General features: G+C 37.9%; 5 protein-coding genes and 1 non-coding gene across 8 annotated transcripts in view; 3 read left to right on the forward strand and 3 right to left on the reverse strand.

Moving 5' to 3' along the window:
- Positions 1-1728, reverse strand: part of Cip2a (cellular inhibitor of PP2A) — a 39289-nt gene extending 37561 nt beyond the window's left edge. The window contains exon 1 of one of the 2 annotated variants that reach the window (XM_059277115.1): positions 1231-1728. In XM_059277115.1, the coding sequence (XP_059133098.1) occupies positions 1231-1332 (102 nt within the window). In that variant the 5' untranslated portion in view covers positions 1333-1728. The remainder of the gene's footprint in view (positions 1-1230) is intronic. The other variant, XM_059277116.1, reaches the window with a different exon arrangement.
- A 9961-nt stretch (positions 1729-11689) lies between these two features.
- Positions 11690-80820, forward strand: Dzip3 (DAZ interacting zinc finger protein 3). 2 transcript variants are annotated; one of them, XM_059277178.1, is made up of 31 exons: positions 11690-11721; positions 17129-17201; positions 19986-20138; positions 20464-20580; positions 22220-22300; positions 23367-23491; positions 27078-27192; positions 30476-30595; positions 32996-33097; positions 34184-34276; positions 35121-35173; positions 47634-47710; positions 49380-49997; positions 51515-51547; positions 53069-53238; positions 54073-54117; positions 56968-56993; positions 57609-57774; positions 59264-59359; positions 60828-60955; positions 61282-61350; positions 64656-64752; positions 66105-66208; positions 67641-67728; positions 69150-69251; positions 72285-72410; positions 75985-76124; positions 77312-77432; positions 77875-78000; positions 78089-78188; positions 79660-80820. In XM_059277178.1, the coding sequence occupies exons 1-31, from the start codon at positions 11690-11692 to the stop codon at positions 79770-79772; spliced, it is 3609 nt and encodes a 1202-aa protein (XP_059133161.1). In that variant the 3' UTR covers positions 79773-80820. The 2 variants fall into 2 exon arrangements, with proteins under 2 accessions (XP_059133161.1, XP_059133162.1); XM_059277179.1 differs by lacking the exon at positions 49380-49997.
- On the forward strand, positions 59706-59815 carry LOC131923005 (U6 spliceosomal RNA). The gene has a single exon (XR_009382463.1). It is a non-coding gene; the product is annotated as a U6 spliceosomal RNA (small nuclear RNA).
- Positions 80821-94073: 13253 nt separating the features above from the next.
- LOC131922413 (resistin-like gamma) lies at positions 94074-96996 on the forward strand. The gene is made up of 4 exons (XM_059277197.1): positions 94074-94914; positions 95478-95627; positions 96099-96179; positions 96719-96996. The coding sequence occupies exons 2-4, from the start codon at positions 95501-95503 to the stop codon at positions 96844-96846; spliced, it is 336 nt and encodes a 111-aa protein (XP_059133180.1). The 5' UTR covers positions 94074-94914; positions 95478-95500; the 3' UTR covers positions 96847-96996.
- A 30804-nt stretch (positions 96997-127800) lies between these two features.
- On the reverse strand, positions 127801-130271 carry LOC131922504 (resistin-like gamma). The gene is made up of 4 exons (XM_059277312.1): positions 130144-130271; positions 129832-129971; positions 129280-129360; positions 127801-128740 (listed from the first exon to the last, which is right to left on the reverse strand). The coding sequence occupies exons 2-4, from the start codon at positions 129965-129967 to the stop codon at positions 128613-128615; spliced, it is 345 nt and encodes a 114-aa protein (XP_059133295.1). The 5' UTR covers positions 129968-129971; positions 130144-130271; the 3' UTR covers positions 127801-128612.
- A 2875-nt stretch (positions 130272-133146) lies between these two features.
- LOC131922768 (resistin-like alpha) lies at positions 133147-136068 on the reverse strand. Its single transcript, XM_059277628.1, has 4 exons — positions 135985-136068; positions 134429-134571; positions 133879-133959; positions 133147-133350 (listed from the first exon to the last, which is right to left on the reverse strand). Exons 2-4 carry the CDS (start codon positions 134550-134552, stop codon positions 133220-133222), a joined length of 336 nt encoding a protein of 111 aa, XP_059133611.1. The 5' UTR covers positions 134553-134571; positions 135985-136068; the 3' UTR covers positions 133147-133219.
- Positions 136069-144179: the final 8111 nt, after the last annotated feature.

Raw genomic sequence — 144179 nt, forward strand, 5'->3', positions numbered from 1 at the left:
AGAGTAGCTCAACTTGGCCCTGCCAACTATGAAATGACTCAAAGTACAGGTTTTGTGTGTGGTTATACAGTCAAACTATGGCAGCAGCAGTTCAGAAGAATGAAAAAAAATCCCCTTTCTCATGCTGTATAATTTTTTATCCTCAGACATAGTTTTCAGTGCTCTACACAATAATGTCGACCACTAAAAAGATAATATTGCCCTCAAACAGGTAAACAGTAAGAACTAAGGATGGTATGGTCGAATGATGACAGTGTCGCTACATTGCTAGTAAGTAAAATGCTACAATCTTTTTGAAAACTGTTTTCAGCAATATGAAATAAAAGTGGATGTGGACTAGATGGCTCAGCAGATAGGAGAATGTACTTTTTTTTTTTTTCCAGAGGACCTGAGTTTGAGTCCCAGCACCGACATCAAGCAGCTCACAGCTGCCTGTAAGTCCAGCTCCAGGGAATAGATATAATACCCTCTTCTGCCTTCGGAAGGTCCTATACTCATATGCACATGCATCACACATAATTAAATGAAAAAAAAAAAACAACAACAACAAAAAAGGGAACACAGGCCTTTCTTATAACCCGACAGCTCTACTGGTAGGTGTATAAGAAACAAATAGATGATAAAATAAATCAAATAAAAATGTATGATTAGAATGCACTTATTTACAATTCCATCCAGACCTGGAAAAAAATATCCAAATGTCTATTCACAGGTAAATGTACATAACCCGTGGCACACTTATATAACCGGAATCACACATAACATAAAAAAACAAGTCCTGGTAGTACGTGCAACCTGAGTATGTATTGGGTGAATGAAGCCAGTCAATGTTCAAAAAAGAAAACAAATTGCACATAGAAGACAGGCACCTAAAAGAAAGACCAATAAAAGACACACACGCGAGCCAAGTTGTGGGGAAGAAAAAGTGGCTCCAGCAGTGCAGTCAGAAACAGAGCCCAAACCCGTGGATCTCCTCACATACACACTCCGGACAGAAACAGTCTAAACCTGGGGATCTTCGGGACCAGGGCAGTCCTCCTTCTGGTCCGGGGCAGGCCACCGTCCCCCCTCTCGGCACCCACCCGAATACGCACACCCTGTCGCCGTCACCAGTGCAAGGACAGCGATGGGCTGCGGGGCTGTCCTGGGCCAGGCCACACCACTCGCTGGCCCCACCGGGACGCAGGAGGAGTCAAGGGGAGCACCCACTCGCTCCCCGACACCCCTCACCTCCAAGTGCCTCAGGAGCTGAGTGGCATTCGCCTCCGACTTCACGGCCTTGTACTGACTGATGCTCAGGAGCAAGGACTTCAAGCAGGCGGTGGAGTCCATCCCGAGGCGCCGTGCCGTCAGCGGGCCACAGCCACCCGCCGCCACAACCTCCAGCTGCGGCCGCGCTTTTTTTTTGATTTCTTTTAAGGCCCCGCCCCTCCCACCCCGGGGCGGCTTCCGGTTCCGGTCGGCCTCCGGAAGTCTCTGGGCCTGCGGCCTGTGATTGGCGGGGCGGGGCCGAGGGGGTTTGTGTCGAGGCTCTGCGGGAGCGGGAAGGTGGCTGGGAGCCCCCGCCGCAGCCCCGCTTCGGCCGAGGGGCCGCGAGGTTTCCGCGGGCGGTCCGCGAGGACGCGGGATCTCGCGAGGGACGCGATTGCGGCCCGACCTGTGGCGGGGCTGCGCCGGAGGCGCGCGGGGGTTCGGGAGGCGCGCGGCGTGGGCTCCGGTGCCGTGGGCGTCCTCGGCCTTGGCGCTGCGGGGCGGGGGCCGCCGCTCGGGACGCGGTGGCCTCCCCCTAGTCTAGCACGGTGAGGAACTCGGAGCAGGGTCTTTGTGACTTAGGTTTGCATGGGGCGGGGGAGGGGCCGCCCAGGCTCCCCAGCCTCGGCCCCCTGTGTCCAGAGACCACTAAACAAACCCGTGGCCGCCGCGGTTCCGTGGCAAGTCAGTCGGGGCCTTACAATGGAATTTGTCAGACTCCCTCCAGAGAGCACCCGGGCCCGGAGTTGCTTCCGAGCGTGTTCTCATCAGCGTTATTTTCTATAGGCGAAGGTGTGTTTGGCATGATTGATTTCATTTGCATGTTTCAGTGGCTCCCTCCCCCCCCCCAAAAAAAGGCACTGTTGAGATTTTTTTTTTTTTAATCAGAGGTAACGTTGTGCATGATGTATAACGAAGTGAGTCAACAACTGGTTCAGAGGATTTCTGCTTAACGAATTAAGCTAGGTCGTAGAATGGAGTACATGCCCATTTGACTAAGAAATTCGTCTGAAAGGTTTTGTGAACTCGGGAAACTTTTTTTTTGGGGGGGGGCGCATTACTACTTTTTAAAGACAGGATTTATTTTCATATTAAAACATAAAAGTGAAGGTAACTAATGACTGAAAACGCTTGTGTTTGTTACTCATGCAAGACTTGGTAGCTGATTATTCATTTATGTATTCATCCATTCATTCCATTTTAAACATGTATAACGGACTGAGGGACTGAGGTTTGCCACTCAGAACAAAGACGGGGAAGTGTGGCCTGCTGAAAAGCAACCATCTAATAAGGGAAGTAGTCAAAATAGAAAAGTACTTTTGGAATTCACTACATAAATGAGAAGTGCACCATCAATAAAGAGTGGAGTGAGTTGGCTTATCAACTTTTTTTGCACCTTTCTCTTTGTGACTGCTTTTCACTGCTTCAGTCTTTTTATAAAGTAAAATCCGAGAGTATTCCGTTTCACATGATTGTTCATTCAGTAAGTATTTGAGCATCTTCATTGGGGTGGGCACTGTTCTGGTCACTAGAGGCTCAGTCTATGGGCATCGGATTTTACATTCTGGTAATAAAAAATATAGTAAACTAAGAAAAAAAAACCACTAGCATAACAGTGATCAGGGCAGGAAAAGAAGAGGTCAGGATAGGCCTCACCAAAACAAAACAAAAACAAACAAAATGACAGCATTGGAGGAAATATTTTCAGTAGTTGAGAAATCAACTATACTTTGTAAGAGAAAATACTGGAATAACGTGGACAAAAGTCAAGTGGGAATGTGACAGTGTGCCAGGAAGAGCCTGAACTAGTAGTGGCCAGAGAGCAAGGCTGAAAGTAGTAGTGATGTGAAAATTCAGGTCATAAAATGGTCTTGGAGACTATTATCAAATTAGTTAATTGATGTGAGAGTAAATTGTTAATTGTTAATATGTTTTCTGTGTTAAGTACAGTCATTGGTAAATGGAATTGTAAGAATATAGTCGTAAGATTTTTCACATATAGTGACGTGTCCAGCATCATCCCCATTTTGACTAGTAGGAAAGGCCCCAAGCTGCCTACATCAAGTGCCATCTTTCTTTACAGTCTAGAAGAGATTCCAAGTTTCTAGATGGCAGGATTAAGAAGGTAGAGATAATACTAAGGTAATTAACAGTATTCATTGGTATCTTTTAGATGAAGTGAAATTTTATGTAGTTTGTCAGTTCTGTACTTTAATAATTAAGTGTATTCCTAGGTATTATAATATTTCTTATGTGAGAATTTCCTTTTCTCATGAATTTTTATTCTAAAGGGTACTGGTTTTGGTGTATCTTTTAAGTCAGCAGCTACTTACCAAAATTTTGTTAAGTCTAAGAGTTTGTTTTTTCTCTTAGATCTCCTACATATATATTGTCTGTAAAAATAACTTCTTCCCATATACTGTCTCAGTTTATTGCATTAATGTAATCTCTACAACTTGGGACATCATGGTGACAGGGAAGATCTTCAGCATTATCTGTGTCGTTTATAATTGTTTATGTTTAGGACATTGCTCTTTATTTTTTGTTTTTTAAAACCCTGTTTAAAATCTCCAGACGTTCACATTTATACATTTAGTTTCCCTTTTAAAGTAATACAGTGAATTGTGTTGCCTTTTTGTTGGATACTAATAACAACTAACACTTTTGAGTACTTGCCATCCATCAAAGGATGTTCTAAGGACTATTTAATCTTCATAACATTCCAGTGCTATTGATATAATCACCATTTTATAGATTACAAAGTATAACATAAGGTAATTTGTGAAGGTACAAAGGCAGTAGCAAAAAGACTTTGGCTATTTTTACTCAGGATTCCATGCCTTGTATTTTTAAGTTAGAATTTTCAGTACTTATTTTCTCATTTGGTAATTGGGTTAAATGTTAAGTTTTGTGGCAGGTTGACATAAACTAGTCAGGAAAGAGGTTAAAGTCTGGGGGAACTATGATAAGTGCTACTGGGAAAAGTAGAATGTTATTAGGAATACATTTTTTTAAAAGATGAAATCCAGTTCACTCATTCCTTTAAGGATTAGCACAAAATCTTTCCTCCTTGTAAGCTTTTATTACTGTCTGTTTACATTTTGTCTAATTAGTCTCTCCAGTTTATAATGCAGGAAAGAGGCTTAAAAGAAATAATGCTTGCTTACAATTTTAAAACAAAAGTTATGTATTATTAGCTGATTTAGTTCCAGAAGAAATGAAAAGTATTGACTTCAATACTGAATAGTAACATTAAGTTTTAACATAACATTTGATATTAAATAAATCAGTCTGAATGAAAGCAGGGATTGAAGTTTTTATAGAACTGTAGAATATTGTGGTGTAGGGATCATATTACAAACCAGTGACCCACTGTTTATGCATCTATCATATATTTCATGAATAGTTAAGTGGTTTACCTCGATTCTGAGGATACAATGGTGAATTTCTACCCAAGTACAGTTTTTATTTTAATGAGAGATAGAAATAATATATAAGACATGTAAATAAGTTATGAATGTTAATACATGTTTTGATGAAAGACATAGAGAAGAGGGATAGGATGGTATTGATGATTGAGATAATTCAAATTTTGATTGCAGTTTTAGAGAGTTTGTTTATACTAGAAAACAAAGTAGTTAAGAATCAGAAGTATTTATTTCTTGTCCATGAGTGTGTCCATGACTAGTCAGACTGACCTAGGTTAAAATTGACTGAGTGTGTCTATTCAGCTATTTTGTGGAAAGTGGTAGACATCAGAGTTTACATTGTGTCAAGATGTCTGTTAGGAGATATTGTTTATTCTATTAAATTTATTAGTAATGAAGACATTGGGGATGCAACACAAAGAAATCAAAGCTTCAAGGCTAAATGTTGTAGAAGTCGGTATGGATAGAGAAGTTTTTTCCTAGGTCTGAATTTCAGAGTGCTTAAGTATTTAAAAATTGGAGAGACATGGAGAAACTGAGAGAGGTGACTAAGAAGTTGCTGCTAGCAAATACAAGTATTCTGTTAACCCTGTGGTTATCTTTCATCTGAAGAACCTATTTACCACCAGAAGTCTAGGTTAGCAGAACAGTCTTAATCTACTTAGCAGCATCTTGTTCTGCCTTCAAAGGTTTTTGATGTATGAAGAGAGATAGTTGACATTATTTGTTGAATGAATATTAAAAAGGGTTTGTTCCAGCTTACAGTTTGAGGGGCTACATTCCATCATGGCAGGGAAGGTAAGAAAGGAGGATCAGAAGGCTGCTACTTAGTCACATTGTATCTGCAGTCAGGAAATCGGGGAGTGATAAAACCTCAAGGCTTGTACCTAGTGACCCACTTCTTCTAGCAAGGCTCCATTTTCTAAAGGTTCCATAACCTTCACAAACAGTGCCACCAGCTGGGAACCAAGTATTCAAATACATGAGCCTATGGGAGACTACTTCATATTCTGACCACATCTACGTGCTATAAATACTAACTCATTTTTAGTATTTGCATTGTACTTACATTGGATATGCATAGCTTAGGAGGTCTTGAAAAAAGAAAACTCCTCAGTTTTAAATTTTTTTTTTTTTATTTTTTTTTGAGAAAGGGTTTCTCTGTGTAGCTTTGGAGCCTGTCATGGACTTCGCTGTGTAAACCAGGCTGGCCTCGAACTCACAGGTCCGCCTGCCTCTGCCTCCCAAGTGCTGGGATTAAAGGTGTGAGCCACTACCAGCCAGCTCAGTTTTAAATTCTTATAAATAATTCTGCTAGAACCTGGAAGCAACCTAGATGTCCCTCAACTGAAGAATGGATTTAAAAAAAAAAATGTGGTACATTTACACAATGAGTATTACTCAGCTATGAAAAACAATGATATCATGAAATTTCCAGGCAAATGGATAGAACTAGAAAATGTCATCCTGAGTGAGGCAACCTAGATTCAGAAAGACAAAACATGAGCCTTCATCCAGTAACGGAAGGAGATGCAGAGATTCACACCCAAGCACCAGACTGAGTTCTAGGAGTCCAGTCTAAGAGAGGAAAGAAGGATTATATGAACAAGGGGAGGTCAAGATCATGAAGAGGAAATCTACAGAGACAACTGAATGAAGCTCATAAGAACTCGCAAACTTTTGACCAACAGCTATGGAACCTACATGGTACCGGACTATGCCCTCTGCATATGGGAGACAGTTGTGTAACTGGGTCTGTTTGAGGTGCCACTGGCAGTGTGATCAGGATCTATCTCTGGTATATGAGCTGGCTTTCTGGATCCCATTACCCATGGTCAGACACTTTGGCAACTCAAACTAGGAAACAGGAGACTTGAAATGTACACTCATGACTTATGAGATCTCAAAGCCTGCCCCCACAGTAACACACTCCAACAAGGCCACAGCTACTAATAGTGCCACTCCCTGTGGGCCAATCATTCAAAGACATGAGTCTATGGGGGCCACATACCTATTCAAACCACCACAAACTCTAATCATAAAATGTCTTAATTGTCCTTAGAAAATTTTCACTTGTCATTTTCCTCCTTTCAATATTTTAGAAAAAAATCTTACTGAGTTGTTCAGGCTGACCTTGAACTTGAGAGCATTCTGCCTCAACCTCCTGAGTAGCTGAGATTATTATAGGCCTATGCCACTGGATGTGACTTTGAATTTTGAACTAGCTATCACTTCTCATGTCTTAGGAGTTTTATTTTTTTTCCCTTTGGTAAAATTAATCAAAAGTAATAACCTAGCAGTGTCAGATTCTGCTTGTGAACAGACTCATAAACTTCTGGAGTATGTTTAATTAATGGCATAAGAGTACATCTTAACTGGGCAGTGGTGGCACATGCCTTTAATCCCAGCACTAATATGGGAGGCAGATACAGGTAGATCTCTGAGTTTAAGGCCAGCCTGGTCTAAAAAGCGAATTCCAGGACAGCTAGAGCTGTTTTGCAGAGAAATCATGTCTCAAAACAATGAGTAGAGCTTCCTCAAACTCAAAATGTTAGCAAGTTTTCTCTATTAAAGGTTGTTTAATACAGCATTTCTGTAATAGCAAAATTCTTTTAACGTGCCAAACCCAGAATAAGTGATGTTTTTATCAGTAGTACTCTGGTAAAAATGATACACTGACCAAGAATACGCTTGATGATTCTGTATGGATATGAAAATTGGAGGGGCTAAACAATGACTCTTAAGTTGCAGCATATATATATTTGAAAAATAATTCTTGTCCCATTTCTTAAATCTCAGTGTTACCATTGCTTTCTATACAATAGCATTTCCCCATCACAGAGGAGTAGAGGAAAGTGAACTAATTTTGCTGTGTACCTAAACAGTGAAGTGATGATGGTGGTGATTATGAAAATGAAAATGGTTATAGAAGAAACATACTTTATAGGGCATGTTTCACCAACTCCATAAAGTACAGGTACTATTATCTCCATTTTCAGATGACCTGATGTCTAGATTATTTGTTTTTAATTTCATATAAAGTTGAAAAACTAGTGTATATCTGAGCAGACCTGTGTATTGCAGAATGAATCCAAACGAGGTAATTTGTTATTTCACTTTGTTAATAGTCATGTTTTATCATCTGTATTTGTATAAACATCTTAGTTAGAGTGGTCTTATTTTTCTTCCTGAGAACAAAATTATTTCTATGTTTACTACTTAAGCTTTTTAACACAAAGCATTCTTTTAACTTAGTGGTTCATCTAGTTTTTTGCTCCAGGGAATGAAATCATCTTGAAATAGATTGGTTGCCACAGTGGAGCTGAGAGGAGGTAATTTAGCTTACAAATGAAAAATTCTTAATAAAATCCTCTCCTGGAAATACCAAATATATTGCTTTATTTTCAAGCTACTAGCATTGAGAAAGGTGTGAGATCTACTTTTTTTTTAATTGTTTTAATTGTTCTCTACGCTGATAAGTTTTCCACCTGCATTCTGTAAGTGCCAGAGTTGGGAAGGGTAGAGAATTTATGGGCCTTTGCACACCCTCTGAAATGGAAACTTGTTAAGATTAGAGCCTACAACTTGGGCAGGTAACTTAGTCAAGATGAACATTGGAGTGGATTATTGCAAAAATATGCCCATGTATATAGTCTGGGGGAATTGACAGGTGCTATGATATAAATGTTTATAAGTAACTGTCATGTCTACTTTGATGTGACTAATCACAGCCTTAAAAATGGGAACCAAAGTCACTTTTACAAATGAATAAAGGAGTTTACTGTAAAAGCAGTAAATAAAAATGAGAGCTAAGAACTCAGAGGAAACAGTAAGAAAGGCGTTTTACTGGTATAAATAACAATGTTTGTTCTTCTGCCGGTGAAAAACAGCCTGCGGACAAAATCATTGATGTTTAGTAAATTGACAATGAACCTCCAGTCAAGCAGCCCTAATAAGTTCTGCCAAAAAGCAGTCTCGGTGTAAGGAAGACAGTGAATTGTGTCCTATGACGGGAAAGTCTACTGAAATGAATACATTGGGGGAAACTAAATTCACCCTTTCTCCTATGTTAATCCTGACTTTAAAGGTTCCTTCTGACCTCTTTTAAAAAGCTGAGTACCTCTTGTAGCTGGAGATTTCTCCATTCTCGCCTGGGCCCGCAGCCACTCAGATCCAAGTAAACACATAGAGACTTATATTTCTTATAAACTGTATGGCTGTGGCAGGCATCTTGCTATCTAGTTCTTATATCTTAAATTAACCCATTTCTATTAATCCATAAGTTGCCATGTGGCTTGTGGTTTACTGATGCTTTACATCTTCTCATGGCAGCGACTGGTAGTGTCTCCTGACTCAGTCTTCCACCTCCCAGAATTCTCCTTTCTCTTGTCCCGCTTATACTGTACTTCCTGCGTGGCTACTGGCCAGTCAATGTTTTATTTATTAATCAATCAGAGCAACACATTCACAGCATCTCCAGCAACCTCTAGCTTATTGTAGGTGGACACTGATAACACTTCCATCTGCTTCCTTTTGGTTGCCAGGCACTTAGGCTTTCCCAGCTGAGGCTGTAAAATGAGATTGTTTCTGCTGGCCACACATACTTGCTCTGCTGCTGGAGAGTAATAACATTGATAATCTGCTTTCCTGGAAATTTCCTCATTCAGCTTTGTCTCAGATTGTATTTTAAACAGACAGAAAAGCTACTAGCCTTTATTAATTCAGTATATAAATGTCTTGACTTATTAATTTTTCACCCCCTTTCATCTTAATACAGAACAGCTTAAAGAGAACTTCTCCTTTCTACCTTCCAGCCAGATTTTCCTCCTTTTTACATAAACCTTTCCTGTGATCTTCACAGGAAATTTTAATTTAATTAAAGGAGACATTACTGAGAATAAGGTCTCCATGTCTGAACTTCAATGAATCTGGGATGTCCACAAAAGGCAAATGTGTGTCTGTGTTACAGTTGTGAAATAATGTTTTATTGACTGTTTCTTTTTGGAAAATAATTCACAGAATCACAGAATTCCCACAGCTTTATTTAAGATAAGATGCAGATCTGATCAGTATGAAAGATTACTTATCCTCTACCTGTTTTCATTATTAGCTGTTTCTTGTGTCTTTTGTCAGTAATACACATCCAAAGTGACTCTAATTATGATTTTGCTTATTTAGTAAAATTGTAAGATAAAATAATTTACCACAGAGAACTTAATTCTACATATTGATTACTAAAGCTGATGCATGGAAGTGTTTTGTTGAGGACTGCAAGAAATGAGAGGTGTTAGTAAGCTCTCTTTCTGATTAGGAGATTTACAGAATGTTTTCCCCTCGTGTGTATGTGTCCTTGCATTTGTGCCTTGATCAGTGTCAGATTATTGAATTATTCTTGCCTTTCTGATCTATATGTGTTACTAAGCAGTCATAGTCAGTATAGAATATTGAGAATATCATACTTTTCATAGGACATGCCTACTTTGCAGTGCTCTCTGCAGAACTTGTGGCCCTTGTACCAGGATAGGTTACCACCTCCTGTTTTAAGTTCACTGATAGGTAAATACTCAAACTTTAAGACAAGAGTTCTAAATCTTTCAGTTCTCTTTAACATCATAAAGACAGTGTTTCTTAAGTATCATCTGATTTCTTAATAGATGGACCTTGTGGCATGTATTTTCTTGATGTGGAAATTGCATATGCTAAAAGGCTTTTTTAGCTATACCAATCTTAGCTGGGTGGTGGTGGCACTTGATCTTAATCCCAGCACATTGGAGACAGAGGCAGGAGAATCTGAGTTCAAGGCCATCCTGGTCTACGTGGTAAGTTTTAGGACTATACAGTGAGACCCTGTCTTTCAGAAGGCGGGGAGAGAAGAAAGTACATCTATACATTTTGTGTGTGTGTGTGCTTTGGTATTTGAGGTGGAGAATATGCAAGAGCGCATTATATCTCACATTGTATTTTATGGAGCTGTACAGTTATATGGTTTGGGGAGGAAAGTGGCTATGTAGCATTTTTATATTGAAAAGAAAGAATGTTCACTACTGTTGTATTATAATTGAGCAGGAACTGATAGGCCGTTATAGGAAGCCATTTGATAGTATGCGTCAGTGAACTCAACTATGTATCTTTTGATCTAGCAATTCTACTGTGAACTTACTGTAAAGAAATGCCATTAATATAATAAAAGGGTAATAATAGGTCAGTGGAGTTTGTAGAATAGCTTATAATGAAAAAATGGGAAATCAAGTTGTATGCTATAAGAAAATGGTTAAGAAAAACCCTAATGAAATGTGTAGTGGAGCAGGCCTTCAATCACAGGAACATTATAATTCAGGTACTGCCTACACTGTGTAGGGAGTTCAAGGCCAGCCTGGGCAGTTTAGTGTGATCTTGTAGCACATGCATTAATATTTGAGCAGTACAAACTGGTTTTAATGAGATTAAAAAAAATACTTGAAGTTGGATACATAGAAAAATAAGAGTGATCTGGGAATAGTTGGGACATGAATATGATCAAAGCATGCTATAAAAATTTCTCAAAGAACTAATAGAAATAAAAGAAATAATGAAATATCAAATAGGGTTAGGGATAGAGCTTGAATGGTAGGTAGATTTAATGCTTCTCTAGTGTGCACAAGGTTCTAAACACAGTTCCCAGTACTAGAAAAACAAACACAATGAACCAACTATTTAATAATATTGGAAATTAAAATAATGTAAAAGGTGGTTTTGATACAGCATTCAGTGCTACAAAAACAACTATTTCAATATGATTATAGACTGATAAAATATATGCTCAGAAAAAATATAAATTCTAGGTGGTGATTATATTCTTTTATGGGAACATCAAGAAATTTAAAAAATAACCATTTACTGGTCTATACAGGGGTGAAAGAAAAATTTTGTATTTTTCTATTAAAACTGTTATTTTTCTTACAGCTTTAAATGGCTGGAGTAAAAGTCAATTTGCAAGCATTGGAATAAATTGTAAAGGAACGTTTTGTAACATGGATTCTCTAACAGAAGAATTTCTTGTGAGGTAAGGAATGGGTTAACACAACCAACTGCTGTTGTTAATTCCAAAGATATTACAACATTAGATTTTTCTCCATAAACTTCGAAAACCATTCTGAATTAAATGTCACTTAAACTTCAAGTCAGTTTAACATCTTTGATTAGAGTGAATTGTAGACAGAGTAAAGTCCAGTTTTCAGAAGAGATCTCTAGCTAAAGAACAAAAGACTATAAACAGTGTTCCATACTTGGGGGCATGTTTTTCAAGGTACACAGACATCAGTTTAAAAAAATATTTTTTTATGTGTTTGGCTGTTTTGCTTGCATGTATTTGTGTGTATTCTGTGTGGGGTGTGTGTGTGTGTGTGTGTGTATTTGTGTGTATGAAGAAGCCAGAAGAGGGCATCGGATCCAGATCCCCAGGGACTGGAGTTAACAGATATGAGTGTGTGTGTGTGTGTGTATGTATGTATGTATGTATGTATGTATGTATGTATGAAGAAGCCAGAAGAGTGCATTGGATCCAGATCCCCAGGGACTGGAATTAACAGATAGGAGCCATAATGTAGATGTTGGGAATTAAAAGTGGATCCTCTGGATGAGCAACCAATGCCACCAATCCATCTCTCCAGCCCCCACTTGGGACATTTTTTTTTTTGACAAAAATATTGTTTTAACAGGCACTTTAATTGACTGAGTGTAAGTTGTCTTTGATTCTAGTGGTTTTTGTTTTGTGTTTTATTAATGCCCACTTTATACAAGGTAAGAAGCATAACATAGAAGACCTATTTATTGATTCCTTGGTACTTAAAGATCAATACCTAAGAAAAAAGCTTTGTAAGTAGAGCTTCTGATGTAGTAGGAACATATATAAAATGTGTATTTATAGGCAAAGTACATAAATATAATATCACAGACTCTGTGGGTTTATGGGGAAAAATAATACCAATTGGCCATTGAGTTTTCACAAAATGACATTAGAACTGATTTTTAAAAGATGAGAAACATTTGATGACTGTAGAAACAGGAGAGAATATATCATCATTTGAATTGGAAAGAGCAAAAAATGTGCTTAAGAGCCTAAGTTGGTTGTACATGCCTCTAATTTTAGCCAATAGGAGTAAAGAAGTTGTCAAGTTTGAGATGAGCCTGAGAAATTTATCTAGCTTGACTCTGAAAGATGATGACATAGTTCAATAGTAGAACACTTGCCTAGCTGACTCGGGGTTCTGAGTTTAATCATAGTACTACACACATATACAACACCAGAAAAGGAAATGCACTTAAGAACTTACATGCTAAGTACTTCTTCTGGAAGATTTGTATTTTCTTGATAAGGGTTTTCTTTTGTGTAAAGAAGAAATGAGGACTAATTGGGGTTATGTACTTAATTTTACTCTGTAAGCTAGAGAAAATATAGCAGCTAATGATACTGTATCAGAAGTTCTTAAGCCAGTGTCTTAGGATTTCTATTGCTGTGACAAAACACCATGACCATGGGGGAGGAAAGGGTTTATTCAGCTTACACTTTCACAGCACTGTTCATCACTGAGGAAGTCAGGACAGGAACTCAAACAGGGAAGGATTCTGGAGGCAGGACCTGATACAGAAACCATGGAGGGGTACTGCTTACTGGATTGTTTCCCCTGGCCTGCTCATCCTGCTTTCTTACAGAATCTAGGACCACTATCCCAGGGATAGAACCACCCTCAATGGTCTGGGTCCTCCTCCATCTTAGTAACTAATTAAAATCTTAGGGATGCATTTTCTCAGTTAAGGTTCCCTCCATTCAGATAACTCCAGTGTGTGTGTCAAGTTGATATAAGACTAGACAACACAGCCAGTTTTGGGCATCTGGATGTTTCCAGACTGTCATAGTCTGAGAGTGGTAACTCTTAGATTAAAGAGTGAGTGATCATGAAATGGAGTTATCTAGTATTTACTGGAGAACATATTGCATTCCTTCAAGCCTTGAAAGGTTTTGGAATACTGCTGCATTCATTCCTAGATAATAAGAGGTTGGTAGAAGATTATGAGATTAGTAAAGCTAGTAGGCTTGTCTTGGCCGTGACATGCTAAGTGTACTGAGAGTCATATTTTAAAATGTTTCTGTAGTTTATCTCAGTTTCCCCAGATGAAACAGCTTATACATAATAAATGATAAATGATTGTCAGATATACATATAAAGTAAGTCATATTTTGTAAAGTATAATTCTAGATAAATCATTGTTTCTCCCCTCATTATTTTATGTGGCACTCTGCAGAATTAAGAGCACAGAATTTAGCTGAACAAGTGCTCTTGTGGTGTGGTTGAGCATTCCTTGGGTATATGCCCAAGAGTGGTATAGCTGGATCTTGGGGGAGATGGATTCCCAATTTTCTAAGAAATCGCCATATTGATTTCCAAAGTGGTTGTACAAGCTTGCATTCCCACCAGCAGTGGAGGAGAGTTCCCCTAGCTCCACATCCTCTCCAGCATAAGGTGTCTTCAGTGTTTTTGATCTTAGCCATTCTGACAGGCGTAAGGTGGTATCTCAGAGTTGTTTTGATTTGCATTTCCCTGATGATTAGGGATGTTGAGCAATTCCTTAAATGTCTTTCAGCCATTTGAGTTTCCTCTGTTGAGAATTCTCTGTTTAGTTCTATAGCCCATTTCTTAATTGGGCATTTTGATGTCTAATTTCTTTTTTTTTTTTTAAATGGGGGAAATTTTTTTTTTTAAATTTTTATTTTGCAATACAATTCAGTTCTACATATCAGCCACAGATTCCCTTGTTCTTCCCCCTCCCACCCCCCTCACCTTCCCCCCATTCCGCCCCCCATTCCAGTCTCCTCCAGGGCAAAGCCTTCCCCACAGACTGAGATCAACCTGGTGGACTCAGTCCAGGTAGGTCCAGTCCCCTCCTCCCAGGCCGAGCCAAGGGACCCTGCATAGGCCCCAGGTTTCAAACAGCCGACTCATGCAATGAACACAGGACCCGGTGCCACTGCCTGGATGCCTCCCAAACAGATCAGGCCAATCAACTTTCTCACCCACTCAGAGGGCCTGATCCAGTTGGTGTGATGTCTAATTTCTTGAGTTCCTTATATATTCTGGATATCAGTCCTCTGTCAGATGTGGGGTTGGTGAAGATCTTTTCCCATTCTGTAGGCTGTCGCTTTGCCTTGTTGACCGTATCCTTTGCTCTACAAAAGCTTCTCAGTTTCAAGAGGTCCCATTGATTGATTGTTTCTCTTAGTGTCTGTGCTACTGGTGTTCTATTTAGGAAGTGGTCTCCTATGCCAATGCATTCAAGACTACTTCCTACCTTCTCTTCTAGCAGGTTCAGAGTAGCTGGATTTATGTTGAGGTCCTTGATCCACTTGGACTTAAGTTTTGTGCACGGTGATAGATATGGATCTATTTGCAGCCTTCTACATGTTGATATCCAGTTTTGCCAGCACCATTTGTTGAAGATGCTTTCTTTTTTCCATTGTGCATTTTTGGCTTCTTTGTCAAAAATTATATGTTCATAGGTGTGCGGATTAATGTCAGGGTCTTCAATTCGATTCCATTGGTCCACATGTCGGTTTTTATGCCAGTACCAAGCTGTTTTTATTACTGTAGCTCTATAGTACAGCTTGAAGTCAGGGATCGTGATGCCTCCAGAGGTTGTGTTATTGGCCTGATCTGTTTGGGAGGCATCCAGGCAGTGGCACCGGGTCCTGTGCTCATTGCATGAGTCGGCTGTTTGAAACCTGGGGCCTATGGAGGGTCGCTTGGCTCGGCTTGGGAGGAGGGGACTGGACCTACCTGGACTGAGTCCACCAGGTTGATCTCAGTCTGTGGGGAAAGCTTTGCCCTGGAGAAGATGGGAATGGGGGGCGGCCTGGGGGGGAAGGTGAGGAGGGCGGGAGAGGGGAGAACAAGGGAATCCGTGGCTGATATGTAGAACTGAATTGTATTGCAAAATAAAAATTAAAAAATAAATAAATAAATAAAATAAATAAATAAATAAAAGAGCACAGAATTTACATATGATCCTATATTATAGTTCCTATGTGATACTACAAAAGAATTTTATAAATCTTTTAGATCATTATATAACACTGCATATGTTAATATTGGAGTCAATATTAAAAGTAAAAGCTGTCTGATTATTTATTACCAAAACAACTCATGATTTCTAGATATGATAGTCTCCCTCAATTAATGTGTTTTGAAAAACTGGACAATTTGAAGTTCAGAAGCTATTAAACAAACAATAAAATTATGTATATGAGATTTTTAAAACTTTTGGTATTATGGCATATGATTTATTATATTATTCTTATTTCAATGTTTATAAGGTTAGGCAGGAGGTTTAAAGGTCCCACACCAGCCTAGGCTGCATAGCAAAACTTGGTCTCAAAATGTATTTGTATTCTCCAAGGCAGGTCCCATGCCTAGGAGCAGTTGGCTGAAACAAAACCGACTCCATTTTTTTTTTTTTTTTTTTTTTGCAGTTTTTGTTTTGATTTTTTTTTTTTTGGTCTTACTGCTTTTTTGTTTGTTTTGATTTTTGCATATTTTGTTTTGAGACAGAGAAAGCATGTAATAATGTTGGATGGGTAGGTAGGTGGAGAGGAACTGGAAGAAAGAAATACATTGTATAAAGTTAAAAAAACAACAAAATAGGTGTTTTTGTTTGTATATAAATATACATTTCTTTATACTATATCTGTATACACACACACACACACACACATATATACACACATATCTTCCTAACCTTTCTTATTTTGATACATACCCACACACATAAAGAATATCATCCTTATCAGATACGTTTTTTTCACCTTGATATAATGTTAGAAGCTTGTGGGTGGTGGATTATATGTGTGGGCATACACTTCAGCCTTGCAGAAATGTGTGGAAGGCAGAGGTGTCTTCCTCTATCACTGTCCTTTTGTTTTGGGGCAGCATCTCTCACTGTACCTGCAGTTCCTCTTTCTACTCGCCTCTACCCATTTCCCACTGCAGTGGCATTGGGGTTATAAGAGTGTGCTGCCAAAACAAACAACAACAACAAAAAGAGTGTGCTGCAATGCCTGACTTTTAACTTGAGTACTAGGAATCCAAACTTAGGTCCTTAGTCTTACAGCACAAGCATATTACCCATTGAGCCATCCCCCCGCTCTGTTAATAAGGTTTGCTCTCATATTTTTGTCTGTTGTACATCTGGTAAGGGTAAAGAGTTGATTATACTGCTTTGCTGGTTTCTCTACCATAGCTTTTCTTTAATTGAGCCTCCAAAGAGATATGGTACCTATTCCCACTCCAGTCTTTGATAGACATTTGTGATACTTTTGAAACTTTGAGACGACTCCATTCTTTGATTCTTTACTGATACAGTTTATGATCTTTGTGAGGAAATATTCTTAATATGCTTTTCTTTCTTTTAATTTAAAGTGGAAATCCTGATGTGGAGGAGCAAACCAAGGAAGAAACTGAGAATAAAGTAGAGAAACCAGTCAGCCAGCTGGTAAGAGGAAAATAATTTTCATTAACATTTAGTAAATTGGTAATGAGTTGATTCATTTGTATATGAAGTTATGATGCAACGTCTAGTTATAAAATTTTTAGTAGGTCACTTTCTGAAAAATTACATTTTTCATAATTAAGTCTTTCTGGGATGATTGCTGCTATATGTCAAGGATATTCTAATCCTCATGAGGAGTTGAAATCTGTTGAAAATAGAACTTCCTTACCCCAGAACATCTTATCAGGTTTCATTTGTTAATGTTTTTTTTCTTTGCAATACTATGGATGAAACCATACCAAGTAAGCATTATATACCCTCCTAATCTCATTTACCTATGAAAAGGAAAATTTAAAAGAATTAAGCTAAGAATATGTGTGTGTGTGTGTGTGTGTGTGTGTGTGTGTGTGTGTGTGTGTATGTATGTATGTATGTGTGTATGAAGGAAGACCCACATCCAGAATTTAATTTATCAAAAGTTTTATTGAGGCCGGGCGGTGGTGGCGCACGCCTTTAATCCCAGCACTCGGGAGGCAGAGGCAGGCGGATCTCTATGAGTTCGAGGCCAGCCTGGGCTACCAAGTGAGTCCCAGGAAAGGCACAAAGCTACACAGAGAAACCCTGTCTCGAAAAACCAAAAAAAAAAAAAAAAAAAAAAAGTTTTATTGATTTATTTCTAAAATAATTCTTTTCATTTTATTGTTTTTACTGTTAGAACTTCTAAGTGTAAGTGGAAGATAATAAGCCTGAGTTAATATAACTTAAAACTTTTATTGAGATGAGGGGCCAGAGAGATGGCTTAAAGAATATGAACATTTGATGTTCTTGCAAGAGCATAGATCTAGTTTTCAGCACCCGTATGGAAATTCACAACTGCCTGTAACTTCAGTTTTCAAGATCTCATGCCCAATTCTTGCCTCTGTAGACGTCAGGCACACACACGGTACTCATACATACATAAAGGGAAAATAGGCATTTTTTTTTCTTTTTGGTTATGAGCCCAGCATTTTATTTTTCATGTAGTTTTTCTTCCCATCAATTTTCCTTAATGATTGATATTCACATGCTAATAAAATTTGGAAGGTTTTATAGTAACACATTAGGAAAGAAAAATAATCATAATAGCATGAGTTTATCACTAGAAAATACTTCAGAATAGTTATAATACATTCCAGTATACACAGGTTATACATTTGAGCAAAAGCAGGAACCAGGGCTATTAGATCCAGAAAAGGCATTTCTAAATCAAAGTTAGGACTATGAAATTAAGAAAAGGTGGACACTTTGTCTTAGTTATTTTCTTATCTTTGTGATAAGACATTGTAACCCAGGCAAATAACAGAATAAACCATTTAATGAGGGCCAAAATTTCCTAAGTGAGTCTATGACCATGGGGAACGTAGCAGGCTGGCAGGCATGGCACCAGAGCAGTAGCTGAGAGCTTACATTTTGTGGCACAACCAGGTAGCAGAGTACTGCACATCATCTCCAAGAAGGTTACATCTCTTAATCCTTTTAAACACTTCCACCAATGGGAATATTCAAATACATGAATGAGTCTTGGGAGCCATTCTCATTCCAAACACCACACACTTCCACCTCAGTTAGGTTAGATGTTAAATAAACTTTCTTAACATGAATCAGACAAAATATTTTGACAAAAAATTTTAAAATGTTAAAATTAAGATACAAGATAAATATGTAACATCCATGACATTTCCTTAAGAAGTATTTATTCATGTCATAATCATGTCTGTATGTAAATTTGTTAATCGTGTCAGATTCTTTAGTAACTTCTGACTTTAGAATTGATCTTTAATTTAGCATAGTTGTACTGTAGGCAATAGTCACTCCTTGTAAGATTTTAAAAGCTATTTGTGGGCTTTCAAAAAAACTTTGAAAATTTCAAGCCAACAGATTCTGTAACAGGTATTTGTGTACTTTTCAAAAACATTTGACAATTCTTTTTAAAAGACTTTGGTTGTAATTGTCATACATGAAGAACTGTAAAATATAAGGTGTATCAGTTTTTCAAAGGTGTATCAGTTCTTCAAAATGACTAGGGATGGAAGAACAAGTGTGAGACAGCCCTAGAGGATAGAGTATATATAGACAGTGCCTCAGTAGGTTTTATTGATTCTTAATTGCTTTTCTAATTATTGTTCTATTAGGGATCCAAGAATTAAACATCCCATGCTTGGGCATTTTCAGTAACTCAAGCTCTTACTAGGTCTGTAGTAAGCTATTCTGATTTTTAGGAACTAACCACGACACCATGTTCTCAGAGTTTGTCTTGTGAGGGAGGGCTGCCATCTGTTGGCACTGTATCTTTGTCTTTCTTCTCCACTGGCTTTTCACAACTGTTGTTAGTAGATAGTCTCTCAGGGTTGACGGTTTAGTTATCAGTTAACCATTAATGGTAGCTAGTTTAAATCTGTAAATAAGGTTATTAATAATTGCTCAGTTCTGACTGAGTTGAAATAAGTCTTTCTATTTTTGTTTTTAATTTAAAATCTTGAAGCTTAGTTCATTTAAAATCCATGAGTCTAGAAAGAAGCTGAAAGAGCAATCATATCACTTAAAAAACAATTGTTTTCCTACTATATAGAATAATCTGCATCATATGTGTTTTTGGGGAGCAGAGATGGTCTTACTCTTATATTTTATGGTTCTGTTACTTACCTATATAGAAAGAACTTTGCCCATTTTTTAATATTTTTGGTGATTTTATCACTAGAATAAATGAAATTGTATTATGTATATTTTAATAAATTAAATGTCTTGTAGGACAAAGAGAAAACAAATATACCTACTGATCTGGACCCTGTAAACATACTATTTGAAGTGAAGAAGCTATTAAATGCCATCGATGCTCTACCCAAAGGTGTGGTCCCTAACGTTGAAAAGTTCATACAAGAAGACTTCTTCCAGTCTATGAAGGTAAAAATCATCATATCTCTTTAGTTCAGATATACAGCTATATACAACTTTTAAAGCTCTATGGTATAATCAGAGTCTTAAAATCTCCATCTGATATTCAGAAAAGGTTTTGATGTCACCCTTGACTATGGACTTGTTAACAAAAAATGGAAAAGTCCTCAAAGAAATGTAGGTTTGTAGTAGTAAACTATGAAGTTTAATGTTTATTTTGATTTAACAATAACATAAATGTGAATAGTGTATATTGCTAAGGTAATTAAAAAAAATCTTTGTCTCCAACAAGGAAAGGTTATACATTTTTCTTCACCTCTCTTATTCTCCACAGAGGGAAGTTACAGCTAATAGCCAGACTGGGGAAGAAATTGTTCCTGCTTTAACATTACATTTTTTGATAACACAACTGGAAACAGCACTTAGAAACATTCAAGCTACTAATTGTACTGTAAGTGTTTTGTATCGAATGTTTGAAATCATGGCCTTGGGTTGTATTTTTCATTGAGAGAACAGCCGTGTGTGCCTATCTGTATTTTCTTAGATTAAAAGACACTTGAACTACTGGGACTGGACATTCTAGTATGTAAAGTCATGAACTTCAGAAAATGATTCAGACACAGAAATGCAGCTACATAAAGAGTCCAAAAATGTTAAACAGAGAATAGGATGATTGACACCAAGGTAGGGTAGAAGGGAAGAGTTGAAGAGATGTTCGTCAAACTATACAAAAATTTATTTAGATGTGAGGGAAAATGTTTAAGAGACCTCTACACCTTATGATTGTAGTTACTAGCAATGTATTGCATTCCTAAGAATGCTGAGAAGATTATAAATTTTTACCACAATAATGATAAATATGTAAAGCCCTTCATGTGTAAATGAGCTTGATGTAGTCACTCTACAATTTATGTGTAACTCAAATATTGTTGTATATATTAAATATATTCACATTTTTTAATATGAAGAAAGAAAAAACCCTAATCCCTCTTTTTCCCTACTCATTAGCCTCTTCTGCTGTTATGCTACTCTCTTGTCTCAGTAGGACACTATTTCCTTTTATTCATCTACTACTTCTGTCTTTCTGCTCTGCTCACAATGATCCTTGAATCTTAGGAGAAGGGGGTGTAATACAGATGTCCCATTTAGGGCTTAGCATTCCACGGTCTCTTATTCTTTGCACTTTGGCCAATTGTAGATCTTCATGCTAATCAGTGTCTACTGCAAATAGAAGTTTCTTTGATGTAGGTTCAGAGATGCATTAATTTATGGTTTTAATGATCGCTCATTAGAAGTCATTTTAATACTATGTCCATTTCAGAATGTAACAGTACTAGGGCCTGTGATCTATCTAGCCACAAGATCTTGGCCTCTGGTGCCAGAGATGGTTTTATCTGTAGAGCAGGACTTACATTCAATGGGAAAGTTGTTGGTGACACAAGATGTTCGTGCCACCATTGCACCAGTAGGTATGTCTTGCCATGTCAGACATTATTGTAATTCATAGAATTCACAGCTAGGAAGCATTAATAATTACTTTTCTCCTCCAGTAGTGTGCATAACACCTCCCAGAACTATGAAAGAAGGTTCTAGGTCAGTACCAGCTTGATATCTTCCTTCTCTGTTACTCAAGTACATAATGTCTTCAACAGTACAATAAAGTTCTGGAGATAACTAATAGCAGTGGCAATAGCCTATAATGTATGGGGGTCTACAGGAACTCATTGGCCAACAACATGAAAAGAGATAACTGATTCCTGGCACTAGGTTTTTTATTTGTTAGCCTGTAGTGTCTTGTAGGGGTTTTTGATAACTAGAATGTTACATAATTAAAATGAGAAAGCATTTTTTAAAAAGCTAAATGTAATAAGTTTTGATTGAATTTACTTTTATCTTTAATCAATTTTTTTGTGGATAATTAAATCAAATGAAAATAACATGCTTCTCTATAGTTATTAGCAAATGATGGGTAATTAAATGAAAATTTGCACTATTTTTAGTAATTATTAAATAGATCAAAGACTTCTAATTAATTTTGTTAAACTGAAAAGTAATAAGATGTAAATAACCAATTAACATATTTTTTGTAGGTACAGCAAATTAATATTGGTTATTACTTGACATTACTATTTTTGTATGGAGTAGCACTCAGTGAAAGAGGAAAGAAAGAGGTATGTAGCATGTATTATTTATAAATCTTAAATTATAAATCTTTTTATACTCAGCTTCATTGTAGCAATTGAAAGTGGTGATTTAAAAAAAAAACTTTGAAATTGAAGGAATTCTCTAACTTTCTGTCTTATATTTGTATTAGATAATAATTATGTTTAAGAGTTACGTTGTGACTAGAAATAATGGAGAACTTAATATTAGCTTATACTTAAACTGTCTTTTTTAGGCTATTATAAAAATATAATCATATATTTTAAATGATTCTCATTTGTGTACTTAATATTATATATTAATCTATTTCAAATGTAGCTTAATCTCTTTTTTCTTAATCTTATTCTTGTGAAATGAGAGTTTTACCTCAGTTTTTTAGTTTGTCAAATTAAACTGAACCAAATGAATAGAAATCTGGAAATTAACTAGAAATCTTCCTTTTTTCATTGTTTATTTTTCTTACTTTTTTTGCAGCTTTGATAGCCTTTTGCTTTCCTTTTTACCAGCCCTTGCTCTTAGTTACTAAGTTTTATCACACACATGTGAAATGAAGCATCTATTAGAACTAATTCTAATCTTAAATTATAAGTCTATACTGTGTTTCTCCCCTTAGAAAAAATTATACCTATTGTCAGGGAGTCATCCATTTCCATTTTAAAAAGCTCAGAAGATTATGCTGTGATTAGAATTTAAAAAAACAAACAAACAACTAATTATATTCTAGTAGTTGTTAGACATGCTTCTGTTTGGCTGACAATTTTTTCTCATTTTATATCCAAAAATTGTTACAATTTCCCTTTGAAATGGTTAAAAATGTAGAGTTAAAGCTTTTGTGTTTGTGAACTATGTTAAATGCTTAGTACCTATAATCATTTTCAGAGATATGAAGATTACAAATAATAATACATAATTAGATGATTGGATCATCATTTTTTTCTTAACCTCTGAGCCATCTCTCTAGCCCAAATTATTCTTTTCTTAAATGTGTTCTAAATTTTCTAGTTGCAGAATAAATATATATTGTAAAAGAAAAAGGCGTTTTTCACACACCCAACCACTGTTGTGTCACTACAGGACTGCACAGAAGCTGAAAATAAATTTCTAGTGATGAAGATGATGATCCAAGAACATGAAATTTGTGAAAACTTTATGACTTTAGTTTATTTTGGACGTGGTTTACTTCGATGTGCTCAGAAGAGGTAAGCATTTTATTTATATGTATATCTTCACTGTTGCCTTTTGTTATTGTAAAATGGAAATAAAATTTGCACTGTATACCATTAATCATAAAATTTATGGTCTCAGAGTGTTTTTTTCTTTCTAATTTCTGGTAGTTAATTCCATGCACTTGGAAATATTTACACTGGTTAAATATTTACACAGTCCATGGCAGTGTGATGCAGCCCATCATCAACGTTAGTAATATGGGCTTTAGAATCTGACAACCTGAATTCAAATACATTTTTTCTACCACTTACCTAAGAAATTTAATTTTACTAAGTCTGATTTTTCTGATATCTAAAATGGAACAAAGATTAACATCTATATCATAAAAATTTTATGGGGTGAATAACAGTGCCTAGTACTAGTGTACAAAAATTTTGTACTAGTGTACAAAAAATTAATACAGTGCATGATAAATGATTGTAGTTACTGACATTCTCACTACTGAGTTTTTTAAGTATAAGTGACCTGATACAGAATTGGAAGGAATTTGGATGTGGTTGCACATACCTATAATCCCTTCAATAAGGAGGCAGAAGTAGTAGGATCAAAAGTTCCAGGTCAGCCTAGGCCATAGAGTGAGACTCTTTCCTAACAACTAAAAACAAACAAACGAAAACAAGCAAGTTGAAAGGTCCAAGTATTGAGCTTTGAGAATACTAAATATTACACATTTTAGGAAGGTGAAATTATACAGATAAATCTATGCAATTTTTTGTTCACTTCCTTTATGGATATTCATAGCTTTTGTAGCATCAGTCATTTATTTGATTTATCTTAAGCATCTATCATAGTCCAAGGATTGTGCTAGATCCTAGGGATACAGTAAAACATGACTTAGACTAAAAGTATTGTGAAAGATGTAGGTTTTAATCAAATGATCATTCAAAACACCCAGTAATGAAAAAATGAAACATTTTAGCTGTAGGGGAAAATACAGTGAATAATCCAAGTCCTTATGGGTGCTCCAAAATGGTCTAGAAAATCAACAAAAGTCTAAGGATATAATTGTTGGCTGGGATATAAGGGATGACTAGGAAAGGGATTGCTGCTGGGAAGATTCATTGCAGGCCTAAAACTACCATGTAGATGGTAGATTATTCTAGTTAGTATTTCGTTCCTATCCTCTGGCATGACTCTTGTGGTAGGGAATCAGAGTCTTCCCACTTCTGTTCACTGAGTCTGGCTAGAAATGACATCACCAGTATACCAGGGTCCATATGATGCTTTGGAGAATGTAAAGATCAAAATGGAAAGATGATTCTCTGAGTGTCAAATACTTAACATAGATCAACACAGAGATGTGTACTGTGACCTTACCTCAGAAAGGAAACTACTTTTTCTTCTCTGTTTTGATTGTAGTTGAAGAGGATCTATTCTCTACATCATTAACACTAAAAGCCCTTTAAGTAGCAGAATCATTACCTTTCACTTTTAAGTTATTTTTCTATATTTCTATATTTTCTATATTTCAACAGTGTCTCGAACAAGTGCATTTTGTCTTTGAAAATGGTAGGTTACAGAGACTTTGTAGTATTGACACATTGATTAAACAAATCAACTTATCAAAATTATAATATTATATACAACTAATACTGGAATAAAATAGAAATAAACAAAAAAAATGTTGGTAGAATAACTGAAATAGTAGATCTTGAAAGCTAACAAGTAGAAGGAACATAGCTATGCATTCTTCCCTGGGCTATAGAGGACATCATTGAGCTTATCAGAGCTATTGATGCTCTTTATATTTCTTAGTACATTAGTAAGTGCCTCTACCAGGAACATTGTGATTGCTATGTCCAGTACAACTCCAGGAACAGACCTGACTGGGCAGCAAGGGAATTTAAAAAAAAAAAGACAAACACAGGCAGATACATGAACCAAAACTGGGATCAGGTGGTCTGGGCTCCCGGCTGGAGAAACCACAAAACCCTGGAAGCTCAGCATGTTTAGTATATAGAGTTGAACAGAGAGGCAAAGTTACTACATATAGCTGAACAAGGAGGCAGAGTTACTACATTCAGATAATCAATGACACAGGGTTTTTATCAAGGAGACAGATTTAGCTAATGTCAGTAGGAGCAGTCTCTATAGTGGAACATGTGTTAGGCCATAAATATCCAGAGGGAGAAAACTGTATTGTACATTTTCTGCACACACTTGTCAGCACTCACACTTGTCCTCCAAGGAAGTCTTTGCCATCCTTATGAGCCTGTGGCTATGGGATCTTTGATAGGAACATGACCAAATTCACTTAGTGATTTCTTCACTGTCTACAAGTGATAGGTTCTGTGTTCTTAAAGAGCAGTACCATATAACCCTTAGAACCTCCTGATTCTGTTAATACTATGCCAAGAAATTTCTAGCTTTTTTTTTTTTACCTCCTTTACTGTTGGCCATAATTGTATCAAATTTCTGGAAGCATGTCAGGATTGGCTTCAGATGTCCCTGCAAGAATACCAAATCTTGACTTCTGTATGAGATGTCCTGTGTCAGTATCCACTCCCTCATTTAGGCTTATATTTTCCCCTTGGTTTCACATTCTTAGAATCTACTTCCATGTTTCTTCTTTCATATCAGTCATGTGCAATTTATAGGTGAATATATATATTTTCTTCTTCCTGGAAGTATTAGACTTCGTTTTCCATCTTGGACCATTATGTCTGACCCTAGCTGTCCTGGTCCAAGAGCAATGAGTGGAGAGAGAGAAAGATCTGAAGAAGATGGTCATCTTTTCTTGGAATGTGCATCTCTGATGATATTTTTTCATGATCTCTAAAGGGAGGCAGGTGTCCTCTAGGAAGGAAGAAGAAATCCTTTCTAGTCAAATTGGTCAGCAAGAATTTAGACACTTGCAATTTCTGAGCACATTCATACTCATATCCTCATTTCAGATATCTGGGTCTACTTATTCATTATCAAAGTCCTGATTTTAGCATAGTAGTCCCATTGAGGCTGGGCCTGAGGTCCCATTGCAGTGGTTTTACTTTTTATTATAAAATTCTGGCCTCAAGTTTGGCATAATATGCTGTTAAAATTCTTTAAATCATAGCGTAGTATTCTTCTAGCTTTTACGGAGTGTCCTGAGTTGATAATAGCCTGTCAAGGCTGTATATTTGTTTTCATTTACAGTTTATCCTCTTATTGGCCCTTATTTTCAGCACAGATTAGGTATAGGAAATAAGAATCAATTTAAATGCTGCCTTAGAGGCCTTCTGGCTTTCAAAGTGCATGCTAAATTAATAGTTGGCTGACCTATACCTGTCATTCTCTTTCTTCAAGGCCTCCAAGACAGTTAACAAAAGCCAACCAACTCTACAACCCCTTTAATTACCATGGCCCCCATACTGTTCAAGCTTGAGCTACTACATAACCTAGTGCCTCCCCTCCTACCTGTATTTCATCCCAGTCTACCACAGGTGAGAGTCCTAGTATTTGTATTTCTACAGCATGCCAGAGGTTATCACCACCTTCTTTGGGTTTCTGGTTCCCACATTTATAAACTATGTAGTACCTGAGTTTAGTTCAAACTAACCTTTGCTTTAAACTGCCTTGCAGATATAATGGAGGACTACTAGAATTTCACAAAAGCTTACAAGAAATGGGAGATACGGATGATAATTGGTTTGACGTAGATCCTACAGATGATGAAGATTTACCTATGACTTTTAAAGTAAGAAATTATTAAAAATAGTTTGCTACCTGTGACTATTCAGAATTGTCTTTCACAAGTAACTTTAAAATCAAATATTAATATTCTATAGAGTACATCCTTTTATTGACAATTAGCTTTTTGTGTAAGAAATAACCTTAATTTTATTACCTGGTGCAGAATGTGTGCACAATTAGAGAAAAAGAAGAATCACTGCCATCATTTTCAATTTGTAAGTAGACCAGTAGCTGAACTAGCCTAATACTTGTCTTTTAAAAACCCATGTGTAATAATTAAGTTATTTTTTGTTTGTTTTTTTGTAATTACATTTGCTGTTATTTTGTTTTTAATTTAATTTACAAAATAACTGAACAGTTAGTTATAAAATTACCCCCTTATCTAAAAAGAAAAATTTTACTCATTTTTATTCAAATGGAGAACTTATTCTTGTCCCTTTTTTTGCCTTTCTACACACACGTGCATATACACTAATAATTTCCTGTATGTTTATTAAAATTGGTACCAATTTTTACTTTGTGTCTACTAGTATCCTGCTTTAGTTTACTTAGTCATCTATTACTGAATACATAGTCCAAACTAAAACTTTTCAGTTTTTCATTCTTATATTAAATGATCTTTGTATATTCCCATATCATTTTATTAGAATAACGTTTATATGGTAAAATCATGAAGCCACCGCTCATTGATTATAAAGTTGTTGGTAGATGTTTCTATACTTCCTCTTAGTGTATATTCATTATAAAATGTGAATGCTTCCATTTCCCCAAACCTGAATATTGCCTACTTTTCAGGCAGTTTTATGTAAAGCCATTGAGTTGCTTTGTTTAAAGCAAAAGTAGCTACATGTTTCTCTTGGTAGATGTTTCAAGAGCAAATGTTTTACATAACTTTACTTTAAACCTTTCTGACTAATTAGATTTTAGTTGCCTTTAAGACTAATAGCATCCCTGAAAATAAAGAGGCATATTGCATAGAAGTTCAAAATCAGTATCAATTGCCAAAACTGAAAGGACAAATTTTTATAAACTTCCAATCATAATGAAGTATTTTAATATACCTTTCTGAGTATTCAGTAGACTCTACTAATTGCTGTTTTTCTACTGTCAAGATGAATGACTTTAACTGACTTACTAAATAATAATTTTGTATATTTTAAAAGTTTTCAAATTTGTTCCTATATGAAGCAGTCTCTAATTGTTTTTTGATGTTTTTACTGTTTTCCTCCTTTTAAATATTTTCCTGACTATACAAACTTTCAGTAAAATTTTATTTCATACAAAGAAGTTTGTAGAGACAATTTTATTGAAAATATTAAGACTAAAGACTTAAAAATTGAGTTTTTGCTTCATTGTCTGCAACTGTAATTTCTGGTCTCTAGATAGGCTTTTTTCCCCCTTACTCAAAAACCGTATTAGTATTTAAATTTGTTTTGTTTTGTTTTTTGGGACAGGGTTTCTCTGTGTAGCTTTGGCACCTTTCCTGGAATTCACTCTGTAACCCAGGCTGTCCTCAAACTCACAGAGATCCTCCTGCCTCTGCCTTCTGTGTGTGCCACCACTGCCCTGCTGTATTCATATTTTTTTAGGTATTGTCTTGCCATTCCAGTATAACAGATGTGGTACTAGAGAGCTCTCTTATGTAGATAGCATCTCCTTTAAATATACACGTGCTGTCATGTACACACATGCACACACTTCTCCCATCTTACTGGTTCTTAATAAATTGGCCTCACCCTGGGGATGACTTTTATCTTTCTCCTCTCTGTATAAAATTATGTGTCTCAGAACTGAGGTTTTACCTACTCTAGGCTTTCTTCCTTGTTTGCTTGGTGTAAGTCCAACACCAGCTTAAGTGCTTGATAGGGAGGTAAATTTTTTGAGATCTTTTAATTCTCAAAATAATACGTTTTTGCTGGGCAGTGATGGCGCATGCCTTTAATCCTAGCACTAGGGAGGCAGAGGCAGGCAGATCTCTGTGAGTTCAAGGCCAGCCTGGTCTACAGAGCAAGATCTAGGACAGGCACCAAAACTACACAGAGAAACCCTGTCTCGAAAAACAAAAGAACAAAAAAAAATTTTGTAAACATTATATATTCCTTGTCTAGAAATATAATTGTATGTTCAAATTAATTTTCAGTCATTAAAAATTTCTACTGGTGCTTGGAGAGATGGCTCAGTGGTTAAGAACACTGGCTCTTCCAGAAGTGCAAGAATTAATTCCCAGACCCAACAATGGTTTACAACCATCTGTAACTCCAGTCTCGGGATGCAGTGCGCATTTCTGGCCTCCATGGACAATGCACACACATGGTGTACAGACATACACACAGGCCAAACAGCTTAACACATTAAATTGTTTTCACTCTTATTTTCTATCCTTTAATCTTATTTTAAAGAAATCTGATATGAGTCTGATTTTTAACTTTTTACATGTAACCTATTTTACTTTTTCCATTTTCTGTCTAAGAGTTGTTCAGGATAAATTCTCAGGTTTTTTATTGCTTGGATGCTTATTCCTATTCTTTGCCCATTGGACTAATTCACTAACATTACTGCTTTTATGAGTGTTTTTGTTTGTTGTTAATTTTGGGGATTTTGTTGTTGTTGTTATTTTTGGGATATCTTCTGTCATATTTTTGTAAAATTTATCTTTATATATATTGCTGCTGCTCATTAAATAACCTGTAAAGGGTTACTTTTCATATCATATATACTCATAGTATATTACCACTAATAAGTACTATTTGATACAGCGTTTTCTCTCTAAAGGATATTAAGGCCCTTGTCTAACTCAGTGAAGATAATGTAATTTGCTTGCATTTAATTAGTTTAAAATGAGAAAATTTATTCTGTGCTATAACTTGGCATTGGAGAAATATTTCTGTATCATATCTGCCCACTGTGTCATTAGTTGTCATATTGCACCATTGTAGTGGTTCTGTTGTCATTATATCTTGCTTGGCTCCAGTTCTGAGATATGTATGTATACAGTTCTTGATAAGAACATGCTATGGATTAGTGTATGGAAGAGAAATTTAGCTTCAAACATACGCTTGTCTACTTTCTCTATGTGAGATATCCATTTTTCTAGTTTAGAGTTTTTCTATTTATTTACATTGGAATGGGTAAATAAGTTGGTTGCTGTTATACATACATACATACACACACACATATATATAATTTAAATGGGATCTGTAGTTATGTTACTTAAGGTAGATTATGGATATGTTTCTGGCTTAATTTATAGTAGATAATTCACAAGTATATGTATTTTTAAATTCTAGGATATTCTCAATAATTTTATCAAAAGAACTGAAAGTAATATAATGAAACAGACCATTTGCAGTTATCTTGATTGTGAGCGCTCTTGTGAAGCTGACATTTTAAAGAACACCAACTATAAGGTAACATAATTATCAATTAACTGTTTCATTGTAATGTATAAAACAGTTAAAATTATTTTATCATTATACATGAAAATACTACATAGGTCGTAGGATGTGGCTCTGTGGCAGAGCTCTAATGAGGTAAGTGCAGGTTCCTGGAATTTTGTCCCAGCCCTGGGGAAAAAAAAATTAAAGAACAATGTTTACTTTAATTATAATGGTAATATATTTAAGAAGTAGTTTGTCTCTGAGAACATGTATTCACAGTCAATATTAATTATATTCTATGAGTCAGTAGAAGAATAGGTTGGTTTTGCTGAAGTTTTTGTAATATTCACTTGCCTCTGAAGTTATGGCTATTTGCCTTTCATTCATACAGTAAAATAATCTATTCTCTATATTTTGACCAGTTGTGGATTTCTGAAATAATCTCTGTTGCAAAAAAGAAGCTTCTTTGATGAGTGGTAAGAGCTACACTTATCTGTGGGACTAAGGATAAATATTTAGACTACAGTTAGATATTATATTGGTTATATGTTGGTTATACAGTTAGAAAATTTTAATGGTCGGTTTTCCTTTTGGGCTTGTTACCTCTCCAGCTAGGTTCTAGTACCAAACATGAGTTCCCTCCTATTGAGTGGACTTTAAATCCAATAGACAGGTTTTGGTTACCCCCACAATAGTAGTGCCAGTATTGCATCATTGTGGATATCTCTGTGGTCTAGTCATTGTGGTTCTTAGGGTTTATAGCTGAGTAACACTACAGTTTGCTCTTCTTCCTCGGCAGCTTTTATAGTACATTCTGGTGACTATGAACAACAGTCTTCAGGGAGGAGGCTTCCAAGTCAGTTCTAACTCAGTTGTTCCAAGTTCTATTTCTGAAGTTTGTGGTGTCTGCAGAAGTAGGATTTTACCTTAAAGCTCTGGACAGCAACTAAAGGAAATATCAGTAGCATATGTTGTTTTAGGAGACTCTTGTATTCCTCTGACCAGCAACTAGGAGGGAGATTTCTTTCTTCTGCCGGGCTCTGTGGTTTTTGTTAGGTAGGCATGGCTTTTGTGGAGAGCACCATCACCCTATGTTACATAATGGCGTTTAAAAATACACACACACACACACACACACACACGTGACTAGGCATGGCTTTTGTGGAGAGCACCATCACCCTATGTTACATAACAGCATTTTAAAATACACACACACACACACACACACACACACACACGACTATGGGGTGCCCAGCCCCAGCTAATATGTCTGCCGCATAACCTAACACTTAAGACTCAGGTAAAATCACAAAAAAATGAGATGGAAAGATTATAAGAAGCCCAGAACTCTTGGTGCTATACAATGTCCCCTATACTTGACAGGGAAAATACACCCTTGAAATGTGTACATGTACATACAGTAATATGGAAAAGATGAATTTGGGAGGGGAAAGGGGGCCAAGAGTGATGTTAGATGCAGTGCTTATTATGAAGTTCTCAAAAAATAAGATTATAAAAAAGATAAGTTTTTTCCACCTTATAATAAAAAAGGGTAGAAATTGAGAATAGTGGCATAGCTAAGAGGTGGTCAATTTTCAGGGCTCATGTTACTAAATAAATGTTCTTGTGAGCAGCCTTGATCTTGTAATCTCTGAATCAGTGTGTCTGTGAAACCACAAGACGGGGTGAGAATTGTCATTCTTGAGTTCAGGTCAAATCCTGCTTCTGAGATAAAGTGGCTAGCATCTCTGCTGCAGGCTTCTCTACACAAATAGAATGGATGGAGAGATGCAGTATTCAAGTCTTGGGGCTGTGGCTAGTCAGTCCTGTGGTTTAGGATAGCTTCAGGGTTCCAACCAAATGAATGTTATGTAGCAACAGAAGTTCTGATTACAGTTTAGACTGTTGTAATCTAAAGAGAAATTTTATTTAAAGGACCTCATTCCTGGAGAGAGTATAACAGAAGTCTCTATTCTTGGAGAGCATAGTAGATTTGGAATTCTTTCACCAGAACAGCAGGTCTGAGGTCTCCTGGGTGGTAACAGGTGAATTCAAATAACAGTGGCACAGAAATGAGTTGAGCTGGAGAAAAAGAGGAATGTAAAAATGGGGTGCATAAATAGCATGTTCTACGAAAAACATTTGAGGGTTTTTGCTATTTTCTTGTACCATAGAATATGGAAAAGTTTACATTGCCTAGTTCAAATCATTGCCCTTCTCCCTCTTTTTACTGTCCTTATTTTTCTGACTTTATTAATTCTACAATATCAGAAATTCATTTGGTATCTACAGGCTTTGCTAGTAAATTGTAAACGTTGTGTAAAACAGTATTATAATAAAGTATAATCTATAAATTATAGTCTTAAAACTGACTTGATGGTATTTCTATGTTAACATGAATTATATTTCTATATCTATATTTTTTTCAAGGGATTTTTTCAGCTAATGTGCAGTAAAAGTTGCTGTATCTACTTCCATAAAATTTGTTGGAAAAAGTTCAAGAACTTGAAGTACCCAGGAGAAAATGATCAGGTATTGCACTCTCCTTAAAGTTCCACACCACAGCACATCATCCCTTTCCCCTTGTTCTTCGTTGTCTGTCACATTCACTCTCTCCCCTCCATTTACTCTCTGTTCTCTATGGTGTTCATCTCCTTGACTCTCTTAGTTTATGTGTACATTCTGTTTTAAAGATGAAGTAGAAGAAGATTTAGTGTACAGATACGGAGTTATTTCTGTTTAGTCATGCCAGTCATATGATAAATTGAGTTGTTCACTGCTAACATTAAAGTGAAATCCAGAGCCCTTCTCTTTATGAATTACTTGTGCTGTGGTCATGGTTGCTTTGTGACTTTAAGTTCTACAAGTTTTACAGTATGTAAACAAGGAAAAATCCTTAAGCAGTTGTTACACAGTAGAAAAGAGAACTGGAGGTGGCAGATTTGGGATTAAATCTACCTTGAACTACTTACTAGTTTTACTACATTAGACTGGTAACTTCACCACTGTGACTAATATTTCTAAGCTCTAAAATGACCGTGAAGTGTACATATTTCATGGGGTGTGTGTGTGTGTGTGTGTGTGTGTGTGTGTGTGTGTGTGTGTGTTGGGATGACCAAAGAACTGGCATGTCATGCTATAAAAATAAGACATACAAGGCATTAAAGGGATACATACATTTTAACATACATTTTAGTTTATGTGGTTGATGGGGCAGTTAATTTTTCCCCTTATTAGACAGAGAAGTACAGGAAATAGAAGTAAGTTAACCAGAGGAAATTACAAGGTCAGAGCCAGAGAACTCACAGTTTTTATTACTCCCTTTTCTCTAGAGTCCTTAAGTAGCTTATGGAAATTGCATACTTTTTGTGCTGAGTGCATGTTAAAGTTTCTTTCCACGATTATCATGTATACTTTAGGCTGTTATATGGCTCCTTAAAGATTTGAAGACTAAATAACTAAAGTAAAATGTTACAACATACATACACATTGATATAAAATACTTTGAACAGCTCACTCGAAACTGTTTGGTCACACTTTTCAGTTTGTCATGCAGCATTATCTGCTTCTAACCTTGCTTAAGTTTATATTTTTATCTTTTTCTATGAACAATTTTAGAGTTTTAGTGGGAAAAAATGTTTGAAAGAAGGATGTGGAGGTGACATGGTAAGAATGCTGCAATGTGATGTACCTGGAATTGTCAAAATTTTGGTGAGTGATTTTTTTCCTGACTTTTTTCTTGCCTGCCTTGTTTGTAGTACTATTTTTTGCATAAAATTGATTTATTAACAATAATAGTAGGATTCTAGCTACATTCTGGTTTTGGTGACTGAGCTCCCTGCCCTTTCTGTTCCTGTTTTATCTGATGTATTAAGTGGTCTATAAGAAAATCTAAATCATAGAAACAGATAAATATACCACCAGTGAACTAGTGGTGAGGAATATATTGTAGAAGAATGATAAAGTGTGATAATTTAACTACTTTTTTGCCATCTTAAATTAAAAATAAATTTAGACTTTCTGAATCTTCTTCTCTTTTGGTGGAACTGGGAGTTGAGTAAAGGGCCTTGTGCATGCTCAACATGCACCCTGCTACTGAGCTGTATCTCCAGACCCTGATCCCATGTAGTCTGTAAATAACTACCTAATGTCTCTTTAATGTACATCTTTTACCTGTTAAATAAATCATAGTACCCATTTTAATTTTTAATTAATAGAATATCTTGAATTTTAGTTTAAGGTAAATAGAATAAAATTAGAACTATAAATGAATCTTTTTATTATTTATCTTATTTATGCTATTATATTATAAGCTTCTTTTATATTTTAATGTTGTCATTCAAATCATATGATGATGTAAGATTCGCTGCTTATAAGAGTAACTGTAATTTGTCATTTGAGTAGTATTTTATGTTGGTTAGCTTTTAATTGTGTCATTTGTTTTGTAGTCAATGTGCTTTTATTCTAATTATCTTTTTGTAAATGTGGAAGCTAAGAACTTAAAGAATTTTGAAAATTGAACTATTTTAGGGCTTTTTTTCTCCATCACTTGCAGTTTGAAGTGGTGAGAAAGGATGAATATATAACCATCGAGAATTTAGGAGCAAGGTAAGCTTGAAATAAAATATTTTGTTACTTTTTTCTTTTCTGAGTGTTTATGTGTTTTGGAAGCTGCCTCTGTGTCCTATCAGTTTTAGGGTACCTGTTTAAGAGTATTCCTTGTGAAAAAAAAAAAAAAAACCACAGTGAGTTCTCATTTATTCCCCCTTCTTTTCCTACTATTGTGGATACTTACATTTTAAAACAAGGAAGGAAAAATTATGTGGTTATCACTAAGTGTAAAACCAATCATTTTCTGAGTACAAAATACATTTTTCTTAAAATAATGTAAGTTTATTGTTAAAATGTAAAAACTCTATTTTTTAAAGCTTATGTAGGCCTCAAAGCTTGTCTTAAATTTAAACTTCCTATTTCTTAGGTGAGCAAAGCATGTTGCTAAATAATACTGATGTATATGTTAAACAAAACATTTACAGAGGCATACACTATTGCTATTGTAATTAGAAGCTACAATATAAAAAGTTCTTCTAGCCCTTCACTTCTCTTTTTCTTATATGTATTTGTTGGGGCCTGAGTTGTATGTATATGCTCATATGGCAGTGTGCGTGTGCATTTACAGGCCAGACATCAACACTGAATGTCATCCTCAGTGTCTCTTGACCTTTTCTTTTGAGACAGAATGGCTGGCCAGTGAACTCCAGAGATCCTCCTGTCTCTCCTCTGCTTTCTCTTCTCTTCTGCAGCTCCTCTTCCTCTATCTAATTTCATCTGTGAGGTAGGAAATAGTAATTGTCTTTGTTCTCAAGAGGCTTTGTTTCTCTGTTTTTTAACACAAAATTCTTTGGTCTCATCCATTTTCTCACAAATGATGTGATTTGGTTCTTCTTGTGGCTGAGTCATACTCCATTTTTATTACTCATTCCTGGTGAGTGACCACCTAGGCTAATTCTATGACTTGACTTCTGAATAATGCCATAATATCCATAGCTTTATAAGTATTCTGTGGCATGCTGACTTAGAGCCCTTTGGGCACACACCTAGGAATGCTATAACTGAATTATGTGGTAGTATTAGTTTTTTAGTAACCTCCATATTAACTTTTATGATGTCTGTAATGAACTACATTCTTTTTCTCTGTCACCCTTGCCTGAATTTGTTATTTGCTTTCTTGGTAGTTATTCTGCATAAGGTAAGGGTATGAACGAAGTGCAGTTTTGATTTGCATGTCCTGATGGCTAAAAATATTAAACTTTTTAATATATTTATTGTTCATTTGAACTTGTTTAGAGAATTGTCTGCTCAATTTGCCCACTTACTAAGTATATTGTCCTTGGGGTACTTAATTTTTGGGTTTCTTTATGTCTTGTGTGTATTAGTCTTCTATCAAGTGGACAGACAGTAACTTTTTTCTTTCACTCTGTAGGTATCTTTACTCTGTTACTTCCTGTGTGGTGCTTTTCTTTCCTTTTTAATTTGATTCAATCCCTCAATTCATGACATTTATTTTACTGGGCCATTGGCATGGTTCTATCCAGAAAGTCATTGCCTGTGCCTAAATCTTTAGGTGTTCTCTTCTAGTAGTTTCAATGTTTCAGATCATACATTAAGGGACATTTTTATTTAAGATCTATTTTTCAGGACTGGGGAGATAGCATAGTGGATAAACTTCAGGCTACACGAGAAATGAATTAAATATAGTGATGTGCACCTGTAACCCTAATGCTTTTAGGATAGAAAGAGGTAGATCGCTGTAGCTCAGTGACCAGTCTACCTAGCCATTTAGTGAGCTATTGGTTCAGTGAAAATCCTGTCTCAAAAAAAAAAAAAAAACAACATAAGGAGTGATTGAATAAAAACCTGATGTTAATCTCTGAATTTTACACACATCTGTCCATACACATGAACATATGTACATGTATGCAAATGTTTATGCACACATGGTCTATAGTGAATTGATTTTTATGTGGGTGACAGCTACAGATCTAGTTTTACTCTTCTATGTGCAGGTGTCTAGTTTTTCTCTGTTTAAACTATTATTTTTATTAGTTTATTTTAAATTAGGTGTATAAGTTAGTGTCTGTGTTTAGGTGTGTGCATGTGTGAGTGCATTTGTCTGTAGAGTTCAAAAGAGGAGTTAGACCCCTTGAGCTGGAGATAGATGTGGTGGTTCCTCTTTCTACTCAGAATTGTTTTGTCTGTTTTGGGATCTTTATGTCTATATGAAATTTAAGATTCTTTTTTCAAGTTCTGAAAAGATTATTAAGGAGGGGCCTGGAGAGATGGCTCAGTGATCGGGAGCATTGACTGCTCATTGAGAAGGATCCAGGTTCAATTCTAGCACCTACATGGCAGCTCACAACAGTCTATAACTCCAGTTCCAGGGGATCTGACACGTTCACACCAATGCACATAAAAGAAAGTTAAATAAATTATTAAAGAAAAGATTATTGAGTTTTTTTGTAGATATTGCATTGAGTCTGTAGGATGCTTTCCATAATACAGCCATTCTAAACAGCTTCTTAATAGGTCTGTCCTTTACCTTGTTTTTCTCTAAAGTCTGTTGTTTATTTAGCTGTAACTAGGACTTTTTAAAGAAAAGAATTCAAATATATGATTTTTGTGTTTGACAATATTTCAGAGGCTTCACATTATTTTTAGGGTCAATGCCAGTTCACTTAGCTTGTCCCTGTAGGCAGCTTGGGTCCTACTGAACTCACTATATCATCTCTAGTCATTCTGCCTTGACTAAATAAATGAGCGTCTTTTAAAAGGTTTCTTGAATGTGTCATCTTAAGTAATCTCCAGAATTTTACCCGAGGTAAAAGAGTTTTCCTATTTTACCCTCAGACCTGACGTTGAATATTGTGCTTCTTTGGTTTTGCCTAGTTACTGAGAGTACCTGTTTTTCATAATTCCTTTTGTGCCTCTCAAAACATTTGCTAATGTTTGTTATAGTTGCTTGCATATCAGAAGTTAAGTATTTGATAGTCACCTCAGTAAGGGTAAGAATTTTGTTTTGCTTACTGGTTTGCTCCCAGCACACAAAATACTACCCGAAACATATGATTCTGAATTCTATCATTCTTCAATGTTTAATTTACTTTTGTTTTGATAGGCAGTTAATGTGACTGTAAGACAAGTTTCTAAACAGTCTTATTAAATAAAAAACTCAAGGGAGCCAGGTATTGGGGTGAATTCTGACAGGTCAGAGAAGCAGAACAAGCCACAGCTAACCTCACCTCACTAACTTCTCAGCATGTCTTGTTTCCTCAAACTGGAAGCCTCTGAGTCCTCATCCAAATGGATCTCAGCTGAACTGCTGCTAAAAGTCTAAAAGCTAAAAAAACCTAAAAGCCCCTAGTTCCTGGTCCTTAGGTCTTATATACCTTTCTGCTTCCTGCCATCACTTCCTGAGATTAAAGGCATGTGTCTTTCCCAAGCAAGACATGAGATCTCAAGTGCTGGGATTAAAGGCATGTGTCATCATGCCTGGGTGTTCCTAGTGTGGCCTTGAACTCACAGAGATCCAGATGAATCTCTGCCTCCAGAATGCTAGGATTCAAGGTGTGTGCTACCACTGTCTGACCTCTATGTTTAATATAGTGGCTGTTCTGTTCTCTGACCCCCAGGTAAGTTTATTGGTGTGCACAATATATCAACCACATGTGACTGGTTGTAAACTGTAAAGTTTGTTTCTTGGGTGGTATTTCAGTTTCAGCAGAGATCTTTGGTTGGATGGACTGCTTTAAGTTTGCAAACACTAGGTATTTGACTGGCAAGGCAGAGATACAAAAGAATTTTCGGGATGCTTTTCTGACTCCTACCTGAAGTTCCTCTGTCTCTTCATTTTGCTGGTTTAGTTTTATGGTTTCTTTAACCAGGAATTTTAGGTTTGTAATGATGTAATGATATCACTTCAGTTCCTGTTTTTGTAATTTGTAGCTTTTATCAACTATTCTAAATAAAAACCTTTTTCGGTTTTGTTGATCCTTTGAAAGAGTCAGATTTTTCTTCCCCACTGTTTTTTTTCTTTATTGTTTTTAATTCTGTATTTTTTGGGTTTTTTGGTTTGTTTGTTTGGTTGGTTTGTTTTTGTTCTTGTTTTTTGTTTTTGGTTTGTTTTTTTTGTTGTTGTTGTTGTTGTTACTGTTTTTTGGTTTTTTTTTTTGAGACAAAGTTTCTCTAGGTAGCCCTGCTGTCCTGGAACCCTGTAGATCAGGCTGGGCTCAGAGATCTGCCTGCTTCTGCCTCCCAGGTGCTGGGATTAAAGGTGTGTGATACCACTGCTAGACAGTATTTTTAAATTCTTAATTTAATGTTTCCTCTTTATTAGTTCCTTGCTTCTGTTTGTATTGGGTTTAGTTTGCTTCATGTTTCCTTCTTAAATTTTTATTTGGGGTGTGTGTGTGTGTGTGTGTGTGTGTGTGTGTGTGTGTGTGTGTGTACATGTGCCACGGCATGTGTTTGGGAAGCAAAGGACAGCCTTTGTGAGTCAGTTCTCTCTTGCCACCTATGCAGTCCAGGGATTGAATTTACAGACCTGCTCACAACCCACTGAGCTCTCTCTGGCTCTTGCTTTCCCTTTCTTGTAATTTATATTACTGATTTAAAATCTTTGATTTTTGTAGAATGATTTCATCTTTAAGTACTCCTGTAGTTATGTCCCTATATTTTTATTCAAGTCAAAATGTTTTGTAATTTTCTGTATATGTATATGGTATGTATATGGTGTTCATGAGTGTGTGTGTGTGTGTGTGTGTGTGTGTGTGTGTCTTAACCATGGCTTACTTTGAAGTATGTTCCTTAATTGCCATATATTTTGCAATATTTCAGTTATCTTTCTGATAATGATTCTGAGTTCATGTCAGTATAATCACCAATATATTTTTTGTACAATCTTTTAAAATTATAGTGATTTGCTATGTAATCTGTTATACTGTATGTTTGATGAAGGTTCTATTTGTATTTGAAAATAATTTGCATTCTATCCCTGTGTGTTGTTGAGGTTTGACATCAGGCATGGAGATGCAGAGTTTGGCGTTTGCCCAGCTGGTTTTTGGTCTTGCTTTGGTCCACTATTTCTTCACTACGCTCCCTTTCCTCCGTTTTGAAACACAAATGTATATTCTGTGCCATTGTATCTGTTTTTTGATTTTTGATTTTGACTTTGCAGGGGTTACAATTAAAAGATTGCCATGAATCTTCAAAGAGACTTTGGACTTTAAACAGTTGAGACTTTTAAAGACTATGGGAACTCTTGAAATTGTACTAAATGCATCTTGCATTATGATATAGCTGCAAGCCTATGAGAGCCAGGGAGTGGAATGCGATTGTTTGAATGAGAATGGCCCCCATAGATTCATAGGGAGTGGCATTATTGGAGGTGTAGCCTTGTTGGAGTAGGTGTGGTATTGTTGGAGGAAGTCTGTCTCAGTGGGTGGCCTGCCTATCCTAATTTAGAACTCTTGGCTCCTTTTACAGCACTGTTTGCTTGCATGCTGCCATTCCCACCGTGATGATAATGGACTAAACCTCTGAACCTGTATACCAGCCCCAATTAAATGTTTTCCTTTCTAAGAGTTGCCTTGAAGTCTGGCCTGCCACTTGGGGCCATGTGGGTGTCTGAAGGCTGTGCTGCCACTGGGGCCATGCTGATCTGGGTGGCCTTCACCACCTTCTGAGGCCATGGTGACATCCAGACCCAGGCTGCTGCCAAGGACCATGTCTGGGTCCATAGTCCTATTACAGCTAGGGTCTGTGTTGAAGTCCATGGCCCATGTTGCCACCAGACTCCAGGCAGAAACCCAGGTTCTGGGCTGCAATCTGTGGTCTTGTTGGAGTCTGGGGGCCATGCTGCAGCTGGGGCCATACCGACCTGGCCTGTGCTATACCCCAAGATCATGATGTCATCTGGGTCCAGGCTGCTGCTGAGGGCCATGTCTGAGTCCATGATCCAGCTGTAGCTGGGGTCTATGTTGATGTTTGTGGACTGGGTTACCTCAGGAGGCCATAGGAACTGTGATACGATGAAATCATAGGGCCATGCTGAGCCAGCCCTGCCCTTTGCTGGGCCTGGGAAAGCTGGCTATGCCTCTTGGTGGACACTGCAGCAAGAGAGCTGACCCTAACCCTCACAGGAGGGCTGGCCTCACCCCTCACCACAGGGAGAACTGACCCTGACAGTATGTGTGTAGGGGAACTGGCTTTACCAGACTGAGCAGTTCAACTACCACCAAGGCCCACAGCTGGGCCTGGGGTTGCCTCACCATAACATATACCCCATTTTAGGACCCACTGGAGGTCTTGAAGTGACTGGTCCTGTGGAATACTATCCACAGGGTCTCCATGACTTAGGGTGGCTGAGTGATATCCCAGAAGAGTTTGGCAAGGGTCCAGTGATGATGGTATACCAGAAACCAGAGACCTAGAACCAGATCAGTGACTCATTGCAATGGACATTTGCAAGTAAAGCTGATTGGACAAAAAGATATACTATGTGACACACCACTCCCAATGCCACCAGGACAGATGAAGAGGTGTGGGAGAGGTGAGAAAGATGGAGAAGCAAAGCGGTTCTTTGTTTTGTTTTGTTTTGTTCTTAATTTTGTTTGTTTGCTTTCTTGCTTGCCTTGCTTCGGTTTGTTTTGATTTTGGGGGTGCTGCATGGGTGAGAGAAGGATATGGGGGTACAGGGAGGTGAGAAGAATTAGGTTACATGATGTGAGATTCCAAAAAAAAATCAATAAATCATGTTAATAAAACAAAAGGCGTTGTCGTGGTCATAGTGTCTCTACACAGCAGTAGAAACCCTAAGACAGTTGTATTCTGTACATCATTAGACAGTTTACTGTCGTTGGAATTTTCTTTGGGCTTCCAACCAGCTCCCAAATAAAGATAGAGACTTATTATTGATTATTGATGCTTGGCCTTAGCTTAGGCTTATCCCACTAGCTTTTTAAACTTAATTTAACCTGTTTCTGTTCATCTACGTTTTACCTTGGGGCTTTTTCCCTTTCATTCTGTATGTTCTACTTTCATGCTTCTTCATCTGTCTGTCTGGCCCCTGGCATCTCCCTGGCATTTCTTTTTCTTTATTCCTCCAGCCTAAATTCCTCCTCCTACTTAACTTACTCTCCCTGCCCAGAAGTCCTGCCTATATTGGCCTCCCTTGCTATTGGCCATTCAGCTTTTTTTTTTTTTTTTTTTTTTTTTTTTGGTTTTTCGAGACAGGGTTTCGCTGTGTAGCTTTGTGCCTTTCCTGGAACTCACTTGGTAGTCCAGGCTGGCCTCGAACTCACAGAGATCCGCCTGGCTCTGCCTCCCGAGTGCTGGGATTAAAGGCGTGCGCCACCACCGCCCGGCCCCATTCAGCTTTTTATTAGACCAATCAAGTGCCTTAAGCAGGCAAGGTAAAACAGCAACATATCTTTACATAATTAAACAAATGCAACACGTCTTTACATAGTTGAACAAATGCAACATATCTTTTCATAGTTAAACAAATATTCTGTAACATATCCCACCTTTTGTCTAAATAGAAAGAAAGGTTTTAGCTTTTACCTAGTAAAACTATGTACAATAAGAAAAGTTATTATGTAAGAAATACATTTACAATATTCAGTCCATTTGCATTTGGCAAATTCAGAGAAAATACTCCATTATCTGTCTTATCTTGGTGAGTCCAAAGTTTTGTACCTAATTTACTTTCTATCCTAACTTATATTACCAACCCAAAATTATCATTTTAGACCTCAAAACATTTTTTTAGATAAACAATTTAAGTTTTTATGTTTCTCAGTCTTAATAAGTTTCTTTTCTGAATTTGGTAATAAGGAAAACTATAATTGTCTTTAACTCCATCAGAGGACCAAGAAGCATATAATATTACCTGAGTAAATAGGAAATGCAGAGCAAAAACTTCCCAAACTAGAAGTGACAATAACATCTGGCTGCCTAGACAGCCACCCAAGTTTCCTCTGCAACATTGGGGCCTCCATCTTCAGCCTACAGGCCTAGAATGTCTGACAGACTTTTCTTTCAAAGCAGGAATTTAAAGGTCTGTCCCACCTTGGTGTGGCAAAGTTTGCTGGTCTTTTTCCTTTGTGTCCTAATTATCCAGTTTCTACAGTTTCAGAAGTGTCAGCAGTTAGGCAGGGGCAGTTTCTTGCCTAAATGGTTAGCTTTGCCACAGTGAAAGCAAACTCCATATGGAGGTTCTTCGATGCCCACCATCTGTTTATGAAGTAGATTGGTGCTGCCAAGAGCAGATGTATCTCACCGTTATGAAAAGCCTTAGGTTATTAAACATCTTAAATGTCATATTCTGTAGGTCTCTGAAGCATTTAAAGATCACCTATCCGATATATATGTTTAACCTTGAAAACATACCTAACATGACTAAAACTGTGATTGTTACAGACTACTAACTACTAACCTTCAATTCCTAATTATCCTGAACAGTTTATGATAATAGTTTCAAGGACAAGAACTTTACCTTCCATTTTTAAATGAGTTGCTTAGGTACAACATTTTAAAAAAGAGTAGAAACATAGTATAACAAAAATAACCTTAATTTTGTATCAGTATACAAAAATTCATACCAGTGTAAAATATTTGAGATGAATAGTTGTCTTTTTATCCTACATTCCTATATCCCCACTAAATGATAATAAACATCCATTACCCACTGAATGACCAAAAACCATCCACCCCACCTCTTGGGAATGTGGGAGTTGTGTTCTCTAGACTGCTTCCTATTGTCTAGGGGTGACGGCATCCCCAGGGGATCCTGAGAAAATTGAGAAGTCAGGTCCTAAAAAAAACTAGCCATAACTGTAGATGTAACCAACCGTCTTATTAAATAAGAAACACAGAGCCGATTCAGAGAAGAAAGCCAAGAGGTCAGAACTAAGAGCCTTACCTTTCCTGCTTCAGCCAAGAGAGCTCTCCGAAAATGAGCTACTTCTTGTGTGTTTGTCTTTATAAAGACTTTTGGTTCTGCCTTCTCATTGGTTGTAAACACATGCCTCGTCACTGCCTGCCTGTAAAGACTTCCAGGTTTTCTATGGTTGGGATTGAGATTAAAGTCTTGTGTCTCCGATGCTGGCTGTATCTTTTTACACACAGAGATCTACCTAGCTCTGTCTACCAAGTGCTGGGATTAAAGGCGTGTGCCACCACCGCCACGCTCTTGCTATGGCTCTAATAACTCTGACCCCCAGGCAACTTTATTTATTAACATACAATTAAAATCACATTTCAGTACAAATAAAATACCACCATATATAACACTTGTTGTCTAGTTGCTGTGTAATGGGAAAGTGCATGGCTTATCTGAAGTCCTGGCTAGAATCATCTGTGAGGCTGGACTTCAGCTGGCAGTCTTGAAGTTGTTCTGAACTCATAACTCTTAGAAACCTGTAACAGAGGCACTCTGAAAGGCTGGATCACCTGGGCCACTCATTTTCATTGGACTCTGGTCCTTTTTTTTTTTTTTTCTGAAAACATACAAACTTTCAAAGATAGTGGACATATCTACATTAACACAAGAATGGACTGTGTTAGCCAGCCAAAGATGATGTCTTTTTTATCTTTGAGCAGATAAAAGACATCTGTCAACTTTATAAGTTTGTTTGAACTGTATAAAACAGACCTCTATCCATGTCATATGAAAGGATGGCATGTAATAAGTCACGAAGATTCTATAACCATTGCCTCATCCAGTCTCAGAGCTGTTCCCATGTCAAGGGATCAGCATATATGTCACCTGTCTTGGACTTTTTCTTGGTTTATTTTTTTATGTCTGTAGCCAAGATTTTTAGGAGGTCTCCCCGAATCAGATCTGATCTCTATTAATTTTGATGGATCCACAGCCTTTCATTTCCTGTGGAAATAAAAGCATAACCTCCCCTAAGACAATACATTTTTTTGAATTCAATTTTAAAGTTAAGACACCCTTTAAGTATCTAGGCTGGTTTAATTCAGTAGTTCCTTTATAATCCTATGTCTCTCATCAGCTGCCATTCAGTCATCAGCATTCAAAAAATTCAAAGTCAGCAAAACACCATACAGGGTCCAAACTCCCTGTATATTTTCGATCTTTATGCATCTTATTCTTTTTATATTACTTCACTCTTTCTTTTAAGAGTTTACAGCCGGGTGGTGGTGGCGCACACCTTTAATCCCAGCACTCAGGAGGCAGAGGCAGGCGGATCTCTGAGTTCGAGGCCAGCCTGGTCTACAAAGCGAGATCCAGGAAAGGCACAAAGCTACACAGAGAAACCCTGTCTCAAAAAACAAAAACAACAACAAAAAAAGTTTACTTATTTTTAAACCATTTTTTCCTATGGCTGTCTTTACCCATTTTCTTTTCTTTCGTAAGTACCTGTACACACTAACTTGTTTAAAGGTTTTTTCCAGTCTGGACCTGTTTTACTGGGCACCTGTAGTGTTCTCTGACTGCATGAACCCAACCTTAAACTTCTAAGTAGCAGCTAGGCAGGCCCTCCACTGTGTGGCTCTGGCAGTTGGCTCCTGCCCATCTTTGGGTTCCTGAAAGTCAAGCCTTAAGCCCACTGGACTGGCTAAGAGCTGCATTTAACCGCCCCAGCTCTAGGAAGCTGATGCTCACATGGTGGCAGGCGTTTTTACTTAGCTTGCTGTTTCTACTTTGTGTGCCAGCTGCTCAAGTGCTCTGCTGCACAGCAGTGCCTCTTAAAGGAGCCTTATCTGTTTTTGTTTGTTTGTTTCAGCTTTCTCAGGCACCTTGTGGAAATTTGGGCCCCACATTGGGCACCAGTTTACACTTGGTTTCAGTGTTTTCTATGTTTACCTTGACTAATTACATGCTTACTTTTGAAAAAGTTATCTGATGTGTGTGCTTTATCCTTATTTGTTTTTTAAGCTGTTTTATTAGATGCTAAATGCACAGCATTTATGTAACCCTAAATGTAAAATCCTCATTATCCCTTACAGTCGTGCTTCAAAGTCTCTTTGTCTGGTATTAACATTTCCATTTCTTTTTTATCCATTCTTTTCAACCTATGTATCTCAGTGGAAGTTGTTTTTATTTTTGTAGATGGCATAGATTATGCTCTTTTATTTCTAATTTGTTAATCTTTGCCTTTATATTAATCTTTATTCCATATATATTATGTATATTTAGATGATTGATTTAGATCTATTTTTTCCATCTCATCTTTGTTTTTATTTGTGTGTCTTATTAGATTTGTGTGTGTGTGTGTGTTGTGTATAGGAACTTGTGAAAGTCAGAACAGGTGTGATAATCTATAGAACTGGAGTTATAGACAGTTGTGAGCCACCATGTCGGTTCTGAGTACTGAACTAGTATCCTTTGCCAGAGCAGTTAGTGCTCTTAACTGCTAAGCTGTCTCTCCAACACTGCTATCCTATTAGTTTTTGCTGTTTATTGAAATGATTACTCTATAATTTATAGTATACATTTTTAATCTACTATAACCCGTTTTCAAAATTGCATAATATATTTTTTTGCTTATACTACAGTTTTCTATGTAGACCTTATATAAAAACACATTTTTTTTTCATTATTGAACTCTGTATGGTGTGACTCATTTGTGTCATTTCCTTGCTGTAATTTTGTTTTATAACAACACTTGATAGATACTTGTATTATTTATAATCTGAAACTCCATAAATGGTACTAAAGTCAATATAAGTATGTGTAGAAATTTTTCATAACATTTACCTAGAGTTAGAACTTCTAGGCCTTTTTATGCATACTTTTTAACTTACTAGACACTGTTAATTTTTTTCCACAATAGTTTTACCAATTTACATTTCTTACCAATAGTCTTACATTATTTCTTTTATCTAGTTTTTTTTAACCAATAATACATATTGTTTGAGCTTTAGATTATTCCTTATAATGACATCTGGGATAAGATCCATTATCAACAAACAGTAACCACCACAACGTTCAATTCCTAGTATTAATGTCTGGTATTTTGTGGGTCAAAATTCATTTCAAAGCAAAAATAGGGTTTTCACTTGTTGACAGCATTTACCTATTTAGTAAATTTTCTTGCTTTTCCTTCCATTCTTTCTAATTATTTATTTTAGTATTATCATAAGAGTTTTTATTTTTTAAACATCTCTAAAAATTGAATAAGTTGTATTACCTTTAATTATTGTTTTTAACTTCTGTGATCATGATAGGACATGAAAGAGTTCCTGTTTGCTGCTTTTTGTCTTTTTGTTTGCATACCCCTGGAGTCTACTAATCCTTTTATTTCCCTTTTTAAAGCTACCACATAGTTTTTGAAATCACAGATTTCATTTGAACTCTATTAATACTATGTACTTCTTGATTACAGTGTAGACTTATCACTACTGGTGGCTTTTATTTTTTATTCAAATTGTCTTTCCCTTTGCTTTCAAATTGTTTCTAGGTTAAGAATAATGTTGCTTATACCAAAAATTTGGTCTAACTGGTACTTTTTCACTATAACTTTTTTTTTTCTACTTGCAGTTATAAGAAGTTGATGTCTCTGGAATTAACTGACACTGATATAAGACCAGAATTCAATTTAAAATTAGATGAAAAAGGTATTACTTTTTTAAAATATGACTCCTACTGAAAAGTATTATTCACTTTTTTTTAAACTGTCTCTGTAAAGTATCATTCTATTTGCAGTTGTGCAGTTATTTATGGTTGCTATTCACAAGCATCAGGTGTATTCCACCAAATAGTGCTTGCTGTATACTAGAACCCATAGACAGTAAAATCTGCATGTGTCTGGCTCATATTACTTTGGCATTCTGTGGTGAGACATGCTAACTCTGGAACATACTTGTGAGTATACAGTAGGATTTACCTCAGGAGAGTTTTCATCCAACCCCTCCCCTCTTGTTACATTCTCTCTTAAAAGAGCAAGCATGTAAGCAATCCATAACAGAAGGAACGAACATTTTGGAGCTTGGATTCCAATAGTCTAAATTCACATGCCAGCTCTTTAGGAGTGTACTAGAGAATAGTCTGTTCAGCACTTGGAGACCGTATAGGTCCCTGATTCCATGGAAGAAGAGTTGGGGTCAGCCCCTCTTACTAGGGAGACTAGATGTCCCTAATAGTAGTCTGCTCTGTATTTGACGGTGTAAAGAAGGCCTTCTGAGACATTTCTTTTAAACTGTTTTTGTTTTCACAGTGTATATTAAGTATACTAAGCAAAGTTATTCATTAAAAATCTCTTAAAATACAAAACCATGAGCAATAAAATAGTAAAGCTATATTTTATGATAAACACACAGTTTACTATTCATACAAAAACTAAATACTATCATAGACTGAATTCCCACTGCTTTCCAACTTACCTCAAGCTGCTTTCCTCTTGAAGTACTTTAACTGAAAAGTATCAATAGTTTAGTCTGGTTCCTCATTCCATTTCATTGTTGAAATAGCACCATAATTATTAAGTTTATTAGATAAATGCTTCTTAAATCCTATCATCTCATCTCATGATTACAAATCAAACAAACAAACAAAAAAAACCAAAACCAAACAAACAAACCCTCGGGTGTCCATTCAATAGGTAGGTTTGTGGTGGTACCCAAGATTCTGCATGTCTCATAAGTCTCTGATAGGTGCTAATACTTCTGGTCTATGGACTGCACTTTGAGTAGCAACTCATTAGATATCTATATTGACTAGTATATATCTGAACTATTTAATATAATGGACAGTAGCTATATGTAGTTATATTTGCACTAACATCAAATAACCTTTAAGACTCAACTGTTGATCACTCAGACAACAGTACTCAGTGAGTGGCAGACCAAGCATGTACTACTTTTGGCATGGGAAGTTCTACTGGTCAGTACTGACTTCATGTAAAATATAAATAAAATTATTTGTGTAAATTATATTTAAACCTAGAAAATTGCTATTCCTGATGAATTCCAGGATTTTCAGATCTACTTTGTCATTATGCTGCCAAAGTTAATTTACTTAAATAAAATCATACATGGTTAAATGAAAGCCTTTGGGTTAGAGGAGTCTTCAGTTTCTTCTACTTAGAAGCATGTTCCTTCTGTCTAGAGTTTTTGATAGCTAGACAGAAAGCAGCATGCATTGTGAGCACTGACATGATAAAATTCTTCTGTTCTTTATTCCTTGAAATAGTTCCTGACTTACAGGAACTTAGGGTGCAATGTGAGAGACCACATAGAAAAAGAACATTAATGTGGATTGTTTTGACTTCTCCAAATTCATTTTCAGATGAAATGCCTATCTTCAAACTTGATTATAATTATTTCTATCATCTGCTTCATATAATTATTATTTCTGGTACTGACATTGTCCGACAAATATTTGATGAGGCTATGCCACCCACTCTTTTGAAAAAAGAACTGCTTATACACAAGAATGTGCTGGAACCCTACTACAATCATCTTTGGACCAATCACCCTTTGGGTGGATCATGGCATCTGCTTTATCCCCCAAACAAGGAGCTACCACAGTCCAAACAGTTTGACCTATGCCTCTTATTAGCGCTCATTAAACATCTGAATGTATTCCCTGCACCCAGAAAAGGCTGGGATATGGAACCACCGTCTTCTGATCTCTCTAAGTCTGCAGACATTCTGAGGCTCTGCAAGTACAGAGATATCCTCCTCAGTGAGATTCTGATGAATGGTCTCACTGAGTTACAGTTCATTTCAATTTGGAAAAAAGTTTCTGATATTCTTCTGCGCCTTGGGATGAAACAAGAGGATATTGACAAAGTCAAGGAGAATCCCATTGAGAATATCTCCCTTGATTATCATCAGCTGTCCATTTATCTAGGCATACCAGTACCAGAAATCATCCAGAGGATGTTATCCTGCTATCAACAAGGTACTAAATAATTACTTCGTTAGCCAGCAAATCATTTTTGAGAGTGTCTTTTCTGTGTTTAGGGATACTTTGTTTTCCTATTTAGTGTTTTAGAGGCTTTTATTCAGTATGAGAAGACAACTAGACAAGAACCCTTGATCTATAATTTTGAGGCCTTAAAAATTACATCTACTCAAATTGTGTGTGTGTGTATGTATATATATTTGAGGAAAGGGCTCTGAGCACTTACTAAGTCCAGGGCATTTCACACAATTTTCACTTAAAGAGCTTATGGTCGAATACCTTTAACAGAGGCTCTCATGGTGCCTTTTTTCTCTTTTCTTAATTATTAAAGTTTCAGTTCTCATTTACAGGTCCACCAACATCCATTATCCCCACTATGTCTACATGGAGATTTTTTTTTCTTTTTAACCTTTACTATTTAATCTCTAGGGTCTAATACAGCCTGTTACATATTTATTGTAGGTGCTCAGTAGACTAATAGACAAGGACAGGGAATGGTGTCATGTTCAGGGTAAATTGTATAGCTTGAAAGACTCAAACCTTCAGTAGAAATGTGCTGTACATTTCATGAATATTCCTTCATAGTCTTAGATTAATAATAAATAAGAATTTCTGCTCAGTTTAAAATGCTTATGTAAGTGATCATGGGTGTGTACCTGCAATTGATACATCTACAACACAACTCCTGCACCTAACGCTCAGGGAACATTCCAGAAGAGGGTGCGGAAAGATTGTAAGAGCCAAAGGACCAGGAAAACTGCTGTGAGATTTATCTTCCTAGAAATGACAGGGGAGCTTCACCCATGACACCTTAACATTATAACTGTTTAATCAAGAACTGAGAAGTACAACTCCAGTAGATGTGCTAATATGGAAGGGGAAAATCTCTAGAGGGGCCCCACCTCTAGACAAAAACTATGGGCAACTAAGAGACTGCTGAGAGTGGAAGAAATAGTGTTCCTCAGAAATGAGTTCCCTAATTGGTTATCCAGTACCGAGGGGCCAGCTCCGAAGTCATATACCAGTAACACTAAATGGATTGAACAGGTTGTATTTATATGTATGCATATGTAACAGTAACAACTAAATGAAAAGAATGCATGATTTCAAGAGGAGGAAGGGAGCGGGGAGAGCTTGGGGTAAGAGAGAACATAGAAGAGGAAAACTATGAAATTGTATTTTAATTAAAAATAAATTGTTGATGCTCCAAGTCTTAACTATTATGAACTGTCATTTTTATTTGTTTTACTTTGTTTCTTAAATCATGGATTTATAGCTATTACTATAATTAGATTGTGCCTTGTCTCAACTACATTAGTGAGCAGTGCTGGTTCTTTTCTAGATAGTTATAGAATAACTATAGTATTACTAATAGTATTAGTTAATAGTATAATAGTTAGTATACTATAACTATTAGCATTCTAAGGATTTCTGGCCTTTCTTAATCCTAGTCAGATACTTGTTGGTGTGCTTGCAGTTACACTCCTAATTATTTTTTTCTCTGTTTGCCATAGGAATTGCTCTACAGTCAATAACAGGCAGTCAGCGTAAGTATATTTGAATTCAAAATACATAAGTGACCTTTTAATTCAGCATCCCTAAGACATACATATGTTGTTGACATGTGTTTATATGTCATGTCATATATATATATATATATATATATATATATATATATATATACACTAAAGTGTACATTACCCACAAGCTTAGAAAATTCTATCACCAGCTTACTGTTGGCCAGCTGATCCTAGTATCTGCCTTGCTCAGATTTGACTGTAGTGCATGTCACAGGACTTACCCAAGGATGAGGTTCCAGATTTTTATACTCAGGACTTAAGCAGGCAGAAATGCCTGTCTGCTTGCTCTACTTGCTTAACTGCTGCTTTATGTAGCATTATTGTCTTCATAAGCCAATGTCTATACCTCTGTATTATGGGGACAGGTGGTGAGTTGCTATTTTTCACTTCCTTTTTCTTTTTTGGTGTTTTTTTGTTGTTGTTGTTTTGTTTTTGCTTTTGTTGTTGTTCTTAATCTACCTATATTCGCCTAACAAGTATCTGAATATCTGTGACTGCAACACGTGACTCCTGCCTAGTTTAGTAATTTCCATTCAGAGGCTCTAAATAATAAAATTTAGGGGCCTAAAGAGATTGCTCAGTGGTTAAGAGAATTTGCTGTTCTTGCAGAGGACCCCACTTGAGTTTCCATCACCAATATCAGGCTGCTCACAACCACCTGTATTCCTATATACCTGCAGCTTCAAGAGAATCCATACTCTCTTCTTATCTCTGTGGGTACACACACACGCACACGCACACACGTAAAAAGTGCAAACATGCACATGCACACGCACAAATAAATCTTAAGTAAACAAGTGTAAATTAAAAATGTAATTTATGTTCTCAAAGTTATTCTTTAGAGAACAATACCATGTGTTTGCTTGAGGTTAAAGTTGGGCCATCTATGAGGAAGTTTTGAGGCTGAATATTTAGGACAATGAGAGAGCAAAGATTCAAAGAAGTAGTCGTATAATATGGTGCAGTTACATTTTATGAAAAAGGAAAGGGAAATGATCTAGTTTTTCCCTGCTTTATGTTTCATATTTATATTCTATAAAATAATGTTAGTTGCGTTTTACTAAGGTCAATGGCAGAATTTAATACCTTAGTATTTAAATTGTACTTACATTTTAAAGTACCTAACACTTAGAATTTATTTAACTATCAATGAGGAGTCACATTGTTTTGGTTTGTACTGGTTGGTTCCAGGTTTATATGCATACCTGTGATTTATGGCTAAGTAGGCATACAATTTTCACATAGAAATGAAGTGTTTATGTGCTTGCCATGGAGCAAATGTTTGAAGTCAAGACAACTTGCTGAATTGGTTCTCTCCCTCTACCATGTGGGTTCTGGGAATCAGTCTCAGGTCATCAGGTATGATGGCAAGAGCCTTTACTTACTGCACTATCTTGCTTGCCTAGTAAATATTTTATAATTATAACAAAAGGCTAAACTTCTCAAAACTTTGCCTCTCGATTTTATATCTTTCTCTTTATTATTTAGGTATGGATATAGAAGAGTTACAGAACGATGAAGAAGAATTGAGTCCACCTGTGATGGAATACAGTATAAATGTGAAATCAAACACTGAAATACAGTTAGCAGAAATAAATAAAGATGTATCCTCGATACCTAGTGAATCTTCAACAGAATCTGTTAAAGATCTTCAAGAGGTATAAGGTTTACCATTTGAATTTGAAGAACTTATACTGCACTTCTGATGTTGCTTGTACTATATTGAGAGTATTGGAGGCAAGAGTCGGAGTTGAAATGACTCTGCCCATTTCTTTCAACTGTAGCTTCTCCTTCAGTAATTATTTTGTCAAAATTCAAGCACTTTGTTAGCTACGGAAATCCATTTTTTTTTTTTTTTACTCTCGGCCATTGGAAGTACATTTGAGAGAGAAAAGAACAAGATGTAATAGGAATAGAAGAGATAGAGAAAATAAGAACATTGAGATATTTCAATATCTCTTAACACAGAAGTAGAGATGAAATCATTTAGATGAAATCTGAATGGCTTAGCAGATAGCTGCTATATTTATCTTATGAGCATGAATATATTGTTGCTCTTTAAAAAGGTCCATTCTCGCCGGGCGGTGGTGGCGCATGCCTTTAATCCCAGCACTTGGGAGGCAGAGCCAGGCGGATCTCTGTGACTTCAAGGCCAGCCTGGGCTACAAAATGAGTTCCAGGAAAGGTGCAAAACTACACAGAGAAACCCTGCCTCGAAAAACCAAAAAAAAAAAAAGTTCCATTCTCTTTTTTTGTTGTTGTTTTTGTTTGATATGTTCTTCTCTGTATTCTTTTTCAAGGATTTGAAGGTTGAAATTAAATTAAGTATACTTGTTTCCATAAAAATGTACAAAATATCTAGAAAAATCCATAAAAATCTAGAAAAATAATTATTAGAAGACATAGACTTCAGTAGTTAGAAGAAACTAGATAATATCCACTGTACAGCTTGAATAACATATTAAGTAAATGGTTTATTTCTTATCTATTAGGTTAAAAGTAAAACAAAGAAGAAGAAAAAAACTAAGAATAAAAAGGTAAGTCACTGCATTGGCATTGTAACAGATGGATGTCTGATCATGAATACCTGAAGTTTAATACACAATTCACAATTAGGACTTAAATTCATCCAGATGGACATACAAATTATTCAAAACCTTATTGAGCGTACATTTACATACAGCTCCGTTTCTATAGTAAACAGTCTTGAATTAGTCACTTGATAATTTCTTTAATTTCTGCATTATACTCTCATTTTTAAAAATGGCTGTAGTCAGAGTTTTCTTTGGGCCACCAGCTCACAAATAATAACATGGAGACTAATTATTTAGTTATGAAAGCTCAACTTTAGCTTAGGCTTGTGCCTCTAGCTCCTATAACTTCAATTAACACAATTTTTATTAATCTACATTTTGCCACATGGCCTTTACCTCTTTCCCATTCTGTGTGTCTGACTCGTTCTGCGTTTCCATGGCATCTTTCACATGCCTCCTACTCTCTCTTTCCTTGCAAATCCCACCTGAACCTCCTGCCCAGCTATTGGCCGGTTAGCTTTCTAGTGCACCAATCACAGCAATGCATCTTCACACAGTGTTCAATTATCTCACAAAAAAATGGTTCCTTATTTTATTCGCAGCTGCTTTTTTGTCACATCCCTGCTGTATTCCAAAGTGTTTGCTCAGAACTTTCTACATTACCCAGTCCTCAGACTTTTGTCAGCTGCAAAAAAGAAAAGTCACTGTATGAATTATAGATGTTATTAAAACTCTGATTTGCTTGGAGAAGTATAAGGAAAAATGGGAATATTTTTAATGGTGCATATGGCTAATAATTATGCCATGTGAACTTTGTGATTAAAAGAAAAATCGTAATTTTTCTAATATGGAACATACTCAAAATCTTGATACTTCTGTGTATCATAAACTGACTAGTTTCTCTAAATACAGTTTACTTATATGTTATTAGTCACTAAGATAAACATTTTAATGACTAATGAAACTTAATGAAGATTAATTTGTAAATACTAAGATTAAGAATAAAATAACATTTTAGTCTGCTAAGTAAAATATCAGTGGCATTGTCATACTATTGTAACCATTATAAAATTTACTCAGTTGTTATTATGAAAATTAAACTAAAAATATGAGTATTTTGGGAGGGACTGGAGAGATGGCTCAGCAGTTAAGAGCATTCATTGACTGGTCTTCCAGAGGACCCAGTTTCAATTCCCAGCACCCTCATGGCAGCTCACAACTGTCTGTAACTCCATTTCAAGGGGATCTGACACCTTCACACCAATGTACATAAAATAAATAAGTTAAAATAAATGTTTTAAATTTTTAGTAGTTTTATTTAATAAGGTACAGCAGCACTCATTAGTGATATATATTTTCCAAGATAATGCTAAGTCTCAGGGTCATACCCCATAAGCTAGCATGTATCTAAATGACTGCTTTTTTAACATTCTGGGATTCTGTAATTTAGTTTTATTAAAGAAATTGAGAGACTTTTGAAAATGATAGTTTTAAGAGATTTTTGGCATTACAAGACAAATTCATGTTATATTTTAATCTTAGTATTAAATAACTTACAAATTCTAAAAATAGAAAATTAGACTTGTAGTAATTTTATGTTGTGTTACACGATTAGTGTTGCTATAGGTGCAACACTGTGTATACTTTTGTAGTATATACAGGAGGCCCTGAACACTGTCAGCCTCATTGTCTAATCAAGAATTCCCGTGAAAACGGTTAGCATATGGAAGTTTGCTTGTTATACGAAGTAATGACAAGGTCTCTATGAGAAATTGCAACCTCCTTTCTTGGTTGTTTTATAACATATGGACCTAACATTATAACAGTAGCTCTGAAAATGCCTATCAGGAGTTATCTGGAAGAAAGCAATCAAATTTTGTGTATCTCCCACCAGAGTTAGAGTAAGGAAAAGACTAGGAGGGGTTTTGGTTTGTTTGTTTGTTTGTTTCTTTTTTGTATGATGAAGCCTTAAGAAGAAAGAAACTTGACAGGAAAATGAACTCTGCCCTTTAAATTGAGTTGTCACTGTACAGGGCAGAATGGCTAAAGGCTAAAGTGGATTGACGTGAAGTTTTCATGGGAAGAGCTAAAGTGGACTTTGGAAAATGATAATCAACTGTTCTAGATGTATTCATTATGAACAGCTGAAGGTCTTTTTATATCAGGTATTTGACTCAAGTGTTCACATATGCTAAAACCGAGGTAGAGATGAACATTTCTAAATAGTAAAAAGAAATTGGTATAAAAATGAGAAAACAAATTTGTATGTATAGCCTTGTACCTGTAGAGGAAACGTGTAGATAGTAGAAGTCAATACTCCTGGTTAATTAATATTCCTAATTTAAGTTGTGTTCATGTATATTAAGTGTCTTTTATGTATAAGATTCTTCAAATATCAATCTGATTTATTTTTTTTCCATGTAGTTTTTCAAAATCCTTTTGTTTAGTTAGTGTGGAAATAATGGATTTTACATATACTCTGTCCCAAGGTTTCCTAATAGATACAAACTCACATCCAGTATTCACTTCTATTATCTCACTCACTTGATTTTCAAGATTATAAAATAAATTTAATGAGATGCAAACACTATTTAAATGGGAAATAGGATAAGTAGGAATTAGAAAAACCACATTGTATCACATACAGTGTGGTTATGTATTTCATAGAATTCACATTTCTGTTTTATAGTTGACTGATGATACATAAGTATGTACAGCATCATTATACAAAATGATGTATAATTTTTTAGTTGTGAAAAGTTTGAGAGAAACACATCTAAATGCAATATTATCACTGTGTTGAGCTAAAGTAGTTGATACAGATTACTAATTCTTGTGTTGCTGTCTTTTCAGGATAAAGACTCAGAAGAAGAGCAAGGGTAAGTATTTACATCTTAACTTTTCTTAGTATTTTTAAGGTATGCTTTGTCAATAATACATGGATATCTTTTTGGAAACTTCTATTCAGTAGTCATCTAACACACTAACTCCTTCATTCAAACACTGACTTGAATGCTTACTAAAATAGGTAAAAATATACATAGACTAAAACTTAATTTAATAGATATATCATTCTTATGTCCCCAACAGACATATGTATATCCTTTCTTTGGTTGGGGTAAATGTATGAATTGTGATGATAATATAATATTGAAGATGTGGAAATGCTCGCAAACCTGTCCCAAAATACTATTTCCAAAATAACTAACATTAATAACTATAATTTGAAAAATAAACCCTGTGGTCTCCTAATTCCTGAAAACTGCTGTGAGCAATTAAATAGGTATTTTGAGCAAGTACTACCTCATATGTTAATGTCCATTGTTAGTGTTCATGAGAAAAGAACAGTGTGAGCACTGTCTAGACTTTGACCATGAACCCTTCTAATGCAGAGTATCTCACAAGGCAGTATAATACTAATTTGAGAGGCCGTAGCCTATAAGGAAAGCACTGTACCTTTGTGAAAGGTCACATTGACTATGTCCCCACTATAGCTCATATATGGTAGAAAAGGAAGACCAACTGGAAACAGAACAAGTAGATGTACACACACTCAGCACATCCGTAAAAACTGATGCAAGTGATGCGCAAGAAGATTCTGCAGCGGAGGACAAGTTCTGTAGCCTGGATGAACTACATATTCTGGACATGGTAGAGCAGGTGAGCAGTGGAGAGGGCCCAGCCCTGCCTTCCTCCTTGGAGAAAGAGTTGTTAATTTTGTTTTTGTAGACTGTTTAAGCAGTATGTCTTTTTGAAAAGCCCAGCAGAAAAGCAACAAAAACAGGGTGTATTGCAAGACAAGGGGATTACAAAAAAAAAAAATTGGCACTACAAACTTTACATGTGCCCTCAAAATCACTTCATGGTTACTGGGCAAAGTTAATAAATGCCTTTCTTGTAAAAGTGGTTTCTGAAGAGTGTGAAGGAACAGAGAGAGGAGACACCACCACCACACTGAAAACTAGAATAAATCCCACTAAATTACATGTTATGAAAATAGATTTTAATAAATCAAAACTACTTTGATTTTTTTTTAATTAAATTTGGTTAGAACCATGAAATACCTCCTAAAAAGCAATTTTTTCAAGCTCCTTTTTTGATAGTAGCCACCGATTGAAATGATATACCCATAAGTATATGAATATTAGTGCTCAAAGGAGCAATTAATTGTACAAAGTAGATGAAGGATTGAAAACACACGCACATGCACACACACATTGTGTTTGAATTTAGTAGTGAGCTGCTCTATGGTTTAAAATGTGGATGCATCACAATCAGTTACCCATTGTCCAAGTGTCAAGTTGATTTGAATAAATCCCTGGTTACAGTATTAAAATATGTATATATTAACTGAATTGACATAGCTTTGGCTATTACACTGAAATTTAAATATGGGGTCATTAATGTTAGTCCAGTAACCCAGAAGAACTCTAAAGTGAGAATCAAAATGTCACATACTTACAGAGAATGTTTATTCGCTTATTAGAAACCATTGAGCCACCTGCAAGGTGTCTAAGTGTGCTCTAGTAAGGTCCTTGTTAGTATATTGTTTATGATATAGGAGAGAAGTTGAACATTAAAATAAGTTGGTGCACTGCTGTAATTAAGAATGGGCACTTGGTATTGCCTGAGTTAGAATTCAGGCTCTTCCACTGTAAACATGGGCAAGTTACCCCTTTTAGTATCTTTTTTTTTTTGGGTGTTTTTTTTTTTTTTTTTTTTTTTTGGTTTTTTTGAGACAGGGTTTCTCTGTGTAGCTTTACACCTTTCCTGGAACTCGCTTTGGAGACCAGGCTGGCCTCGAACTCACAGAGATCCGCCTGGCTCTGCCTCCCGAGTGCTGGGATTAAAGGCGTGCGCCACCACCGCCCGGCCCCTTTTAGTATCTTAAAATAAAAATAGCAAGCACCTCATCATATGATTTCTATAAAAATAAGAGCATTACAAAAACTACAAGTAGCAAACATGAGTGTCACTCAGCAGTAGCTGCAACTTACAGCTGTTGTATTATTTAATGGGTGCTATTAGGGAAGTAAAGCATAAATGGGAATTGTTATATAAGGCAACTTTATATACAGGTGAAACACTGTAAATGGAAAATAATAGTGCTTTTTATAGGAAATAAATATTCTTGTTACATTTGCTTAAGGGTTCATCTGGAAAGGAAAGTACAGACTGCAAAGAAACTGAAAAGGAAAGGCTTGCTCATCAACACCAGCTTTATAAATTGCAGTATGAGTGTGAAGTGAGTACTTTTGTCATTAGATCTAAGGGAAGTAATAAATAGATCAAATGTTTAATTTCAATGACATCGTTTTAAAGAACTGAATGAAATGAACCTTTATTCATTACTGGTGGGGGTGCAAATTAATACAAACATTGTTCAAATCAGTGTGTAGATTTCTCAAAGAAATAAAAATAGAAATGCAGGGACCCATCCTTCTCACTCCTTGCCATATACTCAGGGAACTCCATACCTACCGTAGAGATGTTTGCATCCTTCTTGTTTTTCGCAGCTTTATTCACTATAGCAAAGAATTGAAATCAACCTTCTCTATCAGTAGATATTGAATGGATAATGAAAATTTGGTGTGATGGTAGCTTCAGTAGCACATAAACTAAAATTGGAATGATACAGAGAAGATTAGCATGGCCCTTGTGCAAGGATGACACACAAATTTGTGAAGCCTTCCATATTTTGTCCAACTCTACTGAGTTAGTTTTTGTTTTCTTTTGTTGTTGTTTTTGTTTTTTTGAGACGGGGTTTCTCTGTGTAGCTTTGTGCCTTTCCTGGAACTCGCTTTATAGGCCAGGCTGGCCTCGAACTCACAGAGATCCGCCTGCCTCTGCCTCTCGAGTGCTAGGATTAAAGGCGTGCACCACAACCGCCCGGCAGTTTTTGTTTTCTTATTATACCTTAGAAGCCTGTTTTCCAATGAGAGACAGAAAGGGAGTAGATCTAGATGGGAGGGGAAGTGGGGAAGAACCTGGAAGAGTAGAAGGAGGGGAAACCATAATCAGGATATATTATGTGAGAAAAATACTTATTTTCAATAAAAAGAAGATTTGGTGTGTATGTGTGTGTGAGAGTGTACCCACATATTTATGAATACTGCTTAGCTCTAAAAACAAATAAAGTTTAAAGATCTGCAAGAAAATGGATGGACTTTGATGTATAATATTAATTGAGATCACACAGTCTCAGAAATAAAGTGCATGCTCACTTGTATGTGGAATCTAGACTATATATATATATATATATATATATATGTATGTATGTATATATATTATATATATAAACAAGTGTGCATGTGGGTACTGTATAATATGAAAGAACAAGAAAGACTGAATAAGGGGAGGAGGAAGGACTAAATATGAATAATGGATATAAGTTATGAAAGAGAATATAAAGTTCTTTTGCCATAGGTTTTTTTGTGGTGATAAATGCATAAAATATTTGATACTGAAAATGAAATATTTAATGTGAAGCTTCAAAATTCTCGTTTTAATGACAATGTTAATCATACATAATAAGTTCATTAAGTTGTATAGACATTGGGGCTGATTAATTTTGGTATGTAATGTTTTTATTTATTTGCAAGTATTTTTATAATGAACTTCATTTAAAAAATAGCCCAATGTAGATTTTGGATTTTGTTCTTTCGAATTTGTGGTGACTTGAATGCTGTAAAACAATACTTTTCATTGAGCAGGATTACAAAAGACAACTGAAAACAGTGACATTTCGGTGGCAGGAAGCTCAAATGCAGATTAAAAAGAAAGAAAAAATTATTGTATCTCTTAACCAGCAAGTGGCTTTTGGAATCAATAAAGTGTCCAAGTAAGTACAAACTTTGGGTAAAAGTGAAAATTCTGAATTTGTCTATCTTTTTCAGTCTTAATCTCCCTGCAGCCACTAGGTGGCAGTGTGACTGTACAATAGCAATTATAAAGGTTGTATGTGCTGCTTTTTGAGAAGTCAGAATAAGAAGATAGATAAATTTCAAATGGATGAGGTATAGGAGTTCATTTGCTGTTTTCAAGGCCAAGATTTGGGATTCATATAATACATACTCAGTCCCTTTCTCAGCCACAGTAGATAGAGCTTTTCTGTGTTAATGAGAAATAATTTCTAATATTTTATGATTTACTTCATTATTTGCTTAGATTACAGCGCCAAATCCATGCTAAAGATGATGAAATAAAGAACCTTAAAGATCAACTTTCCATGAAAAGGTATGGCATTTCCTTGTGTTGATACTGCCTCTCTGAAACTGCATTTTACTCAATATTTTTAGCTGGGATAACCAATAATTTATCATCCAAACATCACTTTTGCACATGAGATTGAGTAGTATCAGCAACTACATTGGGTTAATAAGTATAAACAAGAAGAGGTGTAGGCAGATTGGAAGTTATGTTCATCATAACTCTGACTGAAGAATACCGAGAGCAGTTCAGTCAGCAGCATTTCAGTCTCACAGCAAATTGCTACCAGAAACTGGAATTTCTTCTGTTAATACTGCTAGGTGCAAGTACTTTGTAGTATTGAACGTTTTACCAAGACTCGCTAATTCACATAGAATAAACTTCACCTGGTTAGTGCAAATGGCTCACTGCACTTTTAATATAGTCATTGAAGTACATAACCATCACTGCTCTCTTTTTCCAGAACATTTTTGTAAGCTCTAAAACGAACTATGTACTCTTTCAGTGCTACCCCCTCTTTACTCCTTTAGCTTCTCGTAACACTAATTTGTGTCTTTTGGATTTGTGTATTCTGAGCATTTCGTATAAATGCAGTTATGTGACTTCTTGTAGCCAGCTCCTTTCCTTTAACATACTGGTTTGAAATCCCTCCATGTTATAGCATGCATAAGTATACTTCCTTTTTATAAATCTGTATTGTTTAGATGTAGCACATTTTGTCTTCATCTGTTTGATGTCCATTTATTGATGACCCCCCTTATTAAGAAGCATTTATATATAGATGTTTTTTAATGTTTTCCTTTTGAATATATACCAAGAGTAAAATTGCAAGGTCATCAATAAACTTTGCATTTAACTTTTTAAAGAATTACTAAGCTGTTTTACAAGTAGCTACACCCTTTTATAGTGTAGGTAAGTGTTGGTGGGCCAGTTCTCATTTCTCTTCTTTCTCACCAAAACTTCTTAGATTATTTGTAATTGTTTTACCTGGTATATGTTAAATATAGAACAGAATGTAATTTTGATTTAGATTTGTATTTTTTCCACTGATTTAAGTACATTCAAGAACATCTTATGTGCTTATTAATAATCAGTGTATCTTCTTGAGTAAATTTTAATCCAAACTCTTGGCCTATTTTAAAGTTTGGAAATCTATTTTACTACTGAACACTATGAGTTCTTTGTATGTTTTAGTGCAAGTAGGATTTTTGCTGTGCCTCAAGGAAGTTAGGGAAGTGCTCTTGCAATCAGCTGTCAACAGCCCTGTATACAATTTTGATCTTTAGGTATTTTTACCCATTTTGAAAGTTGTTTTTCCATTTGCCTGATGTGTTTAAAGCGCAACTTTTTTATTTTGATGGAATAAAATTTTCTTTTTATTTTAGAGATATTTTATACAATATTTAGTGGTATAATAGTTAATACTTGTATTGAGGTAATATGTCTGCTTAAATATTTTTTATTTTTCTCCCTAGTAAGTGCTATTCTTTTTTTCTTTTTTCTTTCTTTCTTTTTTTTTTTTTTTTTTTTTTTTTTTTTTTTTTTTTTTTGGTTTCTCGAGACAGGCTATTCTTAATGGTATATATTTGTCATGTTCCCCCACCAATATTTCTTTAAGATTTTAAGCATCTGAGTGTATTTCTCTTAACAAAACATTGAAAATGGTTTCTGAGTTGTTCCTTATTATAAAATTATACTTTAGTTGTTCTTGTTAAAGGCAGAATTTAGTTGGCAGGCTATGTAGTTCTGAGATTTCAGTATAGAAAAAAAGAAAGAATCTTCAGAGCTTCCACAGTCTGTAGTAGCCTATACAGTATGGTTCTCTTCTTACATTTCAAGCTATGGAATTCAATTCCATTTTAAGGTGTGAACTCCAAATACTGAAAAAACTCGTAAACTATTTGATTGCAGTGACTTCCTTATTACAAGGGTAAGGAGTTATATGGCTGCTGTTGTTGATGCAAGAGCAGGCATTGTTAAATAAAAATGACAATAACTAACATTTAGTATGTAATGTCAAACATGGAATGTTTTATGTATATTTTCTGAATTATTTTTATAGCAATTGTTTTTTTTAAGGTGATAAAACTTTCTCTATTTTCACATGTGCAGAAATTAAGTATAGAGAACTAAGCACCTCGCTCATGTGGTTCCTCCACTATTATACACTATTGCCTGAGTAGTTACTAACAGCAGACACTGATTTCTCCAAGGTTGAGATAACACCTACTTTGATATCTAATAAGGGCTTGCTGCCTCCCAGCAGGTCTTTCTCATCTTATTCTACCCTCACATAGTAGAAGGGCTGTGGACCTGTCTCAAAGTATCATTTAAAATAAAGTACTATTCCCATCCATGACAATTTCATCCTTATGACCATATCACTTCCCAGAGTTCTGTGTCCAAATCATTAGGGAAAAAGTACTGCCTCCTCCAAGATCCTCATTTGGGGTTTATTGTATGTCAGTACTTTTCTGGGGAAGACACAACACACATATCTACTCATCCCAGATAAGGAATCCATGAGAAAGTACAGATACCATCAAGTCCAACTTGATGAACCAGTTAAGTTTTATTGGGGTTACTTATAGGAATGTGAGTGAGGTGTTACTTATGGGCGCAGAAATGTCTCAAAGACAGCTACATCACAAAGCATGAGTGACAGCTCACAAATCTGGGAATCTGGATCACATTGCACAGCTGGAGGTAGGTGATCAGGTTGGATAGTGTCCTTTCTATGTGTCTTAGTTGTTCTAAACCTCTTCCAGGTAGCTGGTCTGGTCTCAGAGTCTTTGCAGCTTGGCTCTGCTCTTCTGAGAGGGACTCTTAGCTTTTGTTACTTACTCTATTAGGGAGGAGCCTAGCCAATCTGGTCAGTTTCAGGGACTTCCCGAGGCTGTTTTGAGTTGTTTATACCTTACTGTTTAAGTGATTTTCTGCAAGATGGAATGTTTAAATCTTGGAGGAAACTTATACAACAGGGTTGAAGATTTCAACTAATAAATGTGGGTCAAGGAGAACTAAAACATTTGATCCATTGTTCTTGTCTAAGGTTTTACATTTAATAGGTTATGGTGGTAAGATTCATTTTAAGATTACAGATTCAGAATTTAGGTTATAACCTCTGTGCTGAGGACCTTAAAACTTCTGTACTTTTGTTAGTAAAGAATAACAGTAAGTTTTAAACAGTGTCCTCAGTTGTTTTTATGTGCTATGTATACTTGTTTAAGAAAACCTTTTCTTCTTGTGATAGTTTTATATTCCTCCTTCTGAATATGATGGAAAGGGCTATCATTGTAATATTGCTAATTTTTAATGATCATTCATTTCAGATCTCAGTGGGAAATGGAGAAGCATAATCTGGAAAGCACAGTTAAAGCATATTTAAACAAACTGAATGCAGAAACCAATAGAGCCTTAACAGCTGAGGTAAAAGGAAAACGGGAATGGAGGAGGAAAGATAGTTTTACTTTAGTATCATTAAAGAGTTGTAAAAGATTGGCTTTGAATAAACAGAACTAAGACATCTTAATATCATTCAGAAAAATACATCTTAAATGCATACCCTTTTGTTTACTGGCATGTCATTTGGGAGTACTTGTGTATTTCTAATATTATGTTGCTTTCCTTCAGTGACTCCAAGAAATCACAGTATTTATAGCTAGAGACTAATTCTCATGAAGCTAGGTCACTAACCCATACTTGTAAGAATAACATTTAACCACTACTGTAATAACACTTTCTCTGCTATGCCCCATACAAATCTTCCAAAAATACATATATATCATAAGCCCCAATGTCAGAAGCAAACTTACTTTCCATAACCCTAGAAAGTCACCTGTATTAGGTTAAAGTTAGTTAATAATACCACTGCTAGGATCTCTCAGAAGAAATAAGGTTGCATATGTGCATGTAATTTTTATTTATAGCCAATGAAACTTGCTATATAGTAAGGTTGACATTGTTTGAAGAGCTTGCTGACATCAAAAAGTATTACAAACCTTGCCGCTTGTCATTGGTAAGCTGTGTGCTCTAGTAGAGTTCTTGGGAGTCCAGAACAACAGAGGTGTGGTGATCCAAGCACACCATGGCAACAGTCCTGAAGCCTTATCCCCACAAAGGAAAAGCAGGCCTTACCATTCATGTGTAGTCTTTGTTTCTGTCTGCTTCTGTTACTAATTTTAGGGAATACTTTCTAACACTTATTGCTGTTTAAGACTATTCATTTTGGTAATTATTGAGTGATTAACAGCTAAAACTTTAGACAAAATGATTGTACATCAGTAATGATGTAGAAAGTCTTCCTGCTATGGAAGAAATATTGGACCAGAAGGTTTGTAGGGACCATTTGGACTGTGCCTTTCTGTAGTCTGATTACTTCTGTAATTCTGTAGCCCTTCATCATGAACATATAAACAGTAGGATCTCTTTTGAATATTCTCAAACTGTGAGAACTTTAAAAAAAACTCTAATGTCTTGGCTATCCCTATTATCAATTAAGTTAGTATCTCTGGGACCAAAGCACTGCTTTTTAAAGTTTACAAGACTAGTCCAATATGTGGAAAAAAATTTGAAAAGTGATGTTCCTGGGTCCTTACTAACCCAATAAGTATTGAATAAAATAACTAAAATTGCAGTTGTCTTGATCAGAAAGCATTCACGATGTCTCTTGTCAGGACACTGCAGTGTTTCTGGGAGAGACTGAAGTTTTCTTGAGATGACTAAGAGGAGGATGCCCACTTAGAATTCTTTCCATTCCTTTCTCTTTCAAACCTCTGTAGGTGTACTTCTTACAGTGTCGTAGAGATTTTGGTTTGCTGCACCTCGAACAGACGGAAAAAGAGTGCCTCAATCAGCTCGCCAGGGTGACTCACATGGCGGCAAGGTAACTTTGTCTTCTTAATTGGCTGTGACCTCAGAGAGGGACAGATGTCTGCATACTTGAACATAATGGTCGATGAATTTTACATATGTGCGTCAGAGTTGTTGAAGTAATCCCAAGCTCTTGGTTTGTTTCTTTGTGCTTGATGCGTGGTGTTGCATTTCCTGAGAAGCACTGAGTATAGTGGCAGCTTCCTCCCAGTGAGAGGCGTGCATGCAGGCCAGAGGCACACAAGACAGATTGGAATTGAAAAACTCTCTTCTATTAATGCTTGCTTTTAAGTCCTTTTGTAATACATTTAGGAAAAAATTGGTAGTAACACCTAATGCTACATGTTAAATGGCAGTTATTGCTGTGCTATATTAATTTTCAGATATTGGAATGAGCTTCATGAAATTTTCCTTAAATTTATAATCTTACAGGGTATAGCTTTAAAATTTAGTGAGTTAATTATCTCTGAGATCAAAGCATTATTCTTTTATAATAACCATCATTTTTAAAATTGTCATTATTCTTTAATACTAATGTATAGTAAAGCTGAGAAGGTACTGTTGTGAGTTGTCATTCTGTCTTTGCTTGCCAGAAGGAGAAAGAGCATTGTATAAATTAGAATATTGTGGAGCTCCTTTTTACCTGATCTTAGTGATGACTTGTTTTGCTATTGTAAATTGTTGAGCTCATGGTATAGACATGGTAATGCTGCTATAGTCATTTTGGAAATCCACAGGAAATTTCTTGTACAGACAGTATGCACTAAACTTTGTAAGTTTTTCCTGACTTAACTATTTATAGGATTGTATCAGTTGCTACACTGGTGCATTTTGTACACTTTATCAGGGCAGTGATAGCATTCTTCCTCACAGGAGAGTGTTGATTGGTTTTATTTGTATTTGTGTGTGTGTGTGTGTGTGTGTTTATAATTTGTCATGTCAGAAGTAATTTAATTTTCTAATTTACATTAGAGCTAGATAGATCAATTCTAGCTCTTTGATATCAGGATTAGCATGAAGATAATCCAAAACCTGCCTCCAAGATGAGGCACCATTCTTGAGATTGCACCTGATTTAAATACTAAGGCAGCTTCTGTGTTTGCATTTCTCTGCTTCCCTACTGCATTGGAGACACTTGCATGCAAAACAATTTTATAATATTATCAAGATAGGAAAGAAAAGTGGTGTTCTGGAGATAGGAAGAAATAGTTTCTGGAAGCATGTGTTATTATCTTCCCTTATAAAAGGTGTATATATTGCCAGTTTCTCTGTTTATTAATAACAAGCCTTTCCATGTATCTTTAATCTTTGAGGTAATTGCTAGTATTGGGGATAATCTTCTTTTATATTATTGATATAAATACTAGAGAACACTTTAGAAATTTTTGGAAACCTCAGTGTTATATATAAAGAAAGCTTCTTCTGTGTCTCCTTTTCTACATCAGCAACTTAGAATCACTTCAATTAAAGGCAGCTGTGGATAGCTGGAATGCCATTGTGGCAGATGTTAGAAACAAGATTGCATTCCTCAGGGTAAGTGCTGGAGAATACTTCAGTCAAATTGGCCGAATTGTTTGAGAGTACATACAGGAACATCTACCACTAAAAGCAAAAAGTTAAGAAACTTAGGAACATTTTTTTCATCTCAGTTACCAAAGTTTATGCTCTCAGTTTGTATTTTTTTCATATAGTTAATGTTAGATATAAATTATAGACTTATGTGTGACTTTTTCGATCCTTATCCCAGGGAGAGATAAACTCAAAAGTTGTTCCTTACCTAGGTTTCCCAGAATTTCAAAGCCAAACAAAATTAAACTCCTATCCAGCTGTAGAATTAAGTGTAATGTCAACTTGAGCTATATTCGTTTCTAGTATTAAGAGTTTATATAATTGTTCCATAATGTAGAATCTTAATTACTGATTTAATTGAATTGAGACTGTGAGAAAGCCAGACTAGTGACTGTTTTTGACATTATCCTCAGATCTTTGTATGTGATGTTGATTGATTGTTACATCCACACCACATCTGTAAATGAAGCAGTGGTGCTCAGTTACAAAGAGCTGCCTCAGAACACTGTGGTCTTGTTTACTTTTCAAATGATGATTTTAACTGTTTCTGCCTGGAATCATTGTTCCTCTGTCTTTAGTGGTACTTAGAATTACTTTTAGGAGTATTCAGAGTTTTAGCCTCAAAAGCACTGTTCCTTGTTTTCTTCCAAGCCTATTTCCTGCATGGAAATCACTAAATGCTTCTTTATATATAAGGTTTTGTTTTCCAGTTCTTATGGCTTGTTTACTAAAATGAATGAAGAAAATTAGGGACAATGCCAGTAAATACTGAAAACGTGCAAGTTTCCCAATTAGTCTTGTTCCTTTTCTCCCCTCTTCTCTCTCCTCTCCTCTTCTCTCTCTCCCTCTCTACGTTCTGTTCTCCCCTTTCCTACTCCCAAACTAGAGAACAAAATATTTATAGAACTGGAGCAAGCAAGAGTTGTAGTTTTTTTAGGTAAAATAAAATTACAGATATCTAATTAACATTTTCTAAAATTTTCCTTTTCCTTTTTAAAAAATGAACATTGACAGTGAATTCAGTTCTTGTTATAATGTGTTAATTTTCCTATTAGCCCATGTGTTTCTTACAGGTATTAGACTCCTTTAGATTCTATACTCACTTTATATCAGTGGTGCCTGTTTTGGATCTGGAAATATTGGAAACACTGAGGAGTTACCATAAGCAACTGAATAATGTCACTTTATCAATAAATCCCTTAAATACAGCTATTTAAATGTGGGCATGAAAGCCTATAGAATTACTTTTATGTCAGAAATTGTGATATTCTTTTGTCAGTGGGTTGAGAACTACTAGTTTATGTTGAATTATTTAAATCAAACACTGCTATATATTGTTTCTTTAGATTCAGTGGTGGTCTAAAAATACATTTTTCTTCTGTCAGACACAATACAATGAACAAATCAATAAGGTGAAACAAGGGTTTGCCTTGAGTACCCTGCCTCCAGTCCAGCTTCCCCCACCACCACCAAGTCCGGAGATTCTGGTAAGATTCCTGGCATTTTGGAAAGTTTCTATCTTCATTTTGATAAATGGTAATGTGTAAAATACAGAATGTATAGTACGTTTGGTGTGTGCTCAAATAGAATTAAGTGCATGTTTTAAATACCAGTTGCCACTGATGGCCAATCCGTGCTGATACAGTTCAGCCGAGTCTAGTTCAGAATGGCATTTAGTCAAGCATTTGAAGTATAAATGTGCCACATTATGAGAGATAACTTATGAATGCTCAGAATTCTTATTGCTCTTATTTTAGTACTATATAACTAAAACATTGCAGCATAATACCTAGAAAGCTTCCTAGAGAGTCAGTTCCCTCTACTTTTACTTTATATGTTCTTTTAACTTCTAATCTACTGTGTTTTTGACAGCAAGGGCAGTTTCCACTTTCACCACTACTCTACTTATTAAGAAACAGTAGATTTAACCAGATATACTGATCTGTGTACTAGAGTACGTTAATCTGAGAAATACAAGTTTCTGTGAACTTCTAGGTTATTATTTGGTGATAATTTTTATTTTTAATACAAGTCTGGATATAGAAAGTAAAGAAAGGTGAAATACTTAGGGGCAAATGGCTTTTGGTGTTAGCATTCCTGCTAACTCTGTAAACTTTATTTCTACTCATTATTGAGTATAACAAAGACCACTTATTTGCTAGAATATAACACAAATGGTCTTTTGTCAAATTCTCAATAGACTCTTTTTTCCATCTAAAACTTCATGATTGCACTCCATTACTGTTCACATTTCTATAAGCATTCTGGTCTTCTCAACTCTCACTAAAATTACCCATTAAACTCTGCTTACAGCATTCTAGAGTTTTCTTGTCAAATATTTCCAAATTCTTTCCACAACAGTTCTGAAGTACTAAAAACCATATGGTCAGATTTAGTCATCAGTGAGATCCCACTACTGAATTCTAGTGTTCTGTGTTTGTTTTATAGTCACTATGATGAAGTACCTAACAAAGCAACTTAAGGGGGGAAGAATATCTTTTGGCCCAGTTTCAGAGGGGTCCATCTGTCAGGGCAGGAAGATTATGGGACAGCAGAGCAGTTAACTTCAGGATGCGCTAGGCAGCAGAAGAAGGGGAAAGCCCCTAATTATTCTCAAGGAATTATTGGTAATTTGGCAATAGTGAGTCTCAAAGGAACCTCAAGGCAGACTTAGTACCCACCACTTACTCATTGTTTTAAAATTTAATGAAAACTTGGAAGTTATATATAATCTTATGTATAGTTTTATATATGTATGTTACATTCATATATAACTTGATTTTACATAATAAATATGTAAAAAATAAGGAAAATTGAAATCCAGCTTCAGCATTATCAGCAGTTGACAGTCTTGTTTTATATCATCTCCTCTTTATTATAAAGCAAACTCTGGGTATCATATAATTTCGTCAATTTATACTTCAATATATATCCTAAAAGATAAGAAACTTTTACCAGATATAATCACAACATCATTATCTTAACTAAGAAAACTGTAAGTTATAGATAACATTAATATTTAATATCTAGTTAGAATTTATATATTCTTAATTGTCTCAAAGGTATTTTTCTTAGTTATAAGGTGCACAGTGCCTGTGCCCTAGTGATTAAGAATCAAATGTCAACCTGTCTGTCCATTATAAAGTTCATTAATTTTCACTTTGTTTAAGATCATTACTTAGAGCTATGTTAATGTTCTTTTTTTTCACTTCAGCAAATTATTATTGTGTTCCTGCTTTATGATCATATTAGACCTAGCACACTGGAGAAGTTCCCTGAGCTTGTCTGTCCCCTTCTATACTCAAACAAACCAAAGTTTCTCTCTAACTAACAATTGCCAAGACCCCTTCAGGAAATACAAGCACACCCAAAAGGAACCTCTGTGATGGAGTAACCCTTGTTATAAGCTCTATTTTATTCTTCTATTGTCTTTAAAGCTAAAACTAAAGTCCTCATTCCATCAAATGGCACCTTCAGTACACATATATTTTCTGTGGATAATTTTGAATATTTTTAGTTGCTGAGTATTGTCTCTCAACATGTACAGCATTCACTGAGACCTTTGAGATTATACATATTATATGTTTGTACATATTATACCTTTGAGAGTCCTATATTATTATACCCTTGAGGGTCTTCCATTATTAGATCTGAGGGTGAGTCTTAAAAATCACTTCTCTAACCTTTATTTTATAGTCTAACAATTTGGCATCCAAAGATATCTAACCAGGTACAGAGAAGGTTGTAGCGTGAATCTTAAAAGTTCTTATTAGTAAAATCAAACCTGAGCCAGGTATTGGGGCGAATGCCTGAAGATCAGAGAAGCAAAACAAGCCACAGCTACCTCACCTCACCAATTCCTCAGGTGATCCTGTTTCCTCAGACTGGAAGCTTCTCAGTCCTCATTCAGAATGAATCTCAGCTGAACTGTGCTGCTCAAAGCCTAAAAGCTTAACCAGCCAAATGCTTCTAGTTTCTGGTCTTCACACCTTATATATCTTTCTGTTTTTGCCATCACTCCCTGGGATTAAAGGCTCGCTTTCTGGGATTAAAGATGTGAGTCACCATGCTTGGCTGTATCCTTGAACAGATGGATTTCTGCCTCTAGAATGCTAGGATTAAAGGTGTGAGTGCCACCATTTTCTGGCCTCTGTATCTAGTGGCTGTTCTGTTCTCTGACCCCAGATAAGTTTATTAGGATACACAATATTTTGGGGAACACAATACCACCACAGAAGGTCATAGTAAATTCTTAATTCTCTTTCCTTTTTATTATTGTTCTTTCTGTTCTATCTCATTTTCCTTTGCTTTTTCAATTCTTACAGATTTAAATAGTGTCCTGCCACACACATTGCTTCTTATATGCTTTGTATCTAAATTTCAAATCAGTGCTTTACCCTATACATTGTTCTCTGACTTTAAAGCATTTTTTATTTAAACAAACAAACAAACCGAAAAAAAAAAACTCTATATATGTGCAAGGGTTTTACTTTATTTAATTTTTGCCTTTTTTATGTTAGATTCAGCAGTTCTTAGGAAGACCCCTTGTGAAGGAATCTTTCTTTAGACCCATCCTTACTGTTCCTCAAATGTCTGCAGTTTGCCCTGGAGTTATCTCTGCAGCTGTACAGCCTAGACCACCCCTGGTAAGAGCCTTTCCTGGTGAAATAATAGTAACTAGTTCTTTATAACTATAATGGGATTCCTGAATAAACATTTTATCTTCATTCGTTTGTTTGGAAGGATAATGTTGGTAATGCTGCTGCTGATGATAATTAATAATAAATGAGTGAATACCTGTTTTACCTAATGTTAGCTTAGTTTTGAAATACAAAAATTTGCATTTTTATACTGATGAGTTCTTGGAATTGCAGTTTTACTTTTTTTGTTTTTTGTTTTTCGAGACAGGGTTTCTCTGTGTAGCTTTGCGTAGTTGTACTTCTATAACAAATAAAACTGTAAGATAGATTGACATTTTTATTTTTGGTGTAGCTGTCCTATAGAAAAACAAAGAGGACAAGTCACAGTGAGCTATTAAGCTACTAAGTTTACATACACACCCAGAGTGTTCCCACTGTATCCACAACCAGTAATATGAGTAGCATCAGCGTGGAACAAAAACTCTAAAGTTTTCATGCCGGGAAGTGGTGGCGCACGCCTTTAATCCCAGCACTCAGGAGGCAGAGCCAGGTGGATCTCTGTGAGTTTGAGGCCAGCCTGGTCTACAGAGCGAGATCCAGGAAAGGCGCAAAGCTACACAGAGAAACCCTGTCTTGGAAAAAAAAAACAAACAAAAAAAAACTCTAAAGTTTTCAATCTTCCTAATTGTAAATAATCCAGTAAGTTTTATTCAGACCTGAAGAAAGACATTTAAAATGGCTAGAATATTTTTTGTCATCTTGAATAAACTTTAAGGGAAAAAGAATGAATGACAAAAATGTCCCCAAAAGAGTGATGTCAGATATAATTAGTGGATTTTTTTTTTTTTTTTTTTTTTTTTTGAGCTGAGGACCGAACCCAGGGCCTTGTGCTTGCTAGGCAAGCGCTCTACCACTGAGCTAAATCCCCAACCCTTTTTTTTTTTTGTTTTTTTTTTTTGAGTGGAATATTTTTTTAATCCTGACTTTCCCATAAGGGCACTTGGGCAGTTTAAAAAGTATGTCTGTCTGTCTGTATTTTCACATGTGCATATATGTGTGTGTCTCTGTGTGTGTCTGTGTCTATAGTAGTATGTAATTCTTGGGTCTTACTTTATACCTCTTTTTGAAATACATAGTTAGATGGACTCATTTATGTCTATGCCAACTGTCTACAAAAGATATTTTATGTCTCAACATTTTAAATAAGTACCACAACTTTTATCACCATGTTAATGGTGTTGCTTATGCAGTTTGCGTGCTGTTATTCTGTAATGACTGGAGTGGAATTTTATTGAAATCTCTTAACCTCATAATAAGATTATCTTCAGATGACTGGAGAAAGCTACAGACTGAGGCAGATTGTATTTGATTCCAACCACTGATAGTTGTTGCTTACTTTCATGGTGACCCATGGAGATTTCAGTAAACATTGTCATGGTTTAATTGCCTTAGTAAACTAATTAGCAGTCTAAAAATTCTCCTATTGATATTAATTCACTTAATCTTAATGTTTTAAAGGACTACCATAAAATACACAAAAAATGTTGTTCGTGTTATAGATCTTTTAGATATACTATTACGCTTTCCACACTGTCATTTGTCTGTGATATTTTTGAGCCTTTTAGCAAAAGCACTTATATTATTATCATCATCTTTATACACAATTTAAAATTTTATTGTAGCTAGAGTTTTCTTCAGTCCTGCCTGGCCTACAGTCAGGACAAATCTCTTTCATCCGCCAGTCCTGCAGCTGCTCAGACCCAACCAAGTAAACACACAAAGACTATATTGCTTACAAACTGTACGGCCATGGCAGGCTTCTTGTTATCTAGTTATTCTATCTTATTAACCCATTTCTTTTAATCTATACTTTGCCACATGGCTTGTGGCTTACCAGTATCTTACACGTTGGTACTTATGGTGGCAGCTGGCAGCGTCTTCTGACTCAGCCTTCCTGTTCCCAAAATTCTCTTCTCTGCTTGTCCCGCCTATACTTCCTGCCTGGCTACTGGCCAATCAGCATTTTATTTATACAGAGCGACATTCACAGCACTTCCCCTTTTCTTTTTTTTTTTTCAAAAAGGAAGATTTTAACTTTAACATAGTAAAATTACATATAATAAAACAATTATTCCCTCGGATTTCTACTGTTCTACGCAGACTTGGTAAGTCAATTAAGATATCAGATATTTTAAAGAAAAAAGCTACTTAAAAAAATTTTTGCCTTGGGGGCGGGAGGGGGGAGAACAAGGGAATCCGTGGCTGATATGTAGAACTGAATTGTATTGCAAAAAAAAAAAAAAAAAAAGAAAGAAAGAAACGAAACAAAAATAAAATGACATACTCTCCTAAAAAAAAAAAAAATCCACATTTAAAAAAAAATGGATATTATGTGTACATTAGAAGAAAATTGGAGTTTGTTTGATAAAATTTTAGGCAGTCTGAAAATGGAACAACTATATGAGAAGATTAATGTTGATGGGATAATGCACATTATTACTTTCCTTATCCTTATTTTACTATTTAAAAAGATAGTCAATTTAAGTGCCAGGATAAAAGCTTTAGAAAAACCTGTTAAAATGAATTATAGAGAAATTCAGATTGAGACAGAAGAATTTAACGGTGAAATTGTTTCAGGATTGGATTATAAGGTTACAGAAAGAAAGCCTGTTTTCACACAGTCACCCTTAATTTATCTGGTATACAGCAGTTACTTGGTAAAGTGAATGCACAAAATATTTGGACTCCAGTTGAGATGCTAGATTTACAAAGGTTTAAGGAAGCAATAGTATCTTATGGCATGCATTCCCCATTTGTAAAGCAAATGTTAAACTCCTGGTCAACTTATAATAAGATTATACCACAGGACTGGCGGGTGAGAGAGATTTGTCCTGACCATGGGCCAGGCAGGACAAGGAAAACTCTAGTTACATTATATCTTCATTATTTTTCTAATTATAAAAGTATACTTATGGAAAAATATAATGGAGAAATATAGACAGTTGAAAGTAAAATTACCTTGTGGTTGAATCCCTAGGAAAAAAATCACCATTTGCAGATTATTGTGTAATTTACAGATGCTTTTATTTGTTCATATGCGTGCACTTATTAAAAATTTTAATACTAAAGGAGTCATACCGTAAATACTATGCTAGATAATGTTTTGAAAAAAAATTAAACATATTCAATGGCTGTCTCTTATGCCCAGACGTATACATCTATTTGTAAGAACTTGATTGATTTGCTATAATTTTTTTACTCAATCCCTCCATTGTTGACAGAATTTAGGTAGTTTTCAGTTTTCCACTATTATTTCTTAAAAATTCAACAATACACTCTGCATGTGTTTCTGTATTAGCTGGTAATTTCGGGACAAACACCCTACTTTTAAAGTAAGTTAAAATAGGTAATAACAAGTTTGAAATATTGTATTTGTTGAGAAATAAACTGTATTAGAAAATGTAGATATCATTATGACTCTTCATTCTGCTTTTTTCTGAGGAATCCAAGTGTTACATTGGCATGAGGTGTTACCTACTAACTGAAGCTGATGGTTATAATAACTCTGTGCCCTTTACAGATGCCTGGGATAACCTGGGCTATGCCAACACCTATAGGTGATACAGTGTCACCCAGTGCAAGTCTGTGCAGTGAACCTCTCATGATAAACTGGGAGAGGATTACAGACAGGCTGAAAACTACTTTTCCACAACAGACAAGGTACTTTCATTTTTCTTTAGTGGTTACACTCTTTTTCACAGTTCTATAATGTGAATTGTAGAAATGAAACACTTCACACACATCCACAAGTACAATGATTCTTTACCATGGTCTTAGGAAAATAAAATTGACTAAGTGCTCAATAGAAATGCTAAGTAAACATTTTTTTATTAGTCTTAAGACATAAGAAGATTAGTGTTTAAATTTATGTTTGCTCATTTGCTAGAAGTAGTAGTTGTAAACTTACGCAATTTGAATGCCTCCGGCTACAACAATTACCTTAATAACAGGTCACCAAAGTATGTTTTCAGTTAATTGTATGCTGAGCTTCAACATACCAGGTTTTGGTTTCTTTTTTTATTTTATTGAGATTTCTATGATTTATTTGTGTATGAGTGGACACAGTTCAATATAATAAATCACGATTTTTCTGGCTTTCACTCTGACTTTAGCAGAAGTAAAGTTAATTCTAAAAATGTCTGTTTTTTGTATGTGTGGAAATAAGTACAGTTTTCCTTTGTATTTTCATTTGAAAGCATCATATCTTGTTACTAAATTAGATTATGGTTTTAATCAGTTTCATGATTACAGATAGAAAAATAGAATTATATAGTTATAGATAATTATAAAATGACTAATTTATGAACCAAAGGAAAGATAAATATCTTCTTTTTCTATTATAAGAACAGGTAGCAATGGAGGATTAAAAAGGGAAATACTGATTAAAATATCATATCTTTTGCTTGCTTTACTTTTCTATTTAGTCTTTATTTTTTCTCAGAGTTTTATGAAGGCAAAACATTTAAATATTACAAAGATAAGAAAACAATAGCAAGAGTTATTATTAAAATAGTTTTGTAGAAAGAAATCCTTTAGTCTTGAATGAAATTTGAGATAAAAAGTCCTCAGTATGTAAATGAATTTTCACATAGTTAACTCTTTCATAAACATAGTTAACTTTCACTGGTAAACACATTAAATACCGCTTTTGGACATAATTAATTAGCAGTTTTCATTTGGGTTTCAAATAAATACGAATGACATTTTTAGATTCAAGACTACAGACTTGAGTCTATATGCTGACTATGCTGACTGTCGCATGGATAGGATTTTCTATCTCATCTTTGAAGGCACATCCTCAAAGCAGTAGGAGAAGCCAAGCTTTCTCTATTCTTGATCTCTTCCAGGAAGGAACTTACAGATTTCTTACAACAGCTGAAGGATTCTCATGGGAAGTCCGTGTCTCGACTTACATTTGATGAAATTGCTTACAAGATTTCTCAAATGATTGAGCCCAAGAAACCTGAGGTAAAGCAAACAAATAAAAACAACAACAAACTTTAATTCTCTATTCTATTTCTGTAATAGTGCCATAACATACATAGAGTCGAGAATCAATAACTTAATCGTAGGGCATCATTGATTACAGTAAGTAATTCCACAAATTCAATATGACAAATGACATGGGAAGTGTTTTAGATGAGACTAGAATAAAACTGCTCCCCTTTGAATTTTCTAAAGGCTGCTTTGAACAATTCTGAATGCAAGTTTTACGTTCTAATTTTCTGCAAAGATTTACTTTATTTAAACTAATGTTTTACATAGCTAACAAATAATGCCAACATTTTATTTCAAGATTTATCATGAATAGTGTTTATCCTTTTGGTAGTTTTTGCTACAGTCTATTTTATTCAATTCTGTCAGTTGATACTGTTTTAGGATAATTTTTTAAAATAAATATTATTTTTAGAGTGAAGGAAAATCTGCACCAGATGGTAATAGTGCATCACCCAGCCACACTTCATCACAGCCTAATGCTCCCCAGACCCCTAAATCATCACAAGAGTCTACCACAGGGGAAGGAGACAAAGATTTGGTAAGACAGAAGTTGTTAACTATAAACACATTTATATCTGAGAGGAAAAAAAAATAGCCTAAATTTTATCAGACCTATTTTTCTCTAGGATAATGAAGAGGAAGAAGAGGAGCCCTGTGTGATCTGTCATGAGAATGTGTCTCCAGAAAACCTTTCAGTTTTGCCTTGTGCTCACAAATTCCACTCTCAGGTAAACGTTTAAGCTTATCCTGTTAACATTTTACCATTAATCAGCTAAGCAAGCTTACTGCCTTACTTAAAAGGTACATCAGCATCCAGTGCCATTTCACAGTCCCACTGGGCATAACTACACTTTCTTCTCTGGGTACCATACAGAAATGTTTACATCTTTCCCTGTATACAGTCATGGTTATACTACGGTTTTCAGGAGGACAGCCTGGAGATTTAAATAGTATCAGTACACAGTTCCCTTGAACAGAACTAAGAGAAACATGAATTGACAGCAGTTGAGTGACAGGACTAACAACAAAGAAGTGTCACTTTACCCCGACTCGCTGTAAACTCTGCAGTGTCTATTGTCTATACGTAATAATGGCCTCCTCAGTTAAAGCAGAAGACTTGTCTTAGTAATCTCTCTAACCTCTTGTGTTTCTGTTTGAAGATTCTGAGGCTTTTGTATTAATGATAGAAAAATGTGAGCCTGGCATAGCTTTTGTGTTCTTGGTGTCTACATGGATTAACTCCTGGTGCTGCTGCTGTGTATAACTGTTACTGATATACAATGTATGGTCCAAATCCTCTGGGGGGAAGTGTGATTCAACAAAAGAAAGATTATGTTAGATAAGAAGTGTTTTTCTCGGGGAAGTGAACAATTGCCTGATTTTTTCAAACCATGTTTCAAAGATACAATATGTGGTACCTGATACAAAATTATGTGTGTTGTCTGCTTTGCTCTGAAGAGGTTTGTAAAATGCCTAATCCCAAAAGTTCTCCAAGATGACACTTAGCCACCCAACTCTCCCATTTTGAAATTTTAATATGTGATGATTTCAAAATAAGAATGTTTGTCAAAACTTATTTGCCATTGCCCAGTGAACAAGAAGTAAATAATTCATTCAGTTTACTCTTTAAGTTTAGTTATGAAGCCTCAGGTAGAGTCCCTATACTTAATCCTATTATCAGATTTGTTTCTCCATTATTCAAACATCAAAAATATGTTTTAAGTCAATACTTAGCAAAACATAACAAATACTTCATTGTTCGAGATTACTATCATTTTCACTGTAGAAAACAATCTGAAGAGAATTTTCATCCAGGGAGTTTCAGCTTTAGAGCCCCATAAAGGTATTGGTAACTTTCGTATGCCTAGTTGTTATTTAATTATAAGTGAAAAGAATTTATAAACAAAATCAACTAAAGAGAGAATATAGCAAGCTTCTCCAATATCCTTGTAAGGAAGAACTACTAGTCATTTTTTAAAATAGGGTGAGACCAAATTTTGAGTAGACTTGCTTAAAGATACTCTACAGTTGCCAGCTTATATTGCTTAGCAAACCAGAGAGGGTACCATGGTTGTAACAGATTGCTTGGCTTGCAGACCCACCAGAAGACATGTTGACTAGGAACTATGCTGTATAGAGTAGTGGCTGCCTCTGCTAGGCTAAATTTGAAACTCTGACTGGAATCATTTTGCTCCTTAATGCATTAGACCATGGTTGATGCAACAGGGGACATGCCCCACCTGCAGACTCCATATTTTGCTACCAGAAGAATTCCCTGGCCACCCCAACGGGCAGTTACCCAAGATCTGATACAAGGCAGGTAGCTATACCTAAGATGAGTTTTAGACATTGGAATTTAGTTTGGCCTTTAATGAGCTAATTGTTTGAATAGTATTATGTAGCAGTATGCCCTTTGGTGTCATGCAAATAGACCAGCCAATCACACCAGGGCTGAGCCAGGATCAAGACAGATCTAAAGCACGTGTCAATTCAATGGAAGGGACTTAAAGAAGGTGGGATTTGATAGTTGGATTTTATTGCTCTTCATAACATTTTCCATGTGTAAACACATGACCTATAAAGATAACAGTGTATTTCTTAGAATGTCCTATCTTTTTCCTTCTTACTCTCTTTACTTTCTCTCAAGTATGGTACATTTTAATTTCCTGAAATTTAGGAGAAAAGGTAGGAAAATTCTATAGATTTTAATTTTCTTTTTAACTTTGAAATTTTGGTGTTAAAATGTAACTATTAAAGGTTATAAATTCTATCTTAGCTTTTCTATCTTCTGAAATAGCTACACTTGATGAGATTATGGACTCCTTGACACTGGTGACCATACAATGGTTTATAATAGCCTGTGACAAATGATTGTTTCAGACATTGGAGAACCAATGTGTTAAATTGTTGGTGTCATGAATCTCCACAATAATTATACTATAGAAACTACAACTAAGATTTGTATTTCCCTCAAGAGCTAGTTCTTAAAATCACACCGTAAGACACCTATGTTCCCAATAGTTAGCACCATAAATATGAAACGAAGTTAGAATTAGAAATCAAGGATAGTAAAGGAGGCAGATATGCAAAGGAAGTCATTTGCTGAGATGACTAATTGAGATCTTACAGTACTTTGTAAACATATTCCTTGGCTCTTAATCATTTGCATTTGGGGGGATTTCTTTTCCTGCTTTAAAAATGTCTGCTGTCATGTAATTGTTCTGGGGAAGAGTGGAAGCCATTTGTATGTACTTGCTGCTGCTTGTGACAAAGTTGATACTCACTAGACCATTTGCCTGTCTAAAGCTTGTCACTGAGAGAGTTCCAATTCTTAGACAACAAAGCCTATTTTAAAAATAGTGTAGCCGGGCGGTGGTGGCGCACGCCTTTAATCCCAGCACTCGGGAGGCAGAGCCAGGCGGATCTCTGTGAGTTCGAGGCCAGCCTGGGCTACCAAGTGAGTCCCAGGAAAGGCGCAAAGCTACACAGAGAAACCCTGCCTCGAAAAACCAAAAAAAAAAAAAAAAAAAAAAAAAAAAAAAAATAGTGTAAATGCTGTAAGTGGTGTACATGCCTGTACTTTCAAACTTAAAGTAAATCCATAGTTACCTTGGGAGGCATGTATCCTTGGTTCATATTCACAGTCTCAAATTCATTAATTTTGGGAGGAAAAGTTGCTTTGACTCAGCAACTATTTTCTTGTGTATATTTCAGTGTAAATGTATTTTGAAGTTACTGTGAATCTATTTAATAATTCTGTGCCTGCAATTGTATGCTAAACTTCTTTTTCTATTTTGAAAATAAACTGAAAAATGTGAAGAAAAATATTTTTAAAATGTCAACATTTGAATGGGTGAGATGATCCAGCAGGTGAAGGTGCTTGTTGCCAAGCCTGATGACCTGAGTTCTGTTCCTGGGACGTGCATGGTAAAAGGAAGAACTGCCAGTCCTGCAAATGGTCCTCTGACCTCCACATGCGCAGTGTGGCTTGTGTGTGCACACAGACACAGTACATTCAGATGCACGAAAAAGGAAGGGAGGGAGGAAGGAAAAGTATTCTTAAGTACGTCATTCATTTATATATAAAATAGCATTGTGGTAGATTTGCAGAATCGAGAACTTATGGGACATTTCAGTCATCATCTTATCACAGTTATGTAGCAAATTACCTTGTAAGACAGTTCGTGCTTACAATTTGTTTCTTAGTTCATGTTTATAATTGTAATTTCATTTTTATGTGGAAAATAAAAGTATTTCTGAATTGAACAACTATTTTTCTATGTGTTCTTTTTAAATGTATCCAAAAATACTTTCTCTATTTCAAATGTCTATTTCTGTTGAGTTGTACTTGAATTTTTATTCTGTTTTGAGGAAATAATGTGAAAATATCTAAGTTGTTAGTCATCTCATCTTGTGAAATGCCAAGGATGTCTTGGAGTCTTAGAATGCAGAAGCTTTGAGAGTCAGTGCTTTTCTAATCTGTCTCTGTTTTGTAGGTGTTTCTTGTCCAAAGTCATGTGGCTGGGTAGAAGGTAAACCTCTGGATACTGATGGCTCCTGATGTATTGCCGCGTGGCTCCTTTTCTGGTTCATGTGCTAGAGTATAGTATAGTAGTGGCAAGTGTTTGTTGAAAATCCTGATGCCCTGGGATCCCCATGGTGAAAGGAAAGAACTACTAATCCTACAAATTATCCTCTGACCTCCACATGCACAGTGTGGCTTGTGTGTGCACTCGTCATTCTTGACTTCAAGTAAGGAGCCAGAACACCTAACATAATCACTGCTCTGTGGGGACAATGTAGAAGCAGAGTACCCCACAAAGTCATGTCTACGTCTCCAGATGCTGCAGATAATGGAACTATAAAATTGGTGATACACCAATTGTTTTTGCTGCCATGCTTTCTTCTGAGGAATTATTTTACCATGTTCAGAAAATCAACTAATCAGAAAGATCCTAGCATGGCAGTATTTGTATCAAAAATATTTGGGGGGCTCAGTGAGTAAGAGTGCTTTGTGCCCAAGCATGCGGACCTGAGTTCAAATCCTGACACCCTCATATAAAAAATCTGGGCATGCGTTTACATACTCTAACCTGGGAACGTGCTGGCCAGATAGCCTACTAGTGAGAAGTTCTATGTCAAGGGAATTAAGGTAGTGAGAACATGAGACCTAGAGCCTTCTGGCCTCTGCACATGTGCACAGGCGTGCACACCTCTGTATGCCCACACCATTTTTAAAACAATAAAATATCTGAAAGCATCCAGTAATGTATTACAGCTCTTCCTGGAGGATATGCCTTGTGATGTTTGCCTTTCTGTTTATTTTTCATGTATGTGACATTTCACAGCGTTTATAGGGTACCTTCAGATATCTTTGGTACTTTGATCTACTAATGACAAGTATATGTTACTATGATTCCTCTACAGATGATGAATCTCAAGACTCAGATAAGGGCAAAACAATGTATTCAAAGTGACAGTTACAAACGCTATAAAGTAGCATTCTGGGGCTGTAATACCGATCTTCTGTCCCCTAGCTGGTGTTCCTGCTAGTGTTGACATCTGCATCCATTTTTGGATTTATTTCAGACATGAGAAAAGTAGCACTTACTACTTCTTAAATAATTCTCTTCAAATTAAACAAGGTAAGCACAGTAAGCCAACTATTTTCTACAAGGGCTATAGTGTTGAGTATATAAAACACAAAGGCACGGTAGTGACATGACATGGTGGAAAGGGGTTGACTTCTCCCTGTGGTTTGTTTAGGGTGGTTCCAGTTCATGCAAATTATCTTGACTACTTGTAGCTAGAGTTTTCCTGCCTGGCCCACAGTCAGGACAAATCTCTATCACCTGCCAGTCCCCAGCCACTCAGACCCGACCAAGTAAACACAGAGACTTATATTGGGTACAAACTGTATGGCCGTGGCAGGCTTCTTGCTAACTGTTCTTACAGCTTAAATTAATCCATTTCTATAAGTCTGTACCTTGCCACGTGGCTTGTGGCTTACCGGCACCTTCACATGATGCTGTTTGTCATCGTGGCGGCTGGCAGTGTCTCTCTGACTCAGCCTTCCACTTCCCAGCTTTATTCTCCTCCTTGTCCCGCCTACACTTCCTGCCTAGCCAATGGCCAATCAGTGTTTTAGTTATTGACTAATTAGCAACACATTTGCCATATAGAACACCCCACAGCACTTACCCCCCCCCTTTTTTTTTTTTCAAAAAGGAAGGTTTTAACCTTAACAAAGTAAAATTACATATAATTTGGGAACTTGGGCGTAGCTTCTCTTACTACTTCCTGCTGGAGGGGGGCGCTGTATCTTATGGGGAAACAAAGAAAATTTTAGGATTATGGAACAGTCCATGAGGCTGTATCGTCTGAGCCAGTTGCCTTCAAACCGTTCTGGATGTTGGATCATCTGGGCCATGGTGTCATCGGAGACCTTTCAGGGTGTCTTGGCTTGTCAAACCTGATGTATCTTAATCTTGAACAAATCCATAGCCTCTGGCTTTCTGTGGGAACAAAAGCAGAGTCTCCTTTCCAAAGCAACATATCCTTATATCCAAATTTTGAAGTCAAGATATCTTTAAAATATGCATATTGGTTTAACTCAGCTTCCTTTACAATCAAATATCTCTCTGCAGTTAAGAATCCCAAAGACAACACAATCCAGATTCTCTGTGTAATATTCATCTTTACGTGGCTTATTTTTTATATTAATTTTACTGTCTCTTTAAAGACTTTATTTTTTAAAACTATGTATTTGTTTATATAACTGTATATATCACCTTTTTTGTCTCTTTCAAGCCTACGTATATTTTACACACATTTTAAACTATTACATCTGAATCTTATTGTGAATCTATTGCTTTAAACTGCAGCAGCTGTGGCTGCTGGCTCCGCCCACCTCAGCTTCCCAACATGGTGGTGGTAGTTTACCACCAGTTCTGGGAGCTATTGTGGGTCTATGCTTTTATGCAAGCAGCGTGTAGTCCAGAAACCTCTTTTTTTGTTTTGTACCTGCAAAGTCTAAATCCACCATGCAGCTTAATGTGCCACTTGTAGAGGCCTCATTCCCACTATACGGTGTACATGCCAGAAACCCACAAGTAGCTCAAACCGGCAGCTGCCGCTCATTTGAGAGAGACAATTAGGAACTGTTTTTAGCTCCGTTTTAGAATCTTTTTTCTCAGTTTTTAGGTGGAAACTCTTGCCACCATGTTGGATGCCATTTGTAGCTTGAGTTTTCCTGCCTGGCCCACAGTCAGGACAAATCTCTATCACCTGCCAGTCCCCAGCCACTTAGACCCGACCAAGTAAACACAGAGACTTATATTGGGTACAAACTGTATGGCCGTGGCAGGCTTCTTGCTAACTGTTCTTACAGCTTAAATTAATCCATTTCTATAAGTCTGTACCTTGCCACGTGGCTTGTGGCTTACCGGTATCTTCACATGCTGTTTGTCATGGTGGTGGCTGGCAGTGTCTCTCTGACTCAGCCTTCCACTTCCCAGCTTTATTCTCCTCCTTGTCCCGCCTACACTTCCTGCCTAGCCAATGACCAATCAGTGTTTTATTTATTGACTAATTAGCAACACATTTGCCATACAGAACACCCCACAACTACTCCTTTTTTTCATTCTTTAATCTTTCCCAGCTTAAAAAAGTGAATCTAGGCCGGGCGGTGGTGGCGCACGCCTTTAATCCCAGCACTCGGGAGGCAGAGGCAGGCGGATCTCTGTGAGTTCAAGGCCAGCCTGGGCTACCAAGTGAGTTCCAGGAAAGGCGCAAAGCTACACAGAGAAACCCTGTCTCGAAAAAACCAAAAAAAAAAAAAAAAAGGTGAATCTAGCTCTGTGGTTCAAGAATACAGGTTTGGTTTTTATATTAGTCAAGAATGCCCTACATTTGTAAGATATTCCTAAATAAGTATTAACCTTTCAGATAAGGATTCTATAATTGGAGTAGCTTAGTACTGCTTTTGGTTTATAGCCAAATTAAAAACAATAAATGAACATGATTTTCTTGAGTAGGTAGTCTTCAGTTACTGGCTATGTAGACTAGAAAGTCCTAGTCCTAGACAGCCATCGTGGTAATGTATTTATATGAAGGCATATCGGAATATGTTCTAGTGTAGATTAAATTTTGGAAGCTAAAAGGTGTAATAGAGTTTGATTTTCTTGGGTAAGTCTAGGTTTGAATTTTTATTTTATGTATATGTGTGTGCACATGTGCACCATCTGAGTGCCTCTGGGTGTCAGAGAAGGGTGTCAGATCCTGTGGAACTGGATTTACAGGTGATTGTAGGTACAATGAATGGAACCTGGGTCTTCTGCAAAAACAATAAGTATTTGTTTAGCTCACAGTTTGGGAAATTCAAAGGTATGGCACCTGCATTGCTTTATTTCTGGTGAGGATGCTAGATGGTGGCATGTCCTGGGAGAGGGGAAGAGGTAAATAGGGAGTGTAGGAAAGGAAGGATGAAGGAGAGAAACTGGAGAGGAAGAGGAAGATGGAGAAAGAAAGAGGAGAGAGGATCCTATAATCTGCTTTGGGATCCTGTCATCCAAAAAACCTTCATCAGTTCATGAGCTCCAACACTTGATACCATAGCCCTAGCACTGACATCAGAGAATATAATAGGACTCCCTTCTTTCTGTGGCTGATTGAAGTCCCATTTTTCACTGTACAGATTCCCATCATTATGCTATGGAGACGCCAGCAGAGGCTTCAAGTTTAAAGGCTTAATGAAGTTCTAAGCTAGTTGGTCTCAAGCCTGGCTACATATTTGTTGTTTGTAGACGGCAAAGTCTCCAACAGGCTCCTTTGTTGAAAACTTGGTGCATAATTGGTGGTTATATTTAGGAAGGTGATAGTAGTGTTTGGGGGCTAGCTAGAGGAAGTCATTGTGGGCATGTCCTAGGGACCAGGTTTTTTTTTTTTTGTTTGTTTGTTTGTTTGTTTTTATGGATACTTTCAGTCTCCTATCCACTAGGAAGTTAATAACATCTGCCACATGTTCCCACTGCATCGTGGACTCAGGGCATGGAGGGAAGGACTATAGACTAAAACATCTAAAACTAACCATGAGGGCCAAATTAAAGAATTCCTTCCTTTTATCAAGTATTTTGTCATAGTGACAAAGGTCCCACTAACACATTGGAGTCACAAGAGGAGATTAGAGCAAACATTCCAACAACAAAGATCCCCTTTGCTTGGGTTCTATTTAATTAATGTTACAGCTGAGGCATTAAGGTATTTCAGAGATCCCAAAGAGATGCTAACACAGAGCCAAGCCCATGAGATAAACTCCTAATATTGCTGGAACTGTATCGAATCACTGGGCATCTTGTTAAAATTTGAACTCTGATTCAGTACTTAGGTGAGAGCTAAGATTCTGAATTTCTAATGAGTTCCTAATGGTAATGCTGTTGGTTCTGGAATGATACTTTTAGTAGAAAAACTAAACCATGGGGAACATCAGCATTGCCCAGGATTCTTTGTAAAGCTAAAGATTCCCAGGTCCTACCTATGAGATGGATTTCCCCAACTCCTATACTCCTTCAGTAGGCCCGCCAGATGAATGGTATCGACACTTAAAACCAGATCTCTAGCCTCATGTTTTACATGTGAGGACACCATATCCAATAGGCAATGTGACATCTATCTTTTTATGGCTTTCCCCTGGGAAAGTTCATTAGCTGGTGAAGCATTTCCAACAGGAACATTTGCTGGTATGTAGTCTCCTTTGCAGATTGGGGACTGCAATCTACATTTTGAGTCGACTGTGACGATTTCATTAACACACAGCTCAGAACCTAGTGTGGAGCAGCCTGTTTGATGAATGGGGTCCCAGGTTCTTCTTGAAGCACCATCACATTGTATATCAGTTTTATGTCAAATGAACTGATGGTTTTATGGCCTTTTCTTTCCATTTGATAGGCCCCTTGTCATGGGTTCTTTGTAATATGGCTAGAGGGCATTTTTTGGTGGTGATGACACAGTGATTTATAAAACCCACATTATGCATCAGCCACATATATGTAAATCAGAAACATTTCTTTCTGGGAGAAATTGTCTTTGCTATTCTGTGATAAATAGGTGCATATTCAATATGCGGGCATTCATCATGACAGATTTGAATTCTCATTTCTGTATACCATATGACCAAGCAATTAGCATCATATCAGGGGAAAGTACTCTACAGCAGGATCCTTCCAACTGTAAGACTGCAGCCTTCAATTTTAGAGCCCCCACGACTCTCATGCTGAAGCATAGTTGCTGGACATAGCTCAGCATCAACCTAAATGGTGGAAGGCAAAGAGATGCTTAAAGAGAGCATTACAGACAATGAAGAAACGGGAGTACCTTTTCACCTGTGTTCCAGAATTGCTATATAACTATTACCTGTCTTATTTAGACCTCCAAACATTCTGAAAGGTGGAAATTGCTGTCCAACAAAGAAATGAACCTAAAGGGAACTTATCCAAAAGCTGAACCTAACTAGGTCAGTCTAACTCTAAAACCCATGATATCTGCTACACTACTGCATCACAAAACACCTTCAGGTCAGTATTTGAACTATTCTCTGGATAGCAGCTTTGCAGAGACAAGACTACAATGCTTAGCAATTGCACATGCCATCTGCATCCTGGGCCCAGCCTTGAATCTGTAGAGGTAGTATCAGAAGTATTCATGCTGAGTGGAGTGGCTTAGCTCTTTAATGACAGCTGCTTGGGAGATTGAGACGAGAAGACCACATACTCAAGGTCTGCCTGAGCTACAGATTGAGTTGAAGGACAGCCAGGGCAATTTAGACTGTCTCAAAGTAAAACTTAGGAGGAGGTTGAGGATAGAGCTCGGTTGTAAATGTCTTCCTAGCATGCACAAGGTCCTGGATTCAACCCTTAATACCATCAAGGAACAATGAAGATACTAAAATACCTAGAAAGGTTGGAAAGAAACATTCAAGGAAAACTCACTGAGTGGTTGACAGGAAGTATTCATTCTTAGCCTTTTTTTTTTTTTTTTTTTTTTTTTTTTTTGGTTTTTCGAGACAGGGTTTCTCTGTGTAGCTTTGCACTTTTCCTGGAACTCAGTCTGTAGCCCAGCCCTGGAACTCACAGAGATCTGCCTGGCTCTGCCTCCTGAATGCTGGGATTAAAGGTATGCTCCACCACTGCCCAACTCATTCTTAGCTTCCTGAATGAAATAAAATTGTGTAAATTTTAATACTCCTCAACAGTCATTGGCAACTTGAAAATGTGAGTCTGATAGCATTATTATTATGTCGTAAGTATTTGTTCTTTATAAGGATGGACAAACTTTTAAACATTGGGTATTTGCAATTTACTTTAAAAAAATACCATGTTGCTCTCATAACACTTCACTCAAGTTAGGTGTTATTTGATCCATTCTTAGAAAGGAAACTGAGGCTCAAAAACTGGGAACCAACCCTCAGAAAAGGTCACAGCAAGTAATGGCAAGACAAGCTTCCATACTGTAAACCTATTGTTCTCAGTGCTCAGGAAAACGGTTTTTAAAAACTACTTTTATGCTCCCCAAAGTCTCCATATCAAAACAAGAAAACATTTACCCCAATAATTTTAGTCATAAACCTCATTTTCAAAGATACATAGTTTTTTTACTCAAATATTTGATTGAAGCCTTCTTATATAATATGTGATCCTGAATTGTATCCTGAATTGGAGATTGCTAATCTGTGCATTTCATTCTGTCTTAACCCCAATCAATAGAAAAGCAATGGCATACATTTGGTATACAGGAAAAAAGTTGGAGTCTAACTTCCAGTTTTAGTTAAAATATATGTAAGCAGGATGGTTCACAAAACAAAATAGAAACCAAGGAAAGATTATAGATGTGGATTCTCCTGGCAGATGAGGGAAGAAACAAAGAAGTGTCACTTAGAAGACTGCTTTCAAAATGGATTCTGAAACTTCTATTCTGTGAAGAATATTTGGTAGCTTCTTTCCTGCAGCAGGCAGCTGGGCTTGAATGAAAGTGTCTCCAACCAGGTTAGTGCCTGAAAGGAAAGAGTTCAAACCATGAGAAGAGGAGAGAGAGAGTAACAGGAAGCAGCAGTTACCCATAGCAGATAAGAAAGGAGAACCCTTGGAGGGGGGGGGCATTGTAGTTTAGCATGAGAGGGATTGTGTAGTCTCTAGGTGGTGATAGCCACACTTCAGAGGTGCTTGGAACAATCAGACCACCTTGGTGACCAGAAATAACTGGGTCATTTGGGAATATGGAGAAGTTGTATGAAACCACGTTTTTATGCTTCTTTCTATCTACCATGCTCAGACAAAGATGTAAAATATGTTAAATTTAAGCATTACCTGCATATTCTAATTTGGCCCATACAGCATATTTGTAAAGTGAAATAATTATCCCCATTTTACAGAAGAAGAAATTAGTTTACAGAGGAAAAGAGACTTTCTCAGTATTGGTTGAAGAACTAGAGTTAGAATGCAGACACTGATGAAGCTATAAAGCTGCGGCCAGATAAGAAAAAAAAATTTTATTTGTATCATATAAATAATTTTAATTCAGGGTCGTAGACTAGAAAGCACCTCTTGGTTGACAAAGGCTCTGAAGCAAGCCTTTCTGTACACAGTTAAGTGAGAGGATCTATAAACCTTATATAGTAGATACAAACACATGGTAGACAGGTAAGGAACTCTCACATATGAGCAGATAATATTTTTAAAGTACATTAGTGTACAGTAATAGTCACAACTCATTACCAGCTAAAATCTTAGAAAACTTCCAACTCCTGATCAAAGCTTAATCTCCAGGCATTTTCTTATAAAACTCTACTTACTCCCTTTCACACCCATCAGACCTCCTGTTAATTACTTTTCTTGTTGCTATTATAAATACTAAACAAAGCAGGTTAAGGATTGAAGGGTTTATTTTGGCTGAAAGGTTGAGGGACACATTCTGTCACAGCAAGGAAGACATGGAAGTAGAAATGTGCGGTGACTGGTAACATTCCATCCAGTCAGGAAGCATAGAGAGAGCAATGTGCTCAGCTCACCTTTTTATACAGTCTGGGACCCCAGCCCATAGAATAGTGCTGCCCTTATTCAGAATGGGTCTTCTTTTCTCAATAAAACCTTCCTGGAAATACCGTTATAATAGACAACCTAAAAAGGTATTTATACTGATTCTAAACCCAGCCTAGTTAACAATGAAGATTAATTACATCAAAGAGTTGTAATTACTGTATGAAGGTTCAATTTTTGTATGCACATAAAAAAGCAATAGGTACACTCTAAATTAGGATGAATTCCTGAATGCAGTTTTACACATGCTTTTCATTTTTTTTATTAATTAGCTCTTATTAGCATGTTTTAATATGTAGAAAGATCAGCATGACACTTCTGGGCTCTATAAAAAAAAAAGGACTGACACTTTGAGATGTGATGGATAAATGATGATTAACACATTGTAGTGGTTATCCAATCTTGGTGAGCTCTCAAGAAGCACAGACTGGAATGGTGGGGCAGGTTAGGAGAAGGCTAGAAAGGCTTCAGAAGAAAGGGGCCTAACTAGGGGGAAGGAAGAGAGGAGAATCGTGGAGACACTATTCTTTCAAAACTATCAAGTCAAGCCTGGAGGTATAACCTAGTAGTAGACTTGGCTTGAATATGTAGGAACCTAGGTTTGATTGTCAGTATCACAGAGAGAAAGGGGCCGGGGCTGGGGGGTGGGGGTGGAGAGTGGTGGTTTGAATGAGAAATGTTCCTCTGAGGCTCAGGCATTTAAAGAAACTTCCCTAGTTGGTAATGCTGTTTGCAGAGTGTAGAGAGTGTGGCCTTGCTGGGAAAATATAAACAGGGGACTGGATTGGAGAATGTGTTTGTATGTGTGTATATAGTGTCACCTACTTCCAGTTCTCTGCTTCCTGATGTGATCTCTCCATTTCTCATTCCTGCCTCTTGTTGCCATGCCTCCCCACCATATGAAACTTTGTACTTCTGAAACTATAAGCTAAAATAAGTTTCTTAAGTTATGTTGGGCCATAGTGTTTTATCATAGCAAAAGAAAATGCAGAAATACAGGGAGGAAGGGAGAAACGGAGGGAGGGGAGAAAAAAGAAACACCAACCCTTTTTCATAATCTTTAGTAGGTACAAGGTAATTTACTTTTTTTTTTTTTTTTTTTTTTTTTTTTTTAGGTCATTGAATGATGTCAAATCAAGGCCAGGTGATGGTATCTTATAACTTACTGGCCTTGTAAACATCATTGGTATCAGCTTGTCATCAAAGATCATTTCTGTTATGGTTCACATGTGGGGCAGCTTATTAGCATTTTTTAATGTTTAATTTTTGTTTGTATATTTGGTTGGTTGGTTGGTTGGTTGGTTTTGAGACAGACTGGCCTGGAGTTCACTATGAAGCTCAGGCTGGCCTTGAACCTGCATTTTGTATCTCAACCTCCTGAGCCTCTATGCCTGGTTTCTTAGCATTCCTAATTAAAATTCTAAGATTACTTTCAATATGTATATGCCAACAACTTTCAAATGTCATGCTATTTCTAACATTTTGAGTAGATACTGTTTAATCTTCATATTGACTATAGAGGGCATTTTTTGTGGTGATTCTGAACAAAAGGAAAAATGAGAAAAAAAAAGTATAATTAGTTGTAATAATTTCTTTCCAGTTGCTTACCTTGTAACCCATTTCTCAAAACTGAAACAAAACTAAATCTAAAGAGGCAAAGTTTCTCATTTCCTGTAATTTAGAGGGCACATTTAACTTTTAGTCAACTAATAGAAACACCTAAAGTATTTCAAATATATTTAAATTTGAAACTTGAACATTTTGAAAAATGTAAGAGAAGCAGAACCTCTAATAATGGGGCATAAGCCTAGTGTTCAATCGTCTCTTGATACCTGGGCCATGGCTATATAAACTTTATGTCTGTTTTTAATTTTATTTAATTAATTTATTAAAGTATCTAGGTTCATATTTACACTGTCTTAGTTCTAAAGAAGAAATCTTGTATGTGTTTTTGTGACACTTGTTTGTTTAAAGGAAATTAGACTAGTAGTGTAAGGGCTGTATCCTTTTCAAAGATCTTAAAATTGTGTGGTCAAAATTCTACAGTCTAGAAAAAGTAGAATCTGTTCCACTCCCTGTAGATGGAGTTTTCCTGCCTGGCCCATGGTCAGGGAAAATCTCTCTCACTTACCAGTCCCACAGCCGCTCAGACCCGACCAAGTAAACACAGAGACTTATATTGGTTACAAACTGTATGGCCGTGGCAGGCTTCTTGCTAACTGTTTTTATATCTTAAATTAATCCATTTCTATAAATCTATATCTTGCCAAGTAGCTCATGGCTTACCAGCATCTTCACATGCTGTTTCTCGTCGTGGCGGCTGGCAGTGTCTCTCTGACTCAGCCTTCCACTTCCCAGATTTATTCTCCTCCTTGTCCCGCCTATACTTCCTGCCTGGCCACTGGCCAATCAGTGATTTATTTACTGATCAATCAGCAACACACTTGACATACAGACCATCCCACAGCAACTCCCAGTGGCAGTATGTGAAATTTCTCATCTCTTCACATGTACATATTAACAGTAGATCATACTCTCCTTTTCAAAAGCATTTTATGTATTATTTGATAATTTTATACATGTATATAATGATCATTTTCACCCCGTACTCCCCTCACTTATTTCCTCCAACTCCCTGAACCTTTTTTCTTCCTAACACATCCCGATTCCTACTAGCATGTAGTGGGTTATAGGCTAGCAGAACATTCCTTTGCGTTTATAATTGCTACCTTACAAAGGCAAGTCCTCACTGACTAGCCATCTTGGCATGATACGACTTTTTACTACAAACGGAAGTGGTTATGCTACCTCAGACCCTGCTTATGGATACTCTTTTCCCTTACTTTTCACTCTCAGGAACCAAAAAAATTGTTTTCAATCTTTAACCTTTCTTGGGTCAACTATGTTTTCATATGGAAGGCCCCACTCCTCAAGCAGGCATGTCACTCCATATCATATAGAGGAAGACAGCCCCATTTGGATTTCCCCTGCAGACTACCCACCCAGACTCTTTCTCTGGATAGAAGATACAGCCATGATTGTATATCTCATCTCCCAAAACAAGGCCCATGCAACCACCAGTATATAACCCCATACCATATGAGGAGAGGGAGTTATATCAAGATTTCTGCCATGGATGTCTACCCTTTTAGAGATCAGTTTCAGGTGCATTTCTCAGCATTCCAACTCATCTTTGGTTCATGAACATATCCTTGATCATGCATCAAATGAATTGTAATTTTTTTCTCAAAAGGAAAGACACACATGACTATTCATCCTTAGAGAAAACTGATATTGGATCAACAAAACTAATCTACCCAAGTCCAGCTTGGTGAGTCAGTAAGTTACTGGAATTCTTTTTTTTTTTTTTGGTTTTTCGAGACAGGGTTTCTCTGTGTAGCTTTGCGCCTTTCCTGGAACTCACTTGGTAGCCCAGGCTGGCCTCGAACTCACAGAGATCCGCCTGGCTCTGCCTCCCAAGTGCTGGGATTAAAGGCGTGCGCCACCACCGCCCGGCTAAGTTACTGGAATTCTTTATAGACATCTAGGTGAGGGGTTACTTACAGGAGAAGGGATGAATAAAAAGCAACTGACCTTCCAAGCACGGGTGATTTTAGAGAGCAAAGGGCCTTGTGCCCGGAGATAAGCACTGGGGAAGTCAGGAAAGTTAAAACACATAGCTTATCTCTTCAAAAGAAAGAGGTGCATAGCTGTTTTTCCTGGAACACTAGCAATGATGTAATTTTACAATCTGGTGCTACTTTGCTGTCTGATGAGACAAGCTCTGCCCTTATCTCACAGAATTGTTGGCTTTATTTACTCAAGACTTTTCCCCCTAAATCTTGAGCATTACTTTTAGACCATAAAACCCACCCCTATGAGTGAGATCACTTGTGTTTTACAACAGCCTAAGTGACTTCTATGTTATCTTAGGGCCAGGCCAATCCCAAAACCCACAGGCGTTATGTTTACCTCAGTCAAACTCCCTAGACCCTAAATCTTGGCCGCTATCTCTGAGTCAATAGGACCCATTCTTGTAAAAGAAGCCAGATGTACTTTGTAAAGAGTCACAGTGTAAACATGTCTTAAACTGTTGTGTACTTGGGACTGAGTTAATTTTTATCTGACTATTTTTTTCAAAATTGTGCTGTGCTTAAATATGGCTAAAGTAAAATGATCTGGCCAGATTCTAGAAGTCCTGGTCTATCACTGGTTACAAGAAAATTGGGCTGAGCTGAGTTTCATTCTTGTCTCTTCGTGGATCGTTTTCTCCCTGCCTGCTGTAAAGTCTTCAGGGACTCACCATAGCTGGTGCCCAACGTGGGGCCTGGAGCTCTCTGTACAACTTGCAAGCAGCTAAAAAGGTAGGAGGCTCTCCTCTAGGCAGCTCAACTGGTTAGTCTCCTTCACTAGCAATTGGTTAGCTGCTCCTGTAACACTAGGTAGGGGTATTTTGGAAAGACTTTGAGAGCACACAAGTTTGGGATTTTTCAGCCATGTGCAGTGAGTGTGTTTACCACTTGAGACTCAAGAACCTCTCCACAGGTCCTTGAGGGAATGTTTTAATTCAGGGGAAATTGCTAAAAACTATGCCTCAGCTTCTGGAGTTCTTTGAAACTATGGGAAGTATTTACATGGTGGAGGTGGAGGGTTGTGTGTTTCATATATTAAGGGTAGCCAGGCTAACAATCCCACAAGAGTGTAAAAGCATCCTTGCTTGGCCGGCCTTGGAAACCTGACTGATTTTTGTGAGTGAATCTTCTCTGTGGGAACCCTCTTTGCTTCTCCAAACAACTAGAACACTTGCAGCATGGTTGCTTTGTTCTTCCCTCTCTACTCTCCCCAGAGTATAACTGTCTCCTCCTATCCCTCCCAGCTAGCTACTCCAGGGCTCAGTAATCTCATCTTCTCTGGCTTTTTCTTCCAGCCTCCAGACACTGACCTTCAAAAATGAAGACTACAATCTGCTCCCTTCTTATCATCATCTCCATTCTTCAACTGATGATCCCAGTGAATACTGAGGAGACCTTAGATTCTCTCCTGGAGAAAAAGATCAAGAAACTTCTCACCTGTGGAGGTATGAGATGAGTAGGAGAAACCATAACCTAATCCTTGCTCATGCTGACTGTTGATAAAGCCTAAAATCCCTTGTACTCCACTCTGAGATCTCAACCCCTGTTCAATCCACTTCAACCCTGCCTTCCCGACCAGGGATTTCTTTAGTACTCTACCCTTTTGAACCCTTAGGTAAGAGATCAATGTTCTTGATGATGATGAAGACAAGGAGCATAGCTCCTGTAATTTATGAACACACTATGAAACAGGTATAATACTAAGCTTTTAGTTAGTTCGTTTAATTTTCATAGCCACGTTAGGAGGTAAGAACACTTTACTTTCTACTACTTTCTCTTCACAAATGAAGAAACTAAATCTTAAAAGTTAGTGAGTGGACTACTTATGGAAACAGTGACACCCCCAAGATAGAAGAGGACTTATAATGGAATGTGAGAAAGATCATGGGCAATATCACTTTTTTCCTCTTACTCAGGTGAGTGTACCTCCACTGTGACTAGGACTCTCTCCTGCACTAGTGTGACAGCTAGAGGCAGACTAGCCTCCTGTCCTGCTGGTGAGTATCTCCTTGAGGACAATCTGTGAATAAGGTGTCCCTGTGTCCAAGCCATCAATTCCCTAATACTGCCTTCTCCTAACTCAGCTTTCTGTTTCCATGGAGCTGAGACATAGTGTCAGGTGCCTAGACATCCCTTCCTAGTTGTTCATTAAGGATGCTGCTGAAGGACTCTAGGGTTCTGCTCTTCCTATAACCTCTTCCTGCCTGCCTGCACATGCCCGCCCTTCTTGTCCCTTGATTGTCCAGTCATGGATATGGCCTTCCTTTATTTCCTAATCTATCCCATATATTGGTGAGCAGGGGGCCAGAACAGGGGTGAAATTGCCATCTACTGAAAGACAGTGAAATCCACCTTCCAAGTCCTTCAATTTAAATCATTTTTGCATTTCATTTGCTTGAAGAGAATTCTGAAGTTTGAAGAGCTTTATGCTCTGCAAAACCTAGATCTACCTATGCACCTCCTACAAAGAAAGGACAGTTAGGGACCTTCCATTTCTTTCAGTCTAAAGGCTTTTATGTCTCACATGACTATGCAGGGATGGCTGTCACTGGCTGTGCTTGTGGCTATGGCTGTGGATCATGGGATATCCGGAATGGAAATACTTGCCACTGTCAATGTTCAGTCATAGACTGGACCACCGCCCGCTGCTGCCATCTGGCCTGAGAAGGAGGAGGCTGACAACCTAGTTTTGAAATGATGACTATAACGAAACTGCAATCTCAACTTGGACACCTGTCTCATGTCCCCTTAATGAATTCATATTACCCAGTAATCCTGCTTCTTGGAAAATAAAGACAAAATTTCACCTGCCTATGTTATGTCTTTAATGTTATTAACCCTAACTTGGGAAATCTCTCGCTAGAAAACATTTTCAGCACCTCACATTACATCTCAGTATGGCACGTGAGATTTGTGGTTAGGGAAGGATGGGAAAGGGACTGATTTACTACTTCTCCTATTCCCTCATTATTTAACAGAAAGTATTGAGTACATTGTTTGGCATGAAATATAGTAAATCAAATACCATACTCTTGATGGAGCTCACCAGCTGGAACAGTGAACTCTAACCCATGTGTAGGAGAACTTTGCAAGATGCAGGTAGGCAAGAGGAAATGGAAAATAATTTCTAACCTTTTAGTACACACATGTACTCTTTCTTACTCAAGTACCCAAGATGGCATTCATCAAGGTGACTTCCTTCCCTGTTACTTTCTTTTGAATAATAACATAAATCCACAACTCTCACATGTCACTGAGTCTTACTATACATTTTTTTCTGGGTGTAAAAACTACAGAATTCCAAACAAAAAATAAGCAAGTAAGTAACCCAAGGACTTGGACGTGACTGTGTTTTAAGTTGACGGACTTGAATTTTCGGCCTTCATGGTCCTGAATAAAACTATAATTCAGTTACAACTTTGGATTACCAAGAATGATTTTTCTTTTTATTTATTCTTCACTCATATATTACATCCTGACCACAGTTTTCCCACCTCCTCTCCTCACAGCACCCCTACTTCTCTCCCCCAGATCTACTTCTCTGTTTCACTCAGAAAAGGGTAGGCCTACTAGGGATATCGACCAAACACAGTACAACAAATTACAATAAGACCAGACATATGCCCTCATATGAAACTTGGATGAGGCAACCCAGTAAGAGGAAAAGGGTCCCAAATGCAGACAAAAGAGGCAGAGACAGCCCTTGCTTTCACTGATAGGGGGCCCATGAGAACACCAAGTTGGACAACTATAACATATATGCAAAGGGTGCAGTCAGACCCATGCAGGCACCCAGACTGTTGGTTCAGTCTTGTGAGCCCTTATGAGCCCTTCTTAGTGGATTCTGTGGGTTTTCTTGTGATGTCCTTGACTTCTCTGGCTTCTTCCTCCCCTTCTGCAGGATTAACCAAGCTCCACCTAATGTTTAGTGTGGGTCTCTGCATCTGCTCCTATCTGTTGATGGATGAAGCCCCTCTGATGACAAATATGCTAAGCTCTGGTCTATGAGAATAGCAGGGTATCATTAGTAATCATTTCGTTTCCTTTTTTTTTTTTCTGGTTGTGCTTTATTCTATGCTAAGTTTCTGGGCTATCCACTATGGTTCCTGGCCCTCCATGCAGTGTCAGGCATGGAATCCCTCTTGTGGCATGGGTCTCAAGTTGGAACAGTCATTGGTTGGTCACTCCCACAATTTCTGTGATGCTTCTACCCCAGCACATCTTACAGGCAGGACTAATTGCAGGTAGAAGGTTGTGCCTAGCTTGGTGTCCCAATCCCTCCATTGGAAGCCTTGCCTGGTTACACAAGGTGGTCTGTTCAGACTCTGTATCCCTCATTACTACGAGGCTTCACTAGGGTCACCCTCATAGATTCCTGGGAGTTTTCATTGCACTAGGTTTCTACCTTGCCTCCCAAAAGTCCCCCAATTTCAGTTATCTCTCCTAGTACCCTCTCACCCCCCAACCACACCCCTCCTGTTCCCATACGCACTGGTTCCCCAATCCACCAGAGAAATTTATTCTATTTCCCCTTCTCAGGGAGATCCATGTGTCCCCTCTTGAGCCCTCCTTTTTACTTAGCCTCCCTGGTTCTGTGGATTGTAGCATGGTTATCGTTTACAGCTAGCATCCACTTATAAGTGAGTACGTACCATGTTTGTTCTTCTGGGTCAGATGGAACTCAGAATGATCTTTTTCTAGTTTTATCCATTAGCCTGCAACTTTTATGATGTTATTTTTTTTTTTTGAGAGCTGAGTAATAGTCCATTGTGCAAATATACATTTTCTTTATCTATTCCTTGTTGAAGGACAACAATATTGTTTCCAGTTTCTGGCTATTTTGAATAAAGCTGCTATAAACATAGTGAGCAAGTGTCCTGTGGTAGGATGGAATGCCCTTTGGGTATATGGTTATGAGTGGTATAGCTGGGTCTTGAGGTAGATCCATTCCAAATTTTCTGAGAAACTGCAATATTGATTTCCAAAGTGGCTGTATAAGTTTGCACTCCCACTAGCAATGGAGGAGTATTCCCCTTTCCTCCACATCTCATCAGCATGAGCTGTCACTTATGTGTTTTTGACCTTAGCCATTCAGTCAGGTGTAAGATGGATTCATTTTGATTTTCATTTCCCTGATAACTAAGCATATTGAACATTTATGTTGTCGTTTTTTCTTTGTAGCCCTGGCTGTCCTGGAACTCACTCTATACACTAGGCTGGCCTTGAACTCATAGATTCAACTGCCTTTGCCTCCCAAGTGCAGGGATTAAAAGCATGTGCTACCACATCCTTTAAGTGTTTCTTTGTCATGTGAGATTCCTTTGTTGAGAATTCCCTGTCTAGATCTGTATCCCATTTTTAATTGAATTATTTGGTTTGTTGATGTCTAGTTTCTTGAGTTCTTTATGGGAAAAGATTTTCACCAATTTCAAAAATTATTTTAAATAATAAATATTGAGAACCCAAGAGGAATTTAAATATATTCACCATCACTACAATAAGAATATCTCTTTCTGTTTATTGACTAATGACAATGTATTTCTCAATGCTAATAACCAAAAAAGTAGAAATTCAATTAGATGCTGTGATATATCTATGAATATATAAAGTACTTATATCCTCCATTTAAAGATGCATTCATAGGTATACTGTATTGCTGCAGCCAGTGAAGCTAAAGCCAAAACTTGGAGTTTCTGGAAGAAAAGAGCAATGACCAAGGGCAGATAGATACATAGACACCCTGGTACAGATAGGACAAAGACACCTTTTACTGAGAAAAGAGAACTTTCTTAAACAGTTTTGTATGTTTTAATGCAGAGCAGGGTTACTGAGAGTGTCAGCCCTTATCTTAGCCATCATAAGTGTTCAGAGCTACCTCCAGAACATACTGTCCCCAAAGGCACACCTAAAGGCTGTCAGATTACCCTTCAATTTTCCACAGAGATGCATGCATGTGTGAAAGCCAAGGGGGCGATTGTCTGATCACAGGTTGCCCTTGAATTTAAGTTTGTCCTTTAATGTTCTCTCCATAGCAACAGTCAATTTGTTAATTATTTATCAAAATGTTTTTAAAAAGTTCTACTCACTGGCATACTGTTAATCATTGCAATCATAATTCAATGTTCTTATTTATAGCATTTTAGTATTTAAAATATAAAATAGACCATGCATTATCTTGTCTGAATTATTCTAACTCTAGTGCAGTTGTTCTCAACCTGTGGGTCAAGACCCCTCTGGCAGTCGCATATCAGATATCCTGCATATCAGTTTCATATCAGGAGCAAAATTACAGTTATGAATTAGCAGTGAAATAATTGTATGGCTGGGGTCACCACAAATATGAATAACTATATTAAAGGGTAGCCGTATTGGGAAGGTTGAGAACCACTGCTCTAGTGACGTTATATGAAAAATTATGTCCTACTTATTTGATGAAGGCTAACAAAATTCTGTATTTTGTGGCTCCTGAATATACTTCTGAATTCATTTCTAACCCTTGCTCACTTCACTCTGGTCATGTCTGCATTCCTATACATTGCACTTATCCTCTTACTTCCTACTCAGCATGAACAAATTAATTAGTGTACAAGTCCACTTCTGAGTCCAGGTCAGCTGCTTCTCTTACTTTCTGCGCCTCTTCTTCTACCCCAGTCTTGACCATAGGGCAGCAGATATTGTTTTAACAGATGTTTGGGTCCCACGGTATCAACAAGTATCCTATCTGTTTATAGACAGTACCTCTGAGAAAGAAAATATAGAAGATGAAGATGGAGGCCAGAAGTTAGCAATAGTAAAAGCAGAAGTCAGACTTTGTAGGTCAGGTTAACATAACTGATGACTGTATGGCCAATTTCTTATCTTGTGTCTTAACAAAAGTCTGATTTCTTTCAGTGTTGTAGGGTATCCTGCCTAGGAGAACAAATATATATTAGACACAGTAATGGAATTCACACCTTTCTTGGCCAAATATTCTGTTTCTTAACCATCTCTGTATAAGGTGAAGTTACACAGACTAGAGGGTCACCTAAGTCAGACCATAAGAGAAATCTGCTTCGGCTTTCTGAGAGTATGCCTTTAAAATTAAAGCAAGCAAACAACAACAAAAACAAATTCAGGTTTAAGCCTATGTCTACTTTTTAGAGTAGGGACAAATATGATCAAAATATATAATATATTTGAATGCAAAGCCCATAACAAAATTCATCACTATATGCAATAAATATATGCCAGTTTAAAAAGTGAAGAAAGAAAAACCAGGCTTAAAATTGTCCAAGACCCTCGTTTCTTGGACTGATCATGTAAGATGATGTCTCATGGTATGGCAGTCCTCCAGTTTGTAAGTGGGAAGTGTACTGTTGTTAATCTCCCATAGAGAGAATGAGTTGAGAGCAATGTCATGCTAGGCAAGCAGATGACAACCCATAATCTTTCATCATATCATATGTTTACTGCTTTTCCTTGTTGAATCAATAACTAAAGGGCTTATAATGAGAGATGTTCTCAAACTTGACAGCTTCTACCGAGTGGAGATGGATAGAAGAAAATTGAGAGATGCAAAGAAAAGGGCAGGAAGATAGCCCCCCCACCACCACCAGCACAAGCAGAGAACCAGAGCAAAGGACACTGGCTAGAAACTGTCTCTTGCACTTTTGGAAAACTCCATCCTCTCCCGCTGTCTTAGATGGCAGGTACCACTGGCGTGTTTGTTTGTTGGGAGAGGGGAGAGGCTGAACTTGTGACAGCCCACCCCTCTAAGGAGCATCTATCCTCCCGACCTCTGAAGCTCTGTGCTACACTGTCAGTGATTCTGATGCATAGTAATCTTCTGGGGCATCCCTGCTTCTCAGGGGTCTACAAAGAAGCTTAGCTTTGTTTAGCACTGCAGCTTACCCTGCCAACTCCTCACAGCACCAGGTCCTATTTTCCCTACCTATTTTCTTTGCTGTCCCTCCCAACCATTCTTCAGCAGTTACAATGTTAGTGTTTTCTTAACTCTTCACTTTTATCTTAAGAGGTAAGCAGTGTTAGTTTTTCCATTTTACAGAAGAGGAAACTAGAATTTAAAGAAGTTACCTAATGCATCCGGTGGCACACAGCTACCAAGTGTCTTGCTCTTGCAGTGACTGGTTAATATGAGCAGAAGAGTGACGCAGGTTTTAAGCAAGGGTACTGGCCAATAAGGTTCCCTGTCACTTTTTTCCCCACTTACTTTATTTTGTGCCTATGGAGGGGGTATGCAAGTGCCATGGTGCATGTGTTAAAATCAGAGAACAACTTGCTAATTTGTTTCTCTCCTTCTACCATGTGGGTGTCAGAACTTGAACTTGGGTCACTGGGCTTGAAGCAAGCAATCTTATGCTCCTAGACATCTGACAGCCCCAGTGGTTCCAATCTTAACACTTCAACTGTCCCCCAAAAAGAGCCCTTATACAGCCTGTAACATCTCTTCCCTGTACTGTCTTCACTATTAAAGTAATTGGACATCCTGTTCCTCCAATGAATAACAATAAGAAGCTGAAGGGCTCTGCTTACCCTCTACTCATGCTGTATATCTAGGCTCTGGCTGCCATCTCCTCACTGCTTAGCATGCTAGGAGTTAGGAATAAAGGAGCCCATTCAGTAGGTAGGTAGTCTGGGCCACAAGACAAAACATACAAAAGCCCCAATGGAATGGGTATCAAACCTGAAAACACATAATAAGTTTTAGGTGATCAGTTATTAGCCTAAGGAACAAATAACCCATTCCATCTATAAGGACCCCCGACTCACCAAGATGTTAACCAATAACCAGCCTTTGTTCTTTCTATTTCCAGGTTCTTTCTACCGCTTGGTGCCTTTGGCAGGCTTTTATGTCACACTTTTTTTTATGCAGGCTTTTTTTCTGAGTCGGTGTCCTTCCATTCCATGTCTCCACTAGTCAAAATACTCCATACACATTCAAATGAACAAACCAGGTTCCTACCAACTGAATACCTAATTTGCTTAGAGACAGGACCACATTAGCCAAGATATAAATGGAACCCAGGTCCAGAACTCTCCTTGGCCACCCGTTTTTTTAGATTCCTCCTTGATTTGGGAGCTTCTGCTCTTCTTCCCAATAAATTATTGCACATGTGCTCTTTTCTTAGCTTTGCTCCTCATTTGAGATCAAGGACCACAAACTCTACTGCCACCTGGGAAACTTGTAGCAGACTGTCCCTAGTCTGAGAATTAAGTTATTGGGTTGAATTACAACCCATACTCAGGTCTCTTCCTGTCTTTTGTTTCTTAAGGGGTTAACACAGGACTCAAGATTTAATTTCATTTCCTTCCTTCTCCATTAATCTTTTCCACTAAATTTTTTCCTTTAATATCCATCCTTCCAAGCCTAATCTCACTTTTTTTTTGATTTATTGAGACAGGATTTCTCTGTGTAGCTTTGCACCTTTCCTGGATCTCTCTCTGTAGACCAGCCGGGCCTCAGAACTCACAAAGATATGCCTGCCTCTGCCTCCCAAGTGCTGGGATTAAAGGCATGCGCCACCACTGCCCGGCTCTAATCTTACATTTTCTATGCTCCATCAGAATTGAAAACACCTAACAGGTTTTATTATTGTTGTTTAAAGTAACTGAAAGGCTTTTCTTACAACCCAAGAGCTTTGACTTCCTCTTTCTTCCACCTCTATCCCTCACACTAGGCAGGGTACATCATCACTGGACAGTCCTGTGACTATGTCTATAGATTATGAGACATCCTGGCATAACAACATGCTATTGTTAGTAGGATCCCATAGGATGGACTACTGCCCACTATTTCTGCTACTCTAAGTAAAGGATGCTGAGAGCAAACTCTATGAAGAAAGCCATAGAGTCATGACCTCAACAGGAAACTTCTACAAAGCAAAGCATGATGGTTCAACACATGACCTTTTTGCCTGTGACACTCTACCTCCCAAATAAAGACAATCGTGCCATCTCTCTGTGCTTGTACCTTAGTATTAGTCCTTGAGCTGAATCTTCTCTATCTACAAGGTATTTCCCCCTTTCCAGGATTCCAGCTAGTACTGAGAAGGTTATGCTATGGGGAGGATCAGGGAAACTGAAATCAACATCATGCCCTCAAGGCCATCTTATCATTTTATTCATCTGCAATCATTGAGTTGCACTGTTCTAAGCTTTGTTCCTGGCATTTGAGGTACAGGGAATTACAACCATGTGTATACCCTAAAATAGTCTCTATTTTGAATATTCCTTAGACATCAAGGCATGTATGCTTTGATTGCTCCAGAACAACCTGAATTCATTGTCTTTCCATCATCCTGATAACCACATTCTCTTTCAATTATGGATAATAGTGTCATTCAGGCTAGTGGATCAGGTAAAGATTGCCACTGAAAAGGTAATTATTCTCACATATCTAGGAAAAGATGGCATTTCATGACAAACATCTAGGAGGGGTTCATGGGGTCAGCCAGGAGGCAGAGTGCAAAAGGGAAATATGGGCAATAGCTTATAATGTGGTTTCCATGTGAGAGCTCATGAGGCAGTATGAGGAGGTTTGGAGGTCGAGGTGATGGCTCAGGAGTGAATCATTTGCCACACAACCACGAATACCTGAGTTGAGATCCCCAGGACACATGTAAATGCTACTAGAATATGGCAGTCTACTTGTACTGCCAGTGGTCAGGATGTGAAGACAGCGGATCCCTGAGGCAAGGTGGCTAGCTAGCCTAACCAAATTGCAAACTCTGGATTCAGGTTCAGAGCAATCAAAGAAGTCATCTGGCAAGTACTTCTACCCTCCAAATGTATGCATATGCAAGTCCATACACATGCATACATACAAACACATATGCATACATATATACACATATGCATGCATACCACATGTAAAAAAAAAAAAAAAGGTGGTTAAGGTTTGGCAAGCCTGAAATTTTCCAGTGGGGTCTGGGATGTAAGAGCCCTCCTTGGTAGCCTATTATTACCTGGCCTAGTAGTAGCTAGAACAGGTAGAGAATAACCTAGAGTAAGTCCAAGAGAGAAGGTGGATGAGGTAATGGGCTACTGAAAAAATACCTCTGAAAGGAGAGTTATTTCCCATAACTAGGAATTAGTTAGCAGCCCTTCCAGGATCAGCAATACCCCAATATCAAAACATGGGTAATTTACATACTCTTTCACAGGTCTTCAGGTTTCTTTGCATTTTATTCACCAAAGGAACTTGGTAAACAATTCTCTTTTAAACTCTCTTGATGTTCCAATTGGAAATTTCCTGTGCAGTGCCTCAGATCCTTTCTACTATGGTAGAGTCTCTGGCACAAGTATAACATTCAGTTCTCATAGTGTGAGAATTTGTAGGGCAATTACTAGACATCTGGGCAAAAGATAGGTACTAGCTGAACCTTTTAAAGGCTTCCATGCTTATGTCTGACTAATTCTCATATCAGATGACACTTACTGTAAAGCAGTCCTTCCATGGAGTCTGAAGTTTTCCCAACTATTCATTCAGAGCCTAGAACTGGACATCATGCTCGTACTTATAACCCACTGAGTTTAATTAGGGTTCTTGCATACACATGGATGTGGAATTATTTACGGAATCATGAGTAACTAACTTACCAGTGACTACATTCCCTGATGAAAAATGACTTTCTCTTCCCTAGCAGCCATTAACTGCCAGTTGCTCCTTAGCTGGGGCAGGTCTTATGCGTCTGCCATCCATACTGAAATGTTGAGGGATAGAACTTCTTTATTATTGTTTGATTATTTGCCAATCCAATAAATAAAAATTCTATTACAATTTGCATTTAGTTACCAGTGAGGCTGAAGGCCCCTTTGTCAAGGCAGTTATTTCTCCATTTGATCCTCACTCCAAAAGCATCCTAGTACACAGGTCAGTAATAACAAAACATGATAGATCAACTGGTGTGAATCACAGCATAGCATTGCATTTGACATTATTATGCACTTGTTTACGGAAGTGTTAATCATTTCTTCTTAATTGTTAAACATGTATAGGGATGTTATTATGTATCACCTCTTCGTCTGTGACCTTTCTCATGAATCTTAAGGTATGTACAGGCACTTGTGTATCTTAAGATACATTGAGAGGAAAGGGGACTGCCTCGCCCATGGTAGACTAAGATTATCTCTAGAGTTTGTTCATGGTTCTTCCCAGCCTTTGTTCTTCTTCCACAGGGATTTGAAGTCCAAGGGGTCTAAGAAACTTGTTCAAAGCCAAAAATAAATTGATAACAAGATACAACTCAGATCTCTTGTCGTGTTATTCTATCACTAACTCCTGGTTCAAACCTGAATTTGAACGATGGCTTTTTTACTTGAATTCGCTTTTGACTATATAGTTTCATCTGATTAAGATTTCCAGAACTTTTCAGAAAATAAATTTTACTGTTTCTTCTTCCATTGCAGGACCTAACATGGTAGGAACAGAAGTTGCAAGCTTTGATCTGTGCTTAGGAGGGAAGGCTGTGCTCATGTCAATTTCTCTACTGGAGTTCATGTCCTTTCCATTGTGAAACATTTCACAAATATCCTTGATGATAGCTTTTAAAGTAGCAAATAGCTGGCACATTTTCAGTTCCCTTCAAAATTTCTCTGTCCTCGTTGACTGTGTGTGCACCACGCTTTTATTCGGAGTTTCGGGGAATTGTTATATGCTATCAGCTTGTCTAGAACTTTCAAGGAAATATTTTTTCTATTCTCCACTGAGACATTTCTTTAGTGATTAGACATTCCTTTGATGAGCTAGAGTACTCTTCATTTTGTCTGATCTTCATTTTGCGGTGTTTGCCTTGTTTCTGTTTTACCTTAGCACCACAAGAACGTTTGTTTCTCCCTAAAGGAGTAAGGGATTAAATGACAACACTTCACCCCCTTCAACATATGGCACATTTTAATCACAAATGAAAAGAATGTTACTAAACCAACATAACACATAATTCTGAGGTCCTTCTGGCACTATAGAACCCGCATTTAAACTCCTCCTCCTCCTAGTGTTAAGTTCAGGAAGGAGGAAAGAAAAAGACAAAAACCTATCAACAAGGGGTAATCCTCCGATTGCACCCTTTTCTTCTCGGGGAGCAAATAACCACCAGGCAAAGCCAGCCAAACTAACTGCCCAGAGGATTTCTCACCTCCTGTCTGAATTATTCTGCAGAGATTGCCACCAGATAGAATACCCAGAAGTGATTTACAATGGTCAGTGCTTCTTCGGCAGCCTTGCTTGTCAGTGCCAACTCTGGGATCTCTGCCATCCACGTGACTTTAGCAGATAAATAACACCATAATTCTTTAGCTTTCATGCTTGGGTGTAAGTCTCACTCATGGGGAGCTGAGATTTATAGACGATGTAATTTAGAATTCTAGGTCTATAAGTTAATGCTCCACAAATGTCTTCTTTATCTCTTTGGAGATGATACATGGGCAGATCCCTGGAACAATTCCTGTCTTCTCACTTGGTCTCTTTGGTTTTAATAAAGGCCTTATTCTGCCAGATTCATTGCTGTTTGTACTAAGGGGAAAAAGTGATTTGCTGTAGACAAAAATGAGATTAATGTCAATGATGAAGCAGTGTTTTTGAAATGTCAACTCTAGTGAGATAAATGACCATATGGAACACTTACTAGGTACTAGACCCTAAGTTGATGCTTTAGAAAATCAGAGTTAAATATATATGCATATGCCATATATACATATGCCAATTAACTATGGCCTTAATCTGATGCTTTGTATAAATTCACTTATAACTCTACTTAATTCTTTCATCCACCCTGTGGGATATGCATTTTACTCTTCCTACTTTGAGTATGAGAAGAGAGAGGCTTGACAAGATCATGCTACTGTTCTAAGAAGTGTCTGTGTTTTAACCATCACTGTTTATAACACATAATGAAACCGATACACAGAAGGAAAATCCCACTTGATTACAGTCTAAATGCAGTCCCTTCCCATCATGAATTTCCATGCATGTAGGGACATACAAGTACATTTTGTACTACTTCATTATTGTTGAGTTCTCTCATAGAAATGTTCTCATATCATGGGTGCTTTATTTTGAGTAAAATCCTTTGAGGTGTCTCTAGTTGGTTTTCTTTTTTACACATGTAGAAATCCTTTACTGTCTGTTCATGTGAGAGAGTGGCTCCCCAAACAATTCTCTAAAGGCTGAATATGAGTGGACATGATGGCTATTATGGTACCCCTAGATATAAGCAGGCAATCAGATGCTAGTTAGGAACTTATATTGAAAGACCCTAGCCCTTCAGGCTTACACCCCCAAGCCTCAGGAAAAGAGAAACTTCAAGCACCAGGAAATAAGGAACTAAAAAGTAAACTAGTTCCAAGGGCCACCTGACTCAGCCACTACTCAATCACCCCTGTAACAATATAACAATGTAAAAAGATTTCTGTTAAGAGATGTGCTCAGCTGTGACTGGGGTAGTTGCAGGTGTTCCAGGAAGGACCACTGTGACCTGTGTGTAAGCTCCACTCCCGCCCTGATACCCCCCTTGAGGTTTATGTAACTGTACCCCCTCTGTGATCACCCTGTGATCAGGCCATGAAATTGTATGAAAATTGTAATCTTATGGATTTTATGGGTTTTTCCTTTAAAAGCCCTTATGGGGCTGCAGTAAGAGGCGACTTTTGCTCTTACGAGCAGAGTTTGCCCTTCTGTACAGAAGCCAATAAAATCCTTGTGCTGTTGCATCAACTGGACTGGAGTCTGGGTTCTTGGGGCGCCCACTTGAGACCCTAAACTTTGGGGTACAACAATATTTTGTCCTACTTTCTCAAGTGTCACAGTAACCTATTTAGCCAAATTCCTGACAAGTCAGGATACATAATGTATTGGTTTATATGAATAAGTTTTGACATTTACAAGCACATGTTAGTATGTTTGAGCCCAGGAGACTGTTCAGGCCCTCTTCTTCAAGGGTGCTTCCCTATGATGTGTCTGAAAGGTGATACTGTCAAGCTCTAAGTGAACACCCATCTTTGAAATGAAGGAACTTTGAGCATGGTTAACGGCAGGGCAGATTGTAAAGAAGCCCTCATTGGTTATGCCAGGGACAGCATACTGTTTCATGTCAAACCCTGTCATCTTTCAGATTGCTTAGAGGCACGTGTGCATTCTAGTTGGTTACAATTCACCCTATATCTTAACAGTCCACATCTATTTCAGTCAAAATAGTTGGTGCTAGTTGAGACTCAGATTAGAAATACACTTAGAGGAAACTTGTAACCTCTGTTGTGGTCCTCTGGATGATAAAGGGTCAGATTCTACAAGTATCTTGTCACAATGATCAGGGACTTTTCTGTCATCACATAGCCAGCCCCCAGTTGTATCACGTATACAAACAGATGATATGTTAACTCATCTCATTCGCTCCTGAAGGGCCAGCCTACTCTCTTGAGACCTGGACACAGACTACTTCACCAAACACCTGTGAAATTACAAAGCAGATATTTTCAGAGGGAACCCTCCACACCAGTGGTTCTCAGCCTTTGTAATGCTGTGGCCCTTTAATACAGTTCCTCATGTTGTGGTTAACCCCAACCATGAAATTATTTTTGTTGCTACTTCATAACTATAGTTTTGCTGCTGTTATGAATTGTAGTGTCAATGTTTTTGGAGACAGAGGTTTGCCAAAGGGGTTGTGACCTACAAATTGAGAACCATTGCCATACATTTTCAATGTGATTAAATGCCCTTAGTGTTTGGGTTTGAAAGAGAAAAGTTTATTTTGTCAGATCTACATAAATTAAATGTTAAATTACTTTATGAACCAATGGTGAGAATTTCCTATTCAAATCAAGAAACAATTTGTTTCCTCTTTCATTCTGGGAGATCGAATGGATATTCTTTTGATTCAATCATATGGCTCTCAACCTTTTGGATTCTTTAATGAGAAAAAAACTATATGGAAGATATTTGACAGAAAAATTTTGGTCATATCCTAAATCATAGTTAATCATGTTATTCACAACAGAGAAGGCTAGAATCCATGTTTTAAAGTTGTGTGATTGATAAACACTCTCTGTATCCTTCTACATATGGCGTTAACTCCAAGTAGCTGCATATAGAAAAGACAAATGTTTGTGGTTAATGCTGAGTAGAGTTTCCTTTTCCCCTCTGGGCACCCAAGGCAAAGCTATTCATCTAAACTGGAACATACTTAACCTATGCTTTGGGTTCACAGTGGTACCCAGTATGGTTAGTACTTAGTAAAGTCCCAACATGCTATGGTCCTCCAGTTCACTCCATATCTGCCAGTCTAAAGAGTGAGGGTATCATTTTACTGGCATGTATGTCTTCCAGAGTTTCCACTTGCAAGTTGCCTCCTTGTAAACATGGAGTGGAGGTCGTACTCCATGTCTATAGGGAGTCCTTGGTGTCTAGAAGATGGAAAATTAGGCATAGTTTCACAAAATAAGGTGATAATGGACAATAGAAAAAGCACTAAAAATAAAAAAGCACTAAAAAGTACTGATGGGCAAATTATGTCTCAGCAAGTAAAGCAGGATCACATGGCTACCATGGAGACCCATGTTAGAGGTGCAGCTGGACCTAGGACAAAAAGTGGCTTAATTTGACTCTCCCCATCCGTACCACTTCAGGCAAGTTTCTAAATTCTCAAGCAGTGTTGGAGGCCATTTTCAGGTTCCTCATGGCTTTACCCAGCGGGTCCGCATAGAGAGGATGATTAGGACCACGGGCCTGAGTGCAGGTGTCTGAGATGGTTTGCACGTGGATGTGGTGGGGGGAGGTCTTTTGTTCCACCCCTTGGCGTCTCTATAAATACCCTGGGTCAGAGACAGTCAGGGCTGGTTGGAATAGGTTCCAGGCCCTCTCGAGGCTATCCTTTATTTTCTATCTGTTTATCTCCACAATCTAAATCCTTCTATCTAATATTTCCTGCTGCTGGCACCCAAGAAAACTCTGGGGAACTATGAGGTTGGTGGGTAAATGCCCCGCAAAGCAGTTTGAGAACAGATCACCAGTGTAGACATTCTTAGATTCATTCTTTACTGGATTTTCTTTAAATGGCTATCATTTCTTCTATGACTCTGAAAAGTGCATGAGTATATGTCTGCATCTCCTATTGGTAATACATGTCGATTCTGTAAATAGTTCTACAGCCTCTGAATATCTCCAGTCTTGTAGAATAAAGAGACTTTTCTTTGCTGAGGTTAAGGACTTCCCAGAGAACATGTCCTACACCTTAGCTGTCCTGTGATTTAAAGTAAATCCCTGTTATGTAAAGCCAATGTTGTAGAGTACAGAAAATCCCTATCTTTTCCAAATAAACCTTCACTCTCAGGAATACTGTCCAATTGTAGATTCAAAGATGTTGATTTGAAATTCAAAGCTAAAAGTGGACCACTTATCACCAGTTTCTGTTACTCTCATTTTGATGGGAAGATCATCAGGGAACAAGAGAATTTATATGACAACTTTGAAATAAATTTGATCATTCTTGCTGATGCAACACTACTTTAAACCTCTTCCTGTGTGCATGAGGTGAGCACAGACTCAGCTTTCCTGAGTCCCTCCCTCATTAGTCAGTCCTCTTTCTAATCTGTCCCCAGGCTACCTTGAAACTTTACAGGCTTCTTTAAACATTGCCCATGCTTTTGTCTACCCACTAAAGCCTCTCCCCACCAGCTGGGTGTAGAAGTGTCTTACCCCTTTCATAAAGGTATATTATCAAGCATAGCCAGTCTCCATCAGCCTTCAGAACAGTAAATGCACCCATCTGCTTTTCTTTTCATGCAAATACTTCCAAATCTCTAGTCCTCAGCTAGGGTTCCCTCTGTCAGGAATCTCTTCATGTAAATGTGTTCTTAGACTCCTTTCCTTTTGCCTTTCCAGGCATTGACTCCATGGCTGACCAGAGTAAATAGTGACATAAGTAAAACTTGCCTTTTTGATACTCTCTTTTTGAATTCTACTGCCTTTATTATTATGTATGTAGCAGTGTTTGATAAGGCTCAAGATGAATATGTGTCTTTACTAAAAACCTCTGGTTTCTGAACCTATCCATATTAAAGTAATGGTAGCGTTTGAGCTGAGAAATCTAAGAACCTTTGGAGAAAGGATTTTTCTCATATTTCCTCAGATGTTGCCACTGGTCATGTAACTAATCTTCCTTGTTCAAAAAAATGCAACTGTGTTTTGTTTGTCCTTTTATTTATTATTATTATTATTATTATTATTATTATTATTATTATTATTGGTTTTTTGAGACAGGGTTTCTCTGTGTAGCTTTGCGCCTTTCCTGGAACTCACTTGGTAGCCCAGGCTGGCCTCGAACTCACAGAGATCCGCCTGGCTCTGCCTCCTGAGTGCTGGGATTAAAGGCGTGCGCCACCACAGCCCGGCTGTTTGTCCTTTTAAATTGATGGCCTTATAGGAAACCATACTCATAAGCAATGATTCTTTGATATTCTTCTCAGTGCTTCAGAGATCGTCCTGGTCACCCTGTGCTCTCTTGCTTCACTTCTGTCACTCTTATCAAATATCCCCACAAAAAGTAACTGGGGAAGAAAGGGTTTATTTTTGCTCACAATTCCTGGCTACAGTCCATCACTGCCGGGAAGTTACAGCACCAGGAGCTTGAGATAGCTGGTCTTGTCATATCCATAGTCAAGAGCAGAGAGAAATGTATGGATCCATGCTTGCTTGCTTGCTGACTCAAGATGTAGCCTGACCCCCGTGGACCACAGCTGTATCTGCTTCTGTGTCCTGATTCTGAGGAAACACTTCCCTATTGTCCCCATGGAGCATATGATGATTCACTTCAGTGGTGCTGATCCCTTTAACGACCATAGCTTCAGTTCAGCCCCAGATCAGCTTGATCAGCATGCAGACTCTAGTCAAAATACAGCATGAGCAGCTCCTATTCCTATCGCTGATAGACTCTTTGTTCCTCTCTAAAACCCTTGAACGGGGCCTTAACTGGCAATGTTTCTCTCAGCATTCTTTTTGTATTATTATTAGAATTTGGGGAATTTCATACAATGAGTATTGACCATATTCTCTCAGCAGTCTTCCAAGCTCCTATAAAAATGGCCCATTAAGCTCTGCTTCCAGCATTCAACTGCTTTTCCAAATGCATACACAAAAAGTCCAAAGACATGAAAGCCATATGGTTATTCAGATTGATCACAGTACTGAGTCCACTACCACACTACCCATATCTGTTCTAGTTCTACATACGTACTATTATAAAATACCCGGACAAAAAGCATATTAGAGCCGGGTGTGGGTGGTGGTGCATGCCTTTAATCCTAGCACTGGGGAGGCAGAGCCAGGTGGATCTCTGTGAGTTTGAGGCGGGGCTGAACTATAGAGCGAGATCTAGGCACCAAATCTACACGGAGAAACCCTGTCTCAAAAAAACCAAAACCAAAACCAAAACCAAAACCAAAAACAAAAACAAAAAAAGCGTATTAGAAGAGGAAATAGTTTTGTTTTGCTTACAATTTCAGGTTTCAATCCATCATTATGGGGAAGTCAATGCAAGAGCTTAGAACAGATAGTTACTTCATATACACAGTAAAGAGCAGCAAGAAAGGAAGGCATAAATATACTCACTTTCTTGCTTGTACTCAACCGATCATACTACTATTCCATAGTTCAAGAGACCCTACCTTGGGAGTATTGCCACCCACAATGGACTAGGTCTTCACATATAAATTTAATACAATCCCATCTAGACATGTCCACAGGCCAACTCAACGTAGACAGCCCCTCATTGGGATTCTCGTCCATGTAATTCTATGTTGTAGCAAGTTGACAGTTAAAGGTGACCACCTCGTCTCTACAAACCAATCTTTCTGGTCAAAAGATGTTTACCAAAAAGTAAAGTAAAAGCAACCACCTATAATTTCAATAAAAGAAAAAAAATTATGTTGCCCCAAAGACACTTATTACAGCAGAAATAAGTACCAGCTAAAGACAGAGTTCAGTGATGGTTAGGAGACTACTAGAACATTCAAATAGTCTAGATTGTTACCTATAATTATCATTTGTATGATGTCTGACCTCCAGAAAGAGAATAAGGTTAAACCAGAGTTTGGAGTTAATGTATAATGAATACTGTGACTCATGCAATTCTAGAAATATCAACTGTTTATCTTAACTTTAATTTCCATTTTTTGAAGAACTATGTATTATGACGGTAACTCAGTAAACTTCCAGAGACTTCATGTTTCTTAGTGTGAGCTCATGAAGAACTGCTTCTTTATTGCAAGAATGTGGGTGAAGAGCTGTGAAGAGCAAGTATTGGCTGGTTTTCCAAAGTATCATAAACACTGCAGCTTGTTACCTGCCAGTGCCAGGATCTGGAGTAATTGCATTAGTTTGGGCCAGCAGCTTAGAATCCAGAGACTCCTTATCTATCAGTACCAGGAGCTAGGAAGACAGTAGAAGCTTGCTGGTTCTTACATTTTTATGATGATTGCTTTAAAACCCTAGCGTGATAATCCTAACATCTGATTTAAATCAGCTTTGGTGTCAATTGATATTTTCTCTTTCAAATTGTGATTTTTATAATCTACATACAATAAAAGATATGCAATTCTGTCCTGAAAATGATGCTAGGAAACTCTTACTTAAATATTTTTATCATAAGGCACATTTGCCTTGTTGAAGTCTGGAAAGCAAGTTCCAGCCTACTTTTGTAGACCTTTTGGTTCCAAAATGGAAATTTACTTTTGTAAAGTTATTTTGGGTTGTTTTGTTTGTTAGATATAGTTGTGTGTCTCATTGTGGTGTGCTCATTTTCCCTGAGAAGACTTTGAGGGTTTCTCTAGGTTGTGTCGTTGAAAGTGTGGGAAGAGAGGAAAGAGTATCCTAGGTTGGTCATCTTTGGGGTGATTGCTCTTGCTAGTGATGGTTAGCTTCTAATATCTCGTAATTACAGAAGGCTATGGCCTCACTTGTAATAATGTTTCTCAGTGAGAATCAGCTCTCAGCCTGTGGTGAGAAGAAACATGTTTATCTAAGCACAGTCTCCGCCCACTTCAGTACCAGCATCCACCTCCTGTAAATCCTTTCCTGCCCATCCCTACTTATCACAAATTCCAAGACAAGGAAATTTTAACTACTCGTTGGCAAATAGTTGGGAGAATTAAGTCAAAACCACAGAAGATTTCATGACGCGGAGACTCAACCAACATTTAATGTAAACACTGAGTCTATGAGAGGTTTAAGGTAAATAAGACAAGAATAGGTGGTTAGTTATGAGAAAACCAAGAGGGGCCACTGGGGGGGGGGGGCGGGTAAAGGGGACCAGGAAACTGGTCCTAGGAAGGGAACCTAGTTAAGGGAGTAGGGAGGGGAAATCAGGGAAAACAAAGACTGTGGGGAAATGTCATAATGAAGCTCATTACTCTGTATGCTAATTTAAAACCTAAAGAAAATGAATAAACCTGAATCTACCACTACCAATAATCATAACAGCTATTAAAATGATATAGAACACGCACATGTAATTTAAAAGGTTTACTGATGCAAGCAGTTGTCCTTAATCTAGCTAATAAACTTCTTATTCCCAGTAACAGATATTTTGTACTTCTCTCACCACTGAGTCAGTGAGTTATTTCCGAGATTTCAGTGTGAAAGCTAACATGTTTGAATACAGAGAAAGCAGTGCTTTAAAGAAATAATCAGTCTGATAGAGTTCAGGGAGCTTCCACAGTAGTAGGTTTCCATATGACTTTCAGAGGCTCCTTCCATGCTAGCTATAATTAGATTTGCAAGAGTATTTCACACTGGACCCATGGGGGGAGAGATGGTGATTTCATTTCATTTCTCTCCCTCCTCCCATCTAATAGCTAGGACTCTTTTCTTCCATTGTTGATTTCCTATTGTATAATTGAAGTAGGCTGTTTGAATTGTGTGGGACAGCCTAAGAGATTCTGTAACCTTGATGATTTATGCTTCCTTCTTGAAAAGCAGTGAGAACCAGTCAGCCTAACACAAACAGCTACAGATCCCACATGGTGGAGTGGTCATCTGGTGCTTCAAGCTTGAAGCAGGTGATGGTTCATTTGTGTTGGGTGCTAGAGGCAACACAAAGATTATATATCTCCCAGGTTTTGGGGGTAAACTACAAACATCAACGGTTGAAGGCCCCATCTTGGCTCATGATTCCATGGGGATCATGGACTGTTCCCTAGGACTGATGCTAAAGGCACAAAGACACTTGCCACTTTCTCTTCAGGTTGCCCTCTGTGAGGCTGCTGCCTCAGTTCTTTCCTGAGTATCACAAAGTTACAGGTTAATTTCTGGGGCTGTGTTTTGATATTAGTATGATGTCCAGTTCAAGGCTCTGAATGAATAGTTGGGAAAACTGTTCATACTCCATGGAAGGACTGCTTTACAGTAAGTGTAATCTGATATGAGAATTAGTCAGACATAAGCATGGAAGCCTTTAAAAGGTTCGGCTAGTACCTATCTTTTGTCCAGATGTCTAGTAATTGCCCTACAAATTCTCACACAATGAGAACTGAATGTTACACTTGTGCCAGAGACTCTAGCATAGTAGAAAGAATCTGAGGCACTGCACAGGAAATTTCCAATTGGAACATCAAGAGAGTTTAAAAGAGAATTGTTTACCAAGTTCCTTTGGTGAATAAAATGCAAAGAAACCTGAAGACCTGTGAAAGAGTATGTAAATTACCCATGTTTTGATATTGGGGTATTGCTGATCCTGGAAGGGCTGCTAACTAATTCCTAAGTGTAGGAAACAACTCTCCTTTCATAGTTTTTTTCAGTAGCCCATTACCTCATCCATCTTCTCTCTTGGATTTACTCTAGGTTAATCTGTACCTGTTCTAGCTACTACTAGGCCAGGTAATAACAGACTACCAAGGAGGGCTCTTACATCCCAGACCCCATTGAAAAATTTCAGGCTAGCCAAACCTTAACCACCTTTTTTTTTAACATGTGGTATGCATGCATATGTGTACATATGTATGCATATGTGTTTGTGTGCATGCATGTGTAAGGACTTGCATATGCATGCATTTGAGGGTAGAAGTGGTTGTCAGATGACTTCTTAGATTGCCCTGCACCTGAATCCAGAGTTTGCAATTTGGTTAGTCTAGCTAGCCACCTTGCCTCAGGGATCCCCTGTCTTCACATTCTGACCACTGGAATTACAAGCAGACTGCCATATTCTAGTAGCATTTACATGTGTCCTGGGGATCTCAACTCAGGTATTCGTGGTTGTGTGGCAAATGATTCACTCCTGAGCCATCACCTCGACCTCCAAACCTCCTCATACTGCCTCATGAGCTCTCACATGGAAACCACATTATAAGCTATTGCCCATATTTCCCTTTTGCACTCTGCCTCCTGGCTGACCCCATGAACCCCTCCTAGATGTTTGTCATGAAATGCCATCTTTTCCTAGATATGTGAGAATAATTATCTTTTCAGTGGCAATCTTTACCTGATCCACTGGCCTGAATGACACTATTATCCATATTTGAAAGAGAATGTGGTTATCAGGGTGATGGACAGACAATGAATTCAGGTTGTTCTGGAGCAATCAAAGCATACATTCTTTATGTCTAAGGAATATGCAAAATAGAGACTATTTTAGGGTATACACATGGTTGTAATTCCCTGTACCTCAAATGCCAGGGACAAAGCTTAGAACAGTGCAACTCAATGATTGCAGAGGAATAAAATGATAAGATGGCCTTGAGGGCATGATGTTGATTTCAGTTTCCCTGATCTTCCCCATAGCATAACCTTCTCAGTACTAGCTGGAATCCTGGAAAGGGGGAAATACCTTGTAGGTAGAGAAGACTCAGCTCAATGACTAATACTAAGGTACAAGCACAGAGAGATGGCACACGATTGTCTTTATTTGGGATGTAGAGTGTCACAGGCAAAAAGGCCATGTGTTGAACCATCATGCTTTGCTTTGTAGAAGTTTCCTGTTGAGGTCATGACTCTATGGCTTTCTTCATAGAGTTTGCTCTCAGCATCCTTTACTTAGAGTAGCAGAAATAGTGGGCAGTAGTCCATCCTGTGGGATCCTACTAGCAATAGCATGTTGTTATGCCAGGATGTCTCATAATCTATAGACATAGCCACAGGACCATCCAGTGATGATATACCCTGCTTAGTGTGAGGGATTGAGGTGGAAGAAAGAGGAAGTCAAAGCTCTTGGGTTGTAAGAAAAGCCTTTCAGTTACTTTAAATAAAATAATAATAAAAAAAAAACCCTGTTAGGTGTTTTCAATTCTGATAGAGCATAGAAAATGTAAGATTAGGCTTGGAAGGATGGATATAAAAGGGAAAAATTTAGTGGGGAAGATAAATGGAGAAGGAAGGAAATGAAACTAAACCTTGAGTCTTGTGTTAATTACCCCTTAAGAAACAAAGACAGGAATACACATGAGTATGGGTTGTAATTCAACCCAATAACATAATTCTCAGACTAGGGACAGTCTGCTACAAGTTTCCCAGGTGGCAGTTGAGTTTGTGGTCCTTGATCTCAAATGAAGAGCAAAGCTAAGAAAAGAGCACATGTGCAATAATTTATTGGGAAGCAGAGCAGAAGCTCCCAAAACAAAGAGAAATCTAAAAAAAAACGGGTGGCCAAGGAGAGTTCTGGACCTGGGTTCCATTTATATCTTGGCTAATGTGGTCCTGTCTCTAAGCAAATTAGGTATTCAGTTGGTAGGTAGTTTGTTCATGTGAATGTGTATGGAGGATTGTGACTAGTGGAGACATGGAATGGAAGGACACAGACTCAGAAAAAAAGCCTGCCTAAGAAAAAGTGACATAAAAGCCTGCCAAAGGCACCAAGAGGTAGAAAAAAAACCTGGATTAGAAAGAACAAAGGCTGGTTATTGGATGACATCTTGCTGAGTCGAGGGTCCTTATAGATGGAATGGGTTATTTGTTCCTTAGGCTAATAACTGATCACCTAGAACTTATTATGTGTTTTCAGGCTTAATACCCATTCCATCAAGGCATGTAGATACTGCTTTTGTGTGTTTGATCTCGTGGCCCAGACTACCTGCCTACTGAATGGGCTGCTTTATTCCTAACTCCTGGCATACTAAGCAGTGAGGAGATGGCAGCTAGAGCCTAGGTACACAGCAAGAGTAAGGGGTAAGCAGAGCCCTTCAGTTTCATATTGTTATTCATTGGAGGAACAGGTTGTTCAATTACTTTAATAGTGAAGACAGTACAGGGAAGAGATGTTACAGGCTGTATAAGGGCTCTTTCTGTGGGACAGTTGAAGTGTTAAGATTGGAACCATTGGGACTGTCAGATGTCTCAGAGCATAAGATTGCTTGCTTCAAGCCCAGTGACCCAAGTTCAAGTTCTGACACCCACATGGTAGAAGGAGAGAAACAAATTAGCAAGTTGTTCTCTGATTTTAACACATGCACCATGGCTCTTGCATACCCCCTCCATAGGCACAAAATAAAGTAAGTGGGGAAAAAAGTGACAGGGAACCTTATTGGCCAGTACCCTTGCTTAAAACTTGTGTCACTCTTCTGCTCATATTAACCAGTCACTGCAAGAGCAAGACACTTGGTAGCTGTGTGCCACCGGATGCATTAGGTAACTTCTTTTTTTTTTTTTTTTAAACCAAAATTTTTTTTTAAGATGTATTTATTTATTATGTATACAGTGTTCTGTCTGCATGTAGGCCTGCAGGCCAGAAGGGGGCACCAGATCTCATATTATAGATGGTTGTGAGCCATCATGTGGTTGCTGGGAATTGAACTCAGGACCTCTGGAAGAGCAACCAGCAGCCAGTGCTCTTAACCTCTGAGCCACCTCTCCAGCCCAACATTAGGTAACTTCTTTAAATTCTAGTTTCCTCTTCTGTAAAATGGAAAATCTAACACTGCTTACCTCTTAAAATAAAGGTGAAGGTTTAAGAAAACACTAACATTGTAACTGGTCAAGAATGGTTGGGAGGGACAGCAAAGAAAATAGGTAGGGAAAATAGGACCTGGTGCTGTGAAGAGTTGGCAGGGTAAGCTGCAGTGCTAAACAAAGCTAAGCTTCTGTGTAGCCCCCTGAGAAGCAGGGATGTCCCAGAAGATTACTATGCATCAGAATCACTGACAGTGTAGCACAGAGCTTCAGAGGTCGGGAGGATAGATGCTCCTTAGAGGTGTGGGCTGTCACAAGTTCAGCCTCTCCCCTCTCCCAACAAACAAACATGCCAGCAGTACCTGTGATCTATGACAGCTGGAGAGAATGGAGTTTTGGCTTTAGCTGTACTGGCTGCAGCAATACAGTATACCTATGAATGCATCTTTAAATGGAGGATATAAGTACTTTATATATTCATAGATATATCACAGCATCTAATTGAATTTCTATTTTTTATGGTTATTAGCATTGAGAAATACATTGTCATTAACCAATAAACAGAAAGAGAATATTCTTATTGTAGTGATGGTGAATATATTTAAATTCCTCCTGGGTCCTCAATATTTATTTTTTAAAATCATTTTTGAAATTGGTGAATATCTTTTCCCATAAAGAACTCAAGAAACTAGACATCAACAAACCAAATAATCCAATTAAAAATGGGATACAGATCTAAACAGGGAATTCTCAACAAAGGAATCTCACATGACAAAGAAACACTTAAAGGATGTGGTAGCACATGCTTTTAATCCCTGCACTTGGGAGGCAAAGGCAGGTAGATCTGTGAGTTCAAGGCCAGCCTATTCTATAGAGTGAGTACCAGAACAGTCAGGGATACAAAGAAAAACCATGTCTTGATAAAATGACAACAAAAATGTTCAACATCCTTAGCTATCAGGGAAATGAAAATCAAAATGAATCCATCTTATACCTGACCGAACGGCTAAGGTCAAAAACACATAAGTGACAGCTCATGCTGATTAGATGTGGAGCAAGGGGAATACTCCTCCATTGCTAGTGGGAGTGCAAACTTATACAGCCACTTTGGAAATCAATATTGCAGTTTCTCAGAAAATTTGGAATGGATCTACCTCAAGACCCAGCTATACCACTCATAACCATACACCCAAAGGGCATTCCATCCTACCACAGGACACTTGCTCAACTGTGTTTATAGCAGCTTTATTCAAAATAGCCAGAAACTGGAAACAATTTTGTTGTCCTTCAACAATGAATAGATAAAGAAAATGTATATTTGCACAATGGACTATTACTCAGCTCTCAAAAAAAAATAACATCATGAAAGTTGCAGGGTAATGGATGGAACTAGAAAAAGATCATTCTGAGTTCCATCTGACCCAGAAGAACAAACATGGTATGTACTCACTTATAAGTGGATGCTAGCTGTAAACGATAACCATGCTACAATGCACAGAGCCAGGAAGGCTAAGTAAAAAGGAGGGCTCAAGAGGGGACACATGGATCTCCCTGAGAAGGGGAAATAGAATAAATTTCTCTGGTGGATTGGGGAACACGTGCAAATGGGAACAGGAGGGGTGTGGTTGGGGGGTGAGAGGGTACTAGGAGAGATGAATTTTGGGAGGCAAGGTAGAAACCTAGTGCAATGAAAACTCCCAGGAATCTATGAGGGTGACCCTAGTGAAGCCTCATAGTAATGAGGGATACAGAGTCTGAACAGACCACCTTGTGTAACCAGGCAAGGCTTCCAGTGGTGGGATTGGGACACCAAGCTAGGCACAACCTTCTACCTGTAATTAGTCCTGCCTGTAAGATGTGCTGGGGTAGAAGCATCACAGAAATTGTGGGAGTGACCAACCAATGACTGTTCCAACTTGAGACCCATGCCACAAGAGGGATCCCATGCCTGACACTGCATGGAGGGCCAGGAACCACAGTGGATAACCCAGAGACTTAGCATAGAATAAAGCACAACCAAGAAAAAAGGAAATGAAATTACTAATGATACCCTGCTATACTCATAGACCAGAGCTTAGCATACTTGTCATCAGAGGGTCTTCATCCACCAACAGATAGGAGTGGATGCAGAGACCCACACTAAACAGTAGGTGGAGCTTGGTTAATCCTGCAGAAGGGGAGGAAGGAGCGAGAGAAGTCAAGGACATCACAAGAAAACCCGCAGAATCCACTAAGAAGGGCTCATAAGGGCTCACAAGACTGAACCAACAGTCTGGGTGCCTGCATGGGTCTGACTGCACCCTTTGCATATATGTTGTAGTTGTGCAGCTCGGTGTTCTCATGGGCCCCCTATCAGTGAAAGCAAGGGCTGTCTCTGCCTCTTTTGTCTGCATTTGGGACCCTTTTCCTCTTACTGGGTTGCCTCATCCAAGTTTCATATGAGGGCATATGTCTGGTCTTATTGTAATTTGTTGTACTGTGTTTGGTCGATATCCCTAGTAGGCCTACCCTTTTCTGAGTGAAACAGAGAAGTAGATCTGGGGGAGAGAGGAAGTAGGGGGAGGGCGGCTGGGAGGAGAAGAGGTGGGGAAACTGTGGTCAGGATGTAACATATGAGAGAATAAATAAAAAGAAAAATTATTCTTGGTAATCCAAAGTTGTAACTGAATTATAGTTTTATTCAGGACCATGAAATCCAAAAATTCAAGTCCATCAACTTAAAAGACTGTCACTTCCAAGTCCTTGGGTTACTTACTTGCTTAACTTATTTTTTGTTTGGAATTCTGTAGTTTTTACACCCAGGAAAATGTATAGTAAGACTCTGGCAGTGGCATGTGAGAGATGTGGCTTTATGCTGTTATTCAAAAGAAAGCAACAGGGAAGGAAGTCACCTTGATGAATGTCATCTTGGGTACTTGAGTAAGAAAGAGTACATGTATGTACTAAAAGGTTAGAAATTATTTTCCATTTCCTCTTGTTGGACCTCAAAGTTTAGGGTCTCAAGTGGGCGCCCCAAGAACCCAGACTCCAGTCCAGTTGATGCAACAGCACAAGGATTTTATTAAAGAAACATCTGTAGAGATGGGCAAACTCTGCTCCAAAGAGCAAGAGTCACATCTTACTGCAGCCCCATAAGGGCTTTTAAAGGAAAAACCCACAAAAGCCATAAGATTACAATTCCCATACAATTTCGTTTTACAAGAACATGGTCTGATCACAGGGTGATCACAGAGGGGTTATAGTTATGTAAACCTCAAGGGGAGTATCAGGGCAGGAGTGGAGCTTACACACAAAGGTCACAGTGGTCCTTCCTGGAACACTTGCAACTATCCCAGTCACAGTTGAGCAGATCTCTTAACAGAAATCTTTTTACATTGTTATATTGTAGTGGCTGAGTCAGGTGGCCCTTGGAACTAGATTTTTAGTTTCTCATTTCCTGATGCTTGAAGTTTCTCTTTTCCTGAGGCTTGGGGGTGTAAGCCTGAAGGGCTAGGGTCTTTCATTCCCCCATTTTCTTTTTGGCAAATTTTAATCTTAAAATTATGGTATTACACTTAGGAACTCATGGCCTGTAATGGCCATGCATAGTCCACGTATAGTTAGCCATTTTGTCTCTATGCCAATGAGTTTTCTTTTGACCCAGCATTTCAGCCTCTTCTGAACAAGGAGTATGGGACGATGTATTCTCTTCTGGAACTGCTTCGAGCTGGCATTGGGGTGCCGATATCAGGGCCCCTCCCCAAAAAAGGCTGAAAAGCTGGTCAAAGACTGGGCAAGGGGGCATTTGTCAGTAGCATGTAGCTGTCTGACCCCCTAGGGACAGAGAAGAATCATGTTAGCTGGGCTGGTCCACGTTAGCCTTTAGCAAGTCCGGAGCCCACGGTCGTCTGGAGCAGTGGAGTCAGCAACTGAAACTTGGAGGTGTCTGCCAGCCAAGTAAAAATCTGTTGAGACAAATTTAAACTAGGAGAAGTTAAAATTTATGAACTTATTTGGAACCCTTAGGTCCATACCCTTAGTAATGGGAAAAGCAGTAGTCCCAAGACCAGGAGAGAGGAAAAATACCATCTTTAGGAATACTTATCTGGGGTCCTTTTAACCTCTGTGAAGTGGGTCTAGGTTTTTATGACTCTTTTGATCCTTTGAGGCCTACTTACAAAATGACATAAAAGTTTTAGATACATTAGTATTACCAATCTGTACTGAAATCCATATTGTAGACAAAGCAGGTAATGGGTATCTGTAAAACAGCAGAAGTGGAGTCATACTTTGAGTCCCAACAAGAACTACAGATTTGGGCATTTTTTTTTCTGTCCAGAAAGCCAGGTATAAATTGGACAGAGATTTTTGGCCTGGTGAGAAGCACTTTTAGGTTTATATTTAGACATATTTAGATGACATCTAAAATAAATCCAAAATGTTGGGCTTGTGACTGAACAGTAAGTAGTCATTGCTCTACCAGCTCATCAGGACTCCTAAATGTTAAGCTCTGAACCATAGAACAGGAGAGTAATCTGAAACATATCTTATTTTAGACTCATATCTGAATCTTTATGGTTTATTTAAACTTTTATATCTTAGAGCATTTTTTTAAAAGTGAGCTAACAAGCTGGCTATGGCCTTGCAGAAGGATCTGGTTGTCTGATGCTGCCATGCTGACAAAGTTAGAGCTAGCCTAGCCATCAGTACTGTCAGAGATCTGAGAAGGATAAACTATATCTGAGTGTAGACCAAGAAGCTTCCAATCCCATAAATTACAGGGACCAATCCCTACCCAGGTCTCCATAACGTTGGAGGCACCAGTCAGAACAGCATCAATCTTCTTCCGCCACCAGGCCCACAAGGCAGAGTATTTTTCCTGTGGAACAGGGACACGGAAGACTGACCTCGACCAAGCAAAAGGTGCATTTAATTCCAGTGTCCTATTACTTGTCCACAGTCTGGGCTGGGTCCTGGCAGCAGGCGTTGCATTGGGGCATCTTGCCCTGTGGTCAGCGTTGTCATAATCCAGGCAGAGACGTTGTGGTGCCTCGTACATAATCTTCTTTGGAGACCTTGGGTCACTGCTAGGATCTGGAAGCCTGTCTGATATAATAAACTTTTAGATCAACATTTAAATGCCATATTCTGCAGATCTCTGAAGTATGAGGGCCATCCAGATGTCTGAATAGACAAACTTTGTTTCTAATTACTTGTTTTAATCTCAACCCTGAAAACATATGCAAGGGACTGAGTAAATGAGTAAACTTATCTCTGTAATATTACATCAGTACTTATTTACCCTGACTACAATTAAAAAGGAACTGGATTACTCATGACTGACTATTAAAAACAATGCTTTTAAGTTGAAGCTCTTCTAGCATCAAATGCAGGTTCAGTAAAGAAGCCAAAACAAAATATCAATATAAGACATATATATGTATCAGCTTATCCAAATTACTTAAGTTTAACAAACTTAGCAAATATAAGGAGGCTAAACAACATTTTTAAGCCTGAATATACCTTGGGTAAGGAGAAACATTTTTAAGTCATTGGTTTTTAGCTATAAAAACTGTTCTTAAAGGATTAAGATCTCTCAAATATCTTCTGTAATAACAATAAAGTACCTTTTTTTTTTAACTTTAAGAAGGAGAAAGCATGGTATCCTCATAATCTGAAACCAAGCTCCAGAGTACAAACAATCCCAAAGTTTAATATCTGGGATTTATTTATAACCTTTTTGGTTCTTCTATTTAGAGGCTTGGATGATTTCTTTGACCCTACCTTTGGCAGCATATACATAGCCTGTCTGTTTTTATTATGGCTGGTGCTTTCGGTGATCATCACCTGACACTGGCAATTTTTAAAACTGCTAAGGTCTACCATTGCAACCAGACTCTTTTTGAAACTTTAGTCTTGCCATGTACTTGCAAACCTCAGCTGTTTCCTATGATCCTTTTATGTCTTTAAAATCATTATCATTTTACATGGGTAAATCTTAAATTACAAAGTTTAGCTGTCAGAGCAAGGTATATTCCTGTGTATAAAAGCATTGATTTGTAGCTTTAATATTTATCAAATATCTTAAACATATGTTGTTATCTATTTAAATTTTCTAGAAACTTGTTGTTGAACATTTGGTAAAGACATAAGTACTTAGGTGTTATATATATTTTTAAAACAATAATTACTTGCATACATACATATAGTTGGATCCAAGTTACATACATGCGTACATACATACAGTTAAAGCTTGCTTACATTTCCAAGTCACATATCTGTTCATACACACATAAACAGTTGGCAGAATCATTAGCCATTTTTAAGATGAAAATCAACCAGAATTAACTTTCAAATTCAGTATTTGCAGGTATAAACAGTTTACTGACCTTTTATAACCTTCCATATCAAAGTTTTTCTTGTGATTCCCCTCAGTAATCTAGAAATCTAAATTTGCATCAGCACTGTACCATAGACAAGAAACTGTTGGTTAACCTCATATAGGGAGTGACATTCCGTTCTTGGAGCCAGATCCTGATCAGGTTTTAGCTCCAGGGCAGGTCTTGGGAGTCCCATCCAACAGCATGGGAGATTCCATGCCCCGGCTGGGCCCACAGATCTGTCAGCTGTGACCCTGGAAGCGCAGTTAGTTCTCCACCATCCCCCACGTTCTGAGCTCCTCGAGGCTCCTGCTGGCTCCCCGCCAGCTCTGCCCGGTTGTTCACAGGCTGCCCAGCCCTTTCTGCGGTACCCTGGGTCCCCGCAGCTGTGCAGCCACCGCCTGTGCTCTGGAGAGAGAGAGAGCAAGGAAGCAAGCGGAGGGGAAAAAATCTGTGACGTCACAGTGTGAAAATCTTTTTACCTTAGCCAAATTGGTGGGCGTCTACCTGCCCCTTTGAGACCCGCCAGGAGAATCCATCCGACAGTCGGGGCGAGTCTAGGGCGCCACGAGCAGCGCCAGCCAGAGCGCAAGTCCCGCCCGCCAGCGGGAGTCCCATCATCGCCGGCACCTGGCGGCAGGGGTGGCTGCTCCAGCAGCGGGGGCCCCGGGCGCAGATGAACGGGACCCGGGGCCCGCGCTCAGTGGCTCAGTGTGCGCCTGGCCGCAGGAGCGCGGCGCTCAGGTGGCGCGCAGCGGCCAGGGGGACTTGGCCAGGGCGCTGGCCGCCTGAAGGTGGGGAGGAGGGAGTGTGCAGATAAAGGGGAAGTGGGGTAGAGGGAATTAGACAGATAAAACATAACATAAAACATGAAATGGACAGACACAGTTCGCGCGGTAGTTGATTTGGCTACAAAGGCCCAAACCGAAAACACAAATTCAAATGGGAGTGGCCGCGAACAGCCTCGCTCCCCCAAGGAAGGAGAGACTCATCTCCTTCTTCAGATCACTCTGGACCTCCAGAGTGGGGACCCAGGGACCCTTGAGCACGTCTGCTCTCCCACACAAGTCCCAGACACAAGTCCTGCACACTTCTGCAGGCACCGAATACAAATGACAAATCAACCAGACAAAAGACAAGGACACAACAACATAAAACATAGATCGAGCTTGCTTTCACCTCCAACTGGCTGAGTGGGGGTCCGGGGGCACCCCAAAATCTCGCTGGGGCCTCCAATTGTTGGACCCCAGAATTTAGGGTCTCAAGTGGGCGCCCCAAGAACCCAGACTCCAGTCCAGTTGATGCAACAGCACAAGGATTTTATTAAAGAAATATCTGTAGAGATGGGCAAACTCTGCTCCAAAGAGCAAGAGTCACATCTTACTGCAGCCCCATAAGGGCTTTTAAAGGAAAAACCCACAAAAGCCATAAGATTACAATTCCCATACAATTTCGTTTTACAAGAACATGGTCTGATCACAGGGTGATCGCAGAGGGGGTACAGTTACGTAAACCTCAAGGGGGGTATCAGGGCGGGAGTAGAGCTTACACACAAAGGTCACAGTGGTCCTTCCTGGAACACTTGCAACTATCCCAGTCACAGTTGAGCAGATCTCTTAACAGAAATCTTTTTACATTGTTATATTGTAGTGGCTGAGTCAGGTGGCCCTTGGAACTAAATTTTTAGTTTCTCATTTCCTGGTGCTTGAAGTTTCTCTTTTCCTGAGGCTTGGGGGTGTAAGCCTGAAAGGCTAGGGTCTTTCACTCTTGCCTGCCTGCATCTTGCAAAGTTCTCCTGCACATGGGTTAGAGTTCACTGTTCCAGCTGGTGAGCTCCATCAAGAGCATGGTATTTGATTTACTATATTTCATGCCAAACAATGTACTCAATACTTTCTGTTAAATAATGAGGGAATAGGAGATGTGGAGAATCAGTCCCTTTCCCATCCTTCCCTAACCACAAATCTCACGTGCCATACTGAGATGTAATCTGAGTTACTGAAAATATTTTCTAGTGAGAGATTTCCCAAGTTAGGGGTAATAACATTAAAGACATAACATAGGCAGGTGAAATTTTGTCTTTATTTTCCAAGAAGCAGGATTACTGGGTAATATGAATTCATTAAGGGGATATGAGACAGGTGTCCATGTTGAGATTGCAGTTTGGTTATAGTCATCATTTCAAAACTGGATTGTCAGCCTCCTCCTTCTCAGGCCAGTTGGCAGCAGCGGGCGGTGGTCCAGTCTATGACTGAACACTGACAGTGGCAAGTATTTCCATTCCGGATATCCCATGATCCACAGCCATAGCCACAAGCACAGCCAGTGACAGCCATCCCTGCATAGTCATGTGAGACATAAAAGCCTTTAGACTGCAAGAAATGGAAGGTCCCTAACTGTCCTTTCTTCTTAGGAGGTGCATAGTTAGATCTAGGTTTTGCAGAGCATAAAGCTCTTCAAACTTCAGAATTCTCTTCAAGCAAATGAAATGCAAAAATGATTTAAATTGAAGGACTTGGAAGGTGGATTTCACTGTCTTTCAGTAGATGGCAATTTCACCCCTGTTCTGGCCCCCTGCTCACCAATACATGGGATAGATTAGGAAATAAAGGAAGGCCATATCCATGACTGGACAATCAAGGGACAAGAAGGGCGGGCATGTGCAGGCAGGCAGGAAGAGGTTATAGGAAGAGCAGAACCCTAGAGTCCTTCAGCAGCATCCTTAATGAACAACTAGAAAGGGATGTCTAGGCACCTGGCACTATGTCTCAGCTCCATGGAAACAGAAAGCTGAGTTAGGAGAAGGCAGTATTAGGGAATTGATGGCTTGGACACAGGGACACCTTATTCACAGATTGTCCTCAAGGAGATACTCACCAGCAGGACAGGAGGCTAGTCTGCTTCTATCTGTCACACTAGTGCAGGAGAGAGTCCTAGTCACAGTGGAGGTACACTCACCTGAGTAAGAGGAAAAAAGTGATATTGCCCATGATCTTTCTCACATTCCATTATAAGTCCTCTTCTATCTTGGTGATTTCACTGTTTCCATAAGTAGTCCACTCACTAACTTTTAAGGTTTAGTTTGTTCATTTGTGAAGAGAAAGTAGTAGAAAGTAAAGTGTTCTTACCTCCTAAAGTGGCTATGAAAATTAAACAAACTACCTAAAAGCTTAGTATTATACCTGTTTCATAGTGTGTTCATAAATTACAGGACCTATGCTCCTTGTCTTCATCATCATCAAGAACATTGATCTCTTACCTAAGGGTTCAAAAGGGTAGAGTACTGAAGAAATCCCTGGTCGGGAAGGCAGGGATAAAATGGACTGAACAGGGGTTGAGATCTTAGAGTGGGGTACAAGGGATTTTAGGCTTTACCAACAGTCAGCACGAGCAAGGATTAGGTTATGGTTTCTCCTACTCATCTCATACCTCCACAGCCCAGTTCCTTGATCTTTTTCTCCAGGAGAGAATCTAAGGTCTCAGTATTCACTGGGATCATCAGCTGGAGAAGGGAGATGATGATGAGAAGCGAGCAGATTGTAGTCTTCATCCTGTTGAAAGTCATTGTCCTGAGATGGGAAGAAAAAGGCAGAGAAGATGAGATCACTGAGCTCTGGCATGGCTGTGAGGGAAAGGAAATATTCAGGAGAGAGAAAGGAGCAGGCAACAGGAGTCACCAGACCGTAACTGTTTTAGCCCTTTAGAGAAGCGGAGAAGGTTCCCAATAGCTGACTGACTCACCAGAAGCTCAGGAGTGGTTCCAGGGCCTGACCAGATGAGATGCTTTCATATACTGTGGGATGGCTGACCTGGGCACCCTTAATATATACAAGCACACCTCAATGGGGAAAACACGTTCAGTACATTTTGACAGCCCGGATGTCTTGTATAGCAATTTCCTGTGAATTAAGACACTTGTCTAAAGAAGAAGAGGTCAGGTTCATGAGACTGAGGAAGTCAACCCTCTTCACTTGTTTGGAAAAGCTGAAACTTACAAGATTCACACCCTCCCCCAAAGTTACAGGAGAAGTAATCAGCTGTTGACTCTGACCAGCTGAACTACCCACGGTGACTCTTGAAACTTTGTTTCATTTTTAGGTACAAGACTGCCTGAGACCACAAAGGTTACTTATACTCACCTTCAAAGGTTTTATTCTCCTAAACAAAGTTGTTTCAAAAACAGGTGTATGGTAATGGATGTTGACTCCCTTCTCTCCCGCTAGGTAATTGATATTTATTATAAAACTAAACAGGAACCTGTGGGAGTTAAGAAAAAGAATTCTGACAAATGCTAATGTTTTCATAGTACATTTCTCAACATACTTATCATGAAAGTTACACACATTGACATAGTCCTCTGCAGTCGGACTCCATCATTATTATTCTGCCTTTTCCATGTGAAACCCCAGTAAAGAGTGGGACATGAAGCTTTAAGGCAGTGTTATTGAACAGAACGGCCATGATCTACTGTCACTTGTGAAAACCTGGGTGTTGTGCCCACAGATTATCATCTAGGAACTAGCTCTACTCTCAAAACTTCTGCTTTTCTTTGCTGTACTTCCTCTCTGGAGTTCAGAATTTCAAGTAGAGAATTAAGGGACAGCTTGAACAAACATTTCTTATTGAAGCTGACTGATGCCAACTGAGACATCTGGGATGTGATCCCAGCATTCCCCCTTAACAAGTTTGGCACAAGGTTCCATAATGTCTCAATTCCCTATTCCTGGCAGGTACAAATTTTGTTCACATTCTCAGCTCTCATTCACTCCACTCTCTCATCAATTATTAATAAGTTATATTTAAACAAACCTAGAAAGGACCCAGATCATTTTGGGGGATGTCACTGTTTGGTGGCATCCTGACTTCTTTGTCAAGTATGGCTTGGAAGCGTAGTTCTAGGATTGGAGGACTGAGCAACATGTTGAAAAGATAGAAAAACTGGAGAGTAACTGAAATGCTTGCTTTTGGAAAGATTTTTATCTATCTATCTATCTATCTATCTATCTATCTATCTATCTATTTTTATTTCAGGTCAAGTTCCAAGCATGCCACTTGACCAGGAGCACAATACAAGAAATTGGGAACAGAGCAGACCCTGGAGCAAAGTAAATGTAAAAAAAAAAAAAATACTGGGAACCAAATAAGAAATTCTAATCTCACTGCAAATTTAGTCTGAGAGCTTGGCCTGCACAGTGTTTAAATAAATTAAATTAGTTATCATTTAAGCAGTAAGGTATCCCCATTCGAAGGGAGAGCCACACCTCCTCCTCAATTTAACTCTAGCTTGTGTCAAGTTGACAAAAACCCCAACCAGGACAATTGACCCATGTCAACTTGATATACAAACACATCATTATTCACCTCTCACTGTTCCTTTATTGTTTATCCCTAAGGTCTCCTAGTATTATTAATATCACAATATAAAACATAAGTAACTTTAAAGCACCTCATGTGTCCTTATCTCATGCAGGGGAAGCTGTTCTATCTGGAGCTCCGCCCCAAGAACTTAACTTACCCTGGAGAAAAATTCTCATTCCACATCTATGTTCTGGCCCTTAATCCTTACAGGTCTCTGCCTTTCTCCCTCTCTCCCCCTCAATGTCCCTCCTTCCCTTCCTCCATCCCCTCTTCAGTGTGTGTGTGTGTGTGTGTGTGTGTGTGTGTGTGTGTGTGTGTGTGCCTGTACATATGTGAGCAAGCCGGAAGTCAATTTGTGGCTTATCCTCAGGTTCTCTCCACCTTGGTCTCTCACTTTGCCTGAAGCTTGCCAATTCAGTTACTCTGGCTAGGCAGTAAATCCAAGGAATCCGCCTGTCTGTGCCTCTTCCACACTTGGATTACTAGTATACACTAGCTGTCTGGCTATTTTATGTGAGTTTCAGATATAAAAAGTTGTTTCTTCATGGTTTTTAGCTTTGAGAAATCTACTGCCATAATTTAAAAGATGGAAAGAGAAGATTTTTTAGTGTAGTTTTAGTCAATTTACTTTAATTCTTTTTAAGGTATCAATAATCATACTACTATTTATTATTTAAAATTATTTTGATAGTCTAAAGTTGACACATGAATTATATCCTCCTGTGAAGGCTCAAAATTGGAAGCCCCCAAACTTACAGAATACTTTATGCCCAATCACTTGCTTACTATCTTAACATTATCATCAATATTTTAATTATTTTTTGCTTTGGAATTCTGTAAATTTTTAATGCCCGAGTAAAATGCATTATTGTAATTGTCAGTGACAGGTGAGGACTCTACTGTTCTTTTGATATATGTGAGACATGTGAGTAGGAAAGAAGTCACCTTTAGTCACCACAGGCACTTGAATTAGAAGGAGTGTTCATACATGCTGAAAAGTTAGAACATAGTTATTTTAAATTTCCCCATCTGTCCACACTTTGTAGTCTTCCAAATCTCACTGTTGCAGATGTTGGTTCTCATAAAAGCATGCTACTCTACTTCTCTGTGTTTCATACATCCAATACACTTATGCTTTTTATTAAAATGGGGGAGTAGGAGAATTGGGTGAGGGAGGTCCATTGTCACCTTTTTTTTTCATATTTTTCCTGACTACGCATCTCAGATACAGTGAGTTGTAGTCACTTTCATGCCTGAAAGTGTTCCGGCATTAGGCACCATAAGCCAGGAGTAATAACACTGAAGACATAAACATAGATGAGTGCAAATCTGTCTTTATTACTTAAGAAGCAGGATTACTATGTAGTATGAATTTATCACAAGAGCAGTGAGTCAGATTTCCTGGGTGGGATCACTGTTTCATTATAATGGTCATTTCAAAACTGGATTCTCTGCTTCCTCATTTCCTCAGATCACAACAGCGAGCAAGAGTCCAGTCTATGATTGGACACAGGCAGTGGCAAATGTTTTCATTCTGGACGTTCCATGATCCACAAGCAAAGCCACAAGAGCAACCAGTAGCAATCATCCCTGCATGATTGTGTGAGACAAAGACATCAGAGACCTTGGACCATAAGAGATGGAGAGTCCCTAACTGTTCTCCCTAGGAAGCTCATGCATATAGCTACATTTTGTGGGACATAAAAGCAAATCACTTTTGAGAATTATCTTCAAGAAAAAAATCATTTAAATGAAAAGACTTGGAGTTTTACTGTCTTTCAGTTGATGGCAAATTTACCTCTGTGCTGGCTCCTCTTTCACCACTACAAGGGAATAGATTGGGAAAGAAAAGAGGGCCATATCCATGACCACACAATTGAAGTCCAGGTAGACTGTCATATGTGGTCACGAAGGAATATGTAACAAGAACAAACCCAGAGTCCCTCAGTAGCATCCTTAAGAGAAATGAAAATCAGGAAAGAATGTCTAGGCACCTGGGACTACATCACAGCCCCACGGCAGCAAAGACCTGATGTAATAGAAGATACAGATGTTCGAGGTTGAGGATTTCTGAGAGCTTCGAGAATTACTCACAAATTCCCCTTATGAGTTACTCACCAGATGGACAGGAAGCCAGTTTTCCCGCAGCTTTGACAGTAGTGCAGGACACACTCTTCGTCACAGTGGGGCGAGGATGCTCTGCAGGTAAGAGAATAAGGGGTATTGCCATAATCTCTTGTTCCTACAGCTCCCTTTCTCAGTCATTCTCTGTCTTGAGGAGTCCCTGTTTTCACAAGTAGGCTAATGACTACATTTTAAGACTTAGTGTCTTCATATGTGACATCAAAATAACAGTTGTGCTTACCTCATATAATGGCAGTAAAAATTAAAATGAACTAACTTAAAGCTTTATATTATGCCTTTTCAAAATGTGTTCATAAATTACAGGTGCCACCCTCCTAGGCCTATTGATTTTCAAAGAAAATGGAGCTTTTAACCTTGAGTTCAAAAAAAGATATGATTATAAAGGAAGTCCTGAACAGGGAGTTAGGGCTATAATTGATTAAATAGAGGTTTGATCGTGGAATAAGATAGAGATGAAATTATAATGTAGGAATAGGAGGCGTGAACATTGACTAAGCTCAGCGTTCCCTTACCCCTCAGTTACCTAGGCGGCTGAGAGCTTCCTTGAGCTTCTTCATGATGGAGTCTAAGGTCTCTTCAGTATTCACTAGAATCATCAGCTGGAGAAGGGAGATGATGATGAAAAGTGAGCAGGTTGTAGTCTTCATCCTGTTGAAAGTCAATGTCCTGGAAGAAAAAGGCAGAGAAGATGAGATCACTGAACCCTGGAGTAGCTAGCTGGGAGGGATAGGAGGAGACAGTTATACTCTGGGGAGAGTAGAGAGGGAAGAACAAAGCAACCATGCTGCAAGTGTTCTAGTTGTTTGGAGAAGCAAAGAGGGTTCCCACAGAGAAGATTTACTCACAAAAATTAGAAAGGTTTCCAAGGCCGGCCAAGCAAAGATGCTTTTATACTCTGCGGGATTATCAGCTTGGCTACCTTTAATATATGAAACACATAACCCTCCACCTCCACCATGTAAATATTTCCCATAGTTTCAAAGAACTCTGGTAGCTGAGGCGTGGTTTTTAGCAATTTCCTCTGAAGTAAAACATTCCCTCAAGGACCTGTGAAGAGGTTCTTGAGTCTCAAGTGGTAAACACACTGCACATGGCTGGAAAGTCCCAAACTTGAGTGTTCTCAAAGTGTTTCCCAAATGCCCCTACCTAGTGTTACAGGAGCAGCTAACCAATTGCTGGTGAAGGAGACTGACCAGCTGAGCTGCCTAGAGGAGAGCCTCCTACCTTTTTAGCTGCTTGCAAGTTGTACAGAGAGCTCCAGCTATGGTGAGTCCCTGAAGACTTTACAGCAGGCAGGGAGAAAACGATCCACGAAGAGACAAGAATGAAACTCAGCTCAGCCCGGTTTTCTTGTAACTAGTGCTGGACCAGGACTTCTAGAGTCTGGCCAGATCATTTTACTTTAGCCATATTTAAGCACAGCACAATTTTGAAAAAAGTAGTCAGATAACAATTAACTCAGTCCCAAGTACACGACAATTTAAGACATGTTTACACTGTGATTCTTTACAAAGCACATCTGGCTTCTTTTACAAGATTGGGTCCTATTGACTCAGAGATAGTGCTAAGAATTAGGGTGCAGGGAGCTTGACTGAGGTAAACATAACACCTGTGGGTGTTGGGATTGGCCTGGCCCTAAGATAACATAGAAGTCACTTAGGCTGTTGTAAAACATAAGTGATCTCACTCATAGGGGTGGGTTTTATGGTCTAAAAGTAATGCTCAATATTTAGGGGAAAGGATCTTGGATAAGTAAAGTAACATAAATTCTGGGAGATAAGGGCAGAGCTTGTCTCATCAGACAGCAAAGTATCATCAGGTTGTAAAAGGGCATCATTCCTAGCGTTCCAGGAAGAACAGCTATGCACCTTATTCCTATGAAGAGGTAAGCTGTGTGTTTAACTCTCCTGGCTTCCCCAGAGCTTATCTGTGTGCACAAGGCTCTTTGCTCCCTAAAATCACCCGTGCTTGGATGGGCTTTTCAGTAGGTCAGTTGCTTTTTATTTATCCCTTCTCCTGTAAGTAACCCCTCACCTAGATGCCTATAAAAAAAAAAACTCTAGTAATTTACTGACTCACCAAGCTGGACTTGAGTAGATTAGTTTTGTTGATCCATTATCAGTTCTCTCTTAGGATGAATAGTCATGTGTGTCTTCTTCTGAGAAAAAAAGTACACACAATTCATTTGATACATGATTAGGGATATGGTCATGAACCAAAGATGAGTTGGGATGCTGAGACATGCACCTGAAGCTGATCTCTAAAGGGTAGACATCCATGGCAGAAAGTTTGATATAATTCCCTCTCCTCATACGGTATCGGGTTATATACATTTTTGCTATATCAGGGGTTACATGGGCCTTGTTTTGGGAGATGAGATACAACCATGGCTGTATCTTCTATCCAGAGAAAGAGTCTGGGTGGGTAGTCTGCAGGGGAAATCCAAATGGGGCTATCTTCCTCTATATGATATGGAGAGACATGCCTGCTTAAGGAGTGGGGCCTTCTATATGAAAACATAGTTGACCGAAGAAAGGTTAAAGATTGAGAACAATTATTTTTGGTCCCTGAGAGTGAAAAGTAAGGGAAAAGAGTATCCATAAGCTGGGTCTGAGGTAGCGTAACCACTTCTGTTTGTAGTAAAAAGTCATATCATGCCAAGATGGCTAGTCAGTGAGGACTTGCCTTTGTAAGGTAGCAATTATAAATGCAAAGGAATGTTCTGCTAGCCTGCTTAACATTAGTTGAATAAAAGAGAAAATGAGATGGAGATGTTGATTTCTTGGCAAGATTCAAGAAAAAGAGAGTCAAAGTTAGACCTGTGCTAAGAGCCTTTTCTGGAATTCAAAAACTTAAAATCCATGGGAAGAGTCAGATAGTACAAAATAATGACCCGATGTAAAAATAACAATAAAGAAACTAATTTTACAAAAGTGATCTTTAGTTCCTAGTTCACCAGGACTGTGTTCTCAGGAGAATTTTTTTTTTTTTTTTTTGGTTTTTCGAGACAGGGTTTCTCTGTGTAGCTTTGCGCCTTTCCTGGAACCTACTTGGTAGCCCAGGCTGGCCTCGAACTCACAGAGATCCTCCTGTCTCTGCCTCCCGAGTGCTGGGATTAAAGGCGTGTACCACCACCGCCCGGCGAGAATTTTTTTTAAGTGAAATAATCAGATACTTAGATATTTTATTAAGCTTTAGTGACTGGTGAGTTCCATGATAAAACATGATTTTTTTCTTCAGTAAGGAGAGGCTTTTGAAGATCTAAATGATCAAGTCCAGAATATAAATTAAATTCTTAAGGTACTAAAACACACAGTAGATGAGGAGAGGAAAAAACAATTGATGAATTCTGTACAGTTACTAAAAAACAAGTGTGGCAAGATTTGTTTTGAGCTCTCAGAGTTCCTAGAAAAAAAAAACTGGTAAAAACAAAACAGAACACTTTCTGTGAGTTCTGAGAAGGCTTTTCAAGCCTAACCAGTGTTTCACCAAGGGCTAAAAGAAGGAGCAAAACTTATGAAGGTAAAAGTGATCTTCACGGAAACTACTGTTATGGAGGAAACCACCCAAGCCACTTTCTGCAGGTGAGAGCCCTTCATGGACTGGAGGCCTCCCATCAAACCATGAACTCACCAGTCTGCCATTAATGTACGAATTACTTGGGCTTCAGGAGATTCTGGAGCCAAGTGCATCTATGACAAGTCTCAAAAGCACCAGGGACAATGGGCAGCAGTGGGTGGATATGGGAATAAAACAGTCCAGGTAAAAAGCACCAGGTTTCACTAACATTGAGCAATGACCCATCCAGAGTAAACTGTGCATTGCTTTCCTGAAGAAAGGTAAGGTGAGGGTGGAATTTGTTCTAGCCTTGGGCTTACACTGAAACAACCCATGACAGAGATAACAGGAAGAAAGGGAGAAGCAGGAGAGGAGAGGAGGGGAGGGAAAAGGTGGGGAGAGATCAGAGCTTCAGTTCAAGAAGAGTCTACCAGAATCTGAGTGGGGTGTAACCAGGCAGGAATAGCTTGAGCTAGCTCCAAAAAACTCATAGGGATTGGGGAAATGTATGGGAGTCCCATCCCATGGAGGTCCTCCATGATGAAGAAGCCAAACAGATACAAATGATAGGATTTTTCCATGCTCAATTAGACCTTGCTAATGTGTAGGTGTATTTTTTTTTGTTATTTTAATTCCTTTAGCTGTTGTTTATCAAGTCCAATTTCCATTTACTTGGGATATGGTCAACAGTGGACCTTCAGAGTACTTCAAGATTACCTTCAGTGTTCCATTATTTATCATAGGATGGTGGCCTTGCTTTGCTATCCTGACCATCCTCTCTACAAAGCGGTTTTGTTGCCTAGATAGCATGATGCTAAATTCTAAGTGTTCTATATATTTTAAAATACATTGAAAATACATGCATGCAGGTGTACCGAAGGGAATGAGAATGAGATCTCAATCCAAATAAGCTACAAGGACCAGAGGGATGCTAAATCCTTTGGAGTATTATGATCCTGTAAGACACATGAGATAGGTGACAGTTACTTTTTAAACCCTACAATATCCATGTCTGTAATTGTAAATGAGCTGAATATTTAACTTAGAATCCTAGACTATTAGTGGATTTTTATACCCCACCTTATTCAAGTTTTTCTTTGCCTGTGTGCTATCTAGATTTTTGTTAACTTGACACAAGCTAGGGTCATTTGGGAAGAGAAAACCTCAACTGAGTAAATTCCTGCACATTGGTTTTATAGGCAAGTCTGTGCGGCATTTTCTTGACTCAAAGTTCAAAAAAATTAATGCATAACCTTTGAATTAGGCTCACTCCAAACTTCTGGATACAGTAGTATCTAGATACATCTAGTCTTTATCAGAATGGCCTCTAGTCTAATTCCCAATAGAGTCCTTACTCCCCTCCATGCCTTGTGGGTCCAGTCTTCACCCTCCACAGTTCTACTGGCATTCTGACATTCCACGCCCCCCCCCACCAGAATGGGCATTAACTTCTGCTCACATTATCCTAAGGGCATCTCTGTCTTTCAGATGTCATCCTGGCATCCACATCAGAGCATTAGGGCTTGAAAGGTCCTTGGACCTGAACTACTTGGATGCCATCACTCTAAAGATAACTAACCCAAGACTGAGGTGAACACCGTGCTTACCTGAGGTCACAGATGAGCATCTTGTTGACTGGGAGCTGGTACTAGAACCACAGTCTCTCCTTCCCACTGCATTATCCTTTGCATGAAGCTGTCTAACTTCTCTGAGGCTAAATGAAATACAAGAAATGGAAAAAGACATGATATTTGCCAAGCTTATGTACATCCTCTAATTGTTCTATTTGACTAGGAGGTTGACTATAAAAGAATAAGGTCATATAAATTATGCTGCACTTTTAAAACACAAAATAAAATAAAATAAAATAAAAGGATTTTTCTTTTCTGGATGCAAGACTGCTTGAGGCCACAGAGGCTATTCACGCTCAGCTTCGAGGGTTTTATTCTCCTTAACAAAGTTGTTTCAAAAGCAGAAGTATAGTGATGGATGTTGGCTCCCTTCTCTCCTGTTAGGTAATTGATATTTATTATAATACTAAACAGAAACATGCAAGATTTGTGAAAGAATATCAACAACTTCTAGTTCAATATTCAATTTTTTGTAGATCATCTCCTCCAATCATACTTGTCATGTGTATTGTGATCATTGTCACAGTCCTCTGCAATATCCATTATAACTATCCTGTCTTTTCCATGTCAAGTCCTGGGAAGGAGCTTTCAGCTGGACATGAGACTTTAGAGCTGCCCTACCAATCAGAATGGTCATTATCTCCTTCACTTGCACAAACCTGGGTGTTGTGCCATAGATTAGCATCTAGGAGCTAGTTCTGCTTTGAAGACTTCTGCTGTTGCCTGCTGCACTTCCTCTCTGGAGTTTAAGAGTTCAAGTATAGAATCAAGAAACAATTTAAACCACTGGTTCTTATTGAAGCTGACTGATGCCAACTGCAACATCTGGGATGCGACCTCAGCATTTCCTGTTGACATCAAGTACAACATAAGGCTTCTAGTTGTCTCTTTCTGACAGTGCCTATGTTTTCTCATTCTCTGGGCTTTCATCCTCTTTGCTCTTCTCACAGTAAAATGATAGGCTGTAATGTATACATCTGGAAAGAATCCAGATCATTTGTGAGATTGTCACTGCATCTGGGCATGGACCCTGACCTCTTTGTGAAATGTGGCCTGGAAGTCTGGTGCTAGGGCTGTAGGACTGGGCAGTCTGTTGTTCAAGAGAGAGAAAATCAGAAAGATGGCTAGAATACTTTGAGAATGTATTTATTTATTTATTTATTTATTTATTTATTTATTTATTTATTTATTTGCTTATTTTAGTTCAGTTTAAGCTGCACGTGTGCCCCTTGGATCAGGTGTCTGTCAGGACCCAAGATGTCAAGAGCTATGTAGACCCAGGGACAAAGTAAGCACAAAAGCAATACTTGGAACTGGGCAAGAAAGTCTAGCGATTTAAAATTTGCAAACTTTGGCTTCAGAGTCAGGCATGCACAGTATTTGAGAAAGTTAACTTGTCATTTAAGTATCAAGTATCAAAGGAAGAGGCCCAGTTCTCATGTTCTCAGCCCAGGCAAAGGAAGTTGTTCTATCAACTTCTTACTAATAACTTGACTTACCCTAGAGGGAAATACTCATTCCACATTTGTGTTCTGGCACTAAATCTCCATTTTTGTGTATCTTGGGGGTAGTGGCAAACAGGCATATATGTGAGTATGTGTGTGTGTGGCAGGGCAGGTTATTATTAGGTGTTGCCCTCAGGATCTGTCCACTTCATGTTTTAGTTTTCTCATTTGGCCTGAAGCTTGCTAATTTGGTTAGGATGACTCGTCAGCAACACTGGACCGCTATTACACACCATCATACCTGGCTCTTTACTTGGATTTTGGATATCAAACTCATGTCCTCAGGCCTGTGCTGCAAGTTCTTTACTGACTTTACCAATCTTTGTTTTCTGTTTTCCCAGAATGAGTACAAAAACACCACCCTTTTCTCTGTTTTCTTCTAAAGGGAAGGTTCGTTATCAAAATCAAGAACTGATTGAAAAATAGGCAGGTTCCAATTCAGCTTCAATCCCTGCCTTGCCAGGTCCTGCCTCTAAATCTCTATTCTCTGGGGAGAGGTAACATTTGAACACCCATCTCTCATCTCAATATTACAACTTGAGAAAACTCAAACAGGTGATCCAAACAATTTTTGTTTTCCTGATTTCTATTTAACATCCTTTAAACTTCCATCATAGCTATTTTATTTTTATATCTATTAATACTTCGTTTATAGTCACTAAGCAAAGCAAATATTTAGTTACTGTCAGGGAACCAGGCATGAGATTATGAAACCAATGCCTCTGCTTCCATGAAGATTATAGTACAGTGGGAGAAGAAAACATTAAGCATGCCAACACTTTACAGAAATAACTACAGATTTATCATTCGTTAAAAGTAACAGTGAAAAGTAGAAAAGAGCCTTTCCTAGGGAAATGCCATGGTGAGACTTGAAGATTAGGAGAGCAGCCTGGGGCAAAGACCCAGAACAGGATGGAACCCATCTGGTGAGAACTTCCAGGTGGGAGTAGCCATGCTGGGTTGATAGGAAAGTAGCCCAGATATAGCACAAATGGCCAGTGTACTTTTGTAAAGGCCAAGGTTTTCACATGCCAAGTCACAGAATCATAACAAACAAACAAAAATCTCCTAGAGTACCCAGAGCACTCTAGGACCTGCCTGAGATTTCATCGAGGAACAGAGAAAGGAGGATGTCTAGAAGTGAAGACGCCAAGGTCCATGGAGATGGGATGACCTTGCCTAATGATCCTATCCAATCCACCATATCTACTCATTTCTAGATTCAGGGAATATTGTTAGATTAAAGATACCTACTCAGAACACATTATCCGGCCACTATGTAGAGCATTCATGAGACAGGAGCAAGAAAACATTTTGGGAGATTCATGAAGCAATCAATAATCTTGATGAAAGATGCTGGACATGTGGAGCAAAGTAGTTAAAAAGAAGTGAAGGTACTTGAGATGGGAATACAAATGTGAAAATTGCTAATGGACTCAGTAATACTGTTAGCATGTGCTTAATGAGCAAACATCCTTACACATTTGAAAATCATTAGTGAAATAGCTGTGGGTCCTCTGAGCTGCAGCTGGAAAACACAAGGATTTCAGTAGGGACCATGGTTGAAAAGCAGCAGGGAGAAGGCAACGAGGTACACCCAAGTGATACAGGTCTGGTTTGCAGTGCAGGAAGAAGCAGGAAAAAAATGAGGGACTGTGATCCACCATGCAGTGGTGCCATTGAATAGTCTTTATGTCACAGCTGGCCCACACAGTGACCTCATATCCCCATAATCTGTCTGTTCAGTGTTCCTGCCACAATTAGTCTGATGAAGTGATAAATTTAAGAACAGAACCTGGAGATCTTGATCTATGACACAGCTTTAGTTAGAGTTCTTATATTCTCAAGGCCACCATGCCTTTATATAAAATATATATATTTTAGCTATTCAAGCTACAGATCATTCCAGAAACTCTCCTGCAGTGAATGTTGGGTCTCCCATAACTTGCTGTAGCTGAGGGTATCACAAAGATGTTGTGGTAGTGAAATAGATTTATCTCATTTTTTCTCATATTGTCTCTCCTAGGTTTCTATGTGTCTGATATTTCTACATTTTTTCCCTTTTATGAATTTTTTCACTGCCAGATAAATAAATTCACAAAATTCCCCTTTATATGAAAAAAGGTATTTTCTTACCTTTTTTGTTTGTTTGTTTGTTTGTTTGTTTGTTTTTGTTGTTTTTTTTTTTGAGACATGGTTTCTCTGTGTAGCTTTGGAGCCTGTCCTGGAACTCACTCTGTAGACAAGGCTGGCCTTGAACTTTGCCTCCTGAGTGCTAGGATTAAAGGCATGCACCACCACTGCCTGTCTTTTTCTTAACTTTCTAGTCCCTGACATCCTTGGGTCTTTTTAGTCATTTTTCTTTGATAAGTTATTTTCCTGGCCCCAACAAGCAATCTCAAATTCCCTGTCTTATTCTTCAATCTCTACATGTCTTCTGAGTGCACCTCAAAAGATAACATTTCATCTTGTCCTAACTGTGAAGAAAGAGGCTACTTATCGTCTCAAGATCCCAACTTCCTCATCTTGAGAATAGCCAAACACTTCAGGAGCAATGCTGAGGATTAAGTAGGCTGTGTGTGTAAAATTACAGTGATAGCTTATACCTGGCATTTAATAAATATTATTGCATTTCTATGGAAAACCATATTGTTATATCATTGTGCTCTTCCATATCAATGCCAATAAGCCAGCCAGTTATTGGTTAATGGACTTTTGAGGCTAAATTGTCTCATTTTAAGTGTGAAGAAACATGGTTTTGCTTTATCAAAGTGGTAAATTTGTTTGGAAGATAGTTTCACAACATTATCTTTTTAGTATGTTTATAAGTCTGAGAAAAGTTAATAAATCACACCCAAACTCAGAAACAAATAATAATTTCACAGTCAAACATATTCGTTCTCTCCAGAAAATACAGTCAGCAATGCAATAATGTTTCACATTTATCTAGTATAAAGAGGAGGGGCCCTGTATTTAACTTGGTTCTTTCCTCTGTGCTTGCATATTACTTGCTTTGAAATTTAAAAAGTCAGTCTCCTTCTCGGGTGTTGGAAATAACCACAAGCTGATCGCTGTTTGAGTTTATCTGATTTTGTTCTTGTTCTGCTTTTAGTGAGCGTTGTGTCTCATGGGCTGGGGCCTCCCTCCCTGAAACCAGTCTTTCCTCATTCAGCGACCTCCTAATCTGTGTCTCTCAGACAGCTTTTCTTCTTTCCTTTATCTTTTGTTTAGTATTATTTTTTCTTTGTCCTTGAGACTTTCATACCTCTATACAGTATGAAACTCAAAAATATCCATGCTTGTTTTCCCTTCAAACCCCCAAATGCCTCCCCAAATGGGCGGGTGGTATTTTTGTTTTACACCTCATGGAGTTGAATTTGGAGTGTCCTTTCTGTATGGTCCATCCACTGGAATATGGACAGTCTTCTAGTGTCTGTACATGCAAAGTGAAAAACAACAAAGTATAATCCTCCATCCTTCAAAAGCTTGTTTCTTATATGTTGAGATTCCTCATTTCTACAAGGGAAGGACAGCAAACACATACAAGTAACGAGAAAACAACGATGAAGTTGTTGACTGA

This window comes from Peromyscus eremicus, chromosome 12 (genome assembly GCF_949786415.1).
Source record: "Peromyscus eremicus chromosome 12, PerEre_H2_v1, whole genome shotgun sequence".
Taxonomy (NCBI): domain Eukaryota; kingdom Metazoa; phylum Chordata; class Mammalia; order Rodentia; family Cricetidae; genus Peromyscus; species Peromyscus eremicus.

Coding starts and splice junctions, on each gene's coding strand:
- Dzip3 (XM_059277178.1), top strand. CDS start 11,690: ATGGATTCTCTAACAGAAGAATTTCTTGTGAG. Junction 47,711..49,379: donor TTTAAAATTAGATGAAAAAG/GTATTACTTTTT, acceptor ATTCATTTTCAG/ATGAAATGCCTATCTTCAAA. Junction 59,360..60,827: donor AATTGCAGTATGAGTGTGAA/GTGAGTACTTTT, acceptor TTCATTGAGCAG/GATTACAAAAGACAACTGAA.
- LOC131922413 (XM_059277197.1), top strand. CDS start 95,501: ATGAAGACTACAATCTGCTCCCTTCTTATCATCATCTCCATTCTTCAA. Junction 95,628..96,098: donor GAAACTTCTCACCTGTGGAG/GTATGAGATGAG, acceptor CCTCTTACTCAG/GTGAGTGTACCTCCACTGTG. Junction 96,180..96,718: donor ACTAGCCTCCTGTCCTGCTG/GTGAGTATCTCC, acceptor ATGACTATGCAG/GGATGGCTGTCACTGGCTGT.
- LOC131922504 (XM_059277312.1), bottom strand. CDS start 129,967: ATGACTTTCAACAGGATGAAGACTACAATCTGCTCGCTTCTCATCATC. Junction 129,361..129,831: donor CAAGGAACTGGGCTGTGGAG/GTATGAGATGAG, acceptor CCTCTTACTCAG/GTGAGTGTACCTCCACTGTG. Junction 128,741..129,279: donor ACTAGCCTCCTGTCCTGCTG/GTGAGTATCTCC, acceptor ATGACTATGCAG/GGATGGCTGTCACTGGCTGT.
- LOC131922768 (XM_059277628.1), bottom strand. CDS start 134,552: ATGAAGACTACAACCTGCTCACTTTTCATCATCATCTCCCTTCTCCAG. Junction 133,960..134,428: donor GGAAGCTCTCAGCCGCCTAG/GTAACTGAGGGG, acceptor TCTTACCTGCAG/AGCATCCTCGCCCCACTGTG. Junction 133,351..133,878: donor ACTGGCTTCCTGTCCATCTG/GTGAGTAACTCA, acceptor ACAATCATGCAG/GGATGATTGCTACTGGTTGC.